This window comes from Durio zibethinus, chromosome 9 (assembly GCF_047325235.1).
Source record: "Durio zibethinus cultivar Kanyao isolate XHJ-2024 chromosome 9, ASM4732523v1, whole genome shotgun sequence".
In the NCBI taxonomy this organism is placed as follows: domain Eukaryota; kingdom Viridiplantae; phylum Streptophyta; class Magnoliopsida; order Malvales; family Malvaceae; genus Durio; species Durio zibethinus.
Window position 1 is genome coordinate 4,694,676 of NC_143170.1, and position 111,186 is coordinate 4,805,861.

The following is a 111,186-nucleotide window of genomic DNA, read 5'->3' on the forward strand; positions in this document are numbered from 1 at the left end:
ACTTTACAGCTAGGACAAGCGTAATGGACCGGACCTTTAAAATTTTGACAGTTGGCAAAGTTGAAATATGGCAAGCAAGCCATGTAGTTGGAAGTTCGCTATATCTGGCCTATTTGTCCCGGGGCTTACGGAAGAGATTGACCGTTCTGAACTGCGGCTAGTGATTTTAATCACATTGGTCAATGTTGCTAAATGGTTGAACATCAGAATCTCTGTGAATCTGCGAGATGGTCAGGCTTAGAGAAGAGATTGACCCTTCTGAACTGCGGCTAGTGATTTTAAATTTTTAATCACATTGGTCAATGGTACTACATGGTTGAACATCAAAATCTATATGAACCTGCGAGATGGTTCAATGACCTCCATATAAAGAATTGGGTTCTTGAATGTATCCAAAATAACAACCCTATTTCCAGTTTCCAAGGGACCGGAAAGAGAGGGAAAATAGAGCATTCGCAATGTCATTTGAAGTGCTTAAGCGGAGACCTCCTAGCTGATATCATAGTTCACCTAGATGGTTCAACTCCGGCCTCAGCTGCCTGTACCTGCTCTGACATCCAATGTATAGTTCCAGAACAAAGCTTATGGAAACAGTTGTGTTATTCGACATGGCCTTCTACGGTTCTGCATTCCAAGAAGTCGAACACCTCGTTGCGTCTTCAGCGAAGGATGGTTTTAACAGATTCTATGCTGATTCCTATCCTCTTATTTTGCATGACCAAGATGCCATTAACGTTCCTAAGCAAAGCCCGCATCTCTCCATCCAATTTTGTTTCATTTACAGATGTCTACTACAGTGATAAATGCATTCTGTCAAGTGTTTTAGATGGCATACCAAGGGCAGCGGATGTTTGTTTAGATGACGAGACAACTGACCTTATGAGATGGTTATTGAACTGTCCATTCAAACTGGTTCTCTTGGATGCTGACCATGATTAAGGCACTGGAGACGGTAATGAACTCCAGTCTGCCAAGGACGAATACGGTTATAATCAAATATTAGCTCCCCCCCTTCTTGTCGCTTGAGCAGACCTGAAAATCAACAGATCCCTGCAAAGACTAGCAGAGGTGTTGGGTGGTGTTGGGTGCTGTTGGGCAAGAAGAGGGACAGGACAGTAAATCTCTCAAGCTGGAAGCCATTGTTAGTAAAGAAGATATGGGTCACTAGCGGAGATTATGTTATACATTTTTGGTGCATTGTAACTGTACAGGAGAGCGTACTGCCTCACAAATTAGCCAAGTGCCTTACATTGGCTAGATGCAACATAGCGCAAAAAGAAGCGTATCTGAGATGGAAGGAGATAAGCATGCACTTTGAGGACAATACAGGAGCATATATAAACGGGGGTAAGAGTTTGATCATTATTACTCAGGCTCTATATTGCTTACGAAGTAATAACCGCCATGTGGTTGAAAAGGAATATAAACAATTTCAGGGGTGAAAGCAAGAGATGATAAAAGAAGCTCAAAGAAACCATAGCTTATTGCCTTTGTCTGTCCATCGAAGTTACAATCTTCATAACTTTTGGGTACTAAATTTTACCCACTTAACATTCCACCACCATGTCAATCACCAGAAATCTCAGGTTTGAATGATTGACAAGTAAAAATTTAAAAATCAATATGCAAAGTATAAAATTCCCAGGACAAATTTCAGAATTGTCAAGGCAAAAACAAGCACAAATTTCACTCATCCTCAAAAATGTGTCAAAAGTTTGCAGCTTACATCTTCTGATTCAAGATTTCAGCGCGATGCATTAAAAGCTCTGCTGACAATACGGGTGGCCTCAAAGTAGCGATCCATACATCTAGAGATGCAACTACTCTCAGTTCCACTCACACTTGATCCTGGCTTTGTGATACACTTGTCAAAGCACTTATCCCTCACAGTCTGTATGCAAAATAAAAAACAATCGTGAGATTGCTCAAGTAGAGATTTTATGCATATAGCCCCAAATAATGCTATAGAAAGCATGATGAAAAATTTCTAATGCTGCAATCAAATAACAGACACCCCACTCCCATTCTCAACGAGGAGATTTAGCAAGCAACAGCCAACCGTACAGGTGAGATGTCCAATAAATAGTTGCATTATGTTAATATGAAGAAACTAAAGCACTTGAATTGGGCAAAAATATCTAAGCATATAAGTAAGCATACAAATAAGCTTTGAACTATTAAGAAAATATTCTTCAAACCATGTTAATCAGTGATAACTTAAGTCAACAAACTTCTATCAATTAAGCTTTAGTAGAACAAACAAAAATTTGAAGAATTGCCAAGGCATGGATTATAATACATTAGACATTCCAAAGTATAAGAAATAATTTATAACATTAACATTTATAAAACCCTCCCGAAACTTTGACAAATCAAAATGAATGTTCGAGAGATGCCTAGTCAAATGATGTTGAGTTTATGCCACTTAAAAAGCAATCTAAGGATTGTAGTTGCTTTTCTGGGTAAAACTAAACATTTGTCAACTATCTAAACAAAAAAATCCTTTGTCTATTCAAAAGACCAAGTAAAATTAGAACATTTGTTAACTATATAAACAAAGAATTCCTTTAAGAAAATCCAATGGTGCTCCTATTTTTGTACATTAAAAAGATTAACTTTAAAATTTTCAACTCCATAGAAGTTTATCTAGCCGGATTGGATGATTGGGCTCATACACATTCAGAGCATAACAATGCATTGAAAAAGACATAAATGGATAACCAGTTACTAACTGATGAATTGATAACCTTTAAAGGAGAGAATTAAATTTATTATGATGCAAATAAAAAAAAAAAACTTTGATATTCAAGATTTTTACAGTTCAAATACAGTTTTGAAAAGGCAAGAAGCAGAAGAGAGGATAACCTGGAGAAACTTCTCGACATAAGCTTGGGCAAGTTGAAAATTCATCTGCTCCATGAATTCCTTTGTTGAAATTTGGGTTTCACTTGAACCTGTTGAGAAAGAACCCATTTTTTGCACTTTTTCTTTCTTCTTGACTTGTTTGCACGTTTAACTGTCAAAACTAGAAAAGCTCAAAAAAAAGACTAAAACATTAAGCACAGACACTAAAATTAAGGCATGGTAAATCCCACCGCCTTTACCATTTTGGATCTGTCACCACAATTGGATTTGGCCCATTTATAGTTAAGGGAAGGCACAAACACCCGAAACCGTCGGGTTTCGATCCGATCCGACCTCTTAGGGTCAGTTTTTTTTTTTTTTTTAAATCGGATATCGGGTCGGAGTCGGATTTTAGGCAAATCCGACCCTATCCGATCTGATATATATAAAAAAATTATTTTTTAAATTTTATATTTAATTTTATATATTTTTATATATATTTAATTTTATATTTATATTTAAAATAACATTTTATTAATTTCGGGTCGAGTCGGGTCGGATTTGATTTTATACAATGTCGGATCAGGTTCGGGTATTAAAAATAAAAAATTTATCTGATCGGATACGAATTCGGGTATTATATATTTAAAATCGGATCGGGTTCGAGGTGAGTAAAAACCCACCTCGACCCGACCTGTTGCTATCACTATTTATAGTTGTGTCTATTAGAGCCCAGGATGATATCATTGTTGGTTTCATTTGAATATAAACAAAGTCTCATTGGATGTGATCACGAATTTAACCCCAAACTTAATAAAGGTTTTATTTAAAAAAAAAAAAATTTTTCAAGTAAAAAATTATGATATAAAAAGTAAGATCTCTTATTTTTATATTATAAGATGTATATCTTAAAACTTAATTATTATATACAACATATATAGTCATTATCAAGTGATTGACTATTTAAATGAATTTATCATTTCTAAAAAAAATTTAAACTTAATTTAAGGTTGTTAAAAAAAATTTTGATCTTTTAAACAAAATTATGTTCGTGAGTTCAATTACATGTAAGAAAAATTATAGTGCCTTACTTACAATACCTATCTTAAAATGATACCAATTAATTTTATATTATGTTTTAAGCTTTTATTAAAATGCTCTTAACTTATTTTGAATTTATTTTTATTAGTTTAGATATTCTAAATTCCATCATTAGCTGAGTTTTCATTTAAAATTAAATTAATTAAGTTATACGATAAAAATATAAAAGTATAAAAAAAAACTTAGAGATTATTTTTTTGCCAACCCATCTGTTTTAGCTTTTTATTTTTATATAACAAATAATTAAAACATATCTCCAAAAATTTAAATATATATAAAAAAGACATAAACAAAATTAACAAAACAAAGTAAATTAAACTAAAACAACCTAATAAATATGAGTCAGATTGATGATAAAGTAATATAAGTTCCAATGTCACGTGAACTTTTTGTGCTTGGAATAAGTATCCCTCCCTTCAATCTTGTTTTTTGATTGAAACTTTATTTTTATCCTATGCTTTCATTTTTAAGTCTATTGCTAGTTATCCCCTCTTTCTTTTTTGTGGCTTATTCAAGATACTAGTTACCAAAAGCCTCACCTAATACTCAACAAAATGCGATCGTTTTTCTTGCGTGTGCTAAAAAATACCAAAAAGAAAACCTCTCATCCACCTCTTCTTTCCTCTCAAATTGAAATCTCGTATACTTTTTTAAAACAACCTTGATCCAAATCCCTTACTTTTGGCCTTAAACCCCAAAGTACTATTCAAATCAAAACGTAAAAACCAATAGCCTAAATTCCCTATTCACCTAGTTTCAAATTCCTTTTTCTTCTAGAAACTGAATCCCTATTTTCTTTTTATGCCAAAATGTTCACAATGCTGTAGGAATATTCGATATGTTTTCCATGTTAAGTTGTTTCCTCTCTGATTGATCGTGAACAACTTTGTAAACCCCAAATAGAAATCCCTAAAACTAAGCTTAAAATTTTTGCTGAAATTATTTCTTGCTCCTTTATGAAACTATTGTGTTGAATTTAATAGGAAAAAAGTCATAATTGTCAAAGAGTTTTTGATAAACAAGTGCGATTAAGTAGTAGGGAATAAGTCCAATAATTTGTAGGAGTTCATTTGGATGAACAGTAAGATTGACTTTGATGAAATTGAAAATAGTGATGGATGTGAGATTAGTTATTGTAGTAATGAAATTAAAACTAATAACGGGGATACATGTTTGAATGCAAACATAATGGTGGTAGCGAAATGGATTATAGTGAGAAAGAAAATGACCATTAAAATCATTAGGTTAAAATTTATATGTAATAAAAAATTTAAATTATTAAATATTTATAAAATTATAAAATTATTTTTATGTTAAATAATAGTTTTGTTAATAAATATTAATAATTAATAATTTCATCTTATAAAAAATCATTTTCAAAATTTTTAAATAAAAAATTAAAAAATAAAACAAAAGTAAAAATAAACAAAGTTGAAAAAAATAAAAATAAATTAGGGTTAAAAATGGAATAAATCCTATGATTGAAGTTGAGAAATTTTCACTAGACCAATGAGGTTCCAATGAGTAATTGAAGCTATATCACGATAAGTCTCTACATTATTGTCATCCAAACACAAAATTGCGTAATTTCATCTTTAATCGCACCCCACCGTAACTTAGTGTAAATCCAAATCAAGCCTTAATCTCCAAGAATTTCAAGAAGTCAATCCGAGTCCAACTAAACAATTCCAACTCAAGCTAATTTCAGCAATTTTAATCCTTTGCCAATTCTCTATTCTTGAATTTTCAACCAAACATATCTTTTTTAAAAAAAATTAAAATAATAATAATAATAATAATAATAATAATAATAATAATAATAATAATAATAACAACAACAACAACAACAACTATAAATTAAATACAACAAAATAACATAAAATTTAAAATCTAATCTTAAAATGCAAATTAACCCTAGACTAAATGAGGTATTTATAGTTTATATATTTTTATATATATACGGAAGGATTAATTTACAACAGTGTAAAACTTTTTTAGTTTTACATTTATTTTTAATAATTGATTTCAATAAACTTAAAGGATAAGAGAGATAAATAAAAAAATAGTTTAATTTAATCTCATATCTTAAATCTATTAAAATCAATGGTTAAAAAAAGATGTAAAAAGGCATAACATTTTTTTGTGTAGCTTAATCCCCCCCCCACACACACACATATACTAGATTTTAAGCCAACGGGTGTAAAATAAAGTTATATATTTGTAATTTAGTTGCAAAAGTAAAATAAAATCATGCATTAATAATTTAAATATTGAATAATGTATAAGAAAAAAAAAGTTGGATAGTTATTTATAGTTTTAAATATTTACATTAGTTGAAGTCAATGTGGATGAGATATTAAACTTTTTCATTGAAAACTTATTTGTTTGGATCACAAAATAATAAATAACCCTATTTGCAACTCAACATTCAACATGGAGAAGTATACCTAACCAAAAAGTTCAACAATGAAAAACAAACAAAACAACCTATCACATTATCTATATTGTCAAAGAGTGATGGATAGAGAAACTACTATGTTTTATATTCTAGTAAAGGGAACATTAAAAACCAAAATTGAATCCTTTTTTGCATTATGTTATACAGAAATAGATACAGGCAGCAAAATTAGCAATGTTAATAAGTAAAACAATAGAAGGCAAACGTGTGGCTAAATAAGAGAAAATAGATGATATCAATGCTCAAATTTATTCTTTAAAAGTTTCCTTTCGACGTGCTTCTTCTTGTTTTCATGAAAATACAATTAAGTTTTGAAATTGATTGTTAAGAACTTTACAAGTAAGAAAAAAGATATCAGTTATTAATTACCACTAGGATTCTACTACATGGATTAGATATTCTACGGCCATTTGACTCATAAGACATCACAACCTTCAATTATGGCTTATCTTTTATAAAATTCTATCATTTAATTGAATATAAAGCAACTAACCTTATCTTTTCCAAGAAAAATAGGTTTTCCATGTAGGAGCTAAACAAAGATGCAACTAAGAAACCATATATCAATAGTTGGACCATATTTTGTTGCTCCAAGATAACTTTGAAGATCTATGAAAATGACCAAAAATGAGAAGTAAATGTTATAGTAGTTAAAAATTATGATTGGATTTCTCATGTTTCTCTTTAAATACATTCCTTGGTGGTTAGCATACAAGTAAACACAGAGAGTAAAATCATATAGATGTATCATAAAATAATAACACTATTTGTAAGATTTGCATTGTGATCATTTAAGAATAAGTGGGTAAGCCCAAAATTTGCAAGCTTGAGGTTACCTTTATTGTTTATAAAAAGATTGGAGCTTGTAGAAAAGAGTAATCATAGTCTTACTTTGAATTTCATAGTTAAGGACAAAATTATTATATTAAACATAGGAATAGCTATTATGTAGGTAAGAACCATTGATGTCACAATAAAGCATGAAGTGTGGTAAGAGATGCCTTATGTAACACTGGAAGAAAATGTAGTATAATTAAAATAATAAATTTTTTAATGATTGAATACAAAGTGTTTTTCTTTTTTGCCCAAAAAAAATGGAATACCTTAATTTAGGGAATTGAAAAAAAATTCATAAAATAAATCAAAGATAAATTAGCAAGCACAAATCAAATAAGGAGCCCAAAAGTTATAATGATAAAAATAGTAGCCAAGAGGCCTATAATAATGATCGAAACCTAATTTGGCAATTGTAAAAGAAAAAGAAAAGTGATAACTATCTTAGAGAACATATTTCCCATCTATTTATGGAATTACTTATCATTCTAAGAATAATTAAGACATCTTTTAGTTTGATTACATAACAAAATAGAAGCTTATATCTTTCAACAAAACTTAAAAAAGACCCATCTGCTACTACAATTGAGAATTTTTACTACATGTCCAAATATATAACATCAAATGACTCACCCAATTATCCAGGCTACACCAGATTGCCTTCCTAATGCAAGGAGGACCAAATGCTAGCTTTTGAAGAAATGATGAGTTATGTCCTAAAAGAACTCCAAGTACAGATGAGAATGCCACAACACCTTCTAAAGCATGCAAAAGTTGTCCCTAGTAATCATTAATTTCACATGCATGTTTTTGTCAACATGAGCTTTAATGCTAAATGGAATTAAAAAAGCAATGAAAGTAGCACCAAATTTAACATAAACCTATTTTGAGTTTTGCTTTCTCATGAATAAGGGTAAGAAAAGTATCTATTATAGGATTTTGGCCATTTCTAACAAATCAAAATGTATATTTAAAGCTTTTAGTTTTTATAAGTAATGAATTCTTCTCCACCCTATCGTTATGCCTGAGCTTGACATGTCTGCAAAAACATGAAAAGATTAAATGAAGAAAAAACTTAACAGAGATGATGATAAAATTTAGATGCTATGTAGAAAAACACCTGTCAGACAACAACAATGATAAAATCTTTGTTAAAGTAACAACGATATTGGAAAAGGTTGAGATTTTAATCAAGTAATCATGTATCATCTAAATTTTAGTATAGCATATGAACCAACAAAGTTTTTATCTTAATCTAGTAATCTTAAGGAAAATAATTTCATCCCTGATATCACATGAAAACATTAAAAAAAACTTTTTCAAAGAAAATTACATAATATTAAATTTCTCAATATTCAAATAATGATAATAATCTAATTACCAAACTCTCGAACCTAATTTCCATTAACATTGTCAATTTAAGTTGCTCACTTAAAGCCAATAATAAAAATTATATAGAATTTGTTTTAACAAACACAAATGCTTACCTTTTTTAAAAAATTATGGTACATCTTTTGAGGGAAATAAAAATATTATGGTGGCAGATAAGGCATAATATCATGATCATTGGTCACTCTGATTGTGTTTGGAACAAGTTTGCCATAATAAGAAGCAAAAGTAGCATTCCCAATATTGGGTTGTCCAAATGTTATAATTTGCACATTCTTGGCTTCATGATTAACTTGGGAATAAAAGATTTATTTTGTTATTACAACTTTGATAGAGTAATCGGGCAAGCTTTCAAAATTTAACTAAGAAAATTTAACTAAAAGGATTTTGAAAAGCCATGGTACATAATGCAAACTCATGTAGCAAGCACAAATGTTTTGCACTTACCACATAATGAAAAGAACAACAATAATAACATATTTCCAACTATATCAAGAAAGGCTTGAGATTATCGTTAGATCATAATGTCAAAGTCATTATAAAATTCTTTTCATAATTCAGGGGCACATGGTTATATTATGGTAAGCAGTATAAAACCTAGTGCACCTGAATAGTGAAAAAAGTTTAAAAATTAATAACAATTATTCTAGCATAAATTGACAAATTAGGAGAAATTTGTTACGCATACCATAGCATTAGGCATGCTAGGGTAATGTAAATCAAGTTGTTTCCAGAATAAGTTATCAGCCCAATTCTTTATGCTGTGAACGAACAAATAAATAAATCAAACATTAAAAAAAAGCTCATTACATTTATGAAAAAAAATATTAATGTTTTTCTGTACTTCAAATCTTTTTTTATCATTTATGTTACATGCCATAAACAATACCTACTTTTGAAAACATTTCTAAACGAAAAGTATAAAAGAAAATAACATTAGTACTTGCGTTCCTACGTTCCTTTAAAGGGAATAACAATAGCATTAAGATTCTTTGCCACCCCAATAAATGCCTATCAATTTGATAGTCATTTTCATGTCAATTACAAACAAAAATATTCCAAAGTATAACATAGGTCATGATTCTAATAAATATCCAAACATACAATGAGAAAGACACCTGTAAATAGTTTTGAATATCAACAATAAGCTAAATAACTTCAAATTCTTGTTTTCATACAAAAAAGTATTAGGACAAGTAATTCAAGTGAAAACCTATTTGAATGTTTAAGCACCAATAATAGAGAGTGTTTAATAAACAAAAACTTAATATTGAATTTTCTTATATCGCTTTTAGAATTTAACTTTATCTAGAGAGAACAAATATATCTAAGCTCGTAAATATATTTTTGCATAAATCAAGACATATTCAAAATGAAGCATGAAGAGTTATTAAACTGATTTACCTTTTTTTTTTTTGATAAATCACCCTCTAAAGTTTTCTTTCATGTCAACTATTAAATTTGTGATCTTTGCAGAGGCGCAGGTTGATTCCAATGATCGTCAAAACTCAATGGTTACATTAACATATTTTTTTTAAATAAACTAAAATAAATTAGAAGACATTTTAATCTTTCCAACAACCAAAACATTGTTTTTTAGTATTTTTACAATTGTGACAAAGTAGCATACATAGTTCCATCTATGAATAATTAGGTCCAGAAATAAATTATAAATAGTAGCACTAGAAAAATTAAGTCACAAACATTTTGTAGTTAAGAGAAACAAAGTTAAGAAAAGCTTTAGAGTATTATCATAGCACATAAAAAGGAATTTTAAATATGAAAATGTAAAAATATCAAAGTCCATAAAACCTAAGAATCTGTATCATTAAATTTCTAGTGCATGTATATTTAAACAAATAACAATCACATTTCATAAGCTTAACTCACCCTAACAAAAGTTCCAAGAAAACTTTTCGAGATCCAACACTAGACATATTTTATGGTTTATAGGTAAAAAAATGAGAAAAATGAGGAAAATGTTTATATTGCTTCAAAATCTCACACTTTTTGTAGGGAATTTTAAACTTATTGAAAGCAAAAAGGACATTAAAAAAGGTGCTTGTGAAGAAATAAAATTTCAATTAGTCAAATTCACAAATGATGTTATTTAAAGGTTTTCTTATATGTAAAAAAAAAGAAATGAGTAAAAATATGAAAGGCCAAGTGAACCTAATACAGAGGACATATGCAACACTTATTAGAAAGCTAAATAAAGAAGAGCGCCATGAAATGAAAATACATATTCCTTGATCCAATGTGAAAGAGGTTAAATTCTCATGAAAAATGTTAGTGCATATATTAGAACCATTATAAATAGACTTTTAGTAAATGAAAGATGTAATGATCCTTTTAATAAATTAATAATTTGTTACAATGCTTTGGTTGAGGTTTAAATAAATAGATATATAGGGAACTTCTATTACAAGAAGTTTGTTTAGAGAAAGAGAATGATAGCACACTAAATTAGACTTGAGAGGTAGCGACAAGGAAAATAGAGGCAATTATGTAATGCAGATGCACATAAGAATCCAATCATTGTAAGCATATGCATCCAAGTTTTAAAAAGAAGGTCAATTTTTCTCTTCTCTAACTGATAAATTATTATGGGTTATATAAATGTTCTAAAATATTGACATTAGAACTAAATATTACATACCATAAAAGTTCCTTGGTTAGATATATTAACGGTTTCAAAAGAAAACTCTAGACCAATGTACAACTCATTTTTCACTTTAAGTGCATATTTAAAAAAAAATAATGAAGAATTAGAGTCCACCATAGAAAAGTTATAACTTGAATCAACAACCTGATTTTCATCTGTCAAGCCCAGAAGTAAAACAATTTTTAGAAATAACAGCATTATAACTTTTTTACATAGATGACATTAGAGTTCTAAACATCAACCAAGAATTGAGTCATGAACATACTAATAAAATGGATTAGCTCATATAAATAAATTAATGACAGCATCATTAATACCCTAAACTAATATTGGTTTCAAGAGGGTTCTGAATAGCAACTACAGTTTTAAAATACCTATAGTCAGAAATGTATACTAGAAAACAACTCTTTTAGGTGCATATGTACTATATGATAAGAACTATAAAGACAAAGCTAAGGTAATCACACTAAGATGTAGCAAGAATTGTAAGATGGATGACCTAGCTAAGCAATTGCTGTAAATAATATTAAGACGCCCACACACCAATCGGTAACAACACTAACTATTGTTGCCACCACAATATTAAAAATGTAATACCTTATAGATAAAAAAACTAAAAATCATAAGATTTTGTCATTGTGGATTTATAAATACAACTCCCATACAATAGAATCAAATGTTTAAATTATCAATTTGTTATAGGAAAAAATGAAAAAAAAATCATAATGTGATTCATACTAAAAATTTAATATGTATCTACTACAATAAAAGAAGTACGTATTATGAAGGAAGTTTCCATTCTAATTCAATAAAATATCTATTTAGGTAAATCATTTTCTCAAATCCATATGAAATAGAACCAAAATTAGCTACAAAGTATAAAAGTTCAGAAAAACTAACTATAAGGTGATAAAAAAGCAACCATCATGCCTATTTTCTCATAAATAGTGCATATAAGGCATGAAATTAGAGGTATCACATAAAAAATTGTTGACCTAAAATAAACAACTTTATTAATCAACATGTAATTTTTACTATTATTGTAATACTATTTTACAGTTTTACATAAAAATTTGTGACTAAAAGAATTAAAGTACATAAATGCAAGAAGAAATTTACTTAACATGAGAACTTTTAGGAATAGAAGTAAAAAATGTATCAAACCTTTAGTTCAAAAGCTTAAAGAAATGGAATCACAAAACTCAGCCATTTTATAACTCAAAATTATTGGGCCAAAAGTTCACTTAACCTTATTGAGCAATTTTGACAAAAAAACTTCATAGGTGTTGAAGGCAAAGCAATTGTTAATCCCATGGATTCTACTTTTTTATTTTTCATAATACTAAAACAGATTTACAAAGTCATAATGGTTGGTGGCTGGGTTTTTGTTGAACTATTTTCTGTAGCTTTATGATTTTCATGGAAAGATTTACTACCAAATATAAAATTATCTTTAATTACTAACCCAAAATTAAAAAACATAGATTAACAAAAAAAAAAAAAAACACCGCGCATGAAAAAAATTCAAACACAAAATTAAAACCTAGAAATTATAAAAAGAATAATTTATATAATGCATGAAAAATAGAAACAATAAACCAGACAACAAACATGCACATAAACAATAATGTCAAAACAACTCACTTTATTAATTAAAATACGTTGAATTTCTTCATCCAAGAAAAAAATCCAAAAAAATCAAAAAGAGAGAGGATAGTTGTAGCAGTGGAGTAAAATGACGGTGTAGCACCCTATTTTGTCTAAGACTCTTTGTCAATCGAGACTAATTTAAGCTCGGTTGTAGAGATTTTTATTCATTTTTATTTTAGATTTTTTATTTCATATTTATCATTTTTATTTTCTATCTATTGTTTATTTTTTTCTTTCTTCATTATCAGATTAATTTAAAAAAAAACTGAAATAATGAGATTAGGCTTGGTGATGATTGTTATAAAAAAATATTAGATATGCTAATCTTTAGCTTTGGATGATAATCAGAATTGAATTGAAACACAATCACTTGATTTTATATATCATTACAATTCACAGCAATAGACGGAGGGAGAGGTGACCAAAGAAAAAACTAAACAAAAACTAAGAAAAAAAGGGTATGAGCGAAAGAAAATTTGGAAGAATGGGATGTGAGTTTCCTGGAGAAACTTATCCAAGTTGAAGAAATCGCTCTTTTTTATTTTTTTGCTAACCAAAACAGCCCTCATTTTTCTTTTTATTTACCACCTTTGTCACGGCCACCACCACCACCAACATCGTCACATCATCAACAATTACATTTTTCGCCATCATCTCGCACTGATTCCCTTAATTATGCGCCTCCAAGAGAACTCTCTCAGATAACCATCGATTTCTATGGGGCCTTGAATTTTAATGGCATTTTTGCTAAATGCGCTACTCTTTCGACTCCTATGCAGCTAGTTCGCGATTCTAAAAACGTTAAGGATCTCGAGATTGAGTGCTTAAAGAAGGAGCTGGGATATTTTTCAAAGCAGCAAGAAGACCTGGAATGAGAGTGTTCACAGCTTAAGAAGGAAAGAAATAAAAAGAATCAGCTTGCATTTGTGGGTTCAAAGAATGAGGTGAACGTTGCTAATTTTCATGGGTCGAGGATTGTAAACTTAAAACGTGGAATCCCTATTACAGCTCATCATGAGGTTGTCCAAGAATTTCCAAATACAAAAGCTTTTGATGATCAGGTTGGCCTGAACATAGCCAAGTCAAGTTGTAAGGAAATTGAAGTTCAGACAGATCTAAGTGCTTGTCTTGATCTTTCTAAGAAGTTGCATGGCATCTGGGATTTGCCAAGTGACCAAAAGTTTAAAAAAAATCAGATTTATTCTTCATTCGACTGTCGTTTCGATCCCGACTTCTCTGGCACACCGATAGGAGACAAGCCTCGTGTTAGGTTGACACGACGGGTGATGATGTTGTTGTTTTGTGTTGAAGGAGAAATCGATGGTGGGAGTTTATTGTCTCTGATATTTTGTTTCTCGTCTGACTTTGTGTGCCAGCTCAACATCAAAGCTCATCGCAACTGTAGTAACATCGGTGTCACGTAAGTAGTTACTGTTTCGTGATCGAACGATCTTGCTTCGAATTTACCCTTCTCGACGGTGGTTGCTGCTCAGGCAACTGCCATCGATGTTTTCTTCGTTGATGAGGTGGTGGTTGTAGAAAATTGTATTGACAACTGTAGTGGACAGATTGAGGGGCCTCAATGATGTTCTTGCTGGTTGCATAAGTGGTTCTGAGAAGTTGGTTACTGAAATTCATACTTTGCATCATATTTTGAGAGGTATTTTCAACCCGAATCATGCGTATCTGATCATCAGAGGCATGAAGACACTGTATCTCGTGTACAGTAACATAATTTGACAGCATTAAGGATGGCCAAAGTTTTAGGGGCACATCCTAAGGTGAGACGTGTCTATTATCCAGACTTACCAAGTCATCCTGAACATGGAATTGCCAAGCAGCAAATGACAGGTTTTGGTGGTGTAGTCAGTTTTGAGGTGGATGAAGATTTGATGACCACCATCAAATTTGTTGATGCATTAAAGATACCATACATTGCTCCATCTTTTGGTGGCTGTAGAGCATTACGGATCAACTAGCTGTAATGTCTTATTGTCTTTGTCTTTGAGCCGAATTATTAAATCACTTTTTACATCTCAAGCCGTCCTTTGTGCCTAGAGCCACGTCGAATTCCTCAAGCTGACAGATTATTTTTTTTGGTATTTTATTCATTTGTTTATTTATTTATTTATTTTTTGTGTTAGTTATTTTTACGAGTATTTTTTATTTGTTTTTTTTGCAAAAAAATAAAAATTTTCAAAAAAAATATTTTTGAGGAAAAGTTGAAAATATCAATTTTCTTTGAAAATAAAATTTCAGAAAAAAATATATTTTTGGGAAAAAGTTGAAAGTATCAATTTTTCTTAAAAATAAGTTTTCAAAAATGGATTTTTGAAGAAAAGTTGAAAGTATCAATTTTTCTCGAAATTAAAGTTTCTAAAAAATATTTTTGAGAAAAAGTTGAAAGTATCAATTTTCCTTGAAAATAAGCTTTCTAAAAAATATTTTTGAAGAAAAGTTGAAAGTATAAATTTTCTTCGAAATTAAAATTTCTAAAAAATATTTTGGAAAAAAGTTGAAAGTATCAATTTTCCCTGTACGAAAGCAATCATTTTTTTTTTATTTTTTTAAATTTTCTTTAATGTTAAATAATCCGACGATGGAGCCTCTGCAAGTGAGACAGTAGTTTTTTTACATACTCTTGAGGTGAGAAAATTTTTTTAATGTTCTGCTAAAAGTATTAGAGTCAATTGAGAATAATTTCCAATAATTGATTACTTGATAAAGTTTTAAGGCTCATTGGATAACACAAAATTAAGCTAGTACCATCTCTTGATGGGCGTTGTGAGGGTGCTATAACCTTCCTTACACGTAACCGAACTCCCGAACCCAGTTATGGTTAGTAGATCCAAACCTATTCTTTTAGGGACCCTTAAACTTAGGTGTTCCCTGAAAGGATAAATTTCTTAGGTGAACAATTGCATCTAAATAAAAAAGATTGGTGACGACTCCTTGAAAAGTCAATGTCTAATGATAGATCTCTGAATCTAGATGTTATGACAGCTTGGCGACTCTACTGGAGAAGTCCGAGAGTCAGGCCAGCAAATAAATTTGTGTTATTCAAAAGCCTAATAAAATTGAACCTTTTGTATAGATTTTTTATTCATTCATGTTTATTTACTTTATTAATTATGTCATTCATTTGCATATGCACAACATGAGCTCTATACCTGAGCTCCGTCCCTCTAGGAGGGAGTAAAGTACCTATTGCTTTCGTGAGGTTTAAGGCCTCCGCAGTGGCTAACGAAATACTCCCATTCAAATTGAACCTTTTTCGCTTGTAGCCTATAACGGGTGAGGATTAGGGTGTTTTACTAGTCTGTGATGGACAATGATGTAAGGAGCAATTTGAAAACCTTTAGACTTTAACTTTGAACCACATATAGTGAACCTTAGAAGTGCCTAAACCTAAGATAGAACCTTTTTTACCCAATGATAGGTATACCCTGAAACTAGGACACAAGAAGAATGTTTATCTAATCATTTTGATTGTCTAACTTTGTGCATCATTTTTATTATCATATGTAACATTATGCATCGGCATCACTTTCATTTCATCTATAAAACTATGTTGTTTGTCTGATTTTATGCATCTATATTATTTTCATGATCATGTTTTAACACAATCATTTGCATCCATTTCATATTAGATTTCATCCATAAAAATGTACATTTCATTCGTGCATCAACGTATCATATATAAAGCATAGCATAACATTTTTAATCATAATTATAGTACTAAAGGTTCAAGGATAACTCCACCAAGCAACCCCACTCACCAATACAATACAAGAGCTTAAGCCAGACTAATGGAATAAAAAAATTTCAATTGTCTCGAGAGAATAGAGAAAGCTCATGAGAAGTTAAAAGAGAAGTTGAATAAGATTTTAGAAGCTTTGAACAAGTTAAACAAGAAGAAAGTAATAAAGAAGAATGCTAGCCAACAAGATCATCCCTTACAAGACGAAGATAACCCATTGTACCCTATTGGTTTCAAACCACATCAAGTCAAATCTGCACAAGGTCCATCATCATAGTAGTTCACCTATCTTGTAGGGTACACATATCCCAAAATACCATGAGATTCAAATCAAAGACAATACCAAAGTTATATAAATTTTATTTTTACTGAAAAGATAGTAGAACCAATATCAGTCCCTAATTTGGATGATCTAAAAGAATTAAAAAAAAGGAAAAATTGAGGCCCAAAGAGAAGGAGCTTGTAGAAGCCTTAAAAGCTGAACAAAAGATAAACTTGTTAGAGGAAAGGCTATGAGTAGTGGAAGGAGTGAGTTTTTATGGTTCTGCTGATGCTGATGAACTCTGTTTAGTCTCAGATGTAGTGATCCCTCCAAAGTTTAAAGTGCCAGAGTTCGAGAAATACAATGGTATAAGGTGTTTGAAAACTCACATTATTATGTACTATAAAAAATGGTTGTCCATGCCAATAATAAAAAGCTCTTGATGCACGTCTTTCAAGATAACTTCATTGGTTCTATTGCTAGGTGATATGTCCAGTTGGACAGGACCTATATTTGGCCCCTGATCATTTTTTTTTATAGAATATGAAAAGAAAGTAATTGAATCATTTAAAAAATACGCCCAATGGTGGAGGGATATTGCTACTCAAGTGCAACTTTCTTTGACTGAAAAATAGACCACTGTATTGTTTGTCAGCACTTTGAAATCTCCTTATTATGAAAAGATGATAGGGAATGCCATAAAAAATTTCATTGACATGGTGATTTCAGACGAAATCATTGAGAATGCCATTAAAAATAGTAAGCTGAAAGGAGGAGAAACCAAGAAGGCACCCAAGAAAAAAGAGATTGAAGCTCAAGCTGTAAGCTTTAACAAACAGTTCAGGGGATATCAACCCTATCCACCTCAAGGTTACTCTTCATACTATCTTGCTGTGAACAATACTTCATCTTATCTATACCAACTAGCCCCACAACCACCTAATTCATCCCTATACTAGCCCATTTTTATCCCATAAGCTCTCATATATAGCCTTAACATTGAAACTTCTGCAAGACCCTAAATTCATCATATTAGCCTGACAAGTGGTTCACGAGAGCAATAGATTATTTGAGAAAAGCTCGTATTTGATCCAATCATCATGACTTATATGGAGTTATATCGAGGGCTCTATAATAGCCACCTGATTACCTTCAAGTTATATGGAGTTGCTCAAGCCATCTTATCCTAAGTGATATGATCCTATAGTTCACTGTGACTACCACTATAAAATTACTAGCCATTTCACTAAAACTTACACTGCTCTAAAGCATAAGGTGCAACGGTTAATCAAGGATGGAAGGGTAAGTTTTGATCAAGAAAGAGCAACAACACCTAATATTAGTGGTAATCCATTACCTAATCATAATGTCAATGCTTTGAATGAGAATCAAGAATATGTTAATTTAAAAAGGCCTGAAGAGTCGCAATGAATCAAGGAGATGAGATAAAAATCCTTCACCTGATTGCACAAGGGCATGATTTTAAAGAAGGATGTTAAAACTGGTTGAATGCTACTTCACATTAGATGATGAATATTTAGATAATGACAACAATAATTTTGAGATTTTAATTTTGAGAACTCATCCACATTAATATGAGGAGATTATTTGAGTAAAAAGTAAGCTGTTACCAGAGGTGAAATGGATATGTTTTGAAGATGTGCAATCTTTTATACGGGTTCATGAGTTTTGTTCAATAGATGATGTTCAAGAAAGGTATTCACAATTGAGATGAAAAATGATCATCTTTTTTTTACCATTCGAAAAATCATTTATTGTTACCCCTTTGAGCCTATTATGATTTCTTTTTCGGAAAAACTCCAACTAAGGATCACCCTTTACACTGGGGGTAATTTTTTCAAAGATGGAAAGAAAAAAAAAGCAAAAGATAAAATAAATGTCACACATGATTTGGGGTAAAATAATGAGAATCTTTTGTGTGAGGAAAAAAAAGTAGTGAAATGATGTGGGGGCAAAATGCCAAGTTGCATCAAATGATCTTTTGGTCTTGAATCTTTTTAATACATATTTTGAGCCTATTATATCCATTTCTTTTATGACCCCTCACCTTGACCTACATTACAACCTTGACAAGTCCATTTGGATCAAGTGTGAATGCTTAACTTGAATGATCATATGTTGAGCGAAGGCATGCTCATGATGAAATAATAGAGTCATGCTACATTGCTCTAAAGTTTGATGTGTGGAAAGATATCAACAATGGATGAAAAATGAGAAAAAAGAAAAAAAAATGATGAAAAATGAAAAATGAAGAAAAAAAAGAAAAAAAATGAAAAAAAATGAAAAAAAGATTCAAATTGAAAACATGAAAATGTGATTTGGGTAGAAAAAGATCTAGGTCAAATGGTTCACATGGATGGAAGATCAAAGACATCTGAAGATCCCTCAAAGACTGGGGCAAAGTTCACCAAACTCAAAATGACTTCAACAATAAATGGAATGAGTTTTTTTAAAAAAATTCTAGATTAATGTTGAGAATTGTCTGTATATTTATCATTTGGACATACCATTCATCCCAATGACATCCCAATGACATGTATCCAATTTATTTCCTTTTCTATTTGTTTTGTACCAAAATAGATCTTCATTGATTATCTTTACCATAATTCACCTTGTGTTCTCTTATTTTTATATCCCTAGAATAAATAAAAAAAAATGTATGAATGCATTATAATTGTCAAGAATTGAAATGATGATGAATGAATGACAATGTGCATAAAAAAGTCTTGTATTCCTTTAAAGAGAAATCTAAGATGATGGTGGTAATAAAATAAAAAAATGGTAGAAACCTAAAAGAGATGATTTGAAAAGGACATATGATGTGACCAAATAGAGAATATGATGATGGATTGGATAATAAAATGAAGATAGGGTAAATCTTGAAAAGTGGTATAATCAAGTAATGAATATGGGGATGTATTGGTCGGTATAACCTATGAGTTATGATTAAGTGATGAAAATGATATAGGGCAATAGACGAAACTAGTGCTGAGAAGCTTATGAACGATGACCAAGTGACAGGTGATAAAATTTGTTTTGAAATGGCTAGTATTGAGAAGCTTATGAACGATGACCAAGTGACAGAACATGAAATTTATTTTGAAATGGTTAGTGCTGATAAGCCTGGCATATAAGGTAATAGGTAAAATTTGTTGGTGCTGAGAAACCTTTGGATGGTGATCAAGTAATGGAAACAATGATGATCAGTTGATAAAGCTTGTTCTAAAATGTTAAAAGCTAAATAAAGGGAGAATGTGAGATGGTAGGGTCTTGAGGACCATATTCCATAATTATTTAAGATTTCATGACATTATTGACATTCGCATTACATGTAACATGTTGGCATCATTGCTTGAATGGTATATGCACGTAATTTGATGAATTAAACTTTGTTTGGACATGCATGGCACTATGAGAATCTAGGTTGTTGCATTTACATCATTAAGAAGGCATTTGCATTTTTGATCATAATATTTATTCATGCAAATTTTTAAGTCACTCGAAAAATAAATTGTGAATATTTTAATGAGAATTTTTGATAACTCAAATGAGAATCTTTGAGTTTTAAAATGAGAATATTTGAGGAGTGAAAACCCTAAAGTTCATCAAATGTGAATCTTCGAACAAATGAAAAGTTTTGAACTTTTGGATATGAATCTCCAAAATACAAAGCTTCAACTTTTTGGATATGAATTTCTAATTTTTTAAATAAGAACCTTTGAACTTAGATGTGAAACTCTAAGTTTTATTGCATGTGAGCCTTTAAACTCAAATGAGAAGCTTTGAATTTTTGGATGTGAATCTCCAAAATTCAAATGAAAAGCTTTAGATTTTTGGATATGAATTTCAAGTTTGCCAAATGAGAACCTTTGAAAAGCCTTGAACTTTTGGATGTGAATCTCCAAAATTCAAATAAGGATATTTAAATATTGGATGCGAGTCTTGAAAGTTGTAAATGTAAATCTCGAGATATTACAAATTTGAATGAAATTGAAATTTTGAGAATCAAATTTCAGTAAATTCTTACGAAGTTGAAAGATTCTTATGAATCTGAACCTCAGAATGTTGAACTCAAATTATGAATCCTTGAGTTTTTCATTACAAAATTCCTTCAATCACGATCTATAACTCATTTGGACATGATTATTAAGGAGCAATTTATTTTTCAAAGTCGGGGTTACCTCTATTTAGAGGAGCAATTTACTTTTCAAAATTGTGGTGCCCCTGTTTAGAGGAGCATTTATTTTTGAAGTATGGTGCTTCTACTTAGAGAATTTATTTATTTTGTAAAGTCGTTGAACCTCTGATTAGAGGAGCCATTTATTTTCCAAAGTCGTTGAGCCTCTGATTAGATGAGCCATTTATTTTTTCAAAAGTCATTGAGCCTCTGTTTAGAGGAGCAATTTATTTTTCCAAAGTCGTTGAGCCTTTGTTTAGAGGAGCAATTTATTTTTCCAAAGTTGTTGAGCCTCTGCTTAGAGGAGCCTTTATTTATTTTTTCAAAGTTGTTGAGCTTCTGCTTAGAGGAGCCTTTATTTATTTTTCCAAATTTGTTGAATCTCTGTCGTTGAGCCTTTACTTAGAGGAGCTTTGATCAAAATTTAAAAAAATAATAAAAAAATAAAAAAAAGTTACCTTTGTTTAGAGGAGTTTTGTTTATTTTTCAAAGTCGTTGAGCCTATGCTTAGAGGAGTTTTGATCAAAATTTTAAAAAAAATAAAAAAAACTAAAAAAAAAAGCAAAAAAAGGGGCAAAAAATGTAAAAAAAAAAAAAAGGTCAAGTTGAGTCTTGAATGGGTGTTTACGTCTTTACACGATTTTTGTTTCACAAAAAATGTGCAAAGAGGGGCAACTATAGACACCATATTTTATTCGAGATTCTTTGTCAATCGAGACTAATTTAAACTCGATTGTAAAGATTTTTATTCATTTTTATTTTAGATTTTTTATTTCATATTTATCATTTTTATTTTCTATCTATTGTTTTTTTTTTTTTTTCTTTCTCCATTATCAGATTAATTTAAAATAAAAAGCTGAAATAATGAGATTAGGCTTGGTGATGATTGTTATAAAAAAATATTAGATATGCTAATCTTTAGCTTTGGATGATAATCAGAATTGAACTGAAACACAATCACTTGATTTTATATATCATTACAATTCACAGCAATAGACAGAGACTAAAGAAAAAACCAAACAGAAACCAAGAAAAAAAAAAGGGTATGAGCGAAAAAAAATTTGGAAAAATGGGATGTGAGTTTCCTGGAGGAACTTATCCAAGTTGAAAAATCGTTCTTTTTTATTCTTCTGCTAACCAAAACAGCCCTCTTTTTTCCTTCTATTTACCACCTTTGTCATGGCCACCACCACCAACATCCTCACATCATCAACACCTACATTTTTCGCCATCATCTCGCACTGATTCTCTTAGTTACTCACCTCCCAGAGAACTCTTTCAGATAATCGTCGATTTCGGTAGGGCCTTGAATTCCAATGGCATTTTTGCTAAATGCGCTACTTTTTCAACTCTTGTGCAGTTAGTTTACGGTTCTGAAAACATTAAGGATTTCGAGATTGAGTGCTTAAAGAAGGAGCTGGGACACGTTTCAAAGCAGCAAGAGGACCTAGAACGAGAGTGTTCACAGCTTAAGAAGGAAAGAAATAAGAAGGATTAGCTTGCATTTATGGATTCAAAGAATTAGGTGAACGTTGCTAATTTTCATGGGTCGAGGATTGTAAACTTAGAACATGAAATCCTTGTTGCAGCTCATCATGAGGTTATCCAAGAATTTTCAAATACAAAAGCTTTTGATGATCAGGTTGGCCTAAACACAACCAAGTCAAGTTGTAAGGAAATTAGAGTTCAGACAGATCTAAGTGCTTGTCTTGATCTTTCTAAGAAGTTACATGGCATCTGGGATTTGCCAAGTGACCAAAAGTTTAGAAGAAATCAGATTTATTCTTCATTCGATTGCCGTTTCGATCTCGACTTCTCTGGTGCACCGATAGGAGACAAGCCTCGTGTTGGGTTGACATGACGAGTGATGACGTTGTTATTTTGTGTTGGACGAAAAATCGATGGCGAAAGTTTATTGTCTCTGATATTTCGTTTCTCGCCTGACTTCGTGTGCCAGCTTAGCATCAAATCTCACCGAAACTATAGTAACATTGGTGTCACGCAAGTAGTTACTGTTTCGTGATCGAACGATCTTGCTTTGGATTTACCCTTCTCGACGGTGGTTGCTGCTCAGGCAACTGCCATCGATGTCTCCTTCATTGATGAGATGGCAGTTGTAGAAAGTTGTATTGACAACTGTAGCAAACAGATTGGGAGGCCTCAATGATGTTCTTGCTGGTTACATAAGTGGTTTTGAGAAATTGGTTACTGAAATTCGTACTTTGCATCATATTTTGAGAGGTACTTTCAACCTGAATCCTGTGTATCGGATCATCAGAGGCATGAAAACACTGCATCTCCTGTACAGTAATAGAATTTGACAGCATTAAGGATGGCCAAAGTTTTAGAGGCACATCCTAAGGTGAGACGTGTCTATTATCCAGACTTGCCAAGTCATCCTGAATATGAAATTGCCAAGTAGCAAATGACAGGCTTTGGTGGTGTGGTCAGTTTTGAGGTGGATGGAGATTTGATGACCACCATCAAATTTGTTGATGCATTGAAGATACCATATATTACTCTATCCTTTGGTGGCTGTAGAGCATTACGGATCAACCAGCTGTAATGTCCTATTGTCTTTGTCTCTGAGCCGAATTATTAAATCATTTTTTACATCTCAAGCCGTCTTTTGTGCCTGGAGCCACATCAAATTCCTCAAGCCGAGCTATTATTATTTTTTTGTATTTTATTCATTTGTTTATTTATTTATTTGTTTTTTATGTGTTAATTATTTTTAGGAGTATTTTTTATTTATTTTTTTTACAAAAAAATAAAAATTTAAAAAAAAAAATATTTTTTAGGAAAAGTTGAAAGTATCAATTTTCTTTGAAAATAAAATTTCAAAAAAATATATTTTTTTGAGAAAAAGTTGAAAGTATCAATTTTTCTTAAAAATAAGTTTTCAAAAATGGCTCGAAATTAAAGTTTCTAAAAAATATTTTTGAAGAAAAGTTGAAAATATCAATTTTTCTTGAAAATAAGCTTTCTAAAGAATATTTTTGGAGAAAAGTTGAAAGTATCAATTTTCCTCGAAATTAAAATTTCTAAAAAATATTTTGAGAAAAAGTTGAAAGTATCAAATTTTCCTGTACAAAAGCAATCATTTTTTTTCTTTTTATTTTTTTGAATTTTCTTTAACGTTAAATAATCTGACGATGGAGCCTTTGCAAGTGAGACAGTAGTTTTCTTGCATACTCTTAAGGTGAGGGAATTTTTTTAATTTTCTGCTAAAAGTATTAGAGTCAATTGAGAATAATTTTCAATAATTGATTACTTGGTAAATTTTTAAGGCTTATTGGATAACATAAAATTAAGTTGGTACCATCTTTTGATGGATGTTGTGAGGGTGCTATAACCTTTCTCACACGTAACCGAACTCCTGAACCTTGTTCTGGTTAATAGACCCGAATCTATTCTTTTAGGGACCCTTAAACTTAGGTGTTCCTTGAAAGGATAGATTTCTTAGGTGGCCAATCGCACTTAAATAAAAAAGATTAGTGGCGACTCTTTAAAAAGTCAATGTCTAACGATAGATCCCTGGATCTAGACGTTATGATAGACGGTTTTGTTGAAAGCGAGAATGAAGTTTGGGGTATGAAGAAGATTTTTTCTTGGATGAGAGTTTTGGTGTGGAATAGGGAGAAGAGATTAGAGAGTTTTTGACATAATCTCCCTCTAGAACTTTCTGGGGTTGGTTTGTGAAATGGTGATGCCCAAATCTGTCCTTAATTTGTTTTTTTATGACATTCATTATGTGCACATGAAATTGGAGTATTGAGGATTTTTTTTGCATATAGGTGTAGACATTGAATAATGATGAGGAGAAAAAGAATAATATGTCAATTTATACTACTAAAATATTTGAATATTTTCATTAGTTGATATCAATGATGATGAGATATCAAACTAAATGCTATAGCTATTCTTGAATTATTATTAGTTTGTTTTAATGTTAAGACATTTTTGTTTTAGGGTACCATAGTTATTCTTAAGCCATTTAATTAACTTTTATGTACGTTGACCTCCTAATCAAACTCAAAGTTCTTAAATAGATTGTTTAACATATCTAATTTTTCTAAGAAAATGATGCTCCCCCAAAGAGAATCAATCATTCTTAAGGCCAATGATGTGGTATAAGACATACATTCTCATTCATTGAATTAATATATACATCATGTCATCAACTTTGCATTGTAATTGATCATGCTATCAAATCAACAAACTCTTAATTCTAAATGACATAGTTTATGATATTTTAAACTTTTATTTGTTTTAACTATTATTTTCATTGAGTAGCTACTCAAATTTGGTTAATAAAGTTTGACTCATTTTTTTTTATTTTTTTTCCTTGTTTCAACTCTAATGCATAAGAATTATATCAAGAATAAGGGAAAAAAGCATTCTTCAAGTAAGGTAGAGCTTAAAACTCTGTTTGGCATAATTCTTAGGATCAACCATGCTCTTACATATACTAATCTATTGAAGTTATGCTTATAAGAATAAAAAGGGTACAATATAAGGGTGAAACAATATTTTTCAATGTAGTTTTTTTTTACATATATTTTTTAACAATAACATTTTAGTATTTTTCTTACATATATTCTTCAACAATAACATTTTAGGTGAGTGAAACTTTATGGTATGCTCTTAAAGTCAATAGAAGCATTAGTAACATATATTTTTCTTACATAAAATTTTTTGAGTTGATTGATATCATATCAGATAAATTATTTGACCTTTTCATTGGACCTATTTAACGGCATAAAGAAGTAATCTGTATTGCAACATCATTAAAGATTATATAAATTTATAACTTTTTTTCTCATTCAATTTTCAAGTGTGAATTTTTAGTTTTAGAACTAACGTATTGCTATTATTTTAAATGCACATTTCCTAAACCAAGTTATGATTAATCAACTATTACCACGACATTAACTCTTTTAAACAACTTGCTAAAGCAATTCTTCAGGCTTACTATGGGACTTATTATTGAGATGGCAGTAACATGATCATTCATTTTTTTTGTTGTCTTTAATTTTTTGTCTTATTATTCATATGTAAGCTTAAGCTAATCTATACCTACTATTTTTAGCATAAGATGGCTTAGCAGTTAACCAAGATTAACATTTTTGGGTTTTAGGTTATACCTTTTTTTTTTTTCCAACCTAACTTGCTTAGTTAGTGGCATATTTTTTTCTTTAAAACAAAAGATGATATCATAATTAAGTACTTGATATGAGATTAAAAAGTTCCTAATTAATGAAAATCCAACACAATTGAAAAATGAGGAGAATACCCAAAAGACACTTTGTTTAAGCCTATCATAAAATAGGGTGTGAAGCTTAAATCAATTGAGAACAAATGGAAAATGAAACCATAATGAGAAAGCCAACAAAAAACTACCAACCAGCAAGAATATTTCAAAACAACTTAGAAGCAAAAAAATTATAAGTACAACAAATAAAATTAAGCAATTAAATAATTGAATCATACTCATAGAAAATAAGCACAAATATTTTTTATGTAATTTTCACATGTTACCTAAAAATTAATAAAAAAGACAACTTAAATAGTAAAAAATTGAAATATATTACTTAATTGAGATTAAAAAAATCATCAAAATAAAATCAAAATTTATAAATATAAAAAAAAATCAAATAGAAAACAAATTCTTCGAAAACCCAAAGATAATAGAAATTACAAAATATAAAAACACACTGAGAGATCATAAAAAAGCTATCAAGCTCTTTCTTTGCGACAAAATCTATAAATTAAAAAAAAATCAAATCAAAAGAAAATTTGGCAAAAAAAATCAAAGATAATAAAAAAACTAAAACATGAAAGATGCCAAAAAAATCATCAAGAATTATTTACAATTTTTTGCTGGCCTTTTTTCTAACTTTTTTTTTTCATCAGCGACTTAGCTTGCTGCTAGTCCTTCTTCTCTATCTCTTTTTTTTCCTTTTCTTTCCATTTTTCTTTCTTGTCTCTCCACTCTCTACTCATTTTTTTCATTTATCTCTGGAGTCTTTAAAATTTCTTACGTTTCTCCCATCTTCAGAAGTCTTTAGAATTCTCTCTTTCTTTTTTTTCATTTCATTTTTTTATCAATTTAAAGCAAAACGATGCATTTTATTTTCATGCCAAAAAAAAATGAAAAGTCTTTAAATGAAGAGCCAATTGTTGTGCAACAAGTAGCGTAAAATTGAAATTCTTGATGAACAATCCCAATTTGGGGACTACTTTTATTATTAGTTATAAATAAGTGCATAACTGTGAATTTTTTTATATGGATGAAATGTTTGGTCAATATTTATTTAATAGTGTATAAACTAGTTAAGTTTTTAAACTTAAAATTAAAGGTTATAAATATCCTATTTTATAATAGATTTTGACTTGGTGTTTGGTGCGTGAGCTTCTATTTAAAAAGCAAAATTCGAATCCATTTTTTTAATAAAATAATAATAACAATAATAATAATAATTTATAAAAATTTTCAATATTTATAAATGATAACCTATAGCATCTTTGAAATTGATATGTATTAACCAATCATTTCTAGGAAAATTAATTAAACCAACATATATATATTGTCATAACGTCTATATTCGGGGATCCATCACTAGACATTGACTTAAAGAGTCGCCACCAATCTTTTTTAACTAGGTGCGATTTGTCACCTAAAGAATCTATTCTTTTAGGGAACACCTGAGTTTAAGGGTCCCTAAAAGAATAAGTTCGGGTCTACTAACCAGAACAGGGTTCGGGAGTTCGATTACGTGTGAGGAAAGTTATAGCACCCTTACAATGCCCATCAAAAGATGGTACCAGCTTAATTTTGTGTTATCCAATAAGCCTTAAAAATTTACTAAGTAATTAATTATTGGAAATTATTCTCAATTGACTCTAATACTTTTAGCAGAAAATTGAAAAAATTCCCTCATCTCAAGAGTATGCAAGAAAACTACTGTTTCACTTGTAGAGGCCCCATCGTCTGATTATTTAACATTAAAGAAAATTCAAAAGAAATAAAAAAAAAAGTAAAAAAAATGATTGCTTTTATACAGGGGAAAATTGATACTTTCAACTTTTCCCGTAAAATTTTTTTGGAAACTTTAATTTTGAGAAAAATTGATACTTCCAACTTTTCCTCAAAAAAAAAACTTTTTTAAAAATTTATTTTTAAAAAAAAATTGATACTTTTAACTTTTCCCCAAAAATACTTTTTGGAAACTTTAATTTCGAGAAAAATTGGTACTTTCAACTTTTCCTCAAAAATAAACTTTTTTTGAAAATTTATTTTTAAGAAAAATTGATACTTTCAACTTTTCTCCAAAAATATTTCTTGAAAACTTTAATTTCGAGAAAAATTGATACTTTTAACTTTTGTTCAAAATCTTTTTTTTTTTGAAAATTTATTTTTAAGGAAAATTGATACTTTCAACTTTTTCCCAAAAATATATATTTTTTTTATTTTGTTTAAAGAAAATAAAATAATAAAACAAAATGAAAGTGAAAATAAAAATAAAGAAAAATAAAATAAAAATAAAAATAAAAATAAAAGAATGTTAAACAAATATAATAATAATAATAATAATAATAATAATAAATATATAAATATATAAAAAAATAAAATGAAAAAAAAATCTGAAACGGCTCAGCTAACAGCTTGGTTCGACTCGGCTTAAGAAAGAAAAATGGCTCTGAGAAGCGACTCGGGGGTGTCGATTTAGCTCGACTAACGGTTCGGAGAAGCGGGTTGAACGCGGGTCGACGCTCGGGTTGGGTCGTCTGATTTCAAAACGTGCGGATCCTATTGGCACAGTAACGCCAAAACGACGTCGTTTTTAGCGGGTATGAAAGGTTAATTCCTTCATTTTTTTCAGCAGATCGAGCCTTCCCTCTCTTTCTTTTCCTTCCTCTTCTCTCCCTTCTCTCTAAATTTCTCGAAGAACTCCAGTTGAATATTCACCAGATTCTGAAAAATTCATTGGAATTTGGGTTTTTCGTCGAAACTTCATCGAAAAGTTGGTCGGTTTCTGAAATTTCTTATCGAAAACTAGGCAGCTGGCCAAAAAATTCAAACTTGGCGAGAATAGTCATCGAAAAATTCAACCTTCGCTAGAAAATTCAATCGAAATTTGGAAAATTTTCAAAAATTTCCTGAAAAAAATTCGTAAAAATTCTCCAAAAATTTCTACCGATTTTTAGAGTTATTCTAAACACACCGAAACCTTTTTAGCTTTTAAATCTTTCCTGTATCTCTCTTTTCTCTCAGCCAGTAATTCTTTTTCTCTATTTGTCCCTTTGATCCGTGAGTCTATTTATAGGGATTGATCAGAAGAGTTTCTGATCAATCCTAACTCCTCCTTGGATTGGGATTCGATCATTGAATCCAATATGGACTCTGATTGAATCCCCATTTACGGTAAGATTATCCAAATTTCAACCAAAAAAAAGAAAAAAAATAAAAATATTAATAGATAATTTTTAAAAAAATAATCAGATAAATAATAATATTAACATATAACTAAAAATAAATACTAGATAAATTATAATATATAATCAGATAAATATATATAAATATTAACAAAAAAGAAAAAAAAGGAAAAGAAAAAAAATAGTAATTATAATAATAAGGATATATATATATATTAAATAGTAATAATAAATACATAAGATAAAAATAAAAGAAAAAATATATAAAAATAATAATAATAATAAAAATAAAATAAAAATATAAAATACAAAATAAAAAAAGAAAATGGGCCTACCCATTTGGAACATGCACAATTGATCCGGGCCTGGACTAAATTGGGTGTCTATAGCTGCCTCTCTTTGCACATTTTCTGTGAAACAGAAATTGCGCAAAGACATAGACACCCAATCAAGACTCAACTTGACATTTTTTATTTTTTAAGATTTGATCAAAACTCTTCTAAGCAGAGGCTCAACGACTTTGAAAAACATAAATGGCTCTTCTAATTAGAGGCTTAACGACTTTGAAAAAGTAAAATAAAGCTGCTCTTAATAGAGGTAATTTTTTTTAAAATTTGATTAAAGCTCCTCTAAACAGAGGCTCAACGACTTTGAGAAACATAAATGGCTCTTCTAATCAGAGGCTCAACAACTTTGGAAAAGTAAAATTGCTCCTCTAAATAGAGGCTCAACAACTTTAGAAGAGTAAATGGCTCCTCTAAACAGAAGCTCAACAACTTTGAAAATAAATAGCTCCTCTAAACAGAGGCATCACAACTTTGGAAAATAAATGGCTCCTCTAAACAAAGGCTTGACGATTTTGAAAAATAAATTGCTCTTTGACAATCATGTCCAAAAGAGTTAAAGATCGTGTTTGAAGAAATTTCAGGAGATTATGCCCAAAGGTCTTATAAATCAACCCTGATACCAAGAGACACCCTATTTTAAGGATTAGGAACTTACGTGACAAGCTTTTTCTTAAATTTGAAAATGTCTTCACATCTGTCTTCTCTATGTGGGATGTTGAAACACCCCTGCTTCTTGAATTTATACACTATACTTTCTTGAAAGTAGTATATGCTATGCAATACATATGAATTTCAATGCATGCTATGCAAATGTTGTCCAATTAATTCCTATTTAATGTATGGTACTCAAGTTTCTCAAGCTTTTTCTTAGGCATCAGGCTCTTTGATTCTTCAAAGATCCAATTACAATGCTCTTTTAAGATCGAGCCAGTGTAGCTCTCAATCATCTCTTCCACTCACATTCTTTTTGTAAAAAATCTCTTTCCAAATTCAATGTCCTTATTAGGAACTGAACACCTCAATCTTGTCTTTATCACTCTTGACTTATTCAATGCAATTTAAAAATCTTTCATGCCATTATTCATTCATTAATCATTATTTCAAACTCAAAAAGTAAGAGTGCATTTGCACATTTCTTTCATTGTAGGGTATTAAGAAAAAAAAAAAAAGAATGATTGAGAAATAGTCACTAGAAAAAAAGACACAAAGAGTGAAATAGAATGTCTCTTATTAGCAAAAATGTTGACTAATTTTGGCTAAGAGAGAATTATAAAGATAAGTATGGGGACAAAGCCCAAAATAAACAATCAGATAATCAAGATAACACATCTCAAGGTTTTTTTTTTTAAAATTTAACCATCTGATGTATTTAACAATTTGGAGCTCCTTCGAATTTGCTAGTCTCTATGCCAATGAATTTTTGAGTTTGATGCTGTATTCTCCTCATCTAAGCTGCCATTTCAGGTTTTCAACTTAGATAAACTCCCTATAACTCAAACCGCCCCTTTAGGATTTTCACCTTGAGTCCTCATTTTTCATTCATTTTTTATTTTTCATTTTTTCTATTTTTTTAATTTTTTTTCAAGCATAATATTTCTTCACAGCATCAAATTTTATAGGATGGGATAAATCATTTCCATCCATCTCAGTCAGTATCAATGCTCCACCCGAAAAAGCTTGTTTCACCATATACGACCTTTCCCAATTCGGAGTCCATTTTTTTCTACTATCATGCTGGATCGAGAGGATTCTCTTCAGGATCAACTCTCTTTCTCGAAAGCAATGGGGTCGAATCTTCTTATCATGAGCTCTCATCATTTTTCTTTGATATAGCTGACCATGGCACAGTACAGTTAATCTCTTTTCTTCTATGAAATTTAGCTGTTCATAGCGTTCTCGAATCCATTCAGTTTCTTCTAACTCAACTTTTTTTAAAACCCTCAAAGATGGGATCTTCACTTCCACTGGTAGTACAGCTTCCATTTCATAAATCAAAGAAAATAGAGTTACCCCAGTAGAGGTACGAACTGATATTCGATATGCATGTAGTACAAATGACAACTTCTCATGCCAATCTTTATAAGTCTCGATCATCTTTTCCAGATTTTTTTTTATATTCTTATTGGCTACCTCAATTGCCCCATTCATTTTCGGACGGTATGATACCGAGTTATGATGCTTGATCTTATATTTAGCACATATTTCTTGCATCATTTTACTATTTAGATTCTTGGCATTATCTGAAATAATTCTCTCTGAAAGTTCATATCTATAGATGATCTCTCTCTTTTGGAACTTACAAACCACAGATCATGTTACACTTGCATATGATGCTACCTCTACCCATTTCGTAAAGTAATCTATCATCACAAAAATGAATCTGTGCCCGTTAGAAGCTTTTGGGGTGATTGGATCAATGACATCCATGCCTCACATTGAGAATGGCCATGGTGGTGCCATAACATGTAAAGAAGATGGCAGAGCATGGATCTTATCAACATATATCTGACATTTATGACATTTACGAGCATAGACAATGCAATCATTTTCCATCGTCAACCAGTAATATCCTACTCTCATGATCTGTCTCGCCATTACATGTCCACTGGTATGTGCCTCATATATTTCTTCATGCACCTTTTTAATGATTTTTCTCGTTTCAGTCTTACTTACACACCTCAATAATACTTGATCCCGGCTTCTTTTGTACAGGACATCCTCATCCAGGAAAAAACTCATAACCAATCTTCGGATGACTTTTTTGTCATTTTTTGTTACTTAAACTGGGTACTACTGATTCTTAATATACTATCGGATATCATAATACCAGGGCTTTCCATTTTTTTTTCTATATTAGAGCAATAAGCTGGTATATCCTTAACATCTAGCTTGATGGGTTGAATGTCAGTATTGTCATTAATTCGAATCATTGCAACCAGAGTAGCCAATACATCAGCAATCAAATTCTCTTCTCGAGGTAAGTGGTCAAACTGGATATCTTCAAATTATTTTGTCAACTCTAGAATATACTTATGATATGAAATGAGTTTTGAATCTCTCGTCTCCCACTCTCTTTTCAACTGATATATAACTAGAGCTGAATCTCCGAACACTTTTAATGCTTTCACTCTTCTATCTATAGTAGCTTGTAAGCCCATGACACATGCTTCATATTCAGCAATATTATTTGTGTAGTTAAAATTTAACCTTACTGTTACATGGTAGTATTGTTCTTCTGGAGAGATCAAAATTACCCAAATTTCACGCCTCAAGGCATTGACAGGTCCATCAAAGTACATTCTCCAATATTTTTCTCTATGCTCCCCTTTTTTCAATTGGAAAATAATCATTAGGTCTTCATCAGAGAATTCTAACTTCATTGGCTCATACTTTTCAGTAGCACGATCAGCAAGAAACTTTGCTATAGTGCCCTTTTTTATTGTTTTTTGGCTCACATATAAAATATCATATTTCAAGAGCATTACTTGCCATCTAACAATTCTTTCAAATAAAAAAGGCTTCTCGAAGATATATTTAATTGGATCCAATTTTGCTATGAGCCATGTGGTATGGTAAAGCATATACTGTCTGAGTCTTTTGGCAGTCCACGTTAATGCACAACACATTTTCTCCAATGAAGAATACTTAGATTCATACTCTGTGAACTTTTTACTCATATAGTAAATAGCTCTCTCTTTTCGACTAGACTCGTCTTGCTGCCCCAGCACACATCCCATTGAGTTTTCACATACAGTTAAGTATAAAATTAAGAGTTTTCCTTGAACAAGTGACACTAACACTGGAGGGTTCGACAGGTATTGCTTAATTTTATCAAACGCCTCTTGACATTCCTCATTCCATTTTCTAAGATTATTTTTACGGAGAAGCTTAAATATGGGATCACATTTGTAAGTAAGCTGAGAGATAAATCGAGAAACGTAGTTCAGTCTCCCTAAAAAATCTCAAACTTCTTTTGGTGTACTTAGAGGTGACAAATTTTGAATAGCCCGTATCTTATCTGGATCGACTTCAATTCCTCTTTCACTAACCACAAAGCCTAATAACTTCTCTAACTTTACCCCAAAGGTGCACTTGGCTGGGTTTAATTTGAGTTGAAATCTTCTCAACTTCTCAAATAACTTTCTGAGGCTAGTGACATGATCTTCATCCTCACAAAACTTTGCAATCATATCATCTACATACACCTCGATCTCTTTGTGCATCATGTCATGAAAGAGTGTTACATGGCCCTTTGATATGTTGCCCCAACATTCTTTAACCCAAAAGGCATGACCTTGTAACAAAAGGTTCCCCACATAGTCATCAAAGTGGTCTTTTCCACATCATCTGCAGCCATATTTATCTGATTATACCATGAGAAACCATCCATAAAAGAGAAAATTGAATGCCTAACCGTATTATCTACCAGTGTGTTGATATGAGACAAAAAAAAATTATCCTTTGGACTAGCCTTATTCAAGTCCCGATAGTCTACATATATTCATACATTTTCATCTTTCTTAGAAATGGGTACTATATTGGCTACCCACTCTAAGTACTTGGCCACTTGTAGAAAACTTACATCAAGTTATTTCTTCACCTTTTATTTAATCTTTAGTAGCATTTCAGACTTCATCCGTCTCAGTTTCTGTTGAATAGACTTACATTCTGGCCTTAAAGGTAATCTATGCTCCATTATCTCCATGCTTAGTCTTGGCATATCCTGGTAAGACCAAGTAAATATATCTACGAATTCTCGAAGTAAGTCTGCCAATCGTTGTCTATCTCCTGATGAAAGTGAAGTACCCATTTTAACATCTTTCTTATTCTCTTCATCTCTCAGATTCACTAAGCCAACTATCTCCTGATGAGGCTCAATTGGCTTATTTTCTTGTTCAATCAATCTCATTAGGTCCGGAGGCATAATATATTCCTCAGAATTCTCTTCATTTCAAGTTCATCAGTGTTAATCAAATTCTCAAAACTAACCTTTTGATTATTATCATGATTATCTTCATATTCATTTAAAGACCTGAAATTAAATGAAATGGGATATGTTGGCAAGATGTACTTAAAAAGATGGAAATAATGAAGATACAAGAAGAAATGAATGAAAATGCATCTTTTTAATTTTTATTAAAAATAATAAAAGATAAATGGCTTAAACAAGAAAAATCACCCCAATGCCTTGGGCAATAGCTATTGGGATGTTACAATTACATTGTATTAGTCTCAAAAGTCTTATTTAGCTCATAATCTGACGGACAAAGGTGAACCCACTCCTCTTGATTAAGCCCCACTTTATCTTCAATAGCATTAATGGTTAACTGGGTAAAAGTATTTTTCACATTTTTTCTTATATCTGGGTACATGAATCTTTCAAGTCTGAAAGTCTCATACAGGTGTGCGATAACCATTAGTTTTGCTGTCTTTTTTGTTGGCCTTCTTTTGACCTCCCATTCTACCATCTCATAGCCTAGGCCTAACCTGTCGCTATTGTCTATCACCGTTGGAGGTTTCTTAATTCCCTGCAAGTTCTTGCCCAGCCTTAGTCTTGATACCAACCCTTATTGATGACTTGGCTTATCACTATCCTTGAAAAAAGTTGATTTTTAAATCCTTCACCTATAAAATTAACTAATTCAAAAGATCGATAGGAGCATTCCAATGCTTCTTCGGTAGCCTCTACATATGGAGTATTCAATGGTTGGGTTACTAGCATGTCTTCCTCTCTAACTACCACTACTAATTGACTTTCTACATTAAACTTGATCTTTTAGTGTAAAGTAGAGGGCACAGCGCCTGCCATGTGAATTTATGGTCTTCCTAATAGACAACTGTAGGATGAAGAGATATCCATCACTTGAAACTTCACATTGAAAGTGCATGGCTCAATTTGTAAAAGTATCTCGATATCTTTTAGGACTTTTCTTATGGTCTCATCAAAGGCTCTCACAATCATATGACTATTCTTCATATGAGAGTAGTCAATGGGTAGCCTCACCAAAGTTGATATAGGTATGACATTGATAGTAGAGCCATTATCGATAAAGACTTTGGCTATGATATGACTTTTACACTTGACTATGATATGCAAAGCCTTGGCATTTCCTTTTTCCTTCAAGAAAATCTCATCATCGTTGAACGAAATGTGATTTGGCATGACTAGATTTCCAGTCAGGTGGTTCACATATTCAACAGATACATTATGTGCCATGTATGCTTGATTCAACACTTTCAACAGGGTATTTTGGTGTGGCTCTGAGTTTAGCAGCAGTGATAGTAATGATATTTGAGCTGGCATTTTATTCAATTGTTCAACAACTGAATACTCACTATGTTTCACCAGCTTCAGAAATTCACAAACCTCTCTTTCTAACACTGACTTCGGGTAATCTTTTTCAAGTTCTACTTCAGGATTATTCTGTCATTCTCTTTCTTTGGCCTTCTCTCTTCTAGCTTTTTTTAATATTGTTGGAGTGTAGCACCTCCTACTTTGAGTAATGCCTCTTACACCAGTTATATTGGAAGCATTAACTTTGGAGACATCTTTTTCTTGCCCCTGAATTATAGTGTCACAGCCATATCTCTAGGGTACAATTTTATCATTCTTGTACGAAAAAAGAGTCGGGAACTTTAAGAGTTACTGGCCTGGGGATGAGTTTGTCTATGATTGACTTTGGCTTGTTCCCACATTGAATTGTCACTGGCTTTGGAGACAACTTTACAGGCTTAACAGTCATGGATACCTCAATACTTTTTAAGTCTTTTCTTCTTTCATAAACCTCTATCTGGTATGAATCCAATAGTTTTTGCACCTTTTGATGAAACTACTCACAAGTTTTGATAGAATGGCCCATTGCTCCATTATGATATTTACAACTAGTGCCAGCTATAAATACTCTATGATAATTATATGGACTCACCAGTTGTATCATGTCAGCCTTCTATAAAATATCAAATAGTTGGTTGAGAGGTGTCTTGATATTTGCCACTTCTTTCTTCAAATGATGCTCATGTTCTTCACTTAGAGCATTTACATTATGATTCGATAAGGGATTGCCACTAACATTCGATGCAGTCACCTCACCCGTATCAAAATAAATCATTTCATCCATGATCAACCGTTGCATTTTATGTTTCAGAGCAGTGTAATTTTTGGTTGAGTGACCAGCAATCCCATAATGATAGTCACAGTGGGCTGTAGGATCGTACCACTTGGGATAAGGTGGCTTGAAGGGTTTCAATTTACTAAGAGCAATCAAATGACTGTTGTATAGCTCTTTATATAATTCTGTATAAGTCATTGGAATTAGGTCACACACAAGTTTCTTACAGGTAGTTCGTTGTTCCCGTGAACCACCAATAGGGTTAGTTGGGCGATTTTAAGGTCTTGGGATAGGCTGAATGTTAGGATTGTATACGGTATTTTGAGGCCTAAGAGGGGTTTGATATGTTTAGAGGTAAGGTGACTGTACAAATGATTAATATGGATAAGGGGAAATGTTATTTATAGTAGGGTAATATGACAGGTATCCTGGTGGTGAGTAGGATTGATAGCCTCTAAATTACTGTCTATCAAAGCTCACAGCCTGAGCTTTAATTTTTTTCTTCTTCGAAACTCTCTTGTTAGATACTTCATTTCCTTCTAGCTTACCATTCTTGATGGCACTCTCAATAATTTCTTCTGAGATTATCATATTAATAAAGTTTTTTGTTGCATTTCCTATCATCTTTTCATAATAGAGAGGTTTTAAAGTGCTAACAAACAGCACTATGGTCTCTTTCTCAGTCAGTGAAGGTTGTACTTGAGAAGCAATATCCCTTCACCTCTGGGCATACTCTTTAAAAGACTCATTTACCTTTTTCTCCAGGTTCTGTAAGGACAAACGATCAGGGGCCAAATCAATAATATGTCGATATTGACTAATGAAGTCATGAGCCATATCGCTTCAAGAGCGAATGTGGATTTTATCCAGCTGAACATACCATCTGGCCGTTGAGCCTATAAGGCTATCCTGAAAGACATGCATCAAAAGTTTTTCATCATGAGCATAAGCTGCCATCTTTCGATAATACTTGATGATGTGGGTTTTGAGGTACTTCATACTATCATTTTTTTAAATTCTAGTACTTTGAACTTATGAGGAATGACCACATCAGGGACTAAGCAAAACCCAGCAGCATCAACTGAACCATAGAAATCAAATCTTTTTACAACCCGTAGCCTTTGTTCTAGTATACTAATCTTGAAGCTTTCCTGAGTTTCCACTATTATCTTTTCTTTCTCATTCTCTTTCGAATCATCTAGATCAGGAATCGATTCTACTACCCTTTCAGTAAAGACAAGATTTATATAACTATGATAATGTCCTGGGTTGAAGGCTGATGGCATTCCAAGATATGTTGGATATACGAAGTGTTGTGGTGGAACCTCTTATATAGACTGGGTTTGAGGTGAGCCAAAACCTGAAGGATACAAAGGGTCAGCCACTTCTTGTAATGGAGAAACTTTTGGCTTGTATTTTTTTCAACTTTTTTTCTCTTATTCAACTTATTGAGAGCATCTAGAATCTTGCTCAACTCACTTTCAATTTTTTCCTGTGTTTTTTCTACCTTTTCAAATATGTGAAAATTTTTTTGCTTCATTTGTCTTGCTCTAGATCTTATGTTGTATCGATGGGCAGGGTTCTCGCTAGATGGATCTATCCTTGAATCTTGAGTATGATATCTTAGAATTAGTAAATTTGTATGACTATCACACGGTTACTTTATTAAGTGTAATGAATGAGAATGCAATGAATGAAAAATGCATGTATATAAAGAACATTTGCCTTAAAACTTCAACTAAAAGATTTCATTTATTCCAAAAACTTTTTATCTACATTGAGTTTATCATCCTAGAATTATAGCCATAAAATTGTTTGATCTGTTCATACTGGGTCTTGGCTTCCTCAATGAAGTTCAACAGACGCTGTTCATGTTCTCTTACTAGGGTCACCACTTGTTTCAATATCTTTACCTCTTCCACCATTTCTCTTACCTTGCATACCCTTTTATAGATTTGGGTCGTTAGGTGCTCAATGTATTTCTGTCTTCCTAGGTTCTCTCTTTTACCACACCAGACTTGGTATGATAACTCTCTATGCTTCCTAACCAATGCAACAATGTGGTCTTCTTGTTCATTCAACTTTTGCCTTAGCTTACTCAGATAACTGTTTAGCATGTTATTCTCTGTCTGTATTTGGGTACTTTTTTCTTCCAATTTCGCATACTCTTGCTTCAATCTTGTATTTTCTTCAGTCAACTTGACAATGGTTATCTCTTTGGCCTTTTCTCTCATACATAACCTTTTATGCTCTTGGTGTAGCTTTGCTAGGTCTTTAATAGCTGTATCACGTTCTCTAGCAATCTTGTGAACTTTAACTTCATGACTTTCAGCTCTATCTTTTCACTGGGCTTTTTCTTCTTAAAACTTCTAGATTTTTTACTTTAACTTACCCTTTTCAGACTTAAATTCTTTTGTTACGAACTTTAATTTTGATGGTGTCTCTTCAAGTTTCTCTTCTGTTGGTGGTTAAAAGCTTTCATAAGTGAATACCATTTTTTGTCTTCATTTTACTCTTCAAACCAAGTACCTTGGAGTGACTTTATCAGTAAACAATCCATGACTCACTCTTCAAGAATTTTTTCATACTTTAATCATCTCATTCATCCTCTAAAATACTTTTGGCTCACTGTAAGAGAAATCTAACTGATGAAGCCCATAAGTCATAGGAATGAACTGTTCTCTCCCAAACTGTCTTCTCACTAGGAGTGGTGCATAATTTGTTGCTCCTCATAAACCTAAAAGTGGGACCACTGTATTATCCCCACATTGATACAACATAGGCTCACGATTCATCCATGGAGCCAACTATCTCACCTTGGCACTGGTTAACTTTTGTAGAAAAGTTATCCATTCCTTTTTATACTTTCGTTCTGACAACCCACTTTCACAGAATTTTTTGATCGGAGCACGATTACGGATATAAAGCTTCTAGAAAGCATAATTTCCCCATTCAAAATGGCTTTTCATCCATAAGTACAATAACTGGATGCAACCTATAAAGCGTCCCCTTTCATTCCGACGATAATAACTTAAAGATCTAATAGTCTCTGCTAGTATTATCATTGAAAGATTACAGCCATTAATCACACTCTCGAAGAAGTCCACCACTGCTATCTCAATATAACCTAAAATCTTTGGAAAGATCACCATTTCGTATATGGCTAAGGTAAATATATCTAACCTCCGTTCTTTATTGGCATGTTGTATGAGAAACTTATGAAAGAACTTCCAAGGTAGGTAAATCTGTTCTTATTTCTTCTTTGTATGAGAATCCATAATTTTCTTATCTATCCCCATGAGTTGAGCCAGACCCTTATGAAATCTTGACTTATGTTTTTTGACATATATCTTATCAGGAGCTCTGAGGTGTAAACCTAATAAAATCGAATATTCTTCGATGGTGGGAGTCATATCGACTTCATTAAAGATGAAACACTTGTATGTAAGATCTCAAAATTATGCTGCAGCTTTGATTAGTTGATCATCAACAATTACTGCTAGAAAGTGTGCTATATGATCGTATCTCTGATAAAACTGTTCTTGTCTCGACAGACTTATCTTCTTTCAGATATCAACCAAATCCTCTAGATTATTTTGTTTGAAAAAGATAGATGTTTCTTGAGACAGAGTAGAATCATATCCGATTGATAAACAATCTTCTATCTTCATTTGAATCTTTTTTTACTGGGCTTTTACTTCGTTAAGTGTTTCACAAGGTGCTAATACGGATGAAAAACAAACTAGTCGTTCAGTGGAGTTCATGAAAAATTTTGTTGAAGATTGTCTTTCAAGCAAATGTTCTTTATGCAACTTTATGATATGCGTATGAACCAATGCAAAAGAATGAGAAAAAGGTTAGTATGCCCAAAAAAAAAAAAAAACAAATAACTAAGTAAATTTAAACATCACACAGAGTAAAAAGAATGAATCCTATGCTTTTGATCAATTCTAAAAGGGAAGAATGATAGCTTTATCTATAGGTTGGGCACTTTTAAGGTTCACTATATCTGGTTTAAGGTCAAAGTCTAAAGGTTCTTAAACTATTTCTTACATCCTTGTCTATCACAGACTAGTAAAGCATCATAATCCTCACCCATTACAAGCTACAAGCGGAAAAGGTTTAATTTGAGTGAGAGTATTTCGTTAGCCACTGTGGAGGCATTAGACCTCACAAAAGTAATAGGTATTTTACTCCCTCCTAAAAGGACGGAGCTCAGGTATAGAGCTCATGTTATGCACATGCACATGCACATGAATGACATAATTAACAAAGTAAATAAACTTGAATGAATAATAACACATATATACAAAAAGGTTCAATTTTATTAGGCTTTTGGATAACACAAAATTATTTGCTGGCCTGACTTTCAGAGTCCCCAGTGGAGTCGCCAAGCTGTCATAACGTCTAGATCTGGGGATCCATCGCTAGACATTGACTTAAGGAGTCGCCACCAATCTTTTTTAATTAAGTGTGATTGGTCACCTAAAGAATCTATCATTTCAGGGAGCACCTGAGTTTAAGAGTCCATAAAAGAATAAGTTTGGGTCTACTAACCAGAACAGGGTTCGGGAGTTCAATTATGTGTGAGGAAGGTTATAGCACCCTCACAATGCCCATCAAAATATGGTACCAACTTAATTTTGTGTTATCTAATAAGCCTTAAAAATTTATCAAGTAATTAATTATTGAAAATTATTCTCAATTGACTCTAATACTTTTAGTAGAAAATTAAAAAAATGTTCTCACCTCAAGAGTATGCAAGAAAACTACTGTTTCACTTACAGAGGCTCTATCGTCTGATTATTTAACATTAAGGAAAATTCAAAAGAAATAAAAAAAAGGAAAAAAAATGATTGCTTTTATACAGGGAAAAATTGATACTTTCAACTTTTTCCCCAAAATTTTTTTGAAAACTTTAATTTCGAGAAAAATTGATACTTCCAACTTTTCCTCAAAAAAATTTTTTTAAAAATTTATTTTTAAGAAAAATTGATACTTTCAACTTTTCCCCAAAATATCTTTTTGAAACTTTAATTTCGAAGAAAATTAATACTTTCAACTTTTCCTCAAAAATATTTTTTGGAAACTTTAATTTCGAGGAAAATTGGCACTTTCAACTTTTCCTAAAAAATAAACTTTTTTTGAAAATTTATTTTTAAGAAAAATTGATACTTTCAACTTTTTCCTAAAAAATATTTCTTGAAAACTTTAATTTCGAGGAAAATTGATACTTTCAACTTTTCCTCAAAATCTTTTTTTTTTGAAAATTTATTTTTAAGAAAAATTGGTACTTTCAACTTTTCTCCAAAAATATTTTTTTTTATTTTGTTTAAAGAAAATAAAATAATAAAACAAAATGAAAGTGAAAATAAAAATAAAGAAAAGTAAAATAAAATTAAAAAAATAAAAAATAAAATAAAGATAAAAATAAAAAAATGTTAAACAAATCTAATCTAATAATAATAATAAAAATAAAAAATATATAAAAAAAAAACCTGAAACGGCTTGGCTCGGCTCAGCTTAAAGAAGAAAAACGGCTCGGAGAAGCGCTCAAGGGTGTCGGCTCGATTCAGCTAACAGTTAGGAAAAATGGGTTGAACGCGGGTCGAAAGCGGGTCGACGCTTGGGTCGGGTCTCCCGATTTCAAAACGTGCGGATCCTATTGGCACAGTAACGCCAAAACGACGTCATTTTCAGCGAGTATAAAAGGCTAATTCTTTCATTTTTTCAGCAGACCGAGTCTTCCCTCTCTCTCTCTTCCTTTCTCTTTTCTTCCTTCTCTCTAAAATTCTTGAAGAACTCCGGTTGAATATTCATCGGATTCTAAAAAATTCATCGAAATCTGAGTTTTTCGCTGGAACTTCGTCGAAAAGTTGGTCGATTTCTGGAATTTCTTGCCGTAACTAGGCAGCTGGCCGAAAAATTCAAACTTGACCGGAATAGTCGCCAAAAAATTCAACCTTCGTCGAAAAATTCAACCGGAATCTGAAAATTTTCCAAAAATTTCCAGAAAAAAATTCGCAAAAATTCTCCAAAAATTTCTACCGATTCCTAGAGCTATTCTAAACACACCAAAACCATTTTAGCTTTTAAATCTTCCCTGTATCTCCCTTTTCTCTCAGCTAGTAACTCTTTTTCTCTGTTTTTCCCTTTAATCCGTGAGTCTATTTATAGGGATTGATTTGAAGAGTTTTTGAACAATCCCAACTCCTCTTTGGATTGGGATTCAATCATTGAATCCAATATGGACTCTGATTGAATCCCCATTCACGGTAGGATTCTCCAAATTTCAGCCAAAAAAAAGAAAAAAAAATAAAAAATATTAATAGATAATTTAAAAAGAAAATGATCAGATAAATAATAATATTAACATATAACTAAAAATAAATACTAGATAAATTATAATATATAATCAGATAAATATATATATATAAATATTAACAGAAAAGAAAGAAAAAGGAAAAGAAAAAAATAGTAATTATAATAATAAGGATATATATATTAAATAGTAATAATAAATAAATAAATAATAAATACATAAGATAAAAATAAAAGAAAAAAATATATATAAAAAAATAATAATAATATACAAAATAAAATAAAAATATAAAATACAAAATAAAAAAAAAATGGGCTTACCCATTTGGATCAGGCCCAATTGATCCGAGCCTGGATCAAATTAGGTGTCTACATATATTCTTTAGTACTATCATAAAAAGATTCTAATTATAATTATCTAATTATATTCTTAATTCTCCAGTAAACCATTAACAATATTACTCTCTTTAGCAAATATAAGCTAGTATTTAATTTAAACTTTACTGTCCAAAAAAATGTTTCATTCAATCTTATAACTTTCAAGTTTCTAAAGAATTCATGGCATATATATAATAAATTTCATTTGTGTACGTTTGTACAGGAGATTTCAATGAAAAATTTTATTTTTAGAGAGATTATTAAAATTCTAAAATAGAATTATTTTGTTTGACAAATAAAAATTGAAATTATCAAAATTTTTAGAATTTGAATGAGGATTTTTGGAGGGTTCAAATTCTCTCTTCAATTAGATGAAATTTGTGAAATTAATTGGTTTTATAGTAAGAAAGTCAACATTTACTATATTTCATTATAAGTCATTTTTTTTTCTTCAATTTAACTACGTACAAAAACTCATTATAAAATTTATTTTTTTAATTTTCATATTATTAGTAATATTTACACATTTTTACAAATCTATTGACATCTATATTGTATATATTTTTTTCTAGTTTTTATTTTTTCTATCTTTAATATCATTATTTTTCTATTATAATTATTTTTTAAAATTTCTTTCTAAAAAATAATTATTCAAACAATGCAGTTACTCTGTTAAAAAGCAAAAACAATAAATTATAAATTCTATTATTTTAAATTAATGTATTTCAAAATGCTAACGTTTCAAAATTTTTAAAAGTTTCAAAACGCAGAGGTAAAGAGATTAAAAGTTTGGCTGAAATGCTAAGCCTTTTCTAGGTTTTTGTTTGTTGGGTTCAAGTACTGGTCAACATAGATTAGAACCAGTGTGGGTCAACTGGTAGGTTTTGCAAATTGTAATTCAAATTCCGAAGACAAATTATATAAAAGAGAGTGTTAAGATTAAATATAGGGTTCTGGGAGGCTGGCCTAGCTGAAGGTAATCAACGAAGAACGAAATCAACCTAACTAATTAGGCCAACTTAGGTCAATGAAAAGCTGATGCTGGAAGCATACAGGAGGGTTTTGAGCCTTCAACAAACGCCTGTACCGTGCTTTGCATCAGCTAAAAACTTAACGTTGGTCATGGCTTGTCATTGCATCGAGCCCCATATATACTCTGTGAAAATTAATGCAAGCAATTAAGTTCAAGTAACGTTCCACTGATTCACGGGTTTTTAACAACCACAATTTGCAAATCTCATTATATTTGCGATTTTTTGATAGTTGTTACTTATTGTTTTTTTTTTAATTTTCCCCACTGTCTCACCCTCCCTCATAGCTTGGCAGAAATATTGAGGATTAATGTATCATGATTCATGAAATGGTTATTATTAGCAGAGCAAAGTTCTGACAAAATAAATGATGCGATTAATTAAGTGACAGATAAAGAAAGTAACAAACAAGGAATTGAGTTGCTGTGAGAAAATAATCCATCTCCTGGGGCTTTATCATGTCTCTGATATTGAGAAAATGCCATCAACGTCAAGATGATCATCTAGGCCCCAATACAATCCCAGTTATCCAATCATCCTCAGATCAGGATAACCCTAGGCTACGTATTAAAGTTACTGGTCACTTTACAGTCCATGCCAATGGACACAGAGAGAGTGACAGACAGAGATGCCGACAAGGGAAGCATGAAACAAGTCATAGCGGCCGCCAACTGGACGGTAGGGAGTCCTCAATGGTCCAGTTGAGTTTGGAAGCTGTGGTCCTATGCCTACCGCTCTATAACGAAGCATGGACCAAAATGTACGTATCCAATCAACTACCTTCATTTTCTTTTCTTTTTTTTAATTTTCTCTTCTCACCACCAAATGCTTTAAACCCGTTTATCAGAACCACATGAAATATATTATTAAGCAGTCGAAAACACTAAATAACAAAGCGGTTCCACCTTTTTGGTTTCTTGCATTCACTTTCCCCATCTGATCTACACCAAGCTAGCTATATGGTCCAAATCCAAACTCTCATTAGATGTTCGAGCTACCTTGTCAAGGATACTTTTTTGATTTATCTATTGAATGGAGAGAAAGGCTTTTGTCAAATGATCCATCCCATCCCAATATAACCTTATATACTCGTCTGGTTTATTACTATCATATATATTTCTCCATGAGCCCCACGTAGCCTATAGGGGGTGGGGAGACAGCAAAAGGGCTGCAAATGCTAAAGCTTAAAGAGGCATGAATCTTTATAAAAGCTAAACCATCTCGATGTTAACAAAGTGCTAAGAAAGGGGGTCCAATAATAATTAATCCAATCGGTTAGACATCATAGTCTGCTCCCCATGTCCTGCACATTTCTCTCCGATTCATGGATGTGTGCTAGCCTACCTAGCTAGGTACTGTTACACGCCTATATATAGTCTTTGTGTATCATCTATCTTCTTCTCTAATCTATCCGATCTATAAAGTTTAGTTCAACTTTGAATAAAATTCTAAGACGGCATTTGATTCTTGGTTATAGATTTGGCTTTTCAATTCCTAACCATGATTTTCAAGATCATTGACGGGAGCTTGTTCTTCCCTTTACTCGGAAACAACCGCTATATACTGTTAGATTGGAATTTGACCTACCTGGGGATATGAGTGCCCATACAAATTAAACAAAATTTCTCATAAAAACATTCACCGAAGTGTTCATTTGATTTCTTAAAAAAAAAAATAATGAAGATACAAGAAATTCAAAATTTAGCCCATATATATTAAAATTACTTGAGCCAACATCTAAAATGTTTAGTATTCTAGCTGATAAATATGACTGCCCAACAATTATTCCTTAATATGAAACATGTGTCTAGTTTTTGTTTCCACTCGTGTCTTTATAATCACATGTTTACGATAATATATTGGTAGCACACATGTTTGCTCATATATACAACAATATTGTACACATATCACTACGAATAGTTTTACACAGAAACATGAAATTAAATATTCTCATAATTCTATGCTTTTCATGTTATTAGAATTTAAACCTAAAAATTTGGTTTCAAATCCTAAAACTTATGGATGGTCTGTATTAATTTGGTTAACTTACAAAAAAAGATCACTGGTAGGAAAAGTATTGTTTTGTTTGAACCAGAACCATCAGTTTGTGACATTACATATGTCATCTAGCTAAAAATTAGGTAGAATTATGGACTAATTATAAAATGGAAGCCTTTGATAATCAGGATATACTAGAGGTTTGATTAGTGGCTACCATGTACTTGATCTGGCAGATAATAGTTGGCTCAATCTAATTTACAAGTTAACATAATTATCATCGTCTTTGATTCTTCCATGACAAAAAGGCTGCTATCTAAATTCACAAACTGTCCCACACCATCCATTCCCCGCCCCCGCAAATCGTTTGTATACATACTTGTATATTAACGACAGAAGGAAAGTAAAGGTGGGAGATGTATACCATTAGATTGTGTTGCGGCTCAGCTGGATATATGTGCTATTGTCTACATATATTTCACATGGCAACAAAGCATAAATAAAGACAATAGGTAAAATACAAAAAGTTAACTTACAAGAATTCCATTTTGATGTACAATATGATCATCACATGCTACATCAAACACATATATGTAGATAATAAAAAAAAATCCCTTTTTTTCATTCGTCCAAGTTAAAAAATATATTGATGCTATATGAGGCAAAGGGTTAACATTAATTAGGGCACATGCTAGCTAATCTTGGGAGATATGACATCAAGTGAACCTAAATTTTGGATTACTTCGTGGATTTTTTTTCTTTTATATAGTCCCTAATTTCCTCATTAAGATGAGATAATTAAGCACAAAATTTGGTCAATATGAAGGAATAAAATAGCACAATTATACATATAGCAAGTTGTCAAAAACATTTTGGCTTCTAATAAATATAGTAATTTTAAGAAGCATGCTTGATAGGAGAGGCACGCATGCAAGAGGGTTATTCTTCTAGGAAGTTGCTGCCTACGTAGCTCGCTAGAAACAGTACTCCAACCCCCCAAAAGCCTTATTACATGTGTCATAAATCATGATCATTAATTGAACATGGTTACCATGGGAAATGCTTCGTTTGGAGGGAATATATACAATAATAAATTATAGATATAAATAATAGGATGAAGGAGCATGGCTGGATGGATCAAAACCACAAGCGGTGAGGGGCGTTTTTGGACTTTCCGGGATGCGAGTTAGGGAGAGGAAATTAGGGGGAGGTAATTTGGCACCTTTTTTTTTTTTTTTTTTGTAAAACTCAATTGAAATTCTAAATAGAATAATTAGTCAATGATAACAACAGATTCCAGCGTTGATTTGTTCAATTATTTCAAAAAAAAACTCCAACGTCAGGTGAGGTGACGGAAGCATCCCTCTCAAACCAATGAAAACCTCAGATTAACGAATTTGTACTCCATTAAATATATATTTACTATACTATCTCAATTAAGAATAGTGTCATGTGTTATATATATATATATATATGTATGTATGTATGTATATATATTTATGTTATGAATCCAAGTGGTAGAGTGAGCCAACACAAGACAGACATATTGTTTAGTATTACAAGATTTAATAGATTAATTAATAAACGAATTCTGATGATGTATGGCATGACGAAGAAAACCAATTGAATTCATAGATAATCTCGGTCCTTGTTATCATGCAAGGATTTCTTATCTGACTCAACATGCTGCATTAAAAAAAAAAAGGCATTGGAAAAGGATCCTTCAGCAAGGAATATTTTAGGCTTCATTTGTTTATTTTTTCAAAACAACGTGATGATACAATATAAAAAACCGATCATCCTAATGAAGTAGAAAATCAAACAGTGAATATTGCTGGGAAACTGAAGGATGGGGAGTGAGATTAATGGAAGGGAAGGCAGCTCAGACGAAAGAAATGTAGTAACTAGCAAGGCATATCCCTCCCTATCTGCGCAATTTGAGTAGGTGATCATCAATTTGCTCGATCGGCACTTCTGCCCCATTAGCCTCTACAATTGAAACAGCCTTGTCATTTTTTTTTTATCTGAACATATTATGACTTTAAAACGATTGGATTGCAGGCCTTATTATTTGTGAACCTATATAAAAAAAAAATAATGTTGCCATTGTTCCACAGCTCATACTTCTTAATCCAGTGGGTATACTGTCATTTCTTAACTAACCCTCATAATTCTGGAAAATAATTTAAAAAACCAAGAATTATCTACTACTTTGTACTAGATTTATAACAACAAATCTGTAATTTTCATGTATTAAATTTCCCTATTTTTACCATTTAAATATAATGCAGATTGTACACTGAATGGAAGTGGTACCTTCGTGCATACACCAATGTAAAGCATCCACCAGCTTTAATTGACATCTCTTCCTCTCATAATTTCCATGTCCTGGTGAAAACAGAGACAGTTTTTTATATTTTATAAATAAATTGAGAAGATACATTTTGCTTACATATTCAGTGTTGAGGAAGCAAGAAGCGGCAGGGAAGCGTGGGTGCTGGACCATTGGATGGTCCCTGACCAGGTTGGGCTAATTCAGGGGGGCCAATTAAGAGCCTAATAATCCAAAACATGACCTTAAAATTTTGACACGTATAATATATGACAAACGTGTTAGATGTGATTTAACTTGTTACTTATGAGATTTTCAGAGACTGGTTGAAGAGGCAAACCAAATTGCAAGCAAATTAGAAAAGCGTGGCAAATAGATGGGTCCATTTGGAACTGCATGTGCTGCATCCCCTTTGAAAAAAAAAATCAATAATGCCTTTGACAGACTGAAGAAGACTATAAATAACCTTTCCATCTGGTTGGCCACCACAACAGAGTGGCCCGTACGGATCAAATTGAAAGCCTTTCCATGTCAAAACCCTAACCCCAGTTCCAGTTGCATAATATTCACTTTTTTTCTTTTCAATTCCCTTAAAAAAGAGTAGTTGGTTAGCTCAAAGCTGCCCACACATTATTTTTAATTAAAAAAAAACCCATTTACTACGTACTAATTAGTGCTATTAATCAAGATTTTTTCAGCAAAAGTCCAAAAAGAAATCAAGAAGGAGACAAACATTATTAATTAGACAAAATTAAGACAGAAATGGAACGACGATATTGGGTTTTTTTTTATATATATAGAATAGAATTAATAGTGTTAGAATAACAGACTGTTATTCTCCAAAACAATTATCATTTTTTATAAAAGAATTCCTAATTTAAAAATAAAAAATTTAAATTTAAAAAATTACTGCATAAGCTACAAAATATTAAAATTATATGCATTCCACCCAGGATGATGACAGTGACAAGCTCACATGAGACCAATCAGATAATACATGGGGTCGCTTTGTATGAACTCAACTTAATATTCTCTCCCTCACTCTCTCATCAAAGAAAGATAGAGAGAAAGGCTCTGGTCTAAGAAAAAATTAAAGAGAGAATTTATTAAAGGAAAAAAACGAAAAAGGAAAAATACTACACTATTGCCTAACTGGAGAAGGTTCGAGGGAAGTCCTCCCTTGGAAATAATATCACACCAAATAAAACCTAGCTCTTTTCCTTCTTTTTCATTCTCTTCTTTCAAGGTCAACAACTGTAGATGAACTTGCAACGTTTCTTTGAAACGTCCATGGGGGTTTGTTGTACCCAAGTCTAGTTTTGATGTTTGGTTCCTGTTGGTGAACAAAGCACCGACTTTCTCATTGTACTGAGAGGTGAGAGGGAGCTTAAGGTAAACGCAAAAAACATTGCAACACAATCCCTTACTATTTCTCCTGGGACTCTCCCTAAATCCCGAATAGTCTTCAACCCTAGCAAAACCAAGAGAAGTGATAGTACTAAAAACATGACACAGTTTCTGGTGTTCTAAATTTGTTTGTGTATTTGTTTATTTTTTTAATCTCAACTAGCCTAATTAGTCGCCACTTTTCTTCCTTTCTTTCTAGGTTTGTTTGGGTGATTTTTCTTTCTCATCTTTACCGTTTAGATCCCCCAGGAAAGGTCACAATTTGTGCTAAAAAATAATGGATTTTGGGTCATCAGGCAGAGAAGGGTTTGGTGAAGAAGAACAAATGGGTAAAGGTAAGCTCCCTTTTTCGTACTCTTCCTCCTCTTCTTCTTCACCTTCTTCTTCTTCTCAGCACAAAACCCAGCTGGCTCCTCTTAGCAACTCTAGGTGGGAGCAGCAGCCTCTTCAGATTCACGACAGCCACAACCAAATAAGTCCCAACTGGTTAGGCAACAGGTACGAACCTGAAGAAAATAACGAAGCAACTATCACAGCAACTGCAAGTGAAGCTGATTCCAAACGCATAGACTCAGATTCAACCCTTGAGCTCAAGAGTAGTCTATGTGCCAACATCGAGAAAGAACACATGTTTGATAAAGTAGTCACTCCAAGCGATGTGGGGAAACTCAATCGACTTGTTATCCCAAAACAACACGCTGAGAAGTATTTCCCGTTGGATTCTTCCACGAATGAGAAAGGTCTTCTGTTGAATTTCGAGGACAGAAATGGGAAGCTGTGGAGATTCAGGTACTCTTACTGGAATAGCAGCCAAAGCTATGTCATGACCAAAGGCTGGAGCCGTTTTGTCAAGGATAAGAAACTTGATGCTGGCGATATAGTTTCTTTCCAGAGAGTAGTAGGCGAGTTTGGTAAAGATCGTCTTTTTATTGATTGGAGGCGGAGACCTGATGCACCAGACCCGGTTTCTTTCCATCCCCATCAACGCCACTTCTCTTTGCACCGGTCAATCCCGTGGAGACCATTGCTAATGCGGCCGCCACCAACAGGAAGAGACCACTTGCACTTGTCACCGATAAACCCTCTAAACAGAAATAGCTATTATGGTGGTTATCCAACTGGAAGCAATGTGGTGAATCCAGGACGTACAATGGGATCAGTATTTTATTTGAGACCAGCAGTGGCAGCAGCAGCCCCACAAATGGGAATGGGAATGATGGAGTGGCAGCAGCGAGGTGGAGTTGTAGAACCAGTTGTGTTCGATTCGGTGCCGGTGGTCCAAGGCAAGGCTGCAGCCAAGAGGTTAAGGCTTTTCGGGGTGAACATGGATTGCCCCATATCAGAGTCAGATGAATGTGAGATATTATCTGCAACTGCCATAGCAAATGGTACAATGGCATCACAGCCTCCCCAACTTTCTTCATCATCCCAGCATCCTTTCCAATTAAGGCTCTACAATGGCACCCCACTCCCCCCCACTGACTTTCTTAAAGCCAACAAAGGGAAGGCTTCCATGTCCTTTGATTTGGATATGTAACCGCAAGAAATCAATTTGGCAGACAGTATATTCAGCCACCAAGTTAATTGCCTTTGCCATAATCAACACCTGCCACCACCGTCACCACCAACAAACAACAACAAAATGCAAGAAGATAAGGATAGGAGAATTGCAAGGCTAGCTGCTAATCCGGTTCTTTTTTTCAATTTATCACTTCTTGATTCTTATGATCATATCCTTATCTATACCGAATAAAAAGAGAAGGAAGAACATTGATGGGTATTTGAGAAAAAAAAAATCATATTCCAATGTTGTTGTTTTCCAGCTTAATTAGATCAGAAGGGAGTTCAACGTTTGGGTGCCAGTGAAGATTTAGTTAGAGATGAGATGATCACAACCATAACCCAAGAGCCTTTTGCTTTTAACTTGTGTATAAAATAAAAAGGATTACGCATAGATAAATGAGACATAGATCCATCAAGCGTTAAATTTCATGTTTGCTTTTTGTAGGGCCTGGTCTCTTCTGAATGTATCCATTGTTTCCACTGAATTAGTTCCCAAGTATCTTTACTCTTTGGCTCGCAACTGCTCTCCCTCTTTCTTTCTCTTTCTCTCACTCTCTCTCTCTCCACTGTTGTTTAGTTAATAACAACCTTTCCTGATTCCTCAATAACCGATGAGCAGTGCGCTAACTATCTGATGTAAACCAAGTTTTTTTATCTCTTTTGTTTTTTACCTTGCTAGGTTGTTGTTCTTGTCGCTGCTTCGTTGGACAGGCCCGCAGGTTGTGCTGAGAAATTTGCAGGGCTTTTAAAAGGTAGGAGTATTTATATCAATTTTCTTGGAACCTTTTTGTTTATTTAGTAATTCTATCTTGCCTGTTTAACCCCTTTATACGCATTAATATGTTTCTGTTTTGTTCTTTTCAAGTTTGAATGTTCCCTTTCTCTAATTTGCTGGTTTCCTCGATCACTTCAATTCACCGCATAGAGACATACCATTAACTCTCCCTTGGTGAACGCAGATGCCATCATAAATGTAAAATTTATTTTAATTCTTTTTGTACGTAGTAGTTATCTGGTCAGCTTCCACTGCATGGTTACTTTTTCTTTTAGATGAATCTGTTTGAACCAAGATTTTTTTTTTTTGAATTTCCTTCCCATCCATTGCACGCATCTTTTGCTTTAAGTGCATAGTCCCAAGTAGTCGAGATATATATCAAGAATTGTGGATTTTTAGCATGTGGGTGTGTTCAGATAGCTATCATTATTACTTTTAGATTTCAAAGGTTCACAAAAATTTATTGCCTCAGCTGAAGTTGAGACCAGGACCTTTATCTTTCAGGTCAGCCACATGTTCTCACCTTTTTGCAAGAACTTATACCTATAATCCTTCAAAAGTTGCCAAAACAAAATTTAATGGCCTCCAACTTTGACAATATTGTAGCTTTTCTTTTTTTCCTATCCCACCAAATATTATTTCCAATCTCATTTTTTAAGATTGCAAGGATAGATGGTAATTTTGCAATACATTAATCCGTTTAGTCATTTGTGGAGAAGTAAACATGTTAGATATTCCTTCACTGCAAGTTGTACATTGCTGTAATAATTGATTGAAGCTGTTTGTGACCTTTTCCTACTTTGTTTGCTATGGCTTGAAATCTTAGATCCAAGGCCAAAAAAAAGATCTGTGAATCGATCCCTTGCAGCATGGGAGCACAAAACTTTTTTAACTTGATCTATACTGAAGAAATTAAGTTTATCCTCTATAGATTTCAAAGTTCATCATCAGTCCTCAACTCCTCATATGTGCTGAACAAAAAAAAATTACAAAATTATTCTTTAATAGTTAAATCTGTATGTAATTGGTCATATATGATAAGCTTTAGAAGAACTACACCTTTCTTAAAACAATTTTACTCGTTCAGACTAATTTTAGTACTCTATGAGAGTATGCATGTTAATCTGTACCTAGCACATCTCCTTTTTCACAATTCATTTATCAGATAGTTTATAAGATTTTCCAGACTTGCTCCTTTTATTTTTCTCAACATCAAACATGTAGATCAATAAGTTATCAATTCATAATTCTGCACTATCATCATATCTTTTTTTCATTGGTCACCATCTTTGTAATTCCCACACCCTGAGAACAGTCTTTGATCAAATTTCATTTGCATCTTGCTTTCTTGTTGTATCATTATGATGATCTTAGCCTCTGACATTCATCAAGTAACTAATAATCAAAAGTATCCACTCTATAATTTTGGGTTGTTACGAACCAACTACACCAGACTATTATTATAAATTTATGTAAACGTGAGAGGAACTGTTGTTCTTGCATGTTTTGGAATAGTCTTAGTTAAAATGCTAGAGTAACGTTTTATCTAAATGTGTCGTATGAATTCAAAAATCTTTGAAAATGTGGTTGGTTTTGTGATTTATAAAATAATAATAAAAAAAAAGAGAGGGAGAGGAAGGGAAAACCTAAATAGCTATAATAGCCTTAACAGTGTTCAAGAGATCAATGTTAATGAAATCAGAAGAAAATAGCATGTTCAGATTGGAAAAGAAAATATATAGTAACTGAATTATACTTCACGGAATTCCCTTTCAATTTTCTTTGGCAATGACTTTTTAGTACTGATCATCATCACTATATATGAGTAGAATTTTTTTTATTTTTTATTTTTTGGATAAATGATTTATCTATTCATCCAAAAGAGCAAAACAAGTCTGCTAAAAAAAAAAACTAGAGAACTGAGTTTTTTTACAGCAAATGAACCAACAAATGACTATTAAAGTAACTAATAAGTCCCCATGAACGACAAAGGCTAGGATTTGTAGGATTGGTTTTTAGTAAGGGCGAGTTTCCAATCTTCAACTGAATAGCCTCTTTTACAGAAGCAACAGTAGAGCAGCTCGTCGATGAGCACCTCCATATTTGCAATTATTCCGTTCTCTCCAGATGAAATAAATGCAAGCTGTTGAAGCAAGCCTAAGAATAATTGTAGCCAAGAACTTGCCTTTCAGATTACTTATTTATGGCCCATTGGAGCTCAAATTCCCAGTCCCCAACATTTCTAACTATGCCTGACAGTTGGAGAATGTTCCCCCAAACCTGTTGAGAAAAGGACATGAGAAAAATAAGTGATTCCTGCTCTCAGGAGCAAGACCACAGAGCAAGCAATCTGTAGCAACAGAAGAAGAGTTGGCCCATGTAGATGTGCGCTGAAAGGTAGGCAGCCTATCTAGTATCCCCATCCAGGCGATAAGAGAAAACTTTGGCATATGGGATGGAAACCAAATGATTCTATGCCAAGGAACTTTGTGCCTCCGAAGCCTAAGCATATTCCAAGCACTAGTAATAGTGAAACTACCACAGGCAGCAGCAGTCCATATAACAAGACTAGATGATAACACATCAGGACAAAATATTCCACAAATGGCAGCTTGGATTTCCACAAGACCATTAGAACGCGCAGGGAGCCAATACCAGTCACCATGAAAAATAACATCTGCCACTTTGAGTAGAAGGCAGACCAGAAGCAAGCAAAAGTGCAAATTATTAGACCATGTGAAAGTCTGCTTATCATTTCCAATGATATGCTTGTAATAAGGGTCTGGCTAACTCCCTAAGTGTCACGGACCTAAGGGGAGTCCTGAATCCCACATCGAACATAATAGGAAGGTCCCTGGGGTATAAAAGGGTTCACACCATCTCCGCCTTGTGAGGCGCCTTTTGTAGGACAAAACCGTGAGGCCAGGGGGCCAGAGCGGACAATACCTCACAAGGGTGTGAACCGTGGCGAAAGGCTGATCTGGGACGCCGGAAGGGTGAATGCCCGGGTCCCGGAGCCGCGCGGGTTCGGAGCTTGAGTCTCGACCCGTGACAAGTGGTATCAGAGCCAGCCCTAAACCGTTCGATCCACGCCAAGCACCTCGAGGGAGGTAGGCAGGGTGGCCGGCCTCCGTGACGAGGGCGTCACGAGGTTGGGTGCGGGAGAATGTCACGGACCTAAGGGGGAGTCCTGAATCCCACATCGAACATAATAGGAAGGTCCCTGGGGTATAAAAGGGTTCACACCATCTCCGCCTTGTGAGGCGCCTTTTGTAGGACAAAACCGTGAGGCCAGGGGGCCAGAGCGGACAATACCTCACAAGGGTGTGAACCGTGGCGAAAGGCTGATCTGGGACGCCGGAAGGGTGAATGCCCGGGTCCCGGAGCCGCGCGGGTTCGGAGCTTGAGTCTCGACCCGTGACACTAAGCGTGAGCAGTTTCCTCCAACTGCAGCTTTCAGGAGCAGAACTCTGCCAGAAACTCCTTCCGCTGAGCACCTAAGAATGAATCCAGGCAACCCAGAGTGAACCAGACCCGGTAAACACTGCCCATATATGCTCAAGGAACATGCCATATTCCAGGTAATAGGATTTTTATAACAAGGCCCCTTCAGAGTTGGGACGAAAACCAAATCCCATTGTACTCGAGCTCTCCCTTAGCAGAGCCAGCCTTCCCTTCCATAGAAAACTAGAACAAAGTTTGATCACCTCTTTCAAAACTTTCTAAGTTCTACTCCAGAAGTTTTGGATACTAAAAAGGACAGAGTTTAAAAGCTGCACTCTGCCCGCATATGGTAGGTTCCTCACTGCCCAGCTACCGATGATCCTAGCTGAGATTTTCTCAAGGAGTGGACTACAATCTTTCTCAGAAAGCTTACCTGGTTTGAGATGAAGTCCAAGATATCTCACTGGTAAAGTCCCATTCACGAAACCAATAGAGATAACAGATCAGAAAAATCGGAAGGGTCAAGACCACCACTGAAAATTTCATTCTCAGAGTTGTTAAGCTGCAGACCAGATAAACAGTAGCAGACATGAAGAATTTTTTGAGTGCAAGAACAGACTTTCTGTTACCAGCACTGAAAATTACCAAATCATCCGCAAAACATAAATGAGACAAGTTGCTGCGTTTGCGATGACAATCATATTAAGCTAAAGGGACTCAATCTAATCAAGCCAGCATAAACATAATCAAACCATCGAAATAATAATTTAACGTAGTTTGATATATTTCACTTATATCCATGGATAAAAAAAAAATCTATTACTTATAAAAAATCACAAACATACATTAAATTATATCAACCACTCAACAACTAATATTCATAGATCCTCTCAATCTCTTCTAGTCCTATAGAATATTCTCAACCCAAACAAACATATACTCATATACATCCATACATCATACCTATGTGGACCATTTCAATCTCCACTAATCTACTTCCATGCAATATACTTATATGAACATATTCAGTCTCCTCTAGTCCACTCATAAACATTCAAACATACACGTAAATCTCAATAGTTTTATACGATATCTATCCTATAAAACCTTATAACTCTTTTACATTTTTTTCTCATACCTAACTTTATAAAAACTTTAACTATTATAAGTATATTAATTTACCTATTAAAAATTCTTTTCCTCTTAAAATTTTTTTTTTGTAACTCAAACTTACCTGTTGAGAATTATTTTTCTCTTAAATTTTTTTTTCTATAAGTTTTTTTATTCATCACGTAATATTTAACGAATCTCAAATAAATCTCTTATAAGATTTGAGTCATTATTCTCAACAAGTCAAACAACTTCAAATCATCAGCAACAATGAGGAGTCTAGATAAAACATCCATCACCATCACAAACAAATAGGGGGCACAGGATCGCCTTGTCTCACGCCTTTAGCATCAGGACAATACCCCACTAAACCACCGTTAAGGCCAACCAAGAATTGAGCAGAACTGCAGAAGTAATTCAACCCCTGATCTATGCAAGGGAATTAATTTGGAGGAGTGCCAATAGACTGAAGAACTTTGAAAAGAAAATCCAAATGAACAGAATCATAAAAGCCTTTTAGGCAATCTAGTTCCAAAGCACATATCGGAGATAAATGCTTAGTATGATAGCCCCTCACCAATTCCTGGGCTAGGAGGACATTATCGACCGAACGTCTTCCTCCGATAAATCCACTTTGATTTATTTCTGCTTGCCCTAGAGGAAAGCAATACTCGATATCAGCTGCATTCAATAAATAGGTGTTCATGCGTATTCATATCTTCATGTGCATAGATTGGCTGCATTCATGCTCTCTCTATGTTGGATGATTAATTATCTTCTTATTATGTGTTTTTTTGGTGCATGCATGCATAGTGGTTAATCGATCGTATTGGTTTTGGGCATTAATATTGTGACTGTCCAAATCCTTGATGCGTGGTTTTGCTGTTATCTCTTAACTAAAAGGAACTGTAGAAGTAGGACAGTCTCAAAACACAAAAGAAATTGAAATCATAGATGTACACGAACCAAAATTAGTGGTACTTGAAATGAAAGACCGATATGACACTAAAAATTAGTTTTGTTGTCTCTACTTCACTCAATATGCCACTAAAGACATTTCTAATTAAGGGCCTACATATTTGAATTGTATATTGCCACTATTCTCTTTCTCTTTCTCTTTCTCTCTCTTTTTTTAATTTTATGATGAACTAGACAGTCGGCTCCTTATAGATTATAATATCAGGGGATTCAAATCCTGACAATGGATTTCCCCATGATTAGTAGTTGATCTTCAAATTGTTCGGATATGGTCTCTTTCAAAATCCTTTCATTTAGTAGATGTACCATGTGTTTTGCATAGTTGCTTATGTTATGTATTTCAGATTTTAGCATCTTTCCTAAACGCTATGATCACTTGCTATCATAGTCAACCATCTAAAATAAAATGTTTATAAAGATTATGTTGGAATTAATTAAATTAATAGTATGTTATTACCTTTTAATTTCTAACAAATATTTAAATTTTTAAGTTCAGTTTAGTTATCTAGTTAATTATGTTCTAATCTGTAATAGATTATTCAGTTATTTAAATTTGATTAAATTATAATAATTGATTATAAATTAAAAAAAGTATATGCACATGACAATTAATATTTAAAATAAATTTTAATATATGGCTAAAAAATAAATAATGAGTGAGACATTAACGAATATTGATACTTGTCCAAATTAATACCCCTATCTGAAAAAGCTAACTTATAAAACATTTTTTTCATGAAAAAAAAATGTGCAATTTGATAGTTGAATATTTAATCAAATTAACGTTGCTGATCACGAAATAGTTAAGAAAAAAAACCAGTAATTAAAATGCAAAAAGAGAACATAATTTTTTTCTAGGTAAAGACAACATATAGTTTAGTCATACCACGAATGAATATAAAATTGGAGGAAAAAAAAAAAAAAAAAACAGAAAAAGGCTATATGTAACAAGTACAATTGCCAGAGGGATAACACACCTTTCTCTGACCAAATAAACGAAAGACAGTAACGATTAATCAAGGACAATAATTAAGGCCAACTGAGAAAAACTTGCCGTTTAATTTTCCCAGTTGAGAAATACTACTACTTGCCGTTTCAGCGTGGGAGTGTGGAAGGGATGGAAAAGGACCCAATTCAGAACTGGATTGTGTCAAACGAGCAGGATTGGGGGGGTAGGGGGAGGGGGGGGGGGGGTAGTGTCCTTTTACTAGGGAAAAGCATAATGTTGTTAGCCTGTCAACCTTTTCAGGGACAACCCACGGCCAAGGTTCCTAGCCGACCACACCTCACTCTTCTTTTATATCTGTACATGGATTAAGGATAAATATATAGACTAATCTGTTCATTATGCACATGGTTGTGTGTTTGCGTTTGTTTGGGCCCCTTTGAGACTCTGAAAGCCAAAAAAAAAAAAAAAAAATCTAGAATCTATGCTATGATGATAGCTAGCAAGTTAGCAAACCAACAGAATTATTAGAAGGAAGGAGAGAGACTCTTCAATGAATGGCGTGTAAGGCTGCGTCTTTGGACTGAGCTGAGGCAAACACACGCCAGAACCGTAACGATATCTGGGGCAATACCCATATCGCTTTTTTTACCATCATCAACTTCACGTAAGTCGAATCTACTCTGATCTGTGAGGGCTTTTAGTTCGCGAATTTTTAAACTCAAGAAAGGAAAATGATTTTAAAAAAACTGATATTAAAGAGAATATATCATTTTTTAATATAAGTTTGATTTGTAAGAATGTAAGATTATTTAATAAAATTTTTTATTATATTGTTTTTTATAATATATAATAATACATGATATTTATAATACTAACATATAATTATTTAATAAAATTTTTTAATATATTATTTATTATAATATATAAATAACACGTGATATCCATAATATTAATATATGATTAACATATTATCTTAATTGAAATTAAATAATTTTAAAAAATAAATTTTTATATTTTCAATAAATATAATTTTATAATTTTAATTACTACTTAATATTAATTAGCATTATGCAAAAAAAAAATATTACGCAAATGGACTTTTGTGGTAAAATCAACGTGGGGATTGGAAGGGGTGGTAAAACTCTCTCTCGAGAGTTTTTAGGGCTTTGCATCTAGAATAAATTTTATGTGTAATAATATTAAATAAATATATTATAAATTTTATATCTAATAATATTAAATAAATATATTTTATGTTTCATTCCTTTTCATATTTTCAAAAAAATTATGTTTTTTATTTTGAAAAAGTTGTATTTTCAATAAAAACTAAATTTTTATCTTAGAAACATTATCTCTTTTTAATTTAAAAGATTTTTTTTTATATTTTCAACAAATACTATACTTTTATCTTAGGACCATCATATTTTCAGCAAAAACTATATTTTCTACTTTAGAAATGTCGTTTTTATGAATTTTGAAAAAAAAAATTTTTATGTTTTTAACAAAAATTACATTTTTATCTTAAAAGTGTTTTTTTTAACAAAAAATCACGTATTTTATATTAGAAATGTCGTTTTTGTTTAATTCTAAAAAATATTTTTTATGTTTTCAACAAAAATTATTTTTTTATTTTATAAACATTATCTTTTTAACAAAGATTGTATTTTTATATTAAAATGTCATTTTTGTTGAATTCTGAAAAATAATTTTTTTTCATGTTTTTTTTCTTAGAAATGTTGTTTTTGTTGAGATATAAAAAATAATTTTTCATCTTTTCAATAAAAATCATGTTTTTAATAATATCTTTTGTAAAGATTTTAATAGTATTGTGTTAAAAACATAATATTTTTTAAAATATATTAAAAAAATTATTTTATAATATTTTATTAAAAAATTACTACATTTTAAAGATAAATAACGTTATTTATATAATCCGAAAATGTAGTTAAATAAGCACATATAGAGAAAAAATTTCACTTTCTCTTCAAAATTTTAAAAAACTTTAGGGAAATAAGTTTTTGATTCTTTTACTTTCTCATTTATTAACGTTGTTGAAAATTTTTAAAAATCCTAGCAATCACATTCTCTTAAACGAAATCAAAAAAAACAAATAACAAAAAATAAAATTTCCGAAGAAAAAATTACTTCTCCGAACCAAACACCCCTTAACTGTATTTTCTGCCGACAAGGTTTCCATCTCCCATGCTTTTGCTTGAAATGACCTCACAGCCCCTCTAACCCTTTCCACCCTCTCTAGTCTCCGGCCTTCTGAGTTTTGGAGATTTTCTACTTTTCTTTTTTGCACTCACTTAAATTGCCTTTTTCCTGCACGCTGCAGCCAGTCATAGGATGATCATAAAGGGGACTTCAAAATTTAAAACACCCTTAAATATTTGTGATGATGGTTAATAGATATATGCTTGCTCCTTGATTAACTAGTTACGAATTTGGCTTGGCAAGGATGTTTCCACGTATATGCAAAGTCCAATAACTAGTGATGTAAATATCACCTTGTTTTAGATAGCATGACCAACTAAGGGTAAATGTGAGTATTGAAATGCTTGTCATGCAGCTCATGCTTAAGCTATAAGAATATTTGTGTTTGGGTGATCCCACCATCTTATATATGAACAAAAAGGAAGGACATAAATGACAAGCAAATAGTAACCACACCAACCAAAAGCAAACAAGAAAATTGGTGATGAAGAAGAGGGAGCAATGGAGCAATTAAGCAAACAAGATTCTTAACGCGCAAATCTGAACTGGGACACCGAGTCCCCACCCTATAGAAAGATAGGGTTCAGATTTTAGGGTTAAAGCTCAGTGGCGTAATCAATGACGATAATAAAATTGGAAATACAAAAGAAAAGTAGTTTTCCTTGTTTTATTTCCTCTCTCTCTCAATCCCAAAACTTTGCCAACAGAGCACGTACGCGTGCAAACTACTCCCACTCCCTAGACTGCATGGACCACGTTTTGGTTCTGATATTTTCCTTTGGATTTAATGCATCACATTCCCGTTATACCCTACACCATCTATCATCTTGTTTTGGCTCTATTCTGGAAGACTTTTTTCATGGCGAAAACTAAAGAAGAATTAATTAAAAGAGAAAAGAGAATTGGCACGCTTCCCTTCCTTTCCCCAATTCTACCACTCAACATTCCATGTATCTTAAAGAGTGGATGTGGACAATAGATTGCATCTGCCTCTTCTCAGAGTTAGGCATCGAAAATGTCAAACCATGGACGGCTCTGATTAACTCTGCCCCTGGCTAGTTTTTATTGATTTCCCCCTTCACTACTTTTCATGATTTCGTTATGATAATGCTGTATCATGCAGAAAGAAATTAAAATGAAAATGAAAGTGTAAAGAAGAAAAGTAGTAGAAGCTGCAACAAAAGAAGAAGAGAAGATCAGGAAAAAGAGAAAAAAAGAAAAAAGAAAAACAAAACAAAACAAAGCTGATGTCTTAAGGGCGGGGGTACTGACCATAGGATAGATACTGCCGTACTGAATTCTGATAACAACACAGCTACTGCTTCCATTGCATAATACTAATATTAAATAATAGTATTCCTTATCACGACAGAGCATTAACAATGACAGTGCAAAGGGTGGCAGCCGATCCCATAAAACAACCGTAATTATGGTGAAATATAGAGGGGAGGTGACGTTAACAACTCATTAGGGTGCAGCAGCTGCAGCACAACCTCCATAACAGCCGTAAAGAGTACTAAAGAGAAACTCGAATATATGTTATTTACTTATTTATGCATTTCTAAAGATTTTTATAGTAAAGAAATGCTACACATACGTAGGTGTTAGTTATAAATATATTTAGAGAAGCAAGGGGGGGGAGGGGGGGAAAGAGCGCAATTAGAGCTGAACCACATCGGTGGTTGTGGCAGTATCGATTTTCCTTGATTTATTTTACAAATTAAAATCTTTTCTATTGCCATTGTAAATAGGTTGCCAACGGCAATTGCCAAGTAGGGGTTCCCCACTAGGATGAGTAGTCACTTTAGTGAAGACGGCGATGTGTAAGGTACGGGAAAGGTACGGTTTTTTTATTTTCTATTTTTTATTTTTATATTATATTTATTTTTATATTTATATTTAACTGATATTTTAAATTTATTTTTGTTTTCATCATGGATATGAATAATTTTCATATCCATAATTTTTTTAAAAAAATAAAAAATAAAAAAATTAGTTTTTTTATTGTACATATTTATGTAATTTTTTAAAATTTTATATTTTTAAATACAAATATGTTAGTTTTAATTAATCTAAAATAAATTTTATATTATTAGATAAAAATTAATTTATTAAATATATATAACTATATATATATATATGATATAAACAAAGGACATATGATGTACTATCCATCCTCATGTCCTTACCTAAAAAAAAATTTAAAATCATATTTATCTGTATTTTCATCCCCAAAATTTAATATTCACCTACATTCTCATTAAGATAAAAAATTAGATTCTCTATTATATTTATATTTAGATAAAGTTAACAATCTACACTTTAGCATGAGTTGGCTTAAAGGTTTTACACGTGCTAACCATTGTCTAAATAAATATGATAACTTAAAACATAATATAATGACATAATATACACACAATATAAAAAGAAGAAATGAAAGTTACATAGTTTAAAATTTTAATAATAACTATATATATGAGTTTAACAAAATAAAAAAATATATTTCATGTTTCTGTCTCAATACAAATTGTGACACATAATTTTTTTGTAAAATACAATACAAATACACAAATTTTAGTATTTTACACAAAAAAAAAAAAACATAAATTGCCAAAGCTAGCCATAAATGAAAGGTAAATGAGCTTTCTTCTAGACTTAATAATTATTGTCATCGTGTCATATTTCATGTCAAACATGATTTCAATTACAACATGAATAGCTTTAACACGAATACAAAATAAATACTTAAATGACATGAATAACCTAAATGCAATATATTTATTATATCTATTACACGATTAACACGTTTCAATTCATTTTAGGAATGAGTAATATGACACTTCACGACACAATTAACAAGATTAAACATAATTAATACTAAAATATCTAATCAACAATTTAACATTAAACCAAAATGATAACATAATAAAAATATTAAAATTCTAAACACAATTAACAATTTAATAATATGTTTTCTATGAAAAAAGAAACATAAATATAATTAATTATGAGAAAAAAATGTCACTTACACATGTCATAAATGTGTCATTTATTTGTATTGAACAATTAATTAATTAATCATGTCTTAAACCTATAACACACGTAAGATACAAAATACTACACGCACATCGTTGTGTCTTGAATGTATAAATACAATTGAGATATGAAGCATTATTATATTAAAAACATACATAATTTATTACGTGTAATTTTCATATTGTGTTGCTATATCGTTTATAAAATTATCAGGTCTACTTATCTGACCAAACTTGAAGCGAAAAAAGTATTATCATCTTTTCAGTGATTCTTCTACTTAAAATCAAAATCATGCCCTTCCCTTCATTAATATTTGGAACTACTCCCTTCATTAATTTTTGGAACTACATAGGAGTATTTCTTTTTTTTGCTTTTGGATACGATAAATAAATCAACATTACTGTATAGTTTTAGGATTTTGCTAATATAAAAACTAATATATTTTGCTCAATGCATTAAAGAATCATGAATAAAATTAGCAACTATATATTACATTCAATACAAAAATATTATTATAAATAATATATTAACCAAATGCAATTTTTTTTTGCCAAAATCACTATATGCAAATTGATTTATTTAACTATTTATCTATTAGCATAAGTTTGAAAAGCCTTAAAATCTTTTTCAAATTATTAACTGAAACTAATTATTTATTTAAAATAAAATGTCTGGGTCTGACAATTTATAAAACTCTACTCACGTTCAACCTGGACAAGTTATGGTGTAGCCCACTTTGCCCACCAGGCCACCACCATCAAGCTACAAGCTTAATAGGCGAATTCGCATATAGAAGGCAAAACTGGGCCCCCAGCCCTTTAAGTGAATGTTGATCAAGCAAGGAACCAAGGACCACCAGGTACAACAGCGTTGTTCATTGTGGATAAGATGGTACAAAACCCACCAGGTAAGCCGACCAAAAAGTTCTGACATGCAATGGGCCTAGTCACAGGACCAAAGCCAGAGCCAGGTTTTTTTTTTTTTTCCTAATAATAGCCAACTGAGTATTAACTTGCAAACTAACATTTAAAAGTACATCACAAACAGGATTTTGCCACAAACTAAGTGTGTATATCCATATTTAAAAGTATATCACAAACCTTCCAGTATTTAGCTACAAGCTTAGTGTATATCCACAGCAATGGTGAACCTTGGGGTGATTTCCTCGATGCTTTTCTACAGCAGATTATCACCAGACACTCAAAATCTGGTGGCTTATAAATGATTGAACTGTTACGCTGAGGCTTTCTATCCTTGTGTGTTAGGGTAATGACTTTTAAACGAACATTAAACTCAAAATCCAGCAGCTTGCAGGTCTTGAATCTTGCAGGTCCAAGGCAGGAGCTTCCATCCAAGGCTTCACCCCATTCTCAATGTATCACAGTTTCTCAATTATATTTATTAACCATGCACAAAATATCCTCCTTCCACACATACTTTGATTCATTGACCCTACATGTTATATCACGGGCTCTATACAACTGCCAAAATAATGAAAATTAGTTATAAAGATAGTCCTACAAATAGATGTCTACTAGCCATAGCCTCCCATCATAATGCACTAGTGTGAAAATGTGAGAGTACAAAGGTAATTTTGAAAGGGAAGATATTTCGGGATTGAGGTAAAGTAAATAAACTTTATTTTGATCAGCATCTGTATAGCTCTGATTTCATGTGCAAGGCACGCGCTTGATACTTCATTAGATATAAAGCTGTTTTAGCCTCAAGCCACAATCTCCTATATGTAAGGCTTCTGGTGGCATTTCATGCTTGATTGAACGAATGACTTTTGCATCCTTCTCAATAACCTGAATCATGTATCGAGAATATAAAGGTTCAACACCTTTCCAATTAATAGCATCAAATTCAGTAACAAAATTATCAGCACTATAGCAGCAAATAATACCTGACTGATGTCATTGCCCCTCCTGAAGCCTTCATCATCATTGCTTTGATAAAAGGAATACAGCATTCTACTACTTAACATAGGAGCAGGCAACTGGTGCATTTCCTGATCATGTAAAACAGCTTTATCCTTCACCTTTGTCACCTGAAAATTAATACTTGATGCTGACAAAACCATTATTTAATTAAGGTTTTCCAGAAGCTAATACAGCTTTTGGTGTAAGAATGTTAAACCTATGCTGTAATCACAAACCATTAAGTCATAGAGGGGCAGCAAGAGGTATTAGCTCATTCTTTCCAAGATTATTCTAGCTCAAAACATACTTAGAGAACAATTATGTGAGATAAAAGATTAATAAAGGCACATTCCAAGTCAACTATTAAGATGGGTGGAGCCTAATTATCCCTAATGTTGATTGCCACTATGCAGTTCAACTGTAATATTATTAGTAATGGTATTTTGGGATTTTCACTGATGTAATTTGGTTGCTGTAATTATACAAGTATCTATGGAGGGGCAGCAGTAGTTTGTGATCATCCTTCATCATAGTGAAAAATTTGCAGCAACTGCAAATGGATGTAACTTACGTTGAGAGTGAACCACCATAAATGTCATGTGTTCCTTGTGTTCTATTTTTTTCAAATTTATTTTATTATCGTTTTTTAAGAGTAGGATTAGGGCTTTATTCCTAACAACAACTGCTCTCAGTCTCAGCGTACAAGGGAAGAACAGTTGATTCTCAGATATACAAAATGTACCCATTGAAATGTAAGTCTACCAAACAAATGCATGAAGGTTGGAATTATTATCATGGAACATTATAACAGTTATAATACGAATAATGAATCCTTTGTCCTTCCAAATTGGTTTCCAATAGGAATTATATCTAAAACAAGAAGCAAATTCTCCACTAAGCAAATAAAACCAGAAATGGCAAAAAGGATATTAAGTATCATACCTCATGGTGATCAGCTGCTTCTGTCTGGCCATATAAAGTGCATGGATTACTTGAGTCAGGCTTTACAGTCATTTGACCAGCCTTATTTCTGATAACAGAAAGGTTATTGATTATATTTAGGAGTTTATCATGCTCATGCTCACTCAGTGAACCTAAATCAAATGAAGAATTCTGTAGAAGCATCTCCAACAAATACTGGATTGTATTAATCATTAATTTAACATCTATTATGAGATCTCTAGACCTAGATGTCTCTTGAGGTCTTTCGGTAAAATCAGAAAAAACACCAACTCCAAAGGAATGTGAATTCAAGCCAATTTCTGATGCAAGGAAAGAGAAGCTAGTATTTGGCCAATTATGTGCTATGTCCTCAACACCATCTAACCCATTCTGTGTTGCATCCAAAATGCCTTCCTTGGAGCCAACAACACTTGTGCCTCTCACAAGCAGATTTTCAGATGTAACACACTCTTCCCTGAGATATGGCTGAAAACCGCAAGAAGAATTTACTGCTGAACTTGTAAATGACTTGTAGGGAACAGCACACTCCTTCCCTGAATCACGGGCATCATTAGAACACTGCATTCCGATATCGTTGATCTTTTCTGAAGGGCATGTACCTGCTTTAACAGAATCTATTAATTTGTGTTCCCTTAATGAATAAGTAACAGCTAAAGCTGCAATCTTCTGAAAAGATGGGGAACTATCTCCATGACATTCCTTTTGATGATAATCCACTTTTTGTTTAGAATTTCCAGGAATAAACTTGGGCGCCAGAGGATTTAAACTGCTAGGTGCCACTTTTTCATTCTTAGAATGCTCTAATTTCGGAGGCACTGAAACTCTTGATGGAGATTGACCCTTAGAATCTTCTGAATTCACAGGCACTGAATCTGTGAGTGGACATTTATAAGCCAGGGCTCCTTTCCAGCAAGGTGAATCTATATCAGAATCATCATGATTGGTGGAAGATTTATCATCAGGTATTCCTGCTTTAGCACCATGTTGCTCCAGAGTTAAGTCTTCAACTGGTTGTATCTGACCGTTAAAAGTGCAGGGATCACTTGATTCAGGCCTTACACTCATTTGACCAGCCTTATTTCCGATAACATAAAAGTTATTGATTATATTTTGGAGCTCATCATGCTCATGCTCATTCAGTGAACATAAATCAAATGAAGAATTTTGTAGAAGCAACTCCAACAAATATTGGATTGTATTAATCATTGATTTAACATCTATTTTGGGAGCTCTAGACCTTGATGGTTCTTGAAGTCTTTCAGTAAAATCAGAAAAAACATGAACTCCAATGGAACGTGAATTTGAGCCAATTTCTGATGCAAGGAAAGAGATGCTAGGAATTGGCTCACTAAGTGCCATCTCCTCAACACTATCCGACCCATTATGTATTACATCCAAAATACCTTCCATGGAGCCAGCAACCCTTGAGCCTCTCACAAGCTGATTTTCAGATGTAACATACTCTTCCCCGAGATATGGCTGAAAACTGCAAGAAGAATTTACTGCTGAATTTCTAAATGACGTGTAGGGAACACCACGATCCTTTCTTGAATCACAGGCATCATTAGAACACTGGATTCCTACATCATTGATCCCTTCTGAAGGGCATGTACCCGCTTTAACAGAATCTATTAATTTGTGTTCCCCTGATGAAGAAGTAACAGCTAAAGCTGCAATCTTGTGAAAAGATGAGGAACTATCTCCATGACATTCCTTCTGATGGTAATCCACTTTTTGTTTAGAATTTCCAGGAATAAACTCGGGCGCCAGAGGATTTAAACTGTTACATGCCACTTTTTCATTCTTAGAATGTTCTGATTTCAGAGGCACTGAAACTCTTGATGGAGATTGACCCTCAGAATCTTCTGAATTCACAGGCACTGAATCTCTTAGCGCACATTTATAAGCCAGGGCTCCTTTCCAGCAAGGTGAATCTACATCAGAATCACCATGGTTGGTGGAAGATTTATCATCAGGTATAACTGCTTTAGCACCATGTTGCTTCGGAGTTAAGTCTTCAGATGGTTGTGTCTGACCATATAAAGCGCATGCATCACTTGATTCAGGCCTTACACTCATTTGACCAGCCTTATTTCTAATAATGTAAAGGTTGTAGATTATATTTAGGAGCTTATCACACTCATGCTTGCTCATTGAACCTAAATCAAATGAAGAATTCTCTAGAAGCAACTCCAACAAATATTGGATTGTATTCATCATTAATTTAACATTTATGTTGGGAGGTCTAGACCTTGATGGCTCTTCAAGTCTTTCAGTAAAATCAGAAAAAACACCAACTCCAATGGAATGTGAATTCAAGCCAGTTTCTGATGTAAGGAAAGAGATGCTAGCATTTGGCCCATTATGTGCTATGTCCTCAACACTATCCAACCCTTTGTGTATTGCATCCAAATTACCCTCCTTGGAATCAGTAACACTTGTGCCTCTCATAAGCTGATTTTCAGATGTAACATACTCTTCCCTGAGATATGGCTGAAAACCGCAAGAAGAATTTACTGCTGAACTTCTAAATGACGTGTAGGGAACACCATATTCCTTTCTTGAATCACAGGCATGATTAGAACACTTGATTCCTACATCTTTGATCCTTTCTGAAGGGCATGTACCTGCTTTAACAGAATCTATTAATTTGTGTTCCCCTGATGAAGAAGTAACAGATAAAGCAGCAATCTTGTGAAAAGATGAGGAACTATCTGCATGACATTCCTTCTGATGGTAATCCACCTTATGTTTAGAATTTCCAGGAATAAACTTGGGCGCCAGAGGATTTAAACTGTTACATGCTACTTTTTCATTCTTAGAATGTTCAGATTTCAGAGGCACTGGAACTCTTGCTGGAGATTGACCCTCAGAATCATCTGAATCTACAGGCACTGAATCTCTGAGAGGAGATTTATAAGCCTGGGCTCCTTTCCAGCAAGGTGAATCTATATCAGAATCATCATGGTTGGTGGAAGATTTATCATCAGTTATACCTGCTTTAGCACCATGCTGCTCCAGAGTTAAGTCTTCAGGAACATTGAAACAAGCAATTTGAAGCTTGGATTTTTCCACAATAGAGGGATTTTTAGTCCCATTGTTGCCAGGTTCAAGAATCTTTCTTTTTTCACCTTTTTCTGTTATGACTTGGTCATTGCAAGCCACATTGTCTACAGGATTCTGCACCATATCGGCATTGATCATGCTAGGCAAAAGAAAGCCAAAATAATAATCCCTGTTGCTGACTGCGGAAGTGTCGCCAGAAGCTACATTCTCTAATGGAACAGGACTAACAATTGCAGGATTGGAACTAGCACTTGATGAATTGAAAATTTGAGCTGAATAAGAAAAATGCTCTGGTGCACATGAAACCAGAGTTTCAGCTCCACAAGAATCAAGATGTGGAAAACATCTCTCATTGGTAATAATATTTGAACCAGAATGAATCCAAGTCATTAATGGGGCTGAGAATGACAGTTGACTTTGAGTATCTTGAGGTCTGGGAGGAAAGGACAAATCCGATGATACTGAAAATCGCTGTGTCATACATTCGTTCAAGAAATTTACCTTAGTATTAGCCATTTCAAAAATACCACTTTCAGTATGTATTGTCTCCTTGTCTTCAGGTTTAATTTGATTATCTTTTCCTACGGCCACACTGCCTTTTCCATGCAAAACAGAAGATGTTTCACTAAGAAGTTTTGATCCTTCAACAATAGTACCTGAACAAAATCATTAACAGTTTCAACCCTTACTGCACAGTCATCAGAAAAAGTACAAATTGTTTGAAATATGTTTCTTACTTCATTCATCTGTGTACCTTCAACTAATCTCTAGTCAATCCAAGAAGAATAAAATCCTAAGATTCAAAACCTATAAACTACTGATTCCTTTAGAACAACACTAAAAGTTCCTAAATTTTCAGTATTAGATTGTCACAAACTCACTGTTAATGCCTAAGGAAAGGAATGAAATTCCCATAGTTTGTCTCTCGTATTACACAACATGATCTATCAAAGGCAACAGCTCATGTTTTCCTATCATGGTCCTTTATTCATGTATTTTGTGATCAGTGTCTAACAAAAAAAAAAAAATCCTAAATAAATGACCAAAATACAAGAATGCTTCTCATTCTTCACTGAACTATTATATCTACATGTCCTCCCTGGTGTCCCCTCTACATTAATTTATGTCTCAAAATGATTCAGCTTTGTTTTCATCATTGAATCATCCCTATTGGTGCCTAAAGTCCATATTAACTTATAGTTAAGCCAAAAAAAATAATAATAATGGTAGAGACTGGATAGCATGATGAAGCACATAATAAAAGATAGAAACCATGATTCTCAATACCCTTCTTAGTACTTGACAGATTACAGAAATCATGTTCTTGATATTTGACAGCAAATGGATTTCCTTCTCTACATCATGTAGAATTTTAATTTTATATTCACAATATACGAAATGGGGCCATCAGAGGCGTAACAGTCTATAACAAACATCATCGAAAGTTTCATAACGGTAACAATGATAAGGTAGGCTATATATTGTAAGATAATGAATCTGTCATAGCAAATTTACCTTGTTCAAGCAGGTTATTGCAAGACAAGGAACCAGCACTTCTAATCTGATCCTTGTTGTGGGGGATTTCTCGCCCTTGTTGATCCACAGCAGTGACTTTTAACCCACTCTGGCTCACACTGCCCAAGCTTGAAGAACTACCAGTTTGAGAAGATTGAAGAGGGGGCAGAGTGAAATGGGTATGAACTGGAGGTTCCTCCAACGGGTAGTATGCAAAACAAGAATTGTGTTCAAAGTCAAGGTTATCAACACAGGGGAAAGTAGTATCAGAGGTAGTATCAGAGGTAGCATCAGAGTGATTGGCATAGTAGCCATGATTACCTTGACCACCCATACTCTGGTAGGGAAATGGATGATCAAGACAGAAAGAACATGAAGAAGAAGAAGAAGAAGAAGAAGAAGAAGAAACAAGTACAGGGTTTAAGGATCCATGGCGATTGAGAGGGTTGCTGATAGTGAACGGACAGGCAAAAGGTGACAAACAAGACGAGAACGTTGGGGTTGAAAAGACATTAATGGCCTTATTACTCTCACTCGTCATTCTCTAAACCAAACCACCCACCAAAAAAAAGCCTGTCAAATTATTTGCATTCATTGGCAAAAACAGTACAACAAATTAGTAAAAAAAAAAAATGGATGACTCCACATGATCATCATCATTTTAACATAATTTTTCATTGAAACAAAAAAAAAAGGAAAGAAAATATTAGTGATGAACTGATGATGAGGAAAAAAAGACTTTGACTTCATAGAGATAAAAGAATAATTGAAGAATGCAGATTGAATAACATAACTGGGATTATGTCATATTTCTTACCTGAAAATAAAAAAGTTTGAAGCTGAAAGAATTTGAGTTTTTTTTTTTTTTTTTTAATTTTTATGTGTTTGCTTTTGCAGTACAGGAATTGATGCACCCAGGCAGGCTTTTCCACTTCTATTTGATTTTATTAGAACGGAGACTTCCCTTTATGACAGCTTCGTTGATAAGTCACAAACTACCCTTAATCTTTTTCTGTTTTGACTTTTAGCCTTCAACTTTCACATAATTTTTCATTTTACACTCTAATTTTTTTTCTTTACATTAAAAAATCTATTTGTAAGTTTTACATTTTATATTAAACTATCATTAGCAATAATTTTTCACCCTATTAATCTAATCAATTCCCTTTCTATATACAAATTGAAGTTGAGAATCTAATTTCTGATAATCAATGTGTCACAGTTTTACATTTTATATTTTTCTCCCTTTTATTTGTTTATTTCTAAAAACAACATTATTAACATTTCCTTCTCAACAATGTAGTACCAATTTTTGTTTGGTCATACATGTGGTCCTTTCTATTAATAACACATGCAGTTAATAGTATTTTAGTCCATATTTGAATAATCATGGATATTTCAACAGAAAAAATTGAATAAAAAACAAAAAAAAAAAGAAATTGAACTGTAATTTTTGAATCAAAATTGACAGGTAATTAATTTGTTAAAACTGCAAGTATATTGTGATTTTATATAAATTAGGAGGAGATGTGCGATTGAAATGTAATTAACACAAATGGGGCACATTTCATTTGCCAGGAAATGGTTGGTTTTGCCGGGAATTGATAGGTAGTTAGAACAAAGAATAAGGGAGAGAGCAAGAAGGATCCACTTCGACGCAAATCAATTATTAACAATCAAATTAATTAATTCCTTAAAAATAATTAATTAATTAAAAATTTTATTAACAAGTCTTTTTAGAATTTTTTAAAATTATTATATAAAATAATATTTACATTTAAAAACATTAAAAATCATGAATAACATGATTATTATTATTATTAATTTAATATAAAATTATTATTATAAATAATATATTAAATAATCTTTAAAAAATAGAAAACACATTAACAAAATTTATTAATTAATTACTATCATAAAATAATTCTTATCTTTTATTACAAATGTACCAACTGCACGTCGAACACGCTGTTTACAATATAACTTGCAAGAAGTTCCCTCATTTGATCTTTCTTTTTCCGAAACACCAAACCAATCAATCGGTTGTAAACAATTCGATTAACTTCTGAATGAAGTAAGCCGACCCTGTTTCAAATTTCTTCATTATTTTTTTTAGGAAACTACACGGAAAATCAATCCCCTATGATCATCCTCAAAGAAAACACATTGACGAAATTCTTTTCACACTAGGAGAGTTATTGTGAATAATTAATATTACATGACGATGGAAATGGATGGTACTAAACCTTCATTCATTTTTTTACATGAGACAGCAGGCATTGACATTGATTGTCATCGTTGAACATGTTGCTGACCTTGTCATCCCCTCGATGAGCTACTGGAATGTTCCCAAGACTCTGTCCAAGGTTGTAGCCATGCCTGTAAAATAGTTGTAACTCTCTTTGAACTCGTTGTTGTGTCTTGAAAGTATTCGTTGGTGGAGGTGAAGAACAATGGAGGATCAGGGTCGGTAGGGTCCGAATTCAGCCCTTTTTCCAGACCTCCTCACTTGTTTCAGCACCTTGTTGCGATCAACGTACCCGATCACTATTTCTAGGTCCAATTCCACCGAATCAATCCCTAACACAACGTTCATTTATTAAGCAATTCAAATGTTGTTTTAGCTAATGAATCTATTAAAGAAAATTTGCTAGTTTCATCTATATATACGTAGAATCTGAAACAGAAGCAAGTTTCAAAAGTCAAAGAAATGAATGAAATGTAAGATATCAAGGATGGAACCCGGCTAGCTTCTCCCTCAACTTCCAGTTCCAGTTTTATATATAGGAAAATCATTTGTTTTTCCTGATCCTGATTGAAACAGGCATTTGTCCACCACGGGAATTCAGTCTGCTTATTTAATCCTTGCTCCACCACATCGCTGTGCACAGTATTTGATGCCAATGTGTCATCAAACGTTACTTTTGATTTAGGAGTTGGGAGTGGCAAACATTTTCATTTTCTATAGAAATTTATGTATTACTCTAGTTGCTAGCATTTACAATCTAGCACCATTAGAACCATATTTTCAGCTTTCTGAAATTAATTTGCTAATACCTGGTAAGTTGAGTGCTATTTGTCCGCGGTTTGACATCCCATGAGCAAAAGATCAGGTGATTAATTCCATCAAAGAAGGACCTCTGATCTCATCAGAATTGTAAAACGTGGAAAGAAAAACAAACAAGATGGTAGAGCTGCCTTAATTCTGAAGAAACATTGCTAGTACCCATACATTCAATTGCATCAACATTTCAAAAGAGACGATTAATTCTCATAACTGTCATAAAAACAATTATTGCCTGCGGCCTCCCATGTTTGGGACTTGGCCCCAGTTACCCTGGATGATGTCACATCATTTGATGGTCCCTCTGCAACACTTTTACTTATGGGTTCCAGAGAACTTTAGCTGAAAACTTGATACCTTTTTCTTGAGTGGAGGATTTGAATTTATACCATCAAAGCATACCAGTTTTTTTCATGTGTAATTCTTTGTTTGATCCTCACCCCAAGTCCCCAAGGGACCAGACACGGATTAGACGAGCATAAAATTCAAAAGTCATCATTCCACAGAATCATTAACAGTAATCGTACATGGAGCTTCTTAGCTGAGGATCCACGTTAGAACTTAGAAGTGGTTGTACTTGGGAAACAGGGATTATTTCGAAGAATTTCATTCCGATTTCTGAGGCACCCAACAGAATGAACCTTCCGAATTCTGATCCTTGGAATCCTTAAGAAGCAGTCGGGCACGGGGTCATAACGGGTCAATTTGAATTGAATTAGATTGATGTTTTTGATATTATATAATATTATAAAATTTTAAATTTTAATTTAAATTAAAATTAAAATTTTATTCAACCTCTCCAATCAAATTTTATCAATTCAATCATATTTGATTTGTTAATTTTAAAATTTTAAATGTTTTAATTTTTTTATATTATTTTAATATAAAATTTTAATACATTTAAATAAATTTTGATATAAATTTATTATTTTTATTTTATAAAAATTTAAAATATATATAAAAATTAAAGTATATATAATTAATTTTTTTAAAAATTTTTATTTTTGGATCCAAAATTTAATTCAAATTTAATATATATATTTAATATTTATATAATCTGAATAAAATAAAAAAATATATTCAAATCAAATTAAATATTATAATTTTAAATCAATTTTGAGATTTCTCGATTTTTGTTTTTTCAATTCATACTTCCAACAGCCTTGCCTCAGTGGGCTAGGCCCTACTGTGCCATTTGTTGTAGGTTAGGCTTTAAGCTTGTCTGAGTTGCTGATGTTAGAAACTAGATCATCGTCTAGCCCAACCTAGTAACGAACTTAGAAAACAAATCTTAATTAATATTGTTATTCTCGGAGTATTTGCAATTAAAAACCCACAAAAATAATATATTATAAAGGCATAAAAGTAATACAAATAAATTAGTAAAATAATTTTAACGAAGTAACATTAATAAAATTGATAGAATCTTTTTTTATCAAAATAACTTTAATAAAATAGATATAATTTTGATATAAAGTAGATATAAAATTAACACTTGACATTATATTGGAATTGGTGTTAATGTAAATAGTGATGTCATCATTTATCACTTGTTTGAAAATAAATAAACTTAAACAAAATCATATATAATTATACATATTTTATACTAAAATAGAAAATATTTTTATTTTAAACATCATTTAAAAAGAAAATACTAAAAAAAAAGCTCTAAAAATAAATTGATATGAGAATTATCTGTACCTAAAATAAAATATAATAAAATTTTTTTAACTATTTATTTAGATCAAAATTATCTTTTAAATCAAACGAATCATTAACATCTATTGTTATGATGTGATGATGGCAATTTTGGGAGGAACCCTCAATAGCAGTAGCCTAAAATTTGTAGAAAGAAATTTGAGTAGCTGACGCTATATGATACCAAGTTCTCGACATTGATACTATTTAGAACTTCAATCAAAATACAGTTAACAAAAATTAGTTCTTTTTTATTTAAAAAAAAAAAAGAAAGAAAAGAAAGATTGGTTCCTTTATTCCCATCTAACCAAGAAACGGTTGAGCTATGCAATAAAACTTTTTTTTTTTTGTCATAATTCTTTCCTCTAAACATCAAATCGAGGATTTAACCCCTTTGTTGTTTACCGGTAAACATAAACACAAACCTTCACGTTTAAGGCTTCTCTTCACATCAACAAGAGATTTTTTTGAACTTTTAACCACACCATCGAAATCAGACAACATGAGGGTACTGACAGAGATTAGATATTTATTTCCCCACCTTATCTATATATGAACCCGACCAAAAAAAAAATCGCAAGTCGACATCTGTGCGTATAAATATGTAACAAGGAAAGGTCAATAACTGTGGTGGGTGATGATGTTACTTGTTGAATCGATGTTAGGGAAAAGAATATCATCAAGCTTGAACAAAGGTTTGTTAAATTTGTATTACAGATTTAGTAATAAAAATTTACTTGTGACTCATTTTATAAGATTTTTTTTTCTTTTACTTGCATCTTCTTCTTAAGTTTTTTGTTTCAAAGTTCATACGTGCATATCTGAGTTATTTGCTTGCGTTTGTGGCTTGGATTGTTTTTGTTGCTAGCGTTTTCAAAACAACACAACGATTTTAAGCACCAAAAACATAAAAATTTTTGAAGAAAATTCATGTATTTGCAAAGATAAGTCTCATAATCATGATTTACATATAGATCCTAAGTATGAATATAATAATATTAGCATGAGTAGAACTGTAAATGGTTTAATAGATTTAAGTTCTTCTTTCTTTCATAAACTTCTAATAAAAATGGATAATATAGAAGATAAAGTATATTTGCTTGTAGAAAAGATGGATCAAAGACATGTTTCTCCAGATACATCTATAGACTTTAGACCTCTTTATTATGGTAATATTATGATGAACGATAAAAAACCTTCATCCTCCCTAACAAAGGAGAAACAAGAACAACTTGATTTCGACTCTTATAAATATATTATTGAAAATTTTAAGTCTAAAATGAAAAAAATTGAAGATCCATAACAACGGATTGATTATCTTTAAGCTATAAAGACTCTTTATGAAGAGCATAAAGAACTATTTATTAAATATAATTATCATTATATGCTTAACTATGACACAACCAATGTTTGTGGTGAAGAAGTAAATGATAATTTAGTAGCTGATAATTTTAAAATTCTTGCTACTAATCCAGTAGTCAAGAATGAACCAGTTTCATCAAATGAAATCATATAAGATGATACTGATAGTTCTTACGATCAATCAGATCCAAAATCAAGTCAAATTTTTATCCCTCAAACAAATAAGTGTGGGAAGAAAAAGCATATGCAATATCTAACTCAGATATTGATGATACTTTAAGATTTTTAGATTTGCTAGATCCAGACATAATGGATCAACATCTTCCTCATTCAAAAGAAAAATATTCCCACCTAAACAAGGATGAGATAAAACAAACATCTGAATTTGGCCAAACAAGTCAAGTTAAGATTGAAACCCCTGTTATCGATTCGTTAAACAAACGAACGGTTTCACAAGGTGGTACTTATTTGGATCTAACCAAAGTCCTTCTTAAAGACTATGGAAAAGCCATAGACGATTGGGCACAATCCATGTCTATTGTTGTCACAGGTTACAAAGAGCAATGGTACAAAGAACGATTTTTCAACTACTTATGTGGCACATAGCAAGGTGATGTCCTACAATTTCTTAAAAAATGAGAAATTACAACCTTTGGAGAACAACAAAAATCAACGTTGTTAGCCGCAGGAAATATTCTTCAATTATTAAAAGATTTAATCTAAATCTTAAAAAATGAGTTTTGTGGTAATACAAAATCTTTGAATCCCACTCAAGAAACTCAATTTATTTTATCAAAATTAAAATTATGTGATATTTGAAATCTTGATGATTTCTCAAAAAGATATCTTTCTGAATATCAAAAATTGGATGAAAAACATTTAAAGTTTTGGTTACAGTAATATTTTTAAAAACTTCCCTCACCATGGGATGAATTATGTTCACAAAATTATCTTGTTTATTTAGAATTAAAACTCGAAACTATTCATACTACAAATCCCAGTATCAAACTCTATGATACTCTTGGATGTATAATACGCTATGTTCAGACTCAGATCACAGAATACTATCTCATGCAAAAAGCTGTTAAGCACGTAAAGTCCAAACTTTCATATAAACAATGTACAAAGATTTTGGAAAATGAATTTGAATTTGATTGTGATAAACAATCTTTTTCAAAGAAACATCGTTTTAAGAAAAAACGAAAATATCTTTGAAAAAAGTGAAAACCCACTACAAGTTTTGAGCCTAAAAAAGGTACATTTATTGTTAAAAAGAAGAAAAAATCTTCTAGACAAACTTGTAAATGTTTTATTTGTGATCAAGAAGGTCACTATGCAAACAATTACCCTAATAAAAGGAAAAGCGCCAAGAAAATGATCAAAAACCTTGATAAAAATTTTCTTCAAATTTTTTTTGCTGATGAATTATCTGACGAAGAAATCTATTATGAAGTTTTCTCAGAAACTGATTATAGTTATTCTAATGATGAATCTGATTTTATTTTTATGCTGAATACTGAATCTAACCAAGATAATATTTCAGTTGCCTCTTCAACAGGTACAACAACTACCGAAGGAGACAGTATAGTTAAACTCAAAAATATTATGAGAAAAACTCATTATATTTCTGAAGAAAAAATAAAAAAAATTACAACTCATCAAACCAGATGAGATTTACAAAACAAGTTGGTTTAAAAAATTCTAACCTTGGTATAAACACCATATAAAAAAACTATCTGGTGATACAATTGCTAACGATTCTAAACAAGGATCGGTAAAAATTCTTCTTTTTATTAAAAAAAATAAACCATTTTCTTTCCAGATATCCAAAGGTCAAATACATCTATATAGGAATGATTTTGATCACCATTAAACCACTATTTTTATCCACAAAAGATATTCCCATAATAGTTGTTTTAATGGATAACCATTTTAAAAATCCCGCTAATGTTGTAATTAATGGAATCCAATCCAATTTAACAGCAGAAGTAATTTTATTTAAAGTTAAACTAAACTATTTTATTTCTATTTTTAATGAAAACATTGAAAAATGTTTATGTCTTCGTGTCAAAATAATCAATTATGACTTTGAATCTAATTCGTATGACCTTCAATCAACTGGGTAGCAGTTTATAAATTTACCAATACGACAAATACTTCTATCAAACTGATAGATTTCAATATTATAGAAAATTTTGAACCAAATAGTTTTGATTTAGAAATTAAACCAAAATTAGTCAAACTCAAAGATTTATCTATCCCAAAAGAATGGTGTCTCGAAGATATTTGTAATACTTCAGAAAAACAGAAAGTACCAAGTTTAAAATTTTTCTCATCAAGAAAAAATTTTACTTTAAAAATCCACATGCATCAGCCAGTTTTAATCCAAACCTGGTTTTATCCCTTACAAATGCTTTTGATCATCAATAAGATGATGATATAGAGAGTATAACTAGTAATCAATCTTTTTATACTCCTTATCAAAGTTTTTTTTTTCAGGATTTCACAGTACAAAACCCTAAAATGAGCAAACAACATGCGTCATACAGATAATACAGGTAAAATACCTATATTTACAGGAGATAATCCATCTCAGTAAGGTATATGTGATAACCAATCCTTTTATTATTCTGTAAATTTTGTTTTAAATTCACAAACTTCTTTTTCTAGAAACACTAAGAATGAAGAAATTAAAATATTTCATTTTATCAATAATTTTCGTGTTTCTATACCAGAAACAATCTTATTCGTCAAAAAGGTACGATATTAGACCTATATACAAGGTTACTTTTATTTTCAAAATTATAAACCATATAATTTAGATATTTTGATTGACACAGGAGCAACAATCTTTAGCTGTCGACCTAATGTTTTGCCTTCAACACAATAGCAACCCATGAAACATCTTATAATAATAATAGGTATTAATGGTAAAGAAACCATTGTTAATCTAAAAGCTAAAAATGTCCCTGTCGCTCTAAATGATAAAAAATTTATAATTCTCAAAATATTATGTTTTCTTAACATGCATGGAGACATCTTGCTAGGAAATAATTTTATGCATAAATATTTACCCTTTTCTGTTTTTACAAATCATTTTACTTTTAGTATTGATAATAAAGCAACAGAAGTTCCTCTTTTATCCAAGCATAAACATGTTTGAGATAATGAATTTCATCCAGAAAAAACCCATATTTTTGAAATTAAAGCTATTAATGAACGACATTGGCTTTTTAAGATTTTGCAAGAAAACTTTAATGAACAACCATTGAAGCTTTGGAAGCACAATCCAAGATACTGTGAACTTACTTTTCATTATCCAAAAGAAATTATCAGAGTAAAACCTATGATCTATACCAAGCAGGATATAGATGAATTTGAAATTTAAATTTCAAAATTACTCGACAAAGGTATAATAGAATCAACTACCAGTCCCCATTCCAGTCCAGCATTTTTAGTAAGAAACCATTCTGAAATTAAATGAGGTAAACCCTGTATGGTTATCAATTATAAAAAATTAAATCAAAATCTTGTTTTTGATGGCTATTTCATTCTTCGTAAGACGTTTTGATAAATTTAGCTAAAAATGCTAAATATTTTTTTAAGTTTGATTGTAAATCTGGTTTTTGGCGAATAATGTTGAATGATACATCTAAACCTTTAACTGCTTTTAGTGCACCAGCAGACCATTACCAATGGACTGTTATACTTTTCGATCTATGCAACGTCCCTCAAATTTTTTAACGTTGGATGGATAGTATTTTCAACAAACATAAACTATTTTGCTATGTTTACATTGATGATATTTTAGTATTTTTTAATACTTTGGATGAGCACAAGAAACACCTGAATATTATTGCTCAAGATTTATTTTACATGGTATTATTTTGAGTCATAAAAAGGTAAAACTCGAAAACACTGAAATAAAATTTCTTGGTCTCAACTTATCCGTAAATGAACTAACTTTACAGGATCACATTATCTCGAAGATCAAGGAGTTTTCAGAACAACTGGATAATGTCAACAGCTACAACAGTTGTTAGGTATACTCAATTATGGCAGGTAATTTTTTAAAAACCTTTCTTAAAAAAAAAGTCATCTTTTGCGTAAATTACGTAAAGATAATAATTTTGTCTGGACAGCAGTCGACTTTGAAATTATCAAACACATCAAATTAGAGCTAACCTATATCTCAAAGGTCTATCTACCTAAACAAGGTGATTTATTGATTTTAGATACATATGCCAGTGATGAACATTGATGATGTGTTCTTAAAGTAAAAAAATCTTCATAAAAAAGATGAATTGATTTATGGCTATAATTTCGGTAAATTCAAACAGAATGAAATAAATTATATTATCCTTGAAAAAGAATTATTAGCCATAAAAAATGATGTACAGCGATTCACATCTATTTAGCCCCTGAGATCTTTGTTATCTGAACAGATAACAAACAGTAAGAAACTTTCTCCAAAACAGAAAGCTCTCTGATAATCTCAGGAGAATTATGTGGTATAATTTTCTTTGTCAATATCATTTTCAGGTAGAGTTCATCAACGGAGACAAAAACTTTTTTGCAGACTATTTGAGCCGACCACATGGATTGAGAAAAATAACCCATCCATGACATAGGTGAATAGATAACCATCAAGAAGAAAACAGGTAAAATATCTTCTTCTTCTTATTCTTCTTCTCCAAGACCCCCTGTTTTTTCTATAAATCCTAACCTAGGATTTGATTTTTACAATAATCTTAACCAAGGATTATATCTCTACTAACAACTACTTTATAGATCTCATTTCATGAGGATTCAATCAGAATTCTCTCAATTCGCTCAAGATCCAAACAAATGGACACTCATGAGCTACTCTCAAATAGTTTCTTCAGCAGAACAACTGCTTGAAAAAATAAAACTCTCTAACTCAGAGATCAAAGACTTTTACAACCATAGACTTGAACCACAAGTCTACAGTTTGTTAAACAATGTTTGAAAATCCCATCTCTCAAAAAATAAATCCAGCTTTCACAAAGGGATGATTAAATTAGCTGAATTCTTAGTCAACCAGGCTAAAGAATTTCAAAATTTTAAAGAAATAACTTTCCAAAGCCTTCTATCATCAAATATGCTAAAACAACAAGATATTGAATTCTTTGCTTTGAAAGAAAATCAGTACAGTATTCAAGAGATAAACAATTTCTTGAATTTGTGCGAATGTTTTGAAAAAGAAAATTATAATTCCTCTAAGCTAAACAAGCTTAAAAGAATTATTCTTTTCGAAAAAGCTGCGGTACTCCTAACCAATGAATTGTTCCAACAAATTAAGTATTCTATTTTACAGTCAATAGAAAAACTGTTGATAAAAAACTTTTCTGAATATTATACTTCTACGTATATGTATAATACTACACTCGGTGATTTCATACCGAAAATTAAATTTCAACTTGATCACGAAACATTTGATGTAAAAAGCATTGAACTTGGTTTAGTCGGATAAATTATTGTACAAAATTTTTCTTTTCATCTTTTAAAAGATTTCCCAACTTTTATAAAGCATCATTTTCACAGGTGTATAAAATGGTCAAAACATTTTTATTATATCCATTTTACTATATACAGTCTTTTAGATACCTTTCAAAGAGAAAGATTTTACCAACCATATCAAACATGAGAATTTAATAGAATATCCGGTGGATATTTCCTTCAACCCCTTACTATACTAGATCCACCTACTGACTATATCGATTTTCCAGATAATTTAAACAAAATCATCTCTAAATACTCAAACCCAAATAGTTATCACTTTCAAACAGGAATTGACCTAAAGGAAAAAGAAAAACTCTTTCTCCATCTAGCTACAAAGTCAGACTATCCCAAAATAGCTTGTTGAACAGATGGCAAACATATTTTTGTTCTCAGATTTCTTGAACACCATGAAAATATGGATATTCAAAATAAACCAGAAGCAATCCAGATACTGAAAAAATTATCTAAAATGAAAGATCTAGATCATCCAATAAAATTACTATATCAGTACCAAAAAAGATGAAAAATGTGAAATAAATCACATTCTGGATCTCATCCATCACCCTAGTCTCTTAATGCACTGGACGAAAAATTTCATAACATAAATAATATTATGGAAAGATAATTACTGTGCATATTCCAAACAAGAATAAGCCAGAGTAAATTACCGACACAAAACATCAAGTTCTCTCGACTCATAAGATCAACAAACAAAAAGCTATAACAGTCACTGTAACAAATAGATAAAATATCATTGTAGCAGTCACTATAACAAAAAAGAGAGAAACCTACAACTGAAATCATTTGTAACAGATTACTGTAGCAATATTGTAAATAAAAAATTTACTGTGCATTATAACAAAAATTGTATACAGTTACTATTTAAAATTTTTCTATTTAAACCTTTGTTGTAATTAGTTTTAGGCATTGGTTTTACATCCCGTTCTCCTTATCTTTCATCTCTCCAACCTCTCTCTCTAATCCAGCATCCTGTATTTGTAAATTCTTAAGTTCAGTTTGTAAAAATTTTTATACATGGATCTTTTCCGCACCTTCCTGTAAATAGGTTGACATTTGTAAAACATCATGTTAGGTTAGGTACATATATATGATAAATAAACAGTGAAAAACAAGATTGTTCTACACACTACTTCGCAACTCACATGCCCACCTTATGCTTGTCCCAGTGTTAAGTTAGTCTCCATCCCCTAGCGAATGAACCCTTTTGGTGGAATGCGAAATTTGAGAAAGGTCCAAAAACAATCAAAACCCTTTGCTTCAGATATTTTATGAATCGATGTAGTTTCATTCTTGGATATGGGAAAATCTGCCCTAGCCGGCTTTGGATTAGGCATTATTGAAGAACTGAATATTCAAACTGAATTGTTTACAAAATCCAATACCATGTTTCAGTTTATCAAATTGAACTACTGAGAAAGGCAGACTAGAGTTTGAAGAACAAAGATCCAGCATAATGCAATTTCGAATGAAAATTATATTACATCGATAAAGAAAATAGAGCTCCGGAGAATGTACAGATAATTGATATCCTCGTGCCTAATCATAATGGGAAAAAAAAAAAAGGTAAAAAAACAGGGTTTTAACGTTTACGCAGGGGCTCGGAGAAGAGGGGGAGTGGAGGAAACAAAAGGAAGGCTGCGAAGGATAAGGAAACGAATTCGCCTTGGAAAAGGAGCTTCATGAAACATCTGCTCAAGCACTCTGGCCAACAGCGCCGTATATTCCTCCATCAACTCCGCTACAATTGCCAACAGAATCATCTCTTAAAACTCGTATGAAGTCCCAATATAGTAAATCCAAATCAAACAAATGAAGTCAATCCCCTCGAAAATATTTATATGATGAATCCTTGGTGGGTCAGAGATGAAGGGTGTTGATGCTTATAAAGAAGAGGTCAGGGGAAGGTGATTTCTAGTAGGGTGGAGTAATCGTCCTAGAGAGTAGGTACAAAAAAAGCTGGGTCTACAAATACGACGCGGGAGGCAGCGCTAGCAGTTTTGCAGTTTCCAGGGTGCTGCTTGGTTGAGGAGTTTCCACGTGGCGATGCAACCACGAGATCGTTCATTGTTCTTATTTTTGTTTTAAATTTATTTATTATTATCTGGACCCTGGATCCTTATCTTCTCGGATCATTTATTATCGTATTAATTATTTATTACTATATGATATGATATAATAGAATTTAATAAAATAATATGGCTGTTCTGCCACGTCATTTCCGTTGGAACTTTCATCTTACTGTTAGTATTTATTACCTCTAAACGACTGTTTGTGGACTGGAGCGTGTTAAAATTTTTATTTTACCATTTATATTCATAAATTTTTAAAAAAATTATCTAATTTTAAAAAATATAAAAAGTAAAAAAATCTAAATGAACTGAGATCTGAATACTTAAAATTGTTTTAATATCAATTTTTTACAAAAATAGTTATATCAACACATAGAAATCATATACTAATTAATTTGTTATTTCTATCAATCAAATTATTTTATAATAAAATTAATTTAATTAAAAAATTAAAAATAAATAAACAAACAAAGTGTTACATAAACATCTTTGTTAACATTATTTTTTTAAAAAATTTATATAAAATTAAATAAATAATAAAATATATACTTTTATATATATATATATATATATCATGGAGTGATTTGAAATAAAATACTTTAAATTTATTTTTGACTCGTCTCCATTTTTCTTTGAAAAACATACGTGATTTGATTCTATACTAACTTTTTCAAAAACACTAATATCAAATTGAAATAAATCAAAATTTATTGGTTATTAATTTTTTCATCAAACAAAAATATTATGGGGTAAATTTTTTTATTTTGTCATATTTATTCATTTTTTTAAAACATTATCTAATTAAAAAAAATGAAAACTATAAATACCTAAACATGGATGACACGTGAATACTTCAATTAATTTTTTATTATCATAAAATATATCTAATTAAAAAAAATTTAAAACTAAAAAATTGTAAAAAGGAAATAATAAAAAAAGAGTTTATACAATATGCCACATTAACACCCAAATTGAGTTTAAAATAATAATTTTTTAAATATAAATTTTAAAATAATAATTTTATTAATATAATATTTATAAATATAAATTAAATTAATAATAAAATATATATTTATATATATATATATATATCCGAAGTGAATTGTAACAAAGCACCTTAAATAGTTTTTATTGAAATATTATGTAGACATTTTGGTTAAGTTTAAAATATTAAATTTTTAATAAAAATATTAAATAATAATTTGATTAATCAAAAATAATAAAAAAAGTATCATGTACATACGTTTATTTTTTTATTCAAAAAATGATCTTATTTAAAATAATAATAATAAAATTAAAAAAAAGTTGAGTTATGAGTTGACATTTGTAATAATGAATTTTTCTTAAAAAAAAATTTATATAATGAATTTAAAAAAAATCAAATTTGGATGTGACACTAACACTGTCTCAAATATTTTTTTTTTAACTATCAAATTTAAAAAAATGAAAAAAATATTTTTTAAATATTCATGTCAAATGAACCCCATAGTAAATAATTTTAAAAAAATATTAAATTAAAAAGATAAAAAATTAATTAAATGACTTAACACGTTATATCTTTTTTATATCAAGTGGATTACAAAAAAATTAAAATATAAAAAATCATTTATTAAATAAATAAAAAAAAGTTAAAAAAATGTAACATGCATTGATATCAAGTGAGTTTTAAAAAAATAAAATTTTAATAAGTTTCTATTTTTTAAAAATTTTAAAGAAAAAAGTCAAAAAAAAAATGCAAAAAGAAAAATCTGGTATAAATCCCACACAAAAAAAAAAATTAAAAATGTATGTTTTATAATTTTGAAGAATGTTTATTCTATATTTTAGAAGAAAAAAGTTTAAAAAATGAAAAGATTAAAACAAAAAACATACAAACAACGTGACACTCTTAGAATTTGGCACGGTGGCACTCTTAGAATTCGATACTGTTGACTGTAAGTCACAAAAATTTAAGTTTTAGACAACATATGAGATAGGAAAACCCCAAAATCTTTTAAGTCCCAACATTTACATTTGATTTAGTAAGAGAGAAAAATGAAAAAAAAATATATTTTTGATTTGATATGAGAAATAGGAAAAAAAGATGAAATTGCAATTTTCTTTTCAAATCTAATATCTACCACAGAAGCTACGATAAAAATTTTGACGAGGGAAGGTACAGAAATATGACAAAAAACACTCTTACCTACCTACATATGAAGACAAACTCTATAAGCCAACAGTAAAAAAGGCAGGCCATTGCGTAACTTCTGTACACAGTACTCCCTATTCTTCACAGCATAGGCATGCACATGGGATACAATTTACAGAACCTGATCATATTCCCTATGATGATGCAGCGGGGAAATGGACTACCTACCTACAGCCTATTTCAACAACATCAAGAATTGAAGATCTAAGTCATCTCCATATTCCCATGACAAGAGCAAACAAGATTGTAATAATGAAAACAGTGAAAACGAGAATTAATAGGGAGCTTGCGCAATGATGCATCGGAGCTGATTTTGGATCCACCACTGATGAGCCCATTTGGCTGCTACGATGCTTACCATCTTGCTTCACCCTCTGCCTCAGTTTTGTAGAAGATTCTTCAGCAATATCATCGCTGCCATCAAACTTGAGTAATTGGTTCTCTTTCTCTGACTCATCAGAGCCAAAAGTCTGTCCCGTAGCTTCTACTTGTGTGACCTGCATTGAAAGCATTGAAAGATATTTCTCACCAAGTGAAATGTAATTCAGTAAACCTATATCATACCTGCCCTTAGACAAAACCCAAAGAAAGGTAAGACAAATACACTTCAATATATCAACAGCGCCCAAAATTAGCTTTTCCTGGTTACCCTACCTCAGTTAGAGCAGATTGAACTTCTTCTTCTTCACCAAGGCTGGCACTTCTCATGTTGCCGTCATCAACACAGCCTGCAGAAACTTTCATTGGCCCAGTAGAAAGCTTCATTTGCAAGCGTATTCTTCTTGGAGCAGTTCCCTGGTTTACGATGTTGTCTGCATTTGGTCGTTGCTGAGGTCCACGGGTCCTAATCCTGATTCCAGTTCCAGTTCCAGTTCCAGTTCCAGTTTCAAGAGTTCCAAAGTTTTCAGAATTTGATTGTTGCAGAGGCTGGTAGGTTCTAGTCTTATTTCCAGTTCCACCATCAAGATCACCACCATTATTCATATAATTCTTCAGACTGGTTAATTGCTGCAAATTATTAATATTACCCATTGGAGAATCAGTGGATGAAGTTGCTTGGCCAACAGAATAATTTCCAAGACCACCAATATTTCCAATTCTAAACTCTTGGTCATAAAGTTCTGTTTGAGTATGGCCAGACTCAAAGCAAGTTTGCATTGGCACAGATTCCTTATTATCAATATGCCCACCAAACCACTTGCGAGCTCCAATCTCTGTTTCATACTGGTAAAGAAGTTGAAATTATCAAACATAAGTTAGAATCCAATGTAAACTAAATCAAATTGCCTCAAAAGCAAAAATCGTAACAATAAATACAAAAAAAGGCAGAAACCAGAAGTAAAGCCCCAGAAAACTAAAGAAAAAACAGCTAATTACCTATATAATAACATAAAAGCTAGTAGCAAGTTATTCCTTTACCTGTAGTTGTGGCATTTCTGTGTCTGCGTCACTGTATATGCCGTTTTGTTTGAGATAGGAGGTTTCTGGTGGAATTGTCTTTGAGATGAATACATTATCAGATAAAGGTATCTCAGTTCCAGTAACCCAGTTCTGACAGTTTGATTCTTCATAGGAGTTATCATTGTTATTCAAGACCTCATCCAACAATGAGAAAGATACATCTTGTTCACCAGTCCCATCCTGGAAATGAAATCCATTTTGATCATGGCCAAAATCACTTGCATAAGGAGAATCCATGAAGGGTGGAAGATCTTCAAATAAATATGAGTTCATTGGCGAGAAAACTTTGCAGTCAATTTCACCAAATCTAGGCTCACACAAATTCGAATTGTCTCCCAGAAGCGGATATTTCTGTGTTAAAAAGGAAGACAACAGTCTCTTGTCAAGAATCACAACACAATATAGTCAAGAAAAAATGATGATGAATGCAACGATGCCAAAGTATAGATAAATTATCCACTTCTCACCTCTACCACAGTTTCGTCAGCAGCATTATCTTCTAAATCAGAAGTCATATGACTATTGCAGCTGCTGTCACCTGTTACTTGACCATTTAGCATTAAGTCATCAGGCTTTTGAGCTTGTGTCTCAGATGACATATTATCTTGGAGAAGATCGGATGAAGCGTCATCAGGAGAAGATTTTGTCATGGTAGGAGAATATCCAATTTGTTCTACTTCATGATACTTCACAATATCATTCTTCTCTTCTGGTTTATGAAACAATCGACATAGAACAAAAGCACCCTGCAACAAAGAAAAGCTCAAAGTTATAAAATCATTCCGGTTCTCTTTTGACTTTTTCTTCTTGGATTTTTAATCAAACCATAAAACTAAGAATAGCACAAGTTTTTAAGCCAGTGATAATATTTGCAGTAACTTAAAACTGTAAACAACTAAAAATTAAAAAGAAAACCTGGCCAGGGGCGGTGCCATCAAGGTCCTTGGTGGTGGCACGGTATTCGTGCATGATCCAGTTAGTACGCTGGCCCTTCGGAGCACGGCCCTTGTAAAAAACCAAGGTCTTCTTCATGCCGATGAGTGACTTTTTAGACTTGATGGTTCGATCCTTACCCGTGGCTTTCCAGTACCCTTTATCCGTTGCTCTGTTGGAACGATGGCCGTTGGGGTACTTCCTGTCACGCGGCCAGAAGAAGAACCACTCCGGATCGTCCGATTTTATCACCGACAGTCCTGGATTTATTTCAACCATCCAAAAATAAAAATAAAAAATTGACTAATTTTGGAATATTAAAAATTCTTAGCATGTAAGTAGGTTTACCAAAAATTGCCAGTGGCAGAAAGCAGGAATCAAATTTATGAACTATATTATTTCATGTATTGGGGAATAAAGGAATTAAAGCTGACGCTTTGGCTAAGTTAAGGTATCAAAGATTCAGAACAATTCTTCACCCAATAATTTCTTTCTTCTTGTTTTCTTAGTAAAACTAAATTAATCGCAAAAGAAAACAAAAATACCAGGCAAATCCCAGGGCTCCCATTTGCAGACATCAATTTCAGGAATGACCTTGACCTCGGAATGACGACCGTTGATCTTCAATCTAAGGTAGTGATTGATGAGCTCTTCGTCTGTCGGCTTGAATCTAAATCCTAAAGGTAAAGTTTCCTTCGTTAAAACTGCCATTTTCGCCTTTGCTAATCCCCTAAACTCAATTTCTACTACCACAACTTTTTTCTTAGTTTTCTTTAAAAAAAAAAAGTCAAACTCTCTCTGCCGCAACTAAAATTGTCTTCTTCACCTTCTTCCGTTATCTTAGCCAAGGCTGCTTCTTTTCCTTTTCGTTTTGGTGGCAATTCTCTCCTCCTTCCTCGTAGGGGTAAGCAGTCAGCCCAATAAAGTCAAAGACATCATGTGATTCTCACGTGATCTTGTCCGTGCTTGCTGGCTTGCGGCTGTGGCGCTGTCCCATTCATTGGATTGATTAACCATTTTCATGCGTTTACAAGGGACGACGAAAGACCCGCTCGCAGCCTATAATAACCAATTTGGACCGCAAATTCAGGCTATTGGGCTGCGCCTTTTTTCCCATACCGCGTAAAATGAAGCACGAGATCGCATAATTACTAAATTACCCCTCCAACGCTTTTATGTTGTGCTTAGCTTATCCCTCAAGCCTTCCTTCTTACTGTGCAAAAAAGTAACCTCAGTAATGGCCGCTTTTTGCTTTTTCTACCTTTTGTAGCCCCTAGCCTATATTTTTACCTTATGCTGAACCCCACCTGATCCCACCATTTACAGGGCTTACCTGACATGAGGAGGAAATTACGTCTCAAACTCCACCAATCCTCCCAAGACGCCGAAAGGCATGCCACTGAGCCAAAAGCTGCTGGGTTGATCTTTTTTTCAAAGAGAGTCGTGCGCCCGCCTCCGTCTATGATTTTGTAGTTTTTACCTCAGATTTTTGTTTGATCATTTACATGCTTCGTATTATTTTACTTGGTGATGTCAAAAATCACGAGTTAATATTTACGTCCGTCTAATTTATTTAAAAGACCTGCGCAGGCTCCAGTGCTTACTGGTTTTCATCGTCCTGTCCGCTTGGATATCCATCATTGGTCTGCCACTAAGCTACTGCTAAATGCTAGACAAGACTTTCAAGAGAGATCAAACATAAACCGTTGAAACAAGTTGGTTGAAAATGATTTCCTAACTTCGATGATCGAAAAGATTCGGCCGGCCTTGGAAGCCATAACCTTTATTCGCACACGCACGTGTCTCCGTACCGTATAAAGCCAATCTTGTCTGTACTTCTAATCCCTGCAATTATAACTACATTACTACATCCTGTCTTCTACTATGGCAAAGGAGATGCAGCAAAATCACAAAACAGTATTTCTACTAATCAGTTTTTCTTTCCTAAATAAAGAAGAGAACCCAAACATTAACCTAGCAACAACAACCAAGTGGCGATGCTGCTTGTTCAATATAATCAGGCTCCACTCAAGTCAAAAGAATGCAGCTTCCATCAAAAGCAGCGGAAATCGAATTGACCTTTTTTTTTTTTTTTGTAGACTGCTTTCCCGTGGTTGTTCGGTTCACATATCAATACAAATTATGAAAAACCACTGCACGAATCCAGGATAATATCCCTTTGATTTCAAAACAACTATTAATAGTTAATGTAATTACAGGAAACAAAATTACTCATACAAAACCCCTCATCACCGAAACTTGAGACGATGAGATACATATCCAAAACAAAAGTTCCACATCCAATTTGATTGTATAAATTCTCCAACCATTCAAGGAGAATGTCTCAAACTGAATCATCGTGTATAAATGTGAGTGCTAGTGCCCTCCCAGAATCATAAGCTGAACAGTGAACACTATATACCAAACAACAAGAACTCAATAATAGGCTTGTAGACTCAAATTTTACCATACACAGATTTACCTACAAAGCAGGAAGGTAACCAAGAGTTGCATTTGTTTCTGCCCTTTGCACGGCTCTCCTAATACTCCACTCATGGCAGAATTCCAGTGCAAGTCGAAGGGCAGTTCCAAGTCCTAGGACAACAATAACACCTGTACAATGTCTCTTCAAGTTACAACATCATGAAGCATAAAAGCTACCTGTTAAGAATGAGATTTCTATAAACAAGTATGGGAAGAATATGAGTGAGGTGTACATACCAATTAAGATGTTAACAGGCAGTGCAGAGACACCAAGAGTAATGGATATTAACACATCCAACAATAGACCACCAATAAGGATTGAGAATGCCACCCATAATGGACTAAAACAGCCCTGTCATAAGGAGAGATTGGATGCAAAATTAACAAAGACAAGTAGAATTTTCTCAAGAACAAGTAAGATCCCAGTAGACTGGCTGCAGTTATCCACTTACCCTTTCAAGGTCATGTGGCGTAAAGCTTGGATCAACCCTCCAAACCCAGTAATTTGTCTGCACCATGAAACAAATTTGAGAATCCATAGGCATGATTATGAGATGCTACAAATAAACCACAAAACATACTAGAATGCTGCAGCACCAGTTTTCAATGTTTTCTTTGGATCAAAACTCAATATCATCAATTACTAATGCTCTTAAAGTGCTAGAACGCAAAATCACAGGGGTTTCAATGGGTCTTTCATCTCACTCTCTCTCTCCAATTTGTATAAGGCATGCACAATAGTAGCCAAATGAACAAACTAACACTCATACACAGCCGATTTCTATCTTCAACTTTGTTTTATTATCCAGCTTTAATTTGGTTTAGGAAATGAAACACTCTTGTTAGCAAACCAAACCCCCAAAGAAGATATCAAACTTCTTGCATCTAGTAGGCTATGACTAAATGAAACAAGCAAACTTATCCATAGCCCTTTCACTTAAGCACAGAATACCTACACTGGTCTCGGAGTCTGGAGCTGACACGTTTACAGCTACTGCTCTGCATGAAAACAGTAAATTTAATCATGATTATGTTAGAAATAAACTAATTTAACATAGAAAATCAAATTTTGAAGAACTTACTGGCATATCTCGCATTCATTGGATCCTTTTGTTCGAAACCAAGTGTCAATGCAAGACCGGTGTGCTTTTGCAAGACCACCTTTACATTGGCATCCAAGATCTATAAGACCTTCTTCCTTCTCCTGTTGACAAACTCTGAAGAACAATAAAGATGTAATGAGTCATAGTCATGATACTACAGATTGTTTTCAAGATTAATTTCCATAAAACAAATTCAAGAACTGAAAGGCCATCATGCTAACAAATGTTATAGTTAAGATTGTTGACTTGCCACAACACATAAGATGATCTGATTGAAGCATATGCTGAAGCCTAATCACAGGGATCTAATGTCACCAAAACCTTTTTACAGTTCATGTTTTTGATATCTTGTAATGAAACAGAACCTAGGAGTTAACATATACACACTCCATTAGTACATAATATGTTTAGAAAGTATAAACAAGGGAAAAAGACTACTCTCAAGGCAACGGAAATGCTTAGGAAAATGAATTCTATGGAACCCCAACAATTCATCGATGAAGTATGATTAGTGGAAGATGCAGAATAAGTATAACGTACCTGCATTGCTCATGAGAACTAGTGGTCCTCGAGAAATACCCCTTTTTTGGAGAAGCCACACGAGGCAATTCCTCTTTAATGGAGTCTACATCTTTTGATAATTTAGCTAGTGGCTGCTGAGTCACATGTGACTCGCCCTTCATTACCGCAATGGTTAACAATGTAGGATTTGCCTCACAAGCTGAACCCCCAACTGAGCCTGGCTGTCTTTCCTCCTCGGGCAACACTGGGATGTTTCCCTGCTTCTCAAGGTCAGGTTCAGGTAAATTACTGGTTTGGTCACCAGCTCTGGTGCTAGTCCCATTTGAACCTTCATTCTGCATCTGATCGCTATTTACAGCTTTAACACAACACCTTTTGGTTCTAAAATATCTAATTCTCGTGAATTTTCCCAGCAGCCCCCTCAATGTTGATTCCAAAAAAAGAAAACACTCCTCGAAACTACCAGTCAATCAAAACCCTAGAAATTACTTAATTTTAACAAGCAAAATTGTAAAACGACAAGCTTAAACCCCTCAAAATGCTTGAAACAGAATGCAACAAACACTTTCATAGTTTCATTTCTTTGATTCTAAACTAACAATCTATTAAAATACTATAAAACTAAAATCAACCCACCAGAGATAACCCATCAACAAGATGGAAAACTTAATTTCAGCCTCGAAATTGGCTCAGACCAAATGAAATTTTAGTATGCACTGACAAATATATACACAAAAGGTATTAAAAAAAAAAAAAGAAACAGGCGTTGAAATTTCTGTACAGAAAGGTAAGAAGCATGTACCTGAAGAATGTTTGTTACTTTGAATCTCTGTAGAGTTTGTTGACAGTTGAGAGTTGAAGAAGCAACAGCAAAGAATAAGAAGAAAGAGGAACAAGAAACAATACAAGCAAGTGGGAGAGAGAAAAAAGAATACTGACCAATCGAATTTGACAGTTTCCATTCAGAATTTCATGTAACTTAATTACGAATTTGGCTAACCAACAGACGACGAATGTTTTGTTTAATAACGCAACGCCATTGGAGAAAAGTGGACCCGCGCCATTCCGTGTCACTCTTTGTTTTTTTGCAAGCATCTTCCAATCTGGGTTTTTTGCTCTTAAAAAAATTAGGATCGACGATCTAACGCCTCCCGACAAGGAGTTTCGACATTATCTATCTTTACAAGGTGGATTTTTATTTTTTTGAAATTCAAATTTCGAGTCGACTAAAATTATGAAATAATTTAGATCAGATCGAATTCGAATTTTAAGTAAATTTAATTCAACTTGATATTATATAAAAAATTATTTTTTAATTAATTATTTATTTATTTTATTTATATTTATATAATAATATTTTTAAATATTTATATTTAAAAAATAATATTTTATTAATTTCGAATCAAATCAAATCGAATATTATTTATATAATATCGGATCGAATTCGAAACAAGTAAAATCCGTTCGAAACTTAACCCATATCAATCTTATAAAAAATCCATTGAACTTTATCGGGCTAAATTTTTAGTTTTTAATCTTTCTATTGTTATAGAAGGTTTTTGGCTATTTTGGATCACTCACTGACCTTTCAATTCTTATTTGCAAAATGTTATTAGTGGCTAACAAATTCCGAATAGGTATTGTGTCAAAACAAAGAGATACAAAATGTTATTAGTGGCTAACAAATTCCGAAAAGTTATGTGTCGGAACAAAGAGTGGCTTTGTTGGCAGGAAATCAGAAAATGACAATGAAAATGACAGTATTCTGACTCATTATTAAGGGCAAGGAAGATTGGTTCACAAGGGAAATTGAGGATGATAATCAGCCCATCACATCTGCCTATAAAACGGGTATATGGTATAAATGTAGATTGCATGTTTGGTATGTTAAGAAACCAAGGCAGGCAACGATTTGTTGTGTTCTTTCTTTTAATCATCCATTATCGGGACAGCCAATAATGATGTGCATTAAGGAAGAATTGGAGACTGCTCACCTTATTAAAGAAAATAAGAAATAGCCAATAGGAGTTGAAACTTGAACGCTAAAAAAACAGAAAAGAAAAACCACTTGCAATAAGCAGCAGGTTTAGGGTCACACGCAGTTGCCTGTTGGTTGTTGTTCAATAATTCTGGAGTTGCATACTTGGGTCTGCTTCTGGTTTTTACGATAGAAGTAGCCCAACTCAGGAGTTGCTTCAGACTTTTCGAAATGACAAAGTCAAAATTCAGACGGGCCAACAGGCCCAAGATCCTCTTCATGTCCCAAATATGTTCCCACAAGATGGACCGAGTTGCCTGGTGAAGGAATTTACTCTTCGTGCCAAGTTTGAGACATAAGAATTGAACCCAGGTTTTGATGCAGCAATCTGTCCGCGTTTGTTAAATGATTAGAACAAGGATGGCATCTTTCTAATATTCTTATTTCTCTGAAATGTAACCTGAAGATAGCAACAGGTTCCACGGCATTTTCATGAATGTTTTGATAGCCCTTTCAAAGAACAAAAACAAGACCTTCTTCTGTCAATAATGCCATTACCCAAAGGAAAATTGCTAATCTGCTAATATAAATCATAATTCAACAAAAATTTTGCATTAATTCAACATTTCACTTTCTAGTTGGAATCTAAGAAAAAAAAAAAGAAAATGCTTATTTCGAAATATCCATCTTGTTTAAGAGTCAAACTAGCCTAGGGCGCTCAAATATTGTTGAGGTTTCTTTTTCTGCGGAGGAAATGCGCTATTCTGGTTTGACCTGGAAATTTAATTGGCCAGGCTTAATAAACATTTATGATCTATCAAAGTTCAAAGATTCAACTTCCATGGATAAAAATCAAATCACTTGAAACCAATTGTTAAATCACTTCAACATCAGAATGATTCTTTCCCTTCAAATCACTTGAATGAAAAATCAAAGAACGTGAGAGTGACAAAAGTATAGTCTATTGGACTTTAACCAAGTGTCAAGCAATCCCCTTCCTTTAAACGGGGAATAAATTAAAATCCTTGAATTGCCATGTAAGGCACTTCTTTATTCCATCAAATAGTTTTGGTCCCACAACTACTCTTTATATCTAATGTTTTCAGTTTGAGCTCCAACTCAAAATCACATTTGCCCATCACAGCCAATTTCTTCCTTCCCAACCCAACCTTGTTTTTCTTCAAAATAATGACTCTCGAAACAAGCAAGCCTGACCAGTCCACTAATGAAGGTGATAAACATAGACAACTTGACAAAGATATCAAAGACTTGGTCTCTGCCATAACTCGCCGCATACCTGGCATTCATAAACCGGGATCAAGCCACCATGAAGATGATGATGATGAGCATGGTGTGAGAATTATCACACTAGCTGGAAACAATGCTGGAGCCACAATGCGAAGTGAGTTGGATGAGAAATCCAGTCCCCATGGAATTTCACTTGGCGAGCCTGATGCAGTGAGTACCTACGTGAACAGCAATTTCCAATCTGTGAACAATTCAATCATGCTCAACAGCAGCTACAACACCAATGATCCAGGTGTCCATTTGGACGTCTCGGATGCTTTTGATCAAGAGGGCCAGATGCCAGAAGATAAGCCCAGAAGGAGAGGGAAGAAAAGAGAGAAGGATTCATCCGAAAGCGAACATTCCGATTAAGTTAATGAACAAGAAATTGCAGCTATAACTCGGTGCAAAAGTACTGAAGAGAAGTCCTGTCTAAGTTAAGATACTTGCATAAAATAAATCTCTGTATTGCTTTACTATGCAAGATTAAGTTTGCGTGACAGCAAGAAAAAAGATTAAAAAAAAAAGACTAAGGGAATCCGCGTATTCCCATAGCAAAACTATGTTTCTTTCCTGTTTATGTCTTTGATATAGGTACGATTTAGTTGTTTCTGCATGCATATGATTGTTAGCCATGGTGTCAACCATACAAATTAATAATAATTAAGTGTTTAACTTTCAAGTTCATACGTACTCATATTCTTGAGTCATCAATTGAACGAGATGATCTATTCTGATGAATTCTCTTATACGGATAAATATTGCAATTTTTAATGTTCCATCTCTCTTGTTTCTTGTGAGCCCTTCAAAATGACATTGTGGACATTGTTGTGGCTCAGAGATATCAGATGCTGCATCATTGTTCACCCTGTTATATATAAGTCATAACATGGTTTACAAGGTCTACGAAAGCCTGATATGCAATCTGGATTCAGTTGAAATCCAAGAACAAAAAACTCGCAATTGCTTCGCCATGTCCAGATACTGCATTTCAAAGTTAATTTATCAAAGGGGAACTATTACTGTATTTTAGAACCATGTAGGCTCTGAAGGAAAAGTTACCGTTATACATACCTTAAATCAACATCAAAGGCCTAGTTTCGAGCCAAGCCTTCTCCCTCCTCTTTACTTGTGCTAAAGCTTTGTTCTCCTGATGTAACCAAAAAATAAGCATTGATCGAGGGTGGGAGATTGTATTTGATGAAAATGTACATCCGAAAAATTCAGGAGCAAGGTTGCTATAAAGTGCACAAGCATGGTTTTGCCATGGAAAACAGCATTATGTAATTTGGTTATTTAAAAAAAAAATTCGTATCTTTTATAAGATTATCATAATAAAACCAACAAGATCATTTTATTATCAAAGTGATCTTATCATTCGTAATTTAAAATTATTTTTTTATTAACAATTATTAATTTTTAAGAATTAAAAATAATTGTGTTTAGTATAACTAAAAATCAAATATTATTTTATCTAAAAATAGAAAAATAGTCATATATATTGTAATTATTACCTAGGTTAAGAATTTTAATATTGTTTAAAGATAATAAGTTGTAAAATATTAGAAATATTTTACTTATTTTATAATAAAATATAATTAAATTATTAAATTAATAAATATATTTATTGATAGGTAAATTAATTTTGATAATATAAATTAATAAAAAAAATTTGAATTTTAAAATAAAGCTAATCTATTAAATTCATAATAAAAGAAAAAAATTATATTATATATAAAATATTAAAAAAAATTTTAAAAAAACACAAATTATTTTTAAAATATTGCAATTAATATTAATTTGAAAATACAAAAAATTTATAATATAAAATAATACTATTTCAAGAATAAGTAAGTTTCTAATTCATGTATTAAATGGATAATATTAACTATTTTTTTATATATATATCACTTCAATTCAATGATAAAAGTTTTTATATTTTTGTGTAAGAATTAGATCATCTTTCAAGATAATGATCTGATCATTCTTGATAATTCAAAATCAGTATTACATAGAATCACTAAATATTTACCAAACACAATAATTTAATCATTTTATGATTATCTTATATCAAACATTATTTTATACCAAAAGCACGTCAAACTATGGAGATCACATTTTTATGGTACCTTATCACTATGTTTTCTCCTTATTACCTTTATTACCTCCAAATATATACAAATAATGATAGGGTGATACTATGTTTAATCTTCTTTCTCACTTTTACTTGATAAACGTTGTGGCATATCATGATTCTCAATCCTGGGACTAAATTGTGCATCCATCGCTAAAATGGTAAAGCAGATTTCTCCTTGGTTTCTATGTTTGTGGAACAATAACTAGAGAAGTCGAAACATATTCGATGGTATTTATTAATATGTTATTCGAATGCTACATGAATATTGAAGTTGATGGTAGGCAGCTAAATGCTACTCGGCCTCAGGACAACTTGACGCACAAGAAACTGTGATGACTTGTAACAGAACCTCCTGTTCCCCGATCTTTTTGGCTTCTTGCGCAATTTTTGGTGCACAATTCTGCATTTCTTTGTTCTTGCCCCAAAGAAGAATATCCAGCAGTCGACAGAGCCGAGGTGAGGGTGGTGCAACCTCTCTTTGTTTGTGAACAATTTTCTTAGTAGCATAGCTGAGACAGACATCTGTAGCTCTAAATAGATGGAGTACCCCGGAATCAGTAAGAACAAAGCAAGATTAAATTCTTCAAATCACCTCAATGCTTTAAGCACCCAACTTTGACAGTAGTTTAATAATTATTCTCATCTTTTCACTTTCTTTTGACTGATCCTTTCAAACAAATGGAGATTAGTTTGGAATCCTTTGCCAAGCTCTGGCAACATATCGAAGCATTAATCCATGTCCACTTCACTTCCATATTTAATTTTCAGACAATGTTCGTCATGCCAGTCAAGATTTTATGGCCAGCAAGCAATTCAGTTGTGGTGCATTTTAGAGATTGCCCTTACAAAATCTTGTAAGCTGTTATTAGTGCAGATAATGACCAAGACTAGAAGCTTTTGGTCCATACTCAGCTACTCCAAACATACACTCTTAGCTATTCCCACCAAATAAAAGACAGAAATAAGATCATATGTCGGATTAGGACAACATTTCGCATCCGACAATGATTAGGACTCCTATTACAAACATAATTATCCACATCAAGCGACACTCTTGTTTCCACTTTGAGATGACATAAGCTATGAGCTAAGAAAAAATCATGGATAGCATCCTGTATGGATATAGGAATAAAACCTTTTTGTTCGGATTTCGTTAGCCAGTTTTGGTAGACAGCTTTTATTATTAATTTTCATCCCTGGTTTTGGACACTCCTATGTTGTCTGATCACCCCAAATTTTGAGTAGTTGGGAAAAACTATACAAAGGGGTCATTATCAATTTTCTTAGTACCATGAACCTCAGCCCATAATCAAATCAAGATGTTCTTCAGCATTTGGATTTTGGACACATCTGTCATTCCTCTTGGAATCTTAGGGATTAATGTAGTATCAATTTTCATTTGATAGACTTCTCCATCCTGCAGACAGCGGAGCACAGCAGAGCAGATTGTGATTAAGTTTACCAAAATATCAGCTGGGTAAAATCATGCAAGTCTAAAGATTGAGGCATCCTACTTTCCATGTTAATATAGCAGCTTTTAGTTGTATGTAATTTCCCATGAATTCATTAGATCAGTGTACTCGAAAAAAGATGTACTGAATAAAGTTTAGGAATCTCTTGCTGCTTTATAAAAAAAATGTAAATTAGAGCTATCAAAGTGCAAAAACGGGGCTTATAATTTGATTATTCATTCTAAATTACGGCACTATTAATATGAACTTTATCAGATTAAGGTTATAGAAACATTTTTCTTCTATGAAAGATATTTTATTAGTATTGGATAAATCATAAAATGGATTTTAAGAATAGGGGAACGAATTACAATCTGTAATAACTAGATGCTTATGCCTATTAGTGTATATAATTGTTAGTACATTCTTAGTGCTTTTCCCAACGAAAAGTATTCAAAGTACATCTTAATTGGGATTCTATGGGCACAAAGTAAAGAATGATTAGTTGGTGAATGTTGTTGTACAATTTTTAAAGAAGATAGATAATGAAAGAATTTCGTTGCATTAATTATGATGAATCTGTGATAGGCTGATATCAATCAAGCACAGAGGAAACATAGAGGTAAGGATCCCAGGAGCCATTAGCACCACTCCAACCGTTGTTGTCACAGTGCACAAAATGCTTCTCGGATGGCCAAACTCCTGTTGTTCCATCAATTTGAGTCATTGGCATGCCCACCATATTTGTTTTGCCATTCAGATTCATTTGCAACTCTATTGGGCACTGGTCCGAAAACGAAAAGTCCATCGTTGATTCAGGGGCCCCGGAAAGTGGCCATGTAGATGTGGTAGGTGTAGAAGTGGTGATATTAAAGAATCCATTCGGATGGACTTGGTTCATCTGTTCGCCCCATGCTGTTTCATATGACGGTTCATTGGACCACATCATGCTCGCCACAGATGCAGTTTGGCTTTGGCCAGGTTGATGCCACTGAACCCCAATATGACCTGCAGCCACTTGATCATCATGTTCATGATCATGATTTAGGACAAGGTCTGGCTTGCTAGAACCAGGATTTGCAGGACCCTGAACAGGGTTCATGTTTCCATTTCCTTGAGGAGCCACAGTTATCGGTCCTGACTCTCTGCTTACGTTATTGTTGCTATGGGTAGAGTTAGAACCAACGCTAGGTTGCAAACCAGAACAATTAGCAGGTGATAGGACTCTAAGCCCTTTGCCATCAAGCAACTTGGCCTTCAGTGCACCAAGAAACCCATCAGCATCACTTCCCGTCCCACAGACTTCCTCAAACGAGAAAGGCTGAATGTTATCCAGCGAGACGCGGTTGCGAGGCGTTTTTGAAGCTGGCTGAGGTAGCTCAAAGTTGGTGCGCGCATTAGCTCCACGCAAGGCCCGAGCAGCATCGTCGTAAGCTCGAGCTGCATCCTCGGCAGTATCAAAAGTTCCAAGCCAAAGCCTAACCTTTTGCAAAGAATCCTTGATCTCAGCCACCCATCTCCCTGATGGTCTCTGCCTAACTCCAACGAACCTATGGTGTCCTCTGGACGATGACTTCCTTTTGCCATGGGCTCCATCAGCACTGGCAGGAGCCCCCATAGTTAATTTTCCTCCTTTATCGAACCTCTGAGTAGCCGAGGTTCAGATTTCTTATAATTGTGGATTTTGAAAGGGTATTTCGGTATGCCATTTGTAGACAACAAAGGAAATGGCAAAACCTGGAGCTTAAAATATTGGGATTTCCATTGCAGGCCAAGTCCAGTTGTTTATATCGACGCAATTACTAAAATAGAATTGTCTTTTGAAACAGTAAGAAGCAGACAGAGAAAGTCCATTTGTAGACTTTGCAGGAGACATGGAAAATAAAAAAATGATTTTTTTTTAATTAGATGGGTTAAGTTTTAGGCTCTTCCCCTTGTTTTGTAGAATTGTCACTAAATTAAAAACTTTTTCCTTATTCTCTCTATCTTTAGTGTTGATCATCGCCATGGATTAGTGATCATTATTTTGATACAGGTGTTTTCTTGGATATGATTTGTTTGTTTTTTCTTTTTTGTCCTTTATATATCTACGTGAACGTATATAAGCATAACTGCATCGTAGACATAATTAATATGAAATAGGCTCAAAGGTGAGCTATATAATATATGTTTTCCCAATTATTTTACAATTTTTATTGATGAAATTAATTTTCATATTTCACATTAAAGGGCAGTTTGATTCAAAGGAATCAATGTATTTTCTTCTGAAATTTTATTATTAGGTATTTAATTTCAACGTTTGGTTCGAAATGATCTAAATTTAAAAAAAAAAAATGACAGATTCATAATAGTACCCAAAGTTCTAAAATAAAAAATATCTTTCCCTGTGGTATTCTAGAATTTTAGAAGAAACAATTATGTTATTTTTAAACTTGACTTAAATAAAAAATTATAAAATAGTCATTACTATTTTGAAAAGTATGTTTAAAAATGATTACAAATCAGTTATAGATTTTTGCTGCCTAAAAAAATTAAACAGAATTATTTAAGACATTTTTAGTCAAAAAATGCTTTAAATTATATACATTATTTTTAAATTTGACCTAAATAAAAAATTATGAAATAGTTATTATTATTTTGAAAAATATGTTTAGAAATGACTACAAATCAGTTATAGATTTTTGTTGCCTAAAAAATTGAACATGATTATTTAAGGTATTTTTAGTCAGAAAATACCTTAAATAATCTCCTAAAAAATTGATCAGCATCATTTAAAGCATTTTCTAATTAGAAACACCTTAAATAATCTTTAAAAAAAGTAAATAATCATAAAAAATAAACGCTAAAAAAATGAATCAAACTTACGATCTTATGATTAATAACCATATGCTATAACCAACTAAACTACTTTAATTTTTTTATATTTAATCTTTTAAATCTTATAAGTAATGAAAAAGACTAAAAAATGTCTTAAATAATTCCTTTAAAAAAATATTAAAATGCTAAAAAAAATATCGAGCCTACAATCTTATGATTAATAACCATATACTCCAACCGACTGAGTTATTCTATTTTTATATATTTTATCTCTTAAATCTTATAAATAATGAATGGATTATTTAAGGTATTTTTATTATAAAATGCCTTAAATAATATGGTCTAAAAAAGTGAAAGATATTATTTAAGGTGTTTTTTTTTCAAAAACATTTTAAATAATCCCTTTTAAAAAAAAAGAAAGATTATTTAATGCATTTTTAATCAAAAACGCCTTAAATAATACCTTTCACTTTTTTAGACCATACTATTTAAGGCATTTTTAACCAAAAATATTTTAAATAATTTTTTTAAAAAAAATATTAAAGATTATTTAAGGCATTTTTTACAAAAACATCTTAAATAATTTTTTTTATTTTTTTAAAAGGAATTATTTAAGTAATATGCTTTAAAAAATTAAAGAGTATTATTTAAGGCATTTTTTTATAAAAATAACTTAAATAATCTCATTTAAAAAAATATTAGAGATTATTTAAAATGTATTGGACAAAAAAAGTCTTAAATAATCATTTCATATTTTTTAAATGGCATTTATTTAAGACATTTTTGGATAAAAAAATACCTTAAATAATTTATTTGAAAAAACAAAAAGGATTATTTAAGGCGTTTCCCAACCAGAAAGGCCTTAAATAATCTCCAATATTTTTTTATTAATGATATTTTATAAATAAAAATAGCAATCAAATAAAATATTTGTCTTCTTTTGTGGTTAAAGGCATAATTTGTCATTTGAGTAATTATTATTAATAAAAACTAATAAAAACTTACCATTATATATGTTAAGAAGATTATGAAAATTATTCATAAATTAATATATGTGAATTTCTTTCAACCAAACGAGTGAATTTGAACACGAGACGCCTTAAAAATGAAAAAAATCTTAGGTATCATATTTTTTCAAGAATCATACTTTTCCTTAAAATCTAAGATTTCGTGAACTAAACGCTCTCTAATTATTTCAAATACAGTGTCACCTGGGTACATCCTCATTCTCGATATTTTAAACTATTTTTATCCATATCTTTAGGGAAGCATTTATTATATCTCTATCCCACAAGAATTTATGAGTATGAAGAATCCTGTTGCTTGTTATTTTTATAAAAAAAATAAAAATAAAATGTTTATATTTTGTAATTTATTATATAAAAGTTTAAAAAATAATAATTTTAAAATAACTAAAAATTTACAAGAATTATACATATATAAGAAAACAAAAACAAATATAAAATATTATTGATGATATTTTGGGTGTTAATAGGAAGAAAGATGATTTAATGGTTGTATGAAGGATGAGTAGGACCTATAATAAGAAAACATGATCAAAAGGCATCAAAGTTGACTTTTTGGAACACATTTCAATACTTAAGTTAGTTAAGTGTGTAAGGTTTATGTGAAAAAAAAAGGTAAATTGTAAAGTATTTAAAAAGTTCTATACTTGAACTTATTTTTTATCTTATATATGAGAGAAATAACGATTATATGATTACGACAATTAACAGTTGATGGTAAGTATATATAGAGCTCAAGAATGGGCCACGTGGGTAATTGTCGGTTACAATTTAATGATCCTAAGTAAGTGTGAGTTGTATTAATGATCCAGGCAAGTTGAAGGCCAATTGATCTACTGTGAAGTGATGCATTGATGTGACATTAATAGAGGTAGTTGGACGAGTCTCTCTTTGATAAAGGCAAGCTCACTTTGTGGTAAAGATTTTGGATGTCGACCCTCTCTTATGATGATATGACAATCGACCTGTGTTGACTTAGCGATCATGGGAATTGACTAATAAACATATACCCTCTCATTCTTCTTTAATCCTATAAAGTATTCTTAACACTAATAAATATACATACCCTCTTATTCTTTTTTAATCCTAAAGAGTATTCTCAACACTAATAAATATATACCCATGTGCACTTTTGACCATATCTATGTGGACTTTATCATTCATCTCTAGTCCACTCAAACATGTACATCATTTCAATCTTCTCTAATCCTATGGGTTATCTACCCAATAAAACTTTATAAGTCTGTTACATATTTTTTTTATATCTAACCTTATAGAAACTCACATTATTTATAAATATAAAAACTTACTTATTAAAAATCTATTTTTTCTTAGAATTATTCTTTTATAAATTTTTTATCTATCAAATAATATCTAATTAATTTAAAATAAATCTCTTATAAAATATGAGTTTCCCAACAAAAGCAACATATTAAAAATCATATAATAAAAAAAAAACACTTATAAGCATTGGCATCTTTAGCAACTTTGAACGTTCATTCTTAATTTTTAATTAGTTAGTGAGCTCATTAAGTTACGACTTACCACTCAATTTGGAATTTTGAGAATTGAAAAGCCAAACTTTCACACAAGCTAGATCCACACTAATTGATGCTGCAAAGTATTTGTTTGTCATGGCTGGTCTTTTCTTGGCTTTGACAAAAATGGAGTTTTTAGGATTATTGTGAAATATATAATCCATTAACCCTAAAAATTTATTACATCAAAATCTATTTATTATATATATATATATATGGGTATGGGATATGTGGATATTGTCTTCATACCTAATAATATTTCAAAATTATGATCATCTTTCCATTCTCAAAATTTAGTATTCATATCCATTCTTATTCAAATAAAATGTCAAAATTTTCATCCAATTTAGATAAAATTAACATTTTTAATATCATTTTTTAAGTTTTTAAAATTAATTGGTCATTTCAAATTAAGTGGACAACACCCTCGGAATAATGTTAAAATTAACCTTATTATTATATTGGAATTACTTAGCAAAGGAATTAAGTATGGTTTGTTAGTAGAAGGGTAAACTCTTAATTTTTGTGATTAGAAATCAATCTTTTATAGTTTCAAATACAAATATATACATATATATAATTGAAGCAAATAATAATTAATTGTATTGTTTTATAATTATAATTTTTTCTTCAATAATTATATATTTTATGCATTAAAAGTATTATAAATTTTTCTCTCTACAATATTATCAAGATTATGCTACAAGTAGTTAAGATTTAAAATTTTAATTTAAAATGCCAACAAGGCCTTAGCTTAGTGGTGATGGGGAAGTCCTAGAATTTTAAAGTTCTAAAACATTAAAAGTTTTATTACATGTGAATTTGATTGTTTAGTTATATTTTAATTTGTTAGTTGGTTATTAAGTGATTGTAACTTCATTATTATGTAATAATTAATTATTCAATTAATTATAATGGTATAATATTTGATTATGATTGTATTTTTTAAAAAAAATTAATTTAAAATATAATTATTTGAAATTTAAAAACAAGGGAGATGATACTAATAATCCTCTATATAAAAAAAAAATCATAATGTTTACTTTTTTTAATTACACTAGATAATAGCATGCATCTCGGAATATAATAAGGATATAATCCACGTATATATAAAAAGTTTAAAAATTGAACAATAAAAAAAAAAAAATATATATATATATATATAAATTTATCTCATTTAAAATATTTAAATATTTATATTAATTAAACTCAATGAGATATAAAACTAATTCACTGAAAAATTATTTGTTTGTCATCATGATTGAATTACAAATAATAGTTAAACCTTGTGTACTATTAAATTATAAAAAATAAAAGGCTGCTAATTCAAAATATTAGTCATTACAAAAAGTAATTCCAATATTTGAAAGGAAAGTTAGATAGAATTATAAAATTTAATAGCTTTAAAAAGTTAGATTTTTATTAACAATTGAACACGCACACAAAATAGTCTAAAACACTATCTGCTATAAAAAGTGTCCCTCAAATATGAAAATGCCCTTGAAATATTTTTATATATGTAAATTAACTCCAAAATTTCCTAAAGATGGTAACGGGTTGAATCAATGCTTTTTTTGCTTTCCTCGTTCCAACCCCACTTTTAAAATATTTTATCTAACTATGATCCTATCGAATATTGGATTATTATTTTTTATATTTAACTTTGATTTGATACATATATGTATAATTTGTCTCTAACCCTAAATTAATTTAATGATTTTAATTTAGTGCAATATTTATAAAAATATTATTTTTAAAATAAATTACATATTAATTATATATAAATATAATATTTTTATTATATTAACGACTTAAATTAAAGTTTTAAATAATATTGTTATTAATATTATATACATAATATTAATACAAAAATAAATAAATAATATATATCTCTCAAGACAAGTTGAGATAAAGTACGATCCATTTCCAACCAAATCTTAATTTTTTTAAGAAATAAATATCATTATTTTAGTTTGACCTCGATTTATATATATATATATATATATATATATCTAGAGGATCAAAATGGATTGAAATCCGTTGGATATGAATTATTTTATCGTCCTAAAATTTCCTTAAAATTAATTTAAAAAATTTTTTATTTTAACAAATATTAATTAAAATCTTAAATATCCTAATAAATGTAAATTAAATGTTTACATCAACCCTAAATATATAACAAAATGTCACAATTAATATTAAAATTTGAATTACAAAATTATATTTCATCCTAATCGTATAATATTATACCCTAATTGACCTTCCAATCATTTTTTATAGTAAGTATTAGTTATTACAAATATTAGTGTCTAGTCAATTAGGATAGTTTTAATATATTTTATAGATTATTAATTAAAATTTTATTATTTAATATAATTGGATATGTAACGACCTTTAAAGTGGAGTCTAAAAACCTCTACTGAGCCCATAAATGAGAAAGCTTTTGGAATCGGTAGTTCATAGAATTGAAAATCGCGGCCCATTGTTTTTCTGATGATTGGGCTCGGTGTAAGCATTTTCGACAAGCTGTGGCCTCAGCCACATTGGACCAAAAACCTTTTAATTTCGCCCACGTGGTTGACAAATATTCAAGCTTCTAAATTTGAATTCTGAATTTTATACCTATCATTACTTAATTGCGAAAAGACAAAATTTCCACATACGTCAAATCTTTTCATTAATAAATCTCATAAAATTTATTTACCAAGACACCGTTTGGACGAAAGATAAGATTGATTGTAATGAAATTATAAATAATAATAAAAATGATTATAATTTAAATTTAATGATTCGTATATTTATGTTAAATAAAATATTAAAATTTATATATTTATATTTATTTTATATACAAATTATTTATCATAATTTTTATTAATAAAAAAATATAAAATATATTTTTTTGATTTTATTAAATTTAAATTTATTTATTACTAAAATTTTAAATCGTGTCACTTTAATATTTTATATTTATATCATGTTACTATGTAGTACTTTAGATTGTTAAGTCTATAGTAGTTACAATTGAAAAAAAAATTATTACAGTTACGATTGAAAAAAAATTTTAATAAAAAATTTATGTTGAATATATTTAATTAAAATTAATATTTTGATTTAACTGATGATGTGATAAATTTAATTACATTATACCGAAAGTGGACTTGAATCTAATCAGTCACTAAACAGCTTATATAACTATTATAGTTAAGTTTTGATGATTAATCAGTCTTCTAGCTATAATCTACTTGTATTTCATAATTATAATTCTAATAGCAATGTTAAATAATTGATAAATTTTTAATAATTTATTGATAGAGTGTTTAATATTGTATTTTTAATTTTAATAATTAAAATTTAATTTTTGATAATTTTAAATTTAAATAATAATTATTACTATTCAAACTCCTGGAAATGAAACTCGCATATTTTTATTTTAAAAAACCCAAAAATTAAAAGGATTTTTATTAATCCCAGCCATTTGCTTTGGAATCTTGACATACCGTACTACAATTTATTTTTTATGAAATAACAAAAAAATATTATAATGAGTATTTATTTACTAATAACGAGAGGGTGGTCAATTAATGTTAACAGCAATTAATAAAAATATTAATAGTCATTTTTTACAAGTAAATGTACTAATTTATTTGCAATTTTATCATCTTATGTCATATAAAATAATAAAATTTATATATCTATATCATATTTTATATAAAAATAACGTATTATAATTTGTATTAATATGAAAACATAAAATATATATTTATTTTATTAAATTCATATTATTTATTATTAAAAAATTAAATCATATTATTTTATATTATATCATTATATCATATTTTAAATTAATAAATATAATTTTTAATATTTTAATTGCAAATATTTTTATCACTAAGTTTATTTACTTTTAGACTTCAAATAGCAATTTTTAAAGTACGTTTAATTCGTAAAATTTTAAATTAAAAAAAAAATGTGATATGTGAGGAAAGTTTAATTTTTAGTACATCTTATTTTCAAATTCATTTGTTTGATTGAGAAAAATTTACATTTGTTAAATCATATGTTTTTATTATAATATTTTTGATAACCTTGAAATAAACCTTTTATTTTATTTTTTAAAAATAAACATGACAAATAAAAGTTATCAAATGAACGAAATGATTTTATATATTTTTATAAAATATAAATTGTATCAAATTACTACGTTTATATAAAAAATATAATAATTGATTATGAAGTTTTAAAAGATGGATGAACTCAATTATGAAATTTAATTACAAAAAATGCCTTAATTGAGTTCATTTTAAAAAATTGAGTATCTAAAAATTTTTTTTAAATAAACTCAATAACAGCATTTAATTAAGAAAAAACTTTTTATTCATGTTAAATTTAGAACTCAAATAATTTTTTGATCGAAAAATTAAAATACTAAAAAAATTTGAGATTTTAATTTCAAAATTTTAG

General features: G+C 31.7%; 10 protein-coding genes and 3 pseudogenes across 20 annotated transcripts in view; 5 read left to right on the top strand and 8 right to left on the bottom strand.

Moving 5' to 3' along the window:
- LOC149516740 (F-box protein At3g44326-like) overlaps positions 1-1,336 on the top strand; it is a 3,873-nt gene extending 2,537 nt beyond the window's left edge. Inside the window, exon 2 of the mRNA XM_089765594.1 lies at positions 1-1,336. This exon is cut by the window's left edge and continues 1,443 nt beyond it. Coding sequence (XP_089621720.1) covers positions 313-939 — 627 coding nt within the window. The 5' untranslated portion in view covers positions 1-312 and the 3' untranslated portion in view covers positions 940-1,336.
- On the top strand, positions 956-1,442 carry LOC111315903 (putative F-box protein At2g36090). The gene is made up of 2 exons (XM_089765202.1): positions 956-985; positions 1,047-1,442. The coding sequence occupies exons 1-2, from the start codon at positions 956-958 to the stop codon at positions 1,440-1,442; spliced, it is 426 nt and encodes a 141-aa protein (XP_089621328.1).
- A 10-nt stretch (positions 1,443-1,452) lies between these two features.
- LOC111315894 (mitochondrial import inner membrane translocase subunit Tim13-like) lies at positions 1,453-3,054 on the bottom strand. The gene is made up of 2 exons (XM_022917915.2): positions 2,866-3,054; positions 1,453-1,891 (listed from the first exon to the last, which is right to left on the bottom strand). The coding sequence occupies exons 1-2, from the start codon at positions 2,971-2,973 to the stop codon at positions 1,745-1,747; spliced, it is 255 nt and encodes an 84-aa protein (XP_022773650.1). The 5' UTR covers positions 2,974-3,054; the 3' UTR covers positions 1,453-1,744.
- A 9,618-nt stretch (positions 3,055-12,672) lies between these two features.
- On the top strand, positions 12,673-15,122 carry LOC111302752 (protein SENSITIVE TO UV 2-like; annotated as a pseudogene).
- A 34,993-nt stretch (positions 15,123-50,115) lies between these two features.
- Positions 50,116-52,606, top strand: LOC111315911 (B3 domain-containing transcription factor NGA1 pseudogene; annotated as a pseudogene). Of its 3 annotated transcripts, none has more exons than XR_016345084.1 (2): positions 50,116-50,508; positions 50,764-52,606. The product of XR_016345084.1 is annotated as a B3 domain-containing transcription factor NGA1 pseudogene, transcript variant X3 (transcript). The 3 variants fall into 3 exon arrangements; XR_016345082.1 differs by having other exon boundaries at positions 50,117-50,508; positions 50,723-52,606; XR_016345083.1 differs by having other exon boundaries at positions 50,117-50,491; positions 50,723-52,606.
- Positions 52,607-57,716: 5,110 nt separating this feature from the next.
- Positions 57,717-58,121, bottom strand: LOC149516741 (uncharacterized). The gene is made up of 2 exons (XM_089765203.1): positions 57,891-58,121; positions 57,717-57,839 (listed from the first exon to the last, which is right to left on the bottom strand). The coding sequence occupies exons 1-2, from the start codon at positions 58,119-58,121 to the stop codon at positions 57,717-57,719; spliced, it is 354 nt and encodes a 117-aa protein (XP_089621329.1).
- Positions 58,122-65,973: 7,852 nt separating this feature from the next.
- LOC111308207 (uncharacterized) lies at positions 65,974-73,015 on the bottom strand. 3 transcript variants are annotated; one of them, XR_016345085.1, is made up of 5 exons: positions 72,879-73,015; positions 72,062-72,634; positions 67,460-71,202; positions 66,502-66,665; positions 65,974-66,403 (listed from the first exon to the last, which is right to left on the bottom strand). XR_016345085.1 is itself a non-coding variant. In XM_022906524.2 (5 exons), exons 2-5 carry the CDS (start codon positions 72,600-72,602, stop codon positions 66,296-66,298), a joined length of 4,536 nt encoding a protein of 1,511 aa, XP_022762259.2. In that variant the 5' UTR covers positions 72,603-72,634; positions 72,879-73,015; the 3' UTR covers positions 65,974-66,295. The 3 variants fall into 3 exon arrangements, 2 of the variants coding, with proteins under 2 accessions (XP_022762259.2, XP_089621721.1); XM_022906524.2 differs by having other exon boundaries at positions 66,502-66,645; XM_089765595.1 differs by lacking the exon at positions 72,879-73,015 and having other exon boundaries at positions 66,502-66,645; positions 72,062-72,728.
- Positions 73,016-74,070: 1,055 nt separating this feature from the next.
- LOC111315921 (heavy metal-associated isoprenylated plant protein 44 pseudogene) lies at positions 74,071-75,819 on the bottom strand (annotated as a pseudogene).
- A 9,339-nt stretch (positions 75,820-85,158) lies between these two features.
- On the bottom strand, positions 85,159-85,657 carry LOC149516742 (uncharacterized). Its single transcript, XM_089765596.1, has one exon. The coding sequence runs from the start codon at positions 85,487-85,489 to the stop codon at positions 85,316-85,318; it is 174 nt and encodes a 57-aa protein (XP_089621722.1). The 5' UTR covers positions 85,490-85,657; the 3' UTR covers positions 85,159-85,315.
- Positions 85,658-87,869: 2,212 nt separating this feature from the next.
- Positions 87,870-92,515, bottom strand: LOC111308225 (protein NTM1-like 9). Its single transcript, XM_022906542.2, has 6 exons — positions 90,929-92,515; positions 90,366-90,643; positions 89,918-90,196; positions 89,409-89,801; positions 88,644-89,213; positions 87,870-88,486 (listed from the first exon to the last, which is right to left on the bottom strand). The coding sequence occupies exons 1-6, from the start codon at positions 91,092-91,094 to the stop codon at positions 88,199-88,201; spliced, it is 1,974 nt and encodes a 657-aa protein (XP_022762277.2). The 5' UTR covers positions 91,095-92,515; the 3' UTR covers positions 87,870-88,198.
- Positions 92,516-92,545: 30 nt separating this feature from the next.
- LOC111308236 (uncharacterized) lies at positions 92,546-95,616 on the bottom strand. 6 transcript variants are annotated; one of them, XM_089765597.1, is made up of 9 exons: positions 95,432-95,528; positions 95,295-95,321; positions 95,129-95,208; positions 94,511-94,951; positions 93,950-94,084; positions 93,824-93,866; positions 93,320-93,376; positions 93,105-93,219; positions 92,546-92,996 (listed from the first exon to the last, which is right to left on the bottom strand). In XM_089765597.1, the coding sequence occupies exons 3-9, from the start codon at positions 95,140-95,142 to the stop codon at positions 92,866-92,868; spliced, it is 936 nt and encodes a 311-aa protein (XP_089621723.1). In that variant the 5' UTR covers positions 95,143-95,208; positions 95,295-95,321; positions 95,432-95,528; the 3' UTR covers positions 92,546-92,865. The 6 variants fall into 6 exon arrangements, with proteins under 6 accessions (XP_089621723.1, XP_022762291.1, XP_022762336.2 ...); XM_022906556.2 differs by lacking the exon at positions 95,129-95,208 and having other exon boundaries at positions 94,511-94,833; positions 95,432-95,616; XM_022906601.2 differs by lacking the exon at positions 95,129-95,208 and having other exon boundaries at positions 95,432-95,509.
- A 1,965-nt stretch (positions 95,617-97,581) lies between these two features.
- LOC111302770 (uncharacterized) lies at positions 97,582-98,439 on the top strand. The gene has a single exon (XM_022898587.2). The coding sequence runs from the start codon at positions 97,659-97,661 to the stop codon at positions 98,127-98,129; it is 471 nt and encodes a 156-aa protein (XP_022754322.2). The 5' UTR covers positions 97,582-97,658; the 3' UTR covers positions 98,130-98,439.
- Positions 98,440-101,606: 3,167 nt separating this feature from the next.
- Positions 101,607-102,963, bottom strand: LOC149516743 (uncharacterized). The gene has a single exon (XM_089766189.1). The coding sequence runs from the start codon at positions 102,961-102,963 to the stop codon at positions 101,941-101,943; it is 1,023 nt and encodes a 340-aa protein (XP_089622315.1). The 3' UTR covers positions 101,607-101,940.
- Positions 102,964-111,186: the final 8,223 nt, after the last annotated feature.

Coding starts and splice junctions, on each gene's coding strand:
- LOC111315903 (XM_089765202.1), top strand. CDS start 956: ATGAACTCCAGTCTGCCAAGGACGAATACG. Junction 986..1,046: donor GTCTGCCAAGGACGAATACG/GTTATAATCAAA, acceptor GAAAATCAACAG/ATCCCTGCAAAGACTAGCAG.
- LOC111315894 (XM_022917915.2), bottom strand. CDS start 2,973: ATGGGTTCTTTCTCAACAGGTTCAAGTGAAACCCAAATTTCAACAAAG. Junction 1,892..2,865: donor ATGTCGAGAAGTTTCTCCAG/GTTATCCTCTCT, acceptor TTTTGCATACAG/ACTGTGAGGGATAAGTGCTT.
- LOC149516741 (XM_089765203.1), bottom strand. CDS start 58,121: ATGAACACCTATTTATTGAATGCAGCTGATATCGAGTATTGCTTTCCT. Junction 57,840..57,890: donor ATTTGGATTTTCTTTTCAAA/GTTCTTCAGTCT, acceptor TGCATAGATCAG/GGGTTGAATTACTTCTGCAG.
- LOC111308207 (XM_022906524.2), bottom strand. CDS start 72,602: ATGACGAGTGAGAGTAATAAGGCCATTAATGTCTTTTCAACCCCAACG. Junction 71,203..72,061: donor CAATAACCTGCTTGAACAAG/GTAAATTTGCTA, acceptor GATTTTGTTCAG/GTACTATTGTTGAAGGATCA. Junction 66,646..67,459: donor AAGCAGCTGATCACCATGAG/GTATGATACTTA, acceptor ATTAATTTTCAG/GTGACAAAGGTGAAGGATAA.
- LOC149516742 (XM_089765596.1), bottom strand. CDS start 85,489: ATGATTCTGTTGGCAATTGTAGCGGAGTTGATGGAGGAATATACGGCG.
- LOC111308225 (XM_022906542.2), bottom strand. CDS start 91,094: ATGGCAGTTTTAACGAAGGAAACTTTACCTTTAGGATTTAGATTCAAG. Junction 89,802..89,917: donor CTGACGAAACTGTGGTAGAG/GTGAGAAGTGGA, acceptor TTTTTAACACAG/AAATATCCGCTTCTGGGAGA. Junction 89,214..89,408: donor CAGAAATGCCACAACTACAG/GTAAAGGAATAA, acceptor CTTCTTTACCAG/TATGAAACAGAGATTGGAGC.
- LOC111308236 (XM_022906556.2), bottom strand. CDS start 95,587: ATGCTTGCAAAAAAACAAAGAGTGACACGGAATGGCGCGGGTCCACTT. Junction 93,867..93,949: donor AATGAATGCGAGATATGCCA/GTAAGTTCTTCA, acceptor GTTTTCATGCAG/AGCAGTAGCTGTAAACGTGT. Junction 92,997..93,104: donor GCCTGTTAACATCTTAATTG/GTATGTACACCT, acceptor GACATTGTACAG/GTGTTATTGTTGTCCTAGGA.
- LOC111302770 (XM_022898587.2), top strand. CDS start 97,659: ATGACTCTCGAAACAAGCAAGCCTGACCAGTCCACTAATGAAGGTGAT.
- LOC149516743 (XM_089766189.1), bottom strand. CDS start 102,963: ATGGGGGCTCCTGCCAGTGCTGATGGAGCCCATGGCAAAAGGAAGTCA.